The sequence below is a fragment of the Ricinus communis genome, chromosome 3, assembly GCF_019578655.1.
Source record: "Ricinus communis isolate WT05 ecotype wild-type chromosome 3, ASM1957865v1, whole genome shotgun sequence".
Lineage (NCBI taxonomy): Eukaryota > Viridiplantae > Streptophyta > Magnoliopsida > Malpighiales > Euphorbiaceae > Ricinus > Ricinus communis.
Window position 1 is genome coordinate 27,475,598 of NC_063258.1, and position 142,162 is coordinate 27,617,759.

The following is a 142,162-nucleotide window of genomic DNA, read 5'->3' on the forward strand; positions in this document are numbered from 1 at the left end:
CTATTAATTTGGGCCTCCTTTAACTTGAAAATTATGTGTGAATATTTATGGGCATGGAGGCCCTGGAAGGAAGCCAATAATATATTACAATTTAAATTACTACTATTATAGTTTTTCAAGGACAATAACAAAGTATAACGATTTATTAACGAGTGGTTAAGCAATTAATTATTAATTTATAAAGTTTATTGTACTTCCGGTTATATTCTATAAAAATTGTGTTAATAATTAGTATTGTTGTTTATATAATATTTCTTTAATCTCATATTAATTATAATTTTTAAAAAAATAAAAAAAAACTAAATATCTATCACTTTTATATACCTAATACAATTATCTTATTTTTGTATTGGAATAAGTATAATAATTAGTATTGGTGTTTATATAATAATTTGCTAATTTATTTAATATATTATTTATATGAATATTATAATTCATCTATTATGCTGAAAAAAAGAACGAAAAGAAAAACGATTGACCGTAACAACTTGGATTTAAATCACATGAAAATTATTAAGTTTGACTGTCTCTACAAGTTTGCTTTCTTTATGCGCGTTTTTGTGCAGTTTAATTAATTTATCTTTTTACCCCTGTTACCGTCGCTTTCTATTCAGACAAATCCCATTGGATGGCTTTACCATGCCAAGCTGTGATATTAACTCATTAGACCGATTACTTTTTCATTTTGCCATCAATATGTTTATGGTCTTGGACAAGAGTACAGGTGTGAGTGAAAGCAACTTATGAAAAAGGCCTGACCTCCACAATTTTTCACTATGTTTTAACATCTTTCGTCTTAATAATTATCAAGTGTATTAATCTGGCTAATAAATAACAATTTAAATCCCCATAACAAGAACTAGCTAGAAGGATGAATCAATCAACCTCCAATACTGAAATTACAAATACACTTTCCTCCTGTTCTTTTACCAGCAATTGAAAAGAACCCTTTTCCTTGAATTGCTACTTGTCCATTAAAATACATTCTTTTCCATTTGTCTATCCTGATATCTTATTTTGTGCCAATTGTCGTCTTTATCACATTTTATTTTTATTTTATACCATTTAACATAAGAATAAATATGTTCATACAATTAATCTCAGAAACAGTTGATCACATATTTGTTTTACATGCATTATAAGTTACGATAGATGTACCATATCAAACCCTCCTTTCACAATTTTAGATTGTGTTTCTTGACATATCGTAATCAAATTCGTGCACAGTAGAGAAGTTACCTGTGTCCTGTTTCGGACCCCTTAGAACCCTACCAATCTCTACGCACTTATTAAACATAATTAAGGCATCCCTACTTGCTCAAAATCTAGCTCACAGAAATAAGATGGATGGTTTTGATAAATTCCTTCACATTTCTCAGTACTCACTGACACCACAAATTCTTTTTTTATTATTATTATTTTTATGTATAATGTTTTAGTTTCAAAATAAGAAAATAAAAACAAATAACTCTATAAGCTTTTCTGATTTTAGGATAATTATAAAATTCCCCCGAGATTTAAAATTAACAATTTTAGTTGATTAACATAGAATTAGTCCTTTAATTATAAAAAAATTTACTATATCTGTCTCTCATTTCTCAATTATACAGTATTTTTATTTTTAAGTCCTTAAATTGCAAAGTAGCTTATACTTTAGTCCCTATAATATTATATTCTCCAAAATTTAATATTCTTAAAAATATTTTTATTAAACTAAAGTGTTTTTTAAGCAAAATCTCATAGGGCATTTAAACCTCTCTTTTTAAATTAAAAAAAGAAAATATTTTATTTTGGCTGTATTTCTTGCATGGAAGTCAAAACACTGTGACCCATTGCCTAGCTGTAAGATGTGAGAGAGATAGCAAATAAAATAATATGAGAATAGCTTATGCTTAGTACTAACTAGTCATTACCTTTGTCTTCTTCATTGGGATATTTCTAACATTACATTTGTTACTACTAAATTATTATATTTTCATTGTCTAAAATAATACTATTTTATGTGGTTGGAAATTGGGAGACCTCAAATCTAGCAATTCTGTATACTTAAACTTTTTGTTGTATACTCATTTTATTTTCCAATTATTTTCTATAAAATATATTTCGTGCTGGACCAAAACAGCAGATTAGTCTTTAATTAATTGAACGATTATCGATAAACTAATACAAAATTGCTTGAGGAATGAGGAAGTCTGACTTCTTATAATTAGAATCAAATTATGAATTAGATACTTATGATATTACATTAGTATGCATTGTAGGAACTTTGCAATCAGTCACACGTGCATCTTTAATTAGAGAGTTGACCCCCTTAGATTCCAAATAGAATTTACTCGAAATTCCCAACTTAGCTAGTGGCTTTGTGTGACTACATGTGTTTTCCACGTTCTTCATGTAACTTTATGTTCTTCTTCATTAATCCATCATCTCTTAATAATTGCAGTAGTTTTCATTTCACTTTGGCATAATACCAATGAAATTTTGAAGTGATACTTTATAACTTTGTCTTCTTTTCTTCTTGCCCCATATATTTGCACATTAAGGCTTCGTATTATAGAATTATGGGTTTGAGTTTAATAAATATATTGTTTAATTTTTAAAAATAATATTTTTAATTACTTATTTTTATAATTTTTAAACTATTACAAGAAAGTGATCCGTCCGGTATAATTAGGATGCGATTATCTGCAATAATAATAATAATAATAATAATAATAATTATAAACAAAAAATTTCACAAAATTTCATTATTTCATAAAATAAAAAAAAATATTATAAAAAGAAAAAAGACCGAAATAATATCTGTTGAGGACAATACATATCGCAAGAACTTGTGGTGATATCTTAATCATGTGGGTGTGTCTCTTTCCTATATTCACTTAAACAACTATGCGCAGCTAAAATTATGGCTATATCCCACCGGCATGCTAATCATATGATTTATTTAACTAATCCTCATTTTGGACTTCTATTTTATAGTTGTGGACCCGATTAATAGAAGTATGCGATTTGTTTTCTAACACAATTAAGTAATTAGCCTCTTAATTAGTTGCCGAATCAATCATCTAATTATTCCTGAACAGTGATTTAATATTTAATCATCGTACATTGATCTTATTAACAGTGAACACACCCTTTTTTTCTTCTTTAATTTATTTGCAATATTCTCGTGATTCTCAACAAACTACAAGTTTTCACAAGGATTTCTTTTTTTCTTTTTTGAAGAAAAAAATTACTATTAATTAACTGAGGATTCCCTGGCACATGCTGTTCTCTAATCTTACCACACTTTCTGAAGTCTGAAACAATGTCCAAGTCCAGCTTAGAGAAATTATGAAATTTCATCGAGGCCTGGGTCCTACCTGTTCAAAGTAATTCTAACCTGACAGATTTTAATTAATTTAATATCTAAGCAGTAATCTCGAATATTTAATATTAATTTCGACAGTTGGGTTTGACCCTAGTAAGTTGGAAAGCCATGTAAAGAGAACATTTGTTGGCCGGTATTTAGTTGCAAAGGAGATTTTATGAAAGGTGTTTGTATGATTTAAAAGGGCATCTGCCATTAGTTGTTAACTGTGCAATTAACTTTTCTAAATAGCAGTTTTGCTCAAGTTTATTTAACAACTTTTCTTAAAGAAAACAATTTATATTACAACGGATAGCACAGAACCTGTATAGCTATTAAAGTAAATGAATCTAACCAACAGTGATGGATTCGTCTCTCTATGTCTAAATTAGTCCTCCCACAATTAAGTTAGATGAAGGATTAATCTGACAAAATAAGAGTATGTAAGATAATAAAAAATGTGTGTTGTGCATACGTAAGAGAGATTTATACCTGATTGTTAAAAATGATGACTCATCGCGAGAGAAAGATATTCATTTTGCTTAGAACAAAACCAGTTCACTAATTCTATTATAACTGCCTAGTAAATAGGAACATTAGCGATTTTATTATTGGAGTTTTTTCGATTTATTGTGGGTTTAGCCAAGTTTTATCTAACGGTTTGGATAACGCATTTTGAAGTATGAGGCCGACCTAATACGTCGGAATATCATATTATTCGGTAAATTTAAATAAGAGATTCAGTAGTTTGACCTGACCAATCACTCTATATTATCAGATAAAATTTCTTAAATGAGAAGCTTTTACTTGACTAAAGTAAGAAGAAGGAATAATTAAAATTATATTAGTCGAGGAGGCTGCCATGCAAGGAGCAAATCTGCCAATGAGTCCTGGCATTACAAAAAAAACTGATCAAGGATGGCACTCGTTTGAGAGTTTTTTTCAAAGATAGGCTATTATTAAAATATATATATATGACACTATATATAATGTGTTATATTTTTATACATTTTTATTTTATTGTGATTGGTCAAAAAATAATTATATATGAACTGAGTTGAGTAAATTATTATTTATTTTAATAATCTATTTAAATTAAAAATGAAAAGGTTAGTTGTTGTGATATGGAATGCAGCGTTTTAAGTTTGTTAGGATTTGCAAGTAAGTTGAACCCCAGCAGGTTGCCCACCGTATCTCAAGAGATTGGCTTTGTTTGATTCCCCATAAAATCTCTTTAGGACATCTCTTATATTCCAATTACCGTACCATTTGTCTCCTTCCTTCTTTCTTTTCTTTCATGAATCACATAATCTTCACGCCAATTTAATACACTCTATATGATTGTATACGTTTTTCTCTATCATTTTCTAGGATTATCTATGAATATATATATACATTTCCAACTTGTCGTTTATCAATAATAGATTTTTATTTTAATATTTTCTTTCAAATAAAAGAAAATTTTAAAAAATAAAATAGTTACCCTTATTTCTCTTCTTCAAACAAATTTGTTCTACCATATATGCTTCGCATACCCATATATCAAAGTTTTACTAAAATATGTGTTAACTTGCGCTGCTACCTCCCAAAGTTTTGAGGTGATTTTGTCATTCCTAAATTTATAAAACAATCTTAATTTTAATTGGGTTTTAATATTAAATTACTTTCTATTGAGAAACTATGTTTATACAAATAAAAATTATATATCAACTCCTAGTTTTCCACTAATTAATTTTTTACAAAAACTCATATTCAGTATTGAACATACAGGCCGGTCCATCCTAAGACTTTTTCAGCCACTCAACTCCATCACAATCGTCCATCATATTTCTCTCCCCAAACAACCCTTCTACCCTCCTATACCTCAGTCTGACACCGATGAAGCGCAGCTCTCACTACTCTTCCCGCCTTCCACAAAGAACACAGCTCATTCATAACGACATCAATAACACTAGCTTGTTTGCTCTCAGTCAGTGTGAAATTGACTCGTTTATTATTGAAGTGAACTCTGGTTGAAGTCTATTAAATTTGTTTTATACCTCGCGAGGCTAAAGGAGTTTAAAGAATTAAATTATTTATCAACCCTTAAAAGATAAAATATTAATTACAATTTAATAAAGTTAATGATTTTGTTTCACTTTCTACGTATTGAATTTTGGCGAAAAGAATTTCACTTGAGAAATGCCTGTTAGGTGTAAAGGATAATGACGCATGAGCATGAAGAAGTGATAGGGCGCAGTTGTTTTAAATTAAATGCAGATTGATAATTACACCTATTATCTCAATTCTCAACAGTCTGCTTTTACTCAAAGAAAACAGGCCGCAGGTCATTTATCAGCATTTACGAAGTTTGATACCAGTTGTTGATTAAATTTTGGAAAAAGTAGCCCTTTTATGATATCACTCCTCAAGTGGTCCAAGAAATGACATTTTAAAGCTTGGTTTTCATGAAAAACTTATTATGCGAGTTTCAGAACATTTTTCTGCTTATAACATATATGTCAGTTTCAAGTAATAGGGTAACAAGTATTCAAGTTCTTTGAAAGAGAAATGACATGCATGTATAAAATGTATTGAAGTAGTTTTCAGGCCTAAGCATGGGTCCTAACTGCATTTATTTCTTTCCTTTTCTTTTCTCTTCTTCTTTGTCGCAAATGTAAGGGAATGCAAGCATGATTCTAATCCAATTAACATGCATTAAGCCACTTTTTAACCATACCATGAGTATTGGAATTTAGAATTTATGAGTTCATGGAGAAGTTTATTTAAAATTCTTTATGTTTGCACGTCTTATTTTCTTTTTCTTTTTAGCTAATAGGTAGGAGGGTGTTGATGTTTACTATTATTATTATTATTATTGCATTTACATAATTGCAAACCTTAATTTGGAGAACTGAACCTATCCGGCCCATAATTTATATATAGCTAATGAAGCTACAACAATAATGCAATTAATAGTAAATGTAAATTTTGGTATACTACCTAGTAGACCACTTAAGCTGCTAAAACTATTTGCATGGGGGCACAAATTAAATAGTATCATGATTTTCTTATTATCTATCCAAAATAGAAGCTATGTACAATATGTGACTTGTTTTGTTATACACTTTCTATCTTCGTTATTTCAAGAATATCATTTTAATCAAGGACTAAAGTTATATATAATATGAAATGTTAGAGACCAGTTTGCTATATATATAGAATAAAAAATTTCAGAATCAGAATGAAAGATATTGTATTCTTTTTAGTTCAAACTCCATGAAAAAATATATCAAAGTATATAATAAGACAAATTTCTGGGTGTATTTTTAATTATCCCATAAGTTATTTAAATTAATATTGCGCTTATCACAATCACAAAATCTGATAAGATCTTTGTCACGCTTACATAATCATACTATTTATTGAATACATAATCATACTAACCAATTTCTAGGCTATTGAAAAATAGAACCTAAAATATTCCTGTCAAAAGAACTCTCTAATCACTTGTGATCATTCCATCGTGTGCGTAATCATGATGATAATGAAAACGAAGAGAATCCAATTATAGATGAATTATTACATAAAAGTTGATAAAAATCTTAGAAGAATATCGAATGAAAAACACAAGGATAGTCATTTTCAGAAATTGTCAAAAGATCGAGTTGGTTGTTTCCTAAATGCCGATCACATACATATGGCTAGGGTGTCATTTTTTGGATTGTTACATTGTCCGAAAACTAGCGTAGAATAGATTAAACACGAAAATGGTAATCCCAAAAGTCATGAGTACTGCTGGTCTTCTTTGGCAATAATGCAGATCGAGTTGGTCACTGTGCAAGTACACTCAAAGTGTTCTTCTGATTTGCGTATGGCATCGTTTGATCTTTTTGTGTGCAATGTTCATACTTCTATCTGTTGATATTTAGAGATTTGTATCTCTCCCACATTGTTAAGTTATTAATTTTTTAGGAGTATTTCTCCCACATTGCTAAGTTAACAATCTTGAGGTACCTTCCAAGCCTATATAATAGAGGCCTCACTTTGTTATTCAATCATCCCAAAAATAAGAGAAAAATATTAAAGAGTTAAACAATTATTTTTCTCCTATTATAAAGAGAGAATTTTAATGTTTTCTCCTTTATAAATAGAGAGTTTGTAACTCCTATTATTTTCTTATAGTAAAATTCTTCTATCCTTGCCCGTGGTTTTTACCCTAATTTGTTTAGGAGTTTTCCACGTAAATCTGTGTATTATATTGTGTATTTTGTTTTACTTTATCTTTATTTTCTCAAATTATTAGCTGTGATTTTGCTCTATCAGGTTCATATTTTTCTACAATTGGTATCAGAGCTTGGTTGGCAAGAAATTTCTTAAAATTCGGTGGTTGCAGCTCAGTCTGATCTTTCACATCAGAAGAGGGCTTTTTGAGGTTTTTTTGGTGCAAAAGAGCTTGTGTGGAGTAATAAGAACACTTACAATTTACGGAAGATTCTGTCCAAGGAGATTGGTACTTAAGAGGTCCGCTTGTGACCCTCCAGTCTTTCCTGGGAACTTACCTAGTGAGTTGTATTCATTACTGCGGTTCATTTTACAAGCTAAAAGGCACCGTTTGTGATAGAAGCAATGGCGGCAAAATTTGAGATTGAAAAATTCAACGGGAGTAATTTCTCACTGTGAAAATTAAAAATAAAGGCTGTATTGAGAAAAGACAAATATCTTGCGGCTATCAGTGAACGACCGACAACACTCACAGATGATAATAAGTGGAACGAGATAGATGGGAATGCTATTGCAAACCTTCATCTGGCACTTGCAGATGAGATCTTGTCCAGTATAGAAGAAAAGAAAACGGCAAAGGAGATTTGGGACCACCTCACTAGACTGTACGAAGCCAAGTCATTACACAACAAAATTTTCCTTAAGAGAAAACTTTAAACATTAAGAATGTCAGAATCTACTTCAGTGACAGAGCATCTTAATGTCTTGAATACTCTATTTTCTCAACTCACATCTTTGGGCTATAAAATAGAGTCACAAGAACGTGCAGAACTTCTACTCCAAAGTCTACCTGATTCGTATGATCAACTCATCATCAGTTTGACAAATAATGTTGTTACCGAAATTCTAGTCTTTGATGATATAGCAGCCGCTATTCTTGAAGAAGAAAATCAACGAAGGAATAAGGAAGACAAGAAGGCAGGTTCACAACAAGTGGAAGCCTTGATGGTGATGAGAGGGAGATCAACAAAACGTGGTCCAAATGGGAGTCACAATCATGGTAGATCAAAATCAAAAAGTAAGAAAAATTATAAATGCTACCATTGTGGTAAGAAAGGTCACCTGAAGAGGGATTGTTGGAGTCTGAAGAATTCCAATCCTCAAGAAAATGTGGCATGCACTTCGGATGATGGAAATGTATTGTGCTGTGAAGCAGCAATATCAACTGAGAGCAGGAAGAGATTTGTTGATGTATGACTTCTTAACTCAGGAGCAACTTATCACATGACCTCTCGAAGAGAATGGTTCCATCATTATGAACCTATCTTAGGAGGATCTCTATATAGTTGTGAAGATAATGTCTTAAAAATTATAGGCATTGGAACTATCAGGTTGAAGATGCATGACGGTACAGTCCGTACTATTCAAGGAGTGCGACATGTGGAAGGTCTGAAGAAGAATTTGTTATTTCTGGGACAACTGGATGATCTTAATTACATTATCAAAGTTCAGAAAGGAATCATGAAGATTAGCCGAGGAGCGCTTGTAATTATGAAAGGAGAAAAAATTGCGGCTAATTTGTATATGTTTTTGGGAGAGACTGTGCATGAAGCAGAAGTATCTGTTGCTTCAAGTAGTTCAAGCGAGAGATCAGCAATGGTGTGGCATCAGAAGCTTGGACATATGTCTGAACAAGGCATGAAGGTTCTTGCTGAGAAAAATCTACTTCCTGATCTCACAAAGGTGTCATTACCCTTTTGTGAGCATTGCATAACAAGCAAGCAGCATCGACTACAGTTCAATACATCCAATTCTAGAAGCAAGGATGTTCTAGAATTAGTTCACTATGATGTATGGCAAGCACCAATTTCATCACTAGGAGGAGCTAAGTACTTTGTGTCCTTCATCGATGATTAATCCAGGAGATGTTGGGTGTATCCTATCAAGAGCAAGGGAAATGTATTTGCAGTTTTCAAAACTTACAAAGCGATGGTTGAACTTGATTCAGGCAATAAGATCAAGTGTTTGAGGACAGATAATGAAGGAGAATACACAGGTAATGAATTTAATAGCTTTTGCAAGCAAGAAGGCATCAAGAGGCAGTTCACTACGGCATACACTTCTCAACAAAATGGAGTGGCAGAGCGGATGAACAGAACTCTGTTAGAAAGAACTAGAGCATTGTTGGAAGCTGCAGGCCTAAATAAGGCATTCTTGGCTGAGGCAGTTAACACCGCCTGTTATGTGATTAACCGGTCTCCATCTATATCAATTGATCAAAAGACACCGATGGAGATATGGACTGGGAAGCCAGTTGATTATTCAAACCTCCATATATTTGGAAGTCCTGTGTATGTGATGTATAATACCCAAGAAACTACAAAGCTGGATCCAAAATCCAGGAAGTGTTTGTTCTTGGGATATGCTGATAGTGTGAAGGGGTATCGCCCGTGGGATCCCATTGCCCACAAGGTTATAATCAGCAGGGATGTAATCTTCTTAGAAGATAAATTGAAGGGATAAGATGATAGCACTTCAAAAGAAAATTCAGAGACTACAACTATACAGGTGGAAAGAAAGTCTACAGAAGAAGATTCTTCTGAAGCAGCACCAGAGCACGAAGAGGAAGAACCAGTCGAGTTTGAAGAACCAGCCGAGTCTGAAGAGTCAGAATTTGGAAAGGGAAAACGTATAAAGTTTACACCAACTTGGCAGGAAGATTATGATATAGGCAGCAATGTCGCATACTGTCTTTTAACTAAGGAAGGGGAGTCATCAACTCTCCAAGAAGCAAAGAGCAGTTCAGATGTATCTCAGTGGATGGCAGCAATGCAAGAAGAGATGGAAACTCTACATAAGAATAAGACTTGAGAGCTTGTGCCACTACCACAAGGAAGAAAGGCCATTGGCAACAAATGGGTCTTTAAGATCAAAAGAAATAGTGATGATCAAGTGGAGCGGTTTCGTGCAAGAATGGTGGTGAAAGGATATGCTCAGAAGGAGGGGATTGACTTCAACGAAATATTTTCCCCTGTGGTTCGATTAACAACTGTTCGATTAGTCTTGGCGATGTGTGCTACATTTGACTTACATCTAGAGCAGCTAGATGTGAAAACAGCTTTTCTTCATGGAGATCTTGAGGAAGAAATTTATATGCTCCAGCCAGAAGGTTTTGAAGAAAAAGAAAAGCGGAACTTGGTTTGTAGGTTGAACAAATCTTTATACGGTTTAAAGCAAGCGCCAAGGTGTTGGTATAAGAGATTTGATTCCTTCATCATGAACCTTGGATACAACAGACTTAATGCAGACCCTTGTGCATATTTCAAGAGGTTTGGTAAAAGTGATTTTATTATCTTACTGTTGTATGTAGATGACATGTTGGTAGCAGGCCCCAACAAAGATCATATTGAAGAACTAAAGGCACAGTTGACTAGGGAATTTGAAATGAAAGACTTGGGACCAGCAAACAAGATTCTAGGGATGCAAATTCACCGAGATAGAGACAATAGGAAGATTTGGCTTTCTCAGAAAAATTATTTGAAGAAGGTCTTGCGACGCTTCAATATGCAAGATTGTAAGTCAATTTCTACCTCACTTCCTGTTAGTTTCAAATTATCCTCCAAAGATGAGTCCTAGTGAAAGAAGGAAGGATAGAAATATCTCGGTATGCATCGATGGTGGGGAGTTTAATGTTCACAATGATTTGTACACGACCAGACATTGCACATGCAGTGGGAGTAGTAAGTCGGTACATGGCGAATCCTGGCAGAGAGCATTGGAATGCTGTAAAGAGGATCCTAAGATATGTTAGGGGAACCTCAGATGTTGCATTATGTTATGGAGGATCAGACTTTATTATCAGAGGATATGTTGACTCAGATTATGCAGGTGATCTTGATAAAAGCAAATCTACTACAAGGTATGTGTTCACACTTCTTGTGTTGTGTTGGTATCAAATCGTTGTGGCGACATCAACAACAGAAGCAGAATATGTAGCAGCTACACAAGCTAGTAAGGAAGCAATATGGTTGAAAATGATGATGGAGAAACTCGAGCACGAACAAGAGCATATTCCTCTGTTCTGTGACAGTCAGAGTGCCTTACATCTCGCAAGGAATCCAGCTTTTCATTCAAAGTCAAAGCACATACGAGTCCAGTATCACTTCGTTTGTGAAAAAGTTGAAGAGGGCACTGTGGATATGCAAAAAATTCATACTAAAGACAACCTAGCAGTTTTTTGATGAAGGCAGTTAACACTGCTAAATTTATTTGGTGTCAATCCTCTAGTGGCCTGATAAAAGTATAAGCAGCATGGAAAGACAAGGAAGAAAGAATGGTGTGAAGATCTGACTGATCCTCAATCAAATCTTCAAGTGGGAGATTGTTGATATTTAGGGATTTGTATCTCTCCCACATTGTTAAGTTATTAATTTTTTAGGAGTATTTCTCTCACATTGCTAAGTTAACAATATTGAGGTACCTTCCAAGCCTATATAATAAAGGCCTCACTTTGTTATTCAATCATCCAAAAAATAAGAGAAAAATATTAGAGAGTTAAGCAATTATTTTTCTTCTATTATAAAGAGAGAATTTTAATATTTTCTCCTTTTTAAATAGAGAGTTTGTAACTCCTATTATTTTCTTATAAAGGGGTTTTCCACGTAAATCTGTGTGTTCTATTCTGTATTTTATCTTACTTTATCTTTATTTTCTCAAATTATTAGCTGTGATTTTGCTCTATCAGGTTCATATTTTTCTACAGTATCTAGCACACTAGGCTTGAGGTTTTAGGGTTTTTTCATAACACTTTTTGAGTTGTTTAGGAATGTCCTTTGGTGCAAATGGCTATGCCTAACAGTTTTTGGGTAATGTTTACAATTCATTAGCATGTTTTTCCTATTGAAAATGGTCATTATATATATATATATATATATATATATATATATATATATATATATATATATATATATATATATATATATATATATATATATATATAGAGAGAGAAATATATGAAAAAGCGAAAATAGAAATTTCATATCAACTTAATCTTATATGATATGTTTTAATCCGCATCAATAAATATTTAATCCCTTTAGTCCAATTTCTATGTATTATAAATAAAGGATATTAAAAATCAAATTGGTCACTCAATTTTGAATTGAAAATTCATATACTTTATGTTGAACATTTGGTACTTTTGAAAAGATTTTTTTTTTTCTAATTTAACCTTAGAAACACACATGTTCAACTCTATAAATTAAGCGTTTATGAAATTAAACTCAAAAATGAGGTATTTGGAAATTATTAAGTTTTACAATTTTAGATGTATTTATAATGTTTATCTCAAAATTTAAGTACCATATTATTATTTTTCCAAGGCGGGCAAACCTATGCATTAAGCTTGGTTGGCTGGCATAAATGGAGACCGAGCAACTTTCATGAAAATGATATGCACACAAGTACTATTCGGTTGATTGTTGGATAAATAATATTATATCTTGAGGGATTTTTGCAAGCATGACGCCCACAACCGGCAAGCTGTTTTCTTGGTTTGGGATTCACAGTAATAAAACTTTCACTTTTGGCTCTCGTAATAATCCAAAGAAATGGATAAGGACAACAGCAGCAACAATAGCAGCTTTCGGCCTTTAACATCTAACCTTCAACAGAGAAAGAAACAACTTTAATTCTTCTCGGCCCCCTCCTTCAGGAAGATGACAACAACAGAGAATTATTTGTTTCCAAAGTTAATGGAATCATTAACTTTGTAATCATAATATCTTGTTTTCTTTTGGCTTGGACTTGAACCCAAATAAATATACAAAACCAATGATAATCAGTTTTTATCAGCTCATGTGCCCATAAAGAACTTCTAATTATTAGGTTTATTTCTGGTACCCACAAGCAATTAAAGAAAGTTTATCTCTTCTTCTCTTGTCTGTTTTAATCATTTTTTTAATAAATTTAAGTAATTTAGTTAATGATAAATACTTAATTATCTACTCAAAGTATATACAACATAAATAATGGAAATTAAATATTTTTATCTAATTATCGAATGATTTAAAAAAATTTAATTATTTAGTGCAAATAAATAAAATATCATTGATTTTTTAAGTTACTGTGTAAGGGAGATATTCAGTTAAAATAAGTAATTATTTTCCTTGATTGAGAAATGATAAGCTTGAAGAACTTTGATTATTTGATAATACTTTCAATTGGTTAAGACTTTGAGGGCCTAATTCATCCTCTTTTATCACATAGTGCAAACTTTAATTATAATTTGGCAATCGCAATCAGTCTTTTGTGTGTAGCATAACATGCACCAATCTTTTCGAACCATAATTCTATTTTCCACTAAATATTGACATCTAGCTAATTTAAATGCGACAGGTGCATTCCTTTGCATAGCCATTAGCCACATGTTCATAAACGGCAACACAAGTAGGCAAACTTCTGTTTGTATAAGGTAGATTCCATAGTACCCACTTCACATACCATCAAATCAATCTCCTTTTAATAAGTGTTTTTGTTTCAAGTTGTCACCAAGTCGGCCTCAGTAACTTTTCGAGTGAAGGATAACCTTACCAGTTTTGCCAACAGATGTCTATTAAGGTGAAAAATCATTTAATGCCAATAAAAACACTTGAACAAATTAATTTTTTTATTTATGTGTTTCATACGTGGGTTATTTGTTTTATAAGTATATAACATAATATGTGAATAATATTAATTGATAAATTAATAATTATAATTATAATTTATATATTATAATATAAAATCATCAGAAAATAAAATAGTAATAAAAGGACTCCTATATTTTGGAAAATAGAGCAATTATCAAATTTGAAAACATAATACAGTTATCCTTTAGCTAAACAAAAATATTTTTTTAAATATTAACTTTTAGTGATGGTTATAAATTTGTCTTTGTATAATAAATATATTATAAATAATTATTTGCATTCTAAAACAGCTTATTTGAATTTTAAGGTTAATTTATATAAATATAATATTAATTGATAAATGGCAACCTCGTCGTATTAAGATAATTATTAAGATGTTGATAAAAACTCTTATGAGTGACGCTATAGTATTAACTTGATCTGTATTATTATGGATTTCAAAATAAATTTCATTATCATATTTTTATGCACTATAAATAATTTTTATTACATATTCATATTATATATTAATTATTTATTCTTGTCATTAATAAATCGAACAAATTAATTCTTATATCACTCTTAATTTAATTCTTACTATGAGCCATAATTTGATCCCTACAGTAAATTATTAATTAATTTAAAATAAATTTATATTTAATGTTATTATATTATAATTACTATAATTGTTTTTATACACAAGACAATAAAAGTCGATTTATTACTCTTTATATGGACAAATGATTTTTTAATTAATTATTTTAATTCTACTAATTTGATACTAATATATTTTTATTCCCTTTAAAAAATGGCATCTACAAATACAATCAAGAAAAAAAATCTTAAAATTTTTTATAGATCAATCTTTTATTATATTACTTTCTACCAAATTTATTATGGAATGAAAAAAATTATTAAAATTAATTTCTACATATAAAAAAACTATGAGAACTGATATAAATAATCAATCTTTTAATTAATCTTTATAGTCTATTTTAATTTGGTATTAATATATTTATACTCTTAAGATAATGATATCTACAAATATAATAAGAAAAGGATCAATTCAAGTACTTCTCAAAATTGTCTAATAAGATAAAGGAAATATTCTTTTAAAAATATAATAGAAAAGAAATCAATAAAATTAAATTTATAAAATAGATATCACATTAATTAATCATATACCAAATTTAGATCACAATTAAATTAATAAATTTACTAGAGAAAAAGAATTTTATCACATCAAAAGCAGTAGAAATAATATAATTTTTTTAAAAAAAATTAATTATTTTTTGTTATCTTTTTCGATAAAAAAATAATGAATTATGAAAGAATACCATCAATGATTTTTTCATGAATTATTCAGAAATAGTGGATATGAGTATAAAGATGAAAACTTTAAATAGACCAATTTAACACTTTAAATTTCTTATATAAAAAAAAACTTATATAAATAGATAAAAATTACTTACTTTATAAAAATAGAATAAGCATTTATCAGAGAATAAGAAGAAAAGAAAATTTTTAAATAGAAATAAAAAAAAATATTAAATAATAAAAAATACTTATCTCCAATTAATCTCTTAAAATTTTTCTAAATTTATTTATCCTTTATCCATACTTTTTTATATATAAATTTATGTATTAATATGCCTCCTGATATGAAGATATTTAGTAATTTATTATAAGAAAACAGGATATGTATTTTTACTAAATTTAAAAGGAATAGTAACTCACAAGTATTATATCTGTGTATATTATATTTTTTTTCATTTCATGGTCTTACTCTTCTTGTGTTGCTTAACTAATACGAAACGGAAAAAGAGGGGAAAAAACGTTATTTACTGTGGGAAGTTTGACATTAAATAAAAGAAATCATTTGTGGGCTGAAATTAAAAGGACACAGCTTTTTCCCACGGCTTAATTATTGCATACAATGTATTAGCGTGCGCCCAGTGTGTTTTTTCCTATCGCGGTGGTGAGAATTAAATTATTAATTCCACCATTGGGGTCTCCATTTTTCTCTGTAATTAAGTATATAAACCGACCTTTTTATTATTTTATCAAAAACAATAAAATGATTCAAAAATCTGCCATTGAAATTGCAATGATATGAGTGGAGGAACGAATTGACAGAGAACGTAGAGAAAAAGGAGATTTTAATAATAAATATTGTATTATTAAAATATATTCATTTTAGAAAGTACGGATTCAATCACTTGACTGAAAGGAAGAAATAAAGTAAAAAATTAAGATATAATAATTTGATAAAATAATAAAATAAAAGTATTTGATTCAAAAAGAATAATTATTAAATGAAACAAAAAATTTAAATACTTGAATTAATTTAAATGCACGAACGGAAGGACAGTAAATGAATTTTAAAGAAATGGTAAAAAAAAAAAAAAAAAAGTAAGACGATAAGACACATGTGTTTTCTGATCTGTAAATTCATTGGATGACACGTTTTTTATTCTATTTACTTTTCTTTTTCTCATACACCGAAGTGACGAGAGAGTTCCGAAGAGGCTGTTTGTGTTTTCCTGCTTAAGAAAAGTTTACAGTCAGGAACTCACTCGATGTCTACTTCTAAAATTCTTGGCTACTTGCGTCAGTGGTCAACTTTGCCTTTTTGGCAAAGAGAAAAAAAGTAAATAAAGATAATAATAATAAAGTTGTGCATGCAATTATTCAAAGATCATCCCATTCTAACTGCATAACACGTGTGCATGGCCAAAACAAAAAATCGCATCTTTTAAATTGTGATGCAAAATGGCGTCACAGTTTTGAATGTTTATTATAATAATAAACCAAATACGTTGAAATAGTAAGGCACCTTTAATAAAAAGAATCTGATAGTTCATGGGAATTCGACAAAGAAAATAATTGTAAGAGATTCCTTTTCTTAAACATGTATCCTTTCTTTCAATTATATTTCCATTCCACACATATCTTTTATTTTTAAGTCATTTTGTTAACAAAATTCATAATATCGTTGATCTTTAGACCTAATGATATTAATTTATTTTTACTTCCTAAAATAAATCAGATGTAAACAAATTGATGAAGTGTATATAATAATAATGTTTGTATTGAGAAGGAGGGTTATGATGGACAGCTCTCTTACAGCTTACGTTCCGTACAATGATTAATAAAGCGTAACAAGACTCCGGATTTGATAAGTCGGATGCATCGGTACCGTCAATGATTTTCACATCTATGAAACTGTTATTTAAAAAAGAAAAACAAAAACAGATGCTGAGGTGATGATAAGGGATATATATGGGCAGATTAAAGAAGAAAAAGGAAAAAGAAATCCAAAAAAAAGGCTGCCTGGATGCCTTCCTCCCATCAATCATCATGCACCATCTGTCATTTCATAAAAGTTACTATCATCCGCTGTCTGCCACGTTCTATTAGTTTGGCCCATCCAAGTTATTGCCAGCATTAGAAAAGTGAAAATTATTCATAAAGCCGACAGAGATAACGATTATCTTCTTCCAAACACCGCCACATTCATCATTTTTCCCTTCCAATTCCATGCTTGCCATTTTGTTAACTATTAGTTTTAGGTCAAATATTAAAATTCTTAATCATGTCCGGAGGTTAAAAGAGAAGGAAAGAAATAAAAGAAGAAGGAAAATTACATGTCCCATTCGTCTTTCTAATACTTTGGTACTGTAACTGAATATGAAATAGTTGCTTGATCGTAAATGCCTGATAAATAACTTATTTATATTTGGTAATTTACTGCTAATGATTTATTGGGATGATGAGCTAATAAACATTAAATTTCAATTTTATTACATTCTAAAATGATATTTAATAAAATTATTCACTTTTTTGGGGGAAATTGGAAAACAACACCAAACTTTTGGAATCAAGGGATATGGAACCAAGATGTAACATAGAATACAAAATACTCATAAGGTAACAGGTGGGCATAATATGTTTGATTATTGGGACGTGAGAGAGGCACGTGATCTACAGTGGTGAAGCAGCTGCAGCAAGGAAAGGCCGTGCCGGCGGCGGAGGAACCGCGTGGAGTAGACGAGTGTGGCTGTCACTGTCTGGAAAAGCAAAAAAAAAAAAACTACTGTTTTCCCAGCCAGTGGAAAACACTTACCAATATACAGCGACTGTCGGCATGCAGAGGTCACAGCATCGTGAACTCGTGTAGAACCCGCGTCTACGCTTCTTCTCTGGCCTAGTACTAGATTCGCACCATCCAATTGCTGATTGCTGAGGGACGCTACATTATTTATTTAATTTTAGGTCTTCTTCTTTTTTCTTTTTTTCTAATTTTAGTTTTATTAGGGACCACTTTGTCAACTTTTTCTTAATACTTTTCAGTTTTCAAGATCTGCGGCTCTTAGTTTTATTTCAAATAATTGTTTTCCTCTCTAAAGAAAAAGAAGTAGACTCACTTGGACTGTGTTCCTTTTTTCCTCATATTTATATAAATGGCATAGTATAGCATTGCATGGTTGGTTGGGTTGCTTATACGGAGATTGTGATTATTAATTATTGATGTTTATTGTAAGGGCGGTGGATACTTTCCAAATATAGAAATTAATCCATCATAATCTAAAAGAGAAGTGGTCATTATGAGGTGTTTAGTAAAATTATTTTGGTGGACAAGTCCATTGTGGAGATTAAGGCTGTCCCATGGGAGATTAAGTCCACCGTGGAGGATATTAGACAGCTAGCTACATCTTTTGATTTTATTTCTAGAGCTTGCAATCGTGTGGCAGATTGGCCCTCCAAAACTGACTTAGTTTTTGTAAATCCTCGTTGGATGTCTGCTGTCCTTGCGGAGCTTAACCACCTCCTGCTCCAGGATATAATTCCTTTTGAGTTGCAGTGATGTGCATCATTTCTTGACAAAAGAGTTTATAAGAGAAGAATAATCCAAATTTAATTAATAGTATATTTGTGATCATACTCATGATTTCATATGCTTCCTCTCGGAACATATCTCGGCAAAAAGATTTATGACTTAATAATTATTGAAATTGAATATCATATTTTAATTTAATATGAAGATTAGATTATTTTAACAAAGGTCGTCATAACTAAAACCCATTGTCTTGAAAAAAAAATTAAAAAATAGAAATCAAACGGTAAATTTTTACCAAGGAGGGAGATGGTGGAATATTAAGTCTATAGGCCATTGCCATTTCCTTGAAAAGTGTACTATCTAAAGAAGTTTTAGTTCAATTTGCGTTTTACATTACAAAGAGCATCTTTCCTCCAAACGACAAATTGATAGTTAGAATGGCATATAGGAAGTGTTGGACCAAACAAATTTAAACTTTGTTTGTTTATTTTTCCTTTTTGTTGTTATCAAATGTATGCATGTTTTTTATTTTAATAATGTTATTATTATAATGGCCTTTTTGGAGTATAGAGCTGCTACGAAAGCTATATATATGTAGTCATTAATTCCAAAAAGTGTTCTTTCTTTCTTTAATTGAAATAGAGAAAAGTCTAAAATACAAATTATAAATCACATACACAAGGCAAATTATATATACATGTATATTTTAATTTTAAAAAAAATTCTAAAATATGTTTCCATATATATATATATATATATATATATATATATATATATTAATTGCGAAACATAATTAGCATGATTAATTAGAGATATAAACTCAGTTACTACCAAAATAACTCATCTAATCATCATAATTTCCAAAGATGAAACTCACCTTCGTCTCTTCAATAATGAAATGGGCGAAGGATCTGGACTTTTAGTACAGGCTAGTAGGACCTATTAAAAAAAGTATAGTCTATCTGGCAGACAAAGTGCAAGTTGTCTGATACGGAAGAAAATGTATATGGAAGAAAAATTTATATGGTTTTCTTTTTAAGAAAAAGAGAAAATTGTTTTGGTTGGTCGGCTAATTCACTAATATCATTTTCAATGTTTATTTGAAGCGTAGAAAAGATCAACAAAAGATAAAGATAATGTGCCCTTTTTTTCTTTAAGGAGAAATGATGTGAATTTTTGCCTTTTCTACAAAAAGATGCCACTTTTTATCTCAAGCCTAAACCCATTTCTATAATGGTGTTTGACAGCGAGTGGTCGTATAATATAACACATTTCAAGCCACGAATTCCTAAAATAAAGTGTCAAATTTTCATTCATTACTTGTAGATATTTCGCTAACGATTTGAAAATTAGGGATTATCTATTTTCTTCACACTGACTGGACTGAAATGAAAAGTTAAAAGATAAAATGCCTTTTAAAGGGGAAAGATAATTTTTGTCTGATTAGAAAAGGCAACCTAACTATTGTGGCCTTTGTCTACTGTCGACCAACCAACATTATCTCGAGGAGAAAATAAATCTCAACCGTCATTTTCACGAGGTTTGAACCTCTTTTAAGGTCAATTAGGGTGTAATCTAAACTAGTTTAGCACAACAACTAAGTGGGTATTAAGGAAGTTAATCTTCTTTTGCTCGTCGTTTCCACTAACTAATTCTAAACGCTTCCGCTCGTTTTAAGTTAATCTCACATGGATTAAGAAAGGCAAATTAGAGCTTGAACCCTTTTTAATATGTCTGATAACATTTCACAATTGTACGGCTAAGAACATCAAATATTCTTAATTGAGTACCGAATCTGAATAAGAGGTCCAAAATATAAACATGTCTTTTCCAATAGAAATTTTGATGGACCTTGTCACCTACCAACCATGGAGGTCCATGGACCCTATGGAAATTTCCTTCTCTTCTATATAGAAAATTGGAAAAAATAAACTATTTGGCACAAAAATAATGCTACATATAAACATCCCTATAGATATGAGACCGACTTGTAGGAGGGTCCCCAGGTGCACCTATCTATGTGCCGACCTCATGTAATTAATTACAAAATATACCTAAGACTTTAATTTAGAAAAAAAAAAAAAAAAAAGTCCCTGATGTTTATTTTGGTTTTATTTTTTTTATCCCTACTGTCTCCAGAGTAAGTCCTTAATAAATTTATAATTTTTTTCACTCATGCTCTGATCCTTAACACTAACTTGGACAAAAGTTTTGTGCCACAAAGATTAAAAATTAGTTGCACCCTGATTTCAAGTATGATATAACAATCCTTTTAATTTATTGTTGGATGATGAAGAAGAACGATACGTGGCAAGAACCGTCGGATTAAGAATTGTGGCATTGATTGGTCAAAGGTGACTGCTGTAGGTAGGCAGTGAAAAGTTAGTTGCTGTTAATGTACACAGGGCGAAAGAAGAAGGGGACCGATGCGATGGGTCCTCTTCATGGATTTGCGGCGTCTACAGAATCTGCTGTGCAGGGACATAATTTCTTATAGAATGTGACGGGCCATCGCACGTGTGTATTCTCTATACCACACGTGTGTAGCTTTTTGCAGACAGTCCCTTGTGCAAAATGGAGGAGGAAAAAAGAAAAAGAAATTAAATTAGTCTGGTTTTGTCTGGTTTTTGTTGGGTGGGAGGTTGAGAAGAGAAAAAAAGGAATTTGATAATATCATATATGAGTAGTGGAAACATGTGAATCTTCAGGTGGAGCCTCTCTTGGAAAGGGAAATTATGTTTTTCTTGTGTACACAATATGCATGTTTGATTCTTTAATATTTCTATTTCTTTCTTCTTCTTTTTTCCTTAATCTATATGTGCTTGTTGATGCAATGATATGGTGATGATGTGCTCTGACATTGTTGCCTCATGTGGTATTTTCAGTAAGGAATATGGAATGGAATATTATATTTATTATTAACTAGATTAGGGCAAGACCCTTGTATAACAAGTCTAAAGCCAATATGTGAAAGAAATGAACCAAGAGAAGAAGCTTATTGTATGTATGTACCATAATGAAACTGAAGAAATCTGACAGTACGTACTGGGTAAGCCCAGAAATAGATTAGTTCTAATTTGCATTAACCAATACCATCGAAAGGAAACAAACTAGTTGTGATCTGGTTTAGAGCAATCAACATCACATTGCACATGGGCGTTCTTCGATTTCGTGACTTCCTGAGAACCCTCTAGACAAGGGCTCATCGACAGTTCCTTCTTGTCTTTTGGATTATTCTTCGGATACAAGCGGTGATGCTTCAGGGACATGTTTAGGTTTGTGAGTGATTATATGAATATTAACTGTCCATTCCTCAAAGTTTACCCTAGAAAAATCAGTGATATTTTAATACAGTGATACTTTTAAGATCAAAGCATGGTTATCATGGGATCCTTAGCAAAGTGAAGCTTGGGCCAAAAAAGGTCCTTTTGAAGATTGGGCTTTAAGACAAATTTGATCCATCCAATTGGCACAAATGTTATAGATCACTGGGAATAATGTTCATGTCCATATTACGACATGCCAAAAACGAACAAATCATAAAGTGTACATTAATACCTCATATCACGACAACAGAATATAGTAATAAGTAGACGAACAATAAATTCTAGTTCTGAAAGCTTCTTGTGGGTAAGATAAGACAGTGCACGACATGATCTTTACTGTTTAAAAAGAACATGCACCTAACATGGAGAATTGGGTTTATTTGGTGCCTTTAAAACTCCACTTGCCTGCTTATGGCTAAGGTAGTTGTTGCTGAAATTTTTTATATTAATTAGAGGAGCACATTTGAACAGGGAAATGAATAATAATAATAGTGGTATGGACACAACAGCCATACATGAATTAGCATGAATGCCAAGGCACAGACACAATAACCATTGTTGCCTCTGGGTTAGGGTTATTAAGGTTCTTAAAGACTATTGCCCCAAGGGCTTGTAAGAAACTGGCCAGACTAAATATAGTTGGTTCTGGGCTTGATTGGTTTATTCATATAACACACCATGGGCCACGACTCAGGAGAGCCCAGGCATGTAAGAAACTGGCCGAAGCACTTGCTCCAAGCTTAAAAAGAAAAACACAGAAAGAAAGAAAATAGTTTTTATTAGCAATGCCATGACAATCACTGTACTGAAACAAGTTCTTCCTGGACATGTATTTACGTGGGCTATTAATGAACCCAAATGCCTACGTTTTGAAGCTACCATTCCATCATTGGAGAAAATGGCAAGTACCAAAACCAGTAAGTAGCTTTAGTCCTGGAATAGCAGGTTGTCCAACTACAAATTTCTGACAACAGTTAGGTTTGAATTCCATTCTAGCATGTGCTCTTGTGGTGCATTATAAAATTGGCGTCCGACCAATGAACAAATCTGGCCTCGCTTTGTGCATAAATCAAAAGGCACTGAAAATAACACTGAGTGTAGAAATTATCAGCAGTATACCTCTCATGAATCTATACTTCTCAGTTTCCGAAATCACAGTATCGTAGGGCACTGAATCACAGGAAGGGGCATTATCAGAGTTAGCACAATATGATCATGAGAATGGTGCATGTTATTTCATACTCGTAGAGGAAGCAATTCTAAGGAGAGGAGCCGCTGAATTTGAGTGTCTCTGTATTTGGTTGGGCTCCGAATTTAAATTTCTGTTTATTCTGTTATGTGGGTCAGCTTCTGTATGGCTCCAAGCTGTAAAGGGGTGACATGAATCATGATTAAAGTAAGCCTCTGTAATTGGAATTTATTCTATTATTCGTTTTGGGCCAAACTGATCAATTTTACATGCCAACTTGATGGTAGTTGAGTTGTGATTTTTATAACTGCAAGAATAATCAGACACTTTACATAATCAGTGATCGGCAATCTTACACAAAAAAGTGCCCCTAAAACTTGCTTGCTTCAGCAGAATTATCTGCCTACACAGCATTAATTACTAGAGTTTAGTTTGAGAGTAGATGGATCTAATTTACCATTCAAGTTGAATTCTCATTTAAAAGAGATTTTTTTTAATTATGCATACAAAAATAGGTACATGGGTACTCTCTATCTATCAAATGTGGCACATACAAAAGTAATGATGGGGATAACTGAATTTATTAAAGAACGCTTATTAAGTTCTTCCAAAATATTCAGTATTTTCATGATATGGGTTTTTTGGCAATTGATATTTTAATTCTTGAATAAATGTTTAAGTTTGAGTGGCTCCTTCATTTATAAAAATTGTAATAATAGTGAGAATGATTGCTCAATTTTGACACAGAACCTACTCTAAAGTAATTCAAGACCAGATTATAATTGTTTGGTAAAGCTAATTAAGGACAGATCACCTTCCATATTTATTAGTATTAATAGCATTTGTTACTGTTATTAAAAGGGTGTCAACTGTCAATTGTTAGATGTTGTTTCAATTACTACAGCTGCATGGTATCAACTTTCTCCATCAATTTGCAATCTTCACCAAACCAAAAGAAGTGAAAACTGTACGTTTGCAAATAGAGACATTGTCCATGGATAATAGGAAAAGTCCTTATCGTATCTAAGAATTTTGTTTTTATTTGTTACCCAGAATTTTATGGCCAAAGAATAAAATTTGAAAAGAGCATCCAACTAAAGAATATTGACATAAATTTAAAAGACAATATATTTTTACGTGCAGTTTTTATTCATTACCAGTGTCCCCTCCTGCTAGTGGTTAACACTTATACTGTGTTTATTTGGATTTATAAAATTTATTTCAATTAACTTAGAATTTTATATATTCAAATTTATATAAAATTTATTTTAGTTAAATTAAATTTTAATAAAATAAATAAATTTTTTAAATAAATTTCAGTTAATATATTTTATAACACTAAAATATATTTTCTAATTTTATTATTTTTAATAATTTTTTTAAATAAAATAAATTATTTAATAAATTTTAAATAAATATAATATTAAAAAATTGACAGCAGTTTTAAAAAATATATTAATCCATAATCTTGCATTGCATTGCATTGAGGTATGAGTAGTATATTATGTTATTTTAGCTTAAACATGGTAGTAACTAGCGATAGTTATTTAATATATAAAGCGGAGTGATGTCAAGACACTCACTTTCAAGCATATAATCTATTATTACAACAACATGATTAAGGAAAAGAACCCCAAAAGAAAAGAAAAGAAGAGGCAGAGCTGTAGCTTTATCCTCATGGATATCTGGGTTGGCAGCATATACTTTGGCCAGGCAAAGAATATATAAATATATTTGTTTTCCAGAGGAAAACATCAAAGGTTTGAAGAGGCTTTTGTTTGACATTTTCCTAATAATTTGTCATCCATAATCTTAAATGTCTTTTGCTCTTCTGACGCTTTCTTCTTGGTTTCAAGCAAGCTGCCTTCTGTTTAATTACAATTCAAGCCACTTGTATTTTTCTAACCAAATTTCAACTACTGGCCCAATTGTATGCCTATAATCTAAACTTTAGCTTTAGTTTAATATCTATTTATTACATAATATGCTTCTACAACATTTGTGAGGTTTCCTGTTTTCATTGAAAAATATTTGGGAGTTTAACCAACAAAAGAAAATTAATATTTGTGAAGTGTTTTATGTTATCTAAATGCAAATGTTTAATTTCCCATATCTTTATTGTTGTGTATAAAGAGACTGATCAGATTAAATTGGATTTGGCATGAACAACAACACTATTAAAAGTGAGACAGATTTAGAGTTTGCAGGCTACTTAGATTCTTTTTTTTTTTTTTTTTTTTGTCGAGCTTGGTTATGCTTACCAGCTTTGACCTTCGATTTTAATATATAATGGACTTAAAAAGCAATATTAATGTTTAAGGTATCAAATAAATGAAGACAGGTCAGTTAATGATTGATAGGGAGAGAGAAAAAAGAGGACAAAAATTGGTTCAGTTCCTCCACGATTGGTTTGGGTTTCTTGTCTTTATTTTGTGATTCTTGTCCTGTTGTATATGATCAGTATTTGAATTTTGGTTGCTCCTTTTTTTTCTTTTTCCCTTATGGTTTGTATGAATATTGTGTTTTGTGGGTAGAATGGCCTGAGTTGATGCTTAAGGGGAATATCCTCGACTTGAGACCCAAATGTTCTTTATTAAAAAAGAAAGAAGGTGCTGTTTCTTTTAAGGAAATTGTTGACTTAAAATCTAAACTAAAATGACTATGGGTTAGTTCCATAAAAGAAAGTATTAGTCATTACTATTTAATTAAAAAACATGAAATTCTTTCCCAAGGAAAGAAAAGAAGCAACAGGGGGATGCCATAGAAAAAAATAAAAGTGATGGTGAAAGCATTAGCGACGGTGGTTTTCAGATATGTCACTAGAAGTATAAATTTGTTTCACGAGCGATGCCTGATTCTCGAGAACGCCACTCCATTTTCCAGAATTTCCACGCTCTTTCACTTTTCTCTCTCATATAACCCTGTAACCAACCAACCGCTATCTCTCTCTCTCTCTCTACACGACACAAAAGAAACAGTCTAATCTACATACAAAATTCCCAACTTTTTTTCTTTGTTTATTGATGACACTGAAAACAACATCATTTCTACCTTAAAAGCCAAGCAAGAATAACAGAAGAAACACAACTTTTACATAATCCACTCAATCCTCTCAAAAGTAAAGAAAACGACCATCACCACTCACAAAAGTGAAGAAAAGGAAAAACAGAAGTCTTCTTTAGCCCACCTTCCCTTTGGCCACTTCAATACTAAGCCAATATGTCTCATATTTTCAGGGATAAACCGTTAGGCAACTCCAAAAGACATAACAATAATAATACTAATATTAATATTTCAACTCCGACCATGCCAATTTACCCAACTCAAGGCCTCCATTCACCTTTTAGCGACGCTGCTCCCAATTTATCCAATTCGGAGCTCCAAGAATCCGCTTACGAGATTTTAATTGCTGCTTGCCGGAGCTCCGGTAGTAGGCCTTTGACTTACATCCCTCAATCTGAGAGAAACGGTGAAAGGGCCGCTCCGCTTCCTGCTTTGACCCATGCGCCGTCTTTGCAGCGCTCGTTGACTTCCACGGCCGCTAGTAAAGTCAAGAAGGCGTTGGGGATGAGGTCGAGTTCGATAAAGAAGAGAAGCGGCGCCCCCGGCGCTGGTGGGGAGGTGGCGAGCGTAGGGAGAGTGAAGAAAACGGTGACGGTTGGGGAGTTGGTTAGGGTTCAAATGAGAGTATCCGAGCAGACTGATTCGAGGATTAGGCGAGCACTTTTGAGGATTGCTGCTGGTCAGGTTTGTTTTTCTGTTTGATTATTCTTTGTTTGGTTACTAAGAAAGTCAAGAGGGAAAAAGAAAGGACGATCTTTCTTGTATGAACTTATGATTATGGGAAATTGCGTGAAAGTTGAAATCTTTTTGTTTCCAAATATAGAATCTTTCTCTCTCTATCTCCAGTTCTGTGAATTTGTTTTAAACGTACTATCATTTGCTTGCTTTGGAATGTGGTTCGGAATTGAGGAAGATAGCAGATATTTGGAAACGGTCGATTAAGTTCTATATGGATGGTGCCATTACTGATTGTTTTATAAATGGGAGTAAAAACTTTGATCTTTGAGTTAATTTATGTCATTTTGTTCAGTGTGGTTTTTAAATAGAGTATTGTCAATTACTGAGTTTCTGTTTCTGGTCTTGTATCAGCTTGGAAGGCGGGTAGAGATGATGGTTCTGCCACTGGAGCTATTGCAGCAACTCAAGTCATCCGATTTCCCTAATCAACAAGAATATGAAGTTTGGCAGAGGAGAAATTTGAAGCTTTTAGAGGCTGGACTTCTTTTGCATCCTCACCAACCACTCAATAAGTCTGACAGTGATCCACGGAGGCTCCAGCAGATAATTCGTGGGGCATTGGAAAAACCCATTGAAACTGGGAAAAACAGTGAATCCATGCAGGTTCTCAGGACTGTAGTTATGTCTCTTGCTTGTAGATCATTTGATGGGTCTGTTTCTGATAGTTGCCACTGGGCGGATGGGTTTCCTCTGAATTTGAGACTCTACCAAGTGCTTTTAGATGCTTGTTTTGATGTCAATGATGAATCCATTGTTATTGAAGAAATTGATGAGGTTTTAGAACTCATTAAGAAGACTTGGGTAGTCCTTGGAATTGACCGGATGTTGCATAATCTCTGCTTTTTGTGGGTTTTATTTGACCACTATGTTGCAACTGGCCAAGTTGAGGATGACTTATTGCTTGCTGCTAATAATCTGTTGCTCGAAGTTGAAAAAGATGCAAAGACAACTAAGGACCCAGATTACTCCAAGATTTTGAGTTCCATATTGAGTGCAATATTGGGCTGGGCGGAGAAAAAGCTTCTCAGTTACCATAACAGTTTCCATAGTGATAATATTGAATCAATGCAAACTGTTGCTTCTGTGGCTGTTGTGGCAGCAAAAATCCTGGTAGAAGATATTTCTCATGAATATCGTAGAAAAAGGAAAGAAGTTGATGTTGGCTTTGAGAGGATTGATACTTACATAAGGAAATCTTTGCGAGCTGCTTTTTCTCAGGCAAGTCTCATTGATTCAGCATGATTTCCTTAACAATAGTGATGGATCTATTTTAGTTAATACTTTATCCCTACCTTGTCCAGTTAATGTTCAATTTTGATGGTTATAACACTTGCTCAAAGATCTTTTTCCTTTCTGAAATAGAACTTAAATCATTTTGACATTTTTATGCATATTTTGAAAGAACTTCAAAACTACAACTTTCAAGACGTACCTCTAGTACAAACGTTTCAGGCACAATATGATTCTTGGAACTCTTCTTTGTTTCCATTATCAAGGAGCATCTTTTTCTTTTTGATTGTGCTAATTCCTTTAATTCTGTACGTCTAGACCATGCTAGCATGCTGGCCTTGCTATCATTTATTGTGACTAATGGGTTCTATTGGATTCTATGAAGACAGAAAATGGAGAAAGTTAAGTCAAGCAAACATTCAAGACATCAGCAGACTCCACTTCCTATTCTATCTGTGCTTGCACAAGATATTAGTGAACTGGCTTTTAATGAGAAGGCAATATTTAGTCCAATACTCAAGAGATGGCACCCTCTTCCAGCAGGTGTAGCCGTAGCCACCCTACATTCTTACTACGGGAGTGAGCTGAGGCAATTCATTTCGGGTATCAGTGAATTGACACCTGATGCAATACAAGTGCTGTGTGCTGCTGACAAATTGGAGAAAGATCTTGTGCAGATCGCAGTTGAAGATGCAGTGAACAGTGAAGATGGTGGAAAGTCAATAATTCAAGAGATGCCTCCTTATGAGGCTGAAGCTTTAATTGCTGATCTTGTGAAGTCGTGGATAAGGACAAGAGTTGACAGGCTGAAAGAATGGGGTGATAGGAATCTGCAACAAGAGGTACGATTTATTAGCTATTAAAGTCAGATTGCTATTAGGTGTCCTCCTGTCCCCCTTCCTCTGAAATACCAGATTTGGGAGACTTGACTCAGGAATGAGCGTATCTATTGGGAAACCATCAGAAAATATGTTTTCTGATTGTTGAATTGAAACTTTAGAGTAGTCATTGATCTGACCTTCCCCCTCTTTGACATAGGTATGGAATCCACAGGCAAACAAAGAGCGATTTGCTCCTTCTGCTGTTGAAGTTCTACGAATAGTTGATGAAACTTTAGAAGCATTTTTCCTATTGCCAATACCTATGCATCCGGTCTTGCTTCCATACTTGGTCTCTGGGCTTGACAAATGTCTGCAAAGTTACATATTGAAAACGAAATCTGGCTGTGGTATGTAATGCATTACCTGAGAATTTCTCTTTAATACTTAATCATTTCTCCATGATTACGAAAAAAAGGTATCTTTCATGGTTTGCAGGGACCCGAACTACTCACATGCCTACTATGCCTGCGCTGACTAGATGTGCAGCAGGTTCAAAATTTCATGTGTTTAAAAAGAAGGAAAGGCCACATGTAGCCCAGAGAAGGAAATCTCAGGCTACAAATGGGGATGCCTCCTGTGGGATTCCCCAGCTATGTGTACGTATTAATACTCTGCAGCACATTCGCATGCAGTTGGATGTTTTGGAAAAGAGAACAGCAGTTCAATTAAAGGACTCTAAATCATCTCATACAGATGATTTTATTAATGGGATGGGGAAAAAGTTTGAGCTTTCATCAGCTGCTTGTGTGGAAGGGATCCAACAACTCTGTGAGGCAACCGCATATAAGGTTGTTTTTCATGAGCTAAGTCATGTCCTTTGGGATGGCCTGTATGCTGGAGAAGTTTCATCTTCTAGGATTGATCCTTTTCTTCAGGAGCTTGAACAGTATCTGGAAATTATTTCATCCACAGTGCATGACAAGGTCAGGACACGCGTTATCACTGATATAATGAAAGCTTCCTTTGATGGGTTTCTATTGGTTTTGCTAGCTGGAGGTCCTTCTCGAGGTTTTAGTCTGCAGGATTCTGAAATGATCGGGGAGGATTTCAGGTTTCTCACAGATCTGTTCTGGTCTAATGGAGATGGATTGCCTACTGAGTTGATAGATAGGTATTCAACCACAGTTAAAAGTGTTCTCCCTCTGTTTCGTGCTGACACTGAGAGTCTAATTGAGCGATTTAAAAATCTTACTCTGGAGAGTTATGGATCTTCTGGTAAATCCAGGCTTCCATTGCCTCCAACTTCTGGCCAGTGGAATCCTACTGAACCAAACACCCTATTGAGAGTTTTGTGTTATCGATGTGATGAAACAGCTGTGAAGTTCCTGAAGAAGACTTACAACTTGCCTAAGAAACTATAAGATCCTCGGATAGATATCTATATCTCTCTCTCTCTCTCTCTCTCTCTATATATATATATATATATATATATATATACATATGATGACAAGGTGATGGAATCCTCATGTGAAGACCTGCTGTGAAATGATTGTGATGGTTTTGCTGATATTTTATGGTATCAACTTGGCATCAAAAGCACCATTAAAACATGGTTTTGGTAGGTGGAGCTTTTGTTAGTGACTGATCTCGTATGGAATAGGATACAGCTCTTGTATAGCGTAATTTATTGGTTTGATATAATTGTTAGAGTTCAGATCTTTTTAGCAAGCAGTTAGTAAAAATTTCACAAGATTGCTGCTGTTGCTCCTTCATTCAGACGACCGACAACTCTTAGGAAAATACAGTTCTCGAGGAGGAAGAGTGCACGGAGGCGTAGCGTATTAATTATTTGATGCTCAGCAAGTAGGAATCCTCCATTTGTAATGTACATGGTGAGACTGCTTGGCTTTTGTTTTTCAGATTTTCTATTTTTAATATTATACTCGCCACCCTCTTTTTTCGTACATCTTATGCTGACTGCTGGGCACAATTACAAAGATGAATGTTTGATGATTGAATTATGATTGACTGAGAGCTTCCTTTTTTTTTCTTTTGGAGTTTGTAAGATTTACCCATAAAGATGAATATTTGTAATGTAATCATGATAAATAAATCTGTGAGCTTTTTTTTTTTTTTTGCTTTTTCAATGCAAGTTTGTAGATGGAGTGGTATATACAAGGGTATTGTGGATCTCATAGTTTTCTTTCAAAGGATGAAGTTGAGTCTCGTGCGTACAGTTGGAGCTATGAAGTGAAAGCTCTAATTATTATTATTATCGATGCAATTGTGCATAATCAATTGCGTGTTGGATGCTTATAAACAGAAATGAGGTGCCGTCAAAATGTTAAATCAGATGGAAATGCATTGACGCTGAAACAGTTTGCATATGTTAATACCCAAAAGGACAAATGCTGATATTGTCTGAAAAGCTATTGCCTTCCTCGGGGTGGTGTTTATAAATTTGAGAAATTCTCCCCCACCCGAAGAAAAAAGAAAAACTGCTGCTGGACTCCTTTCAATGCTTTAGACCTTCTAATTGTTAAAGGAATGCACGGACTAAAACGAGGATAATGGGATTGGTTAACTACCAGACAAATATCAATTATACATCCTTCATTACTGGCCAATTATATAAGTATACAGTTCTTACTTTATAAATCTGACCCTTCCAATCCCCACGCTAACGTTCAAAATTGTAATATAGTTAATGATTTTTCCTTTTTTAGAAAACAAATGATCAGCGATGGGGATTCAACATTCAACATATATGAGAGAAGCAATTCATCATAGGTTGTGGAGAATTTAATTCTGTATTTGCAAAATTGATTAGTGTTCGTTAAAACTACAAGGTCATTTGAACAACTGCAAAATCTTTGATCTACCATTTGCATCTCATAAGGAAAATGATCAATCACGCCTGCAAATATTACCTCCAAATGCTCTTGCATACAAATCGTATATGAATACTGATATCTAAGAACATTAGCCTGTAAAAAAAATTATTTAGTGCCACGGATTCCTTTTACTAGCTCTGCTTCGTTTGGAGCTAGGAGTTGAGCTTGTTTTCTGCCATGAGAAGGATTAAACGCAGTTAAGTAGGAGATTGGGCCTAAATTAAAAGGTATTAAGTTCCAAAATCCACCCTTTATAACATACCGATTTCTTCTTGGCCTTTCCTCGGATCCTGTTCTTCTGTGGTTTCAATTTGTATATGCGAACCATCCAATGGTGTGTTGTGAATACCTAAATTGACAAGAATACAAATCCCAGTCAGAAGCTTGCAGAAAATTCCATTAAGGATCTTCCTTTTCTTTATTTTAATGCAAAATCTTAGCACAGTGGAAAAAGAAAGTGGCTTTGATTGTATACTCTTTGATCTTTTTGGCTACTCTAATACTGCAATTCCCAGTTTAGGAAGGCATAAACTAACTATTTAAGATTACACTACAAAGTTTTGCCAGTGTAATTAGATTTATCTGACCTCCTCAAAATGCGTAAGTTTGAAATATTTCTTCCCTATTTCTGTTCGCCTCACTCTATCGAAGCCTTTACCATCGGTTTCCACAAACCTGTAGGAAAAAAGTGCAGCATAGAATAACTATTGAGTAATAGAACCAAATATATCTTCATAAAGAAATAATTAGGTTCAAAAAAAAAAAATCAGACCTGTAATATGAAAGTTTGTACATGAGAGAGTTTAACATGGTTGGTGTAGCCTGAGAATCAATCCGATACTGGCCATCTCTCTTCAGACAGAAAAACATGGTACAAATGGTCAATAACATCATAGACCATATATAAATAAGGAAGCTTAACCATTCTTCAAACCTCAGCCAGAAGATAGACATATCACAATTAAATAATGTTTACAGTTTCAACCTATTGTGGCAGATATCTTATTGACAAGAATTCAAAGGAACATAAATTCAATCACATTCAGCTACATGCAAAAATTTACCAGGTAATCAGGCTCTTTGATATGAGGGAACACACCCCCTCCTATACGAACCATCCACAGGAACTTATTGATATCATCACTGGGGTAGCCAACAAGACCTATTCAGTAAGTAATCCATCAGAACTGTTTTGTATTCTCAATCTTGGGGGCAGAAGAGAGAGAGAGAAAGAGAAGCAAACAGACCTCCAAAGACAACCAGTACATATTTTACATCCAAGGAGTTAAAGATTTCCCAAGCTGCCTTTTCAGGAGAAGACATGGCAGTTCCAACAGTTGCAATATGTGTATTATTCCAGGTATTATTGTCAACTATAACAGTTCGGTTAGCCATAGCAGTTGTTTGATAACCATAGTCCCACCACGATGCGACCTGAGAGAATCAAAAGCAAAACAGTTAGTTGGTCCAACATACCTACTAAAACGAGCTCCTGAAATAGGTTTCGGAACCCATCCACTGGATAAAGTATCAAGCTACATAAGACAGTCAATATAAATGCAGCTGACTAATCTATGCCTACCAAGCAGTCACGACAAGCTGATATATTATTTTGAGCATCACTAATTAACCAGTGCTGGAACATGTAAAATCCTTTAGTTTTTAGTTCAATTGTTTATCGTAAAAGAATTGCTATTATAAGGAAGACTTAACTGGAATTTATTGTGAAACTGCTATGATTTCATCAATAAAAGATTGCAAACCTTTTTCATCCATTTAATAATGTATAATGCATGGAACTTGTAATTGTCACAGACACATGCCATGACAGCATCACCTTGAACACTAAACAAATCAACAAATGGAAACCACTATGTTAAGCAAACGGTTCGAACAAGGGGGAACAGTAACGGAAAACTCACTTTATCATCTACTTCTGTATTGTGGCTTAACCATGCATAAGCCTCTCTAAAATCATCAAAAACATGTAAACCACCATCATGTGTATGAGAAGTCAATACAATAGATGGAGCTGAATAAGCTTCTGCTGCTGCCCAGACACAATGAACCTGCAAGGACAAATATTACTCATAATCAGAGATCATTTCAGTTATAAGGATAGTGTTGACCAAAACAGATGGGAATAGGAAAAGGTAAATCTCATAGAAAAAAGGAGCAGAGCTTAAAGAATTTAGGAGAGACATGCCGAAATATCAGCAAGTAGGCTGCAGATAGAAGCCATTTCTCTCCATGTGAAGCAAATCCACCTGACTAACCATTAGTTACTTCACTTCCAGAGTACTTGTTACCTAGTACTGTAAGTTACTACGAGCCGCCAAGAGTAGCCGCATGCATGCTATGGAACTTTCAAAATACGCCATGTACAGTGTACCCCTAAAGAGCCATCAAGGATACTATTCCTATGAAGCACTGAATTTCAGCTTCTAACCAATTAACGAATACTAGAGCATTATAATGTGCAAATTGTTTCTTTGTTTTTCCTTCTTTCCTGAATCAACCTTTTAGACTAAACTTTTAGGATCAGTAACAAGGCAGCTAGAAATAAGTATGCAGACGGCTGCTGCAGAGTGCTCTTGCTTGGACTTTAGTCCCCTAATCTTGGCAAGCTCATTTTATAGACGACTTTGCACTCTTAGTTCATATATGGATCATTCTAATGTCTGATGAATGTAATAGGACACCATATCATGCACAAGCCAAAAACTGAAAATTCATAATACACAAATAATTCCAGCATGTAAGCTTGTTTTTTGAAATATCATAGGATATCAAGGTAAGAGAGAAACCCCACATACCACATAATAGGCGCCAAGCAACACAAGTAATAGAATACCAAAAATAGATGCCTCTAAAGGTAAAACGAGAAGCCTATTTTGAATTCTGGTTCTAATGGATGGCCTCTCCAGAACCTCTTTTTCTTTCCTTTTATTCTTTTTTGAAGGTCGTTCCTTTGCTATATCTTCAGGTTTCTCTGTCTTTCCTGCATCATTTTGCACCGCAACAGTACTTGAACTAGCATCCTCCAACTTCACAGTCAAAAGCATAATTTAGTCCTAGCAAATATTGTTAACGGTTGCCAGTAAACAACAAACAGTACGGTGACAATGGCATGCGCTTACACCAACTCTGGAATTCCCAGATACTCCTGGTAGCTGAAACTTAATTGACCGTGTGAAGACATCAAAAGCTTCAGAAAGGGCAATTCCAGACATTATGCATGCTGCTGGAGCAAGTACAAGCATCAGACGCACCTATAATATGATCAAAACACAAAAATCACATACAACGAAATGGGCAAAGAAGAAAAGAAATCCAAGTGAAATTAGTTATACAAAGGTTCTGCTTACCATGACTCCAGAAAAATATACAGAAGTCACAATGTAAAGGACAACAAAGGAGCTTGCATCAGATAAAGGTAGAAAGCAAGCCTGCCAACAAATAAAAATCATAATGAGACAAATTGAAAATCTATAGGTCATCATTCAAAAGGCATAAACATAAGAACATGTAACTCACAATAATCCCAGCTGGAACCAAGAATGCCAAAACATTAATGTCCATGAAGTAAGATGGCCATGTAGGGGGTTGATGTTCACTAACACTGGCGATGATTGGTATATACTTGCTTGCATAGGTTCTTCAGAGTGTAATGAAAATGAAAATGGAAAATATAAGGTGTAAGAAATCATATAGGAGCAATCCAGTCGCTAAAAGAGCCGATCTAACTCACTATTAATGTTCACACCTGGGAATTAACACAAGATTTAATGTGCACACACAAATATGACATGTTATCCAATAACAGCGATTGACAGCAGAAATGAATGATAAATACAGGTACTTACGGATCAAGCAGACTCAAGCTTCGTCCACTCCATCCCTTTGTGGGGCTGGAAGCTACCATCGCTATTAGAACTGCCATCACAGCACAACAAACTGCCCTGAAGATTATACAATACCCAAGGGCAATTTATAAGGAAAAAACAAATCAATATCTATGACAAGATCGTTCTATTTTCTAAAATGCACTACAAAAAGAAAATAAAATATATGATGACAGAAGCTTACAGGCCAACAGATACAACAAGGGTAACAGCTACTTTAAACATATTTGGAGAGAGAATTCCTTTGATATAATACACAAAAGCCACGACATGGATGATTATAAAAACCTGCAAAGGTAAAATTAGTAACATATAAGAGAAAGCCTCCAAGAAATTAAAACAAAATTGCAGAGATCCAATACACAGACTGAAAGCATAGGAAAAAGGTGCTGTCTTTATATACCAAAGCAATGACAAGCGAAGTCATGCTCAGCATCTTATGCACAAAACATCACCAATACTTCCAACATTTACTTATGTTTCAGTCTCTTAAAAATGTGCTAGATCTCCACACTGATGTCATTATTCATGACAAGCCATAAAAGTTGCTTATATTACACTTTGAAGAGACAGCATGGTATGACTAAGTCTAACTAATAGGGCATCAGATGAGCTTAGAGATTAATATTAAAGCTCAATTTGACTTTTAAGATCATTTCATTAATGCTTGAACAAAATGAACTTGCCTTGTTCGAACTTGAAAGGCAACAAATATTTTTGACTTATGAATAATTAGATTTTGACCATATGCATATATCTTCATTATGCGTGTGCATATGTTGTGTGTGTGTATATATATATACACACATAAACAACAATATAAGTACTTATTTAAAACTATTTGTAATCCTAAAGAGACCCTTTAAAAAATAAAAATAGAATGCTTTAATATTGGTATGTTTAAAATAAATTTGCAACTTATTTTCTCCATAACTTCTGGTGAGAAAATCCTCAGCTCGATTTTAACTCAATTCATACAGCAATTAACTCAAATTTAAATAACGCTGCAGTCAGCTTGTTTATAAGCCTTAACCTAAATTCATGCCGGTTCTAGAGACAAGCCAAGCCTGAGAATACCAGAGCTTGGCCGAGCTCAACTCGTTCTCAATCCTTAAAAGGGAAGATTAATCCTTACAGCATTCTTTACCATTTTTTCAAGAATTTCCATATATAAGGAAAGTATGGATATTAGAACAAAAATTTAAAATTAGAGCAAAGTGTGTTTTAAAGAGGGAGGATAGGGGGAACCCACCAAAAATGATGCAAAATGTTCTGATGTCATGACAGCATTAAAACCTACAACAGGCACCAATGCAGCCAACAGAGTTCCCAAGACCACCTGCATAAGAGACCGCACTTCAACCAAAGACAAAGATTCCATTCATGTAGAAATATATTGCAGTGCTTCACATCTAATAAAAGAAAACTTCTTTGACAGTGAAGCAGGACAGATGACAGACTAAATTAAATAGCCCACCCCTGAAAAGAAATCCCCAAAAGCTTAAATGTTAAAGAAAACACAAAACCATACTCCTTCCAATCTCAAACATTTTGCATACAGTATGTAACACATATAAAAGAATAGAAGATGCAATGCTGACACCTAAACACTCTATGTAAAATTGGGAAGGGATACAGATGGCATGTAAAACTACAATACACATAAAATCATACAACAACAAATCAACCAATCCCCATGCAAGTTCAACATAAGTAACATGAAAACATATATACCACAAGCGAGACAAGCTGAGGCCTACAAAAAGATCCATTGTTCACACAGACCTCTACTATCCTTGCTCTCCCAGCTTCTTTTCCAAATTTTAGAAACACAACATGCAGTCTTCAATAATTATAACAAAAAAAGTTCTTTTTATTTAGAATAAAGACTAGAGGCAGATCATTTACACTTACAAGAGGAGCATACGCAATGTACAACCGAGAAGAGTACCGACCAGTCACAATGCATAAAAGCACATGCATTGGGATAAGATTAATTATAAAGGTGTATCCTCCCCATGAGCAAACCTGAAAAATGAATATGAAACAATAAGTATAAATATGACAAGATGTTGTAAGAAATCAAGTAACATCAGCAAGAGACCTACCATGTAGAAGTATGCTAGGGCATTTAAAGTGGCATAGAAGAGGGATCCTGTATTCAATGTCTGCAAATAACAGAAAATCAAATAGCATAAGAGAATCAAGCAATTTTCTGAAGAGCTAATTAACAGTCCATGTCTTTGTATAGTAAAGCTATTGACTGGTATATCTAATTAGATGTGACAATCACTTTGTAAGCATGTATTAAAGGAATGAGCAAGATTTGTTTCATCTTGTCAGCATCTAACCTTTAAATAAAGATAGAAGGTGAAAATCAAAGCAAATATAGCTACAGCTTCATTATCATAGCTGCCAGCCACTGACCGAGATATATATGACGGAACCTGCAAAAGAAAAGGCAAGCAGTTAAACTTCTTGATACTTTCATATTTATGCATTACAGTACTCCATATAGCAGGAGCTTCAGATGCTATATAAAAATACCATGTCATCAGTATAAATTTTATGTCATACATTTAAGTATTATCTAAAATAAAACAAGAGATAGTTGCACAATTTTGTCCATACAACATATCAAACTAAGTGTAGCTTCCATCTAACTGTTAACTGCAGTTTACACCAATCTGCATCCCAATCAGATCTTCCAAAGTCCAAACTAGGTCCATAGTACCAGTACACCAATGAATAACCAGTCAATTCTTCTCCTGACATACAAATATTAGTAAACATATCATAAAATGTTCTAACAAATTCATCGAGGGATTTTCAGATTGCCTATATGGATATGGTGGCACACAAACTCCAAATCACCATCTTCCACTTCTGCCCAAGATTCACCAAGCCACTTATAGTGGAATACTGCCTACTTCAACATTAAACAACAGAAGAGAGTTCCATCACCCTCCCGTCAACTAAACAAAGATGGGGATTACCTCGGTCATAGATCACAACTACCAGAAATGATACACATTATAACATGTGAATGCTTCAAGCATCTATTGGCTTCTTCTAACCAATAATTTACAAGAAAAGTTCCATGCCCTTGTACATGTGAGACATTAAGTCCTTCCATGTCACAGGCCCAGCGAGCAATTCCAACCAAAATGCCAACGAAGAACTCATTCAAGCTGGCATATTACAAAGGACTTTTGCATCATTTATCCTGTTAAACCACTTTACTGGTATACTACAATTTACTGAGATAAAAGGTATTCCAACACTAATATCAGTTGATAATTCTCAACCTGCATGTATCTATCTAAATCCTACTTATTTGAGCGCAAATTGAGATTAAGAAAAAATGGCTCGACACTTTCTAACATCTTTTGTTTACTGACTGGCAAGAATACTTCAGAAGATGGCTCCTAAAACTGATATGTTCCAGTCATTGAGGACTTGTCACAAAAAGATGCCTCATCGCAGCTGTTGGCAAAACTATAACCAATTACATGATTTATAAAGTAACGAATTCCCATTGTAGGATTTACCATGGCCAAAATAGCCGCTGCAGTCAGTCCAGCACCAGCACCTTTAACTTCCTAGCAAAGACCAATTGCACGTATCATAAACAAACCAGCTTCGATATTCAATAAGATGAGACATCAAGTACACTATATACAAACCTTGGTCAAGAGATAAGTTGCCCATGAAGCGAATGCAGAGAAAATTGGTGCAGTGAATACACAAACAGTCTCGACAGATAAAGGAATATTCAAAGAATTCAACAGCCTGGCATTGGAAAGTAATGACTCAACAAGTTATCCAAAATAGTAATAACTAAGACATGGCACTACAAATTATTTAAATTGGTGGAACATCTTTTAAAATCACTACTAACCACCAGAGTGTTCCTGCAGTCAAGGTCAAGCCAGGATAAACAGTTCCACCAATCACACGGCCAAGAGGATACCTTAGATGAATTATAATAAAAATAAGTCAAAACTGACAAATCATAGATAAATTAGAAGAAGTAATCAATAACTCCACTTAAAAAAAAATTGTGATTACCAGGTTCGGTCATCGAACCAATTCCAGAAGTCATATATCCCTTTCTTTGTTAAAAACTGAAAAAGAAAAGAAATTATGTCCTCTACATATATCATGTTAAATTACAGAGTAAGAGACAATGGTTTTAAAAAATAACTCAACCTGAGTGACTCTGTAATTAAAATAAGGATCGAACTCATGGATAACACTCTCATACTTTATCACCTGAAAAGTCAATCAGCAAAGCTTATGAAACTTCAATAACTAACAACGCACAGAAGCCAACTTAATAACTACCTAACTGAAATCGGTTCTAGTTCAAAATAAAAACTCCAAATATTGAAATTAAGAAAATTAAGAATAAGCTTTACCACAATTACCTGCCTGGCTAAGTCAGTCAACCTTTTCACTTCAAATTTTTTATTAAGAAAATCGAGTATTGTTTTGTTTAATTTACTGTTTATTTTGATGAGTCACACTAAAGAACGCACCACTAGTATCCATGAATTATAAAATGTGAGTGTTAATATGAGGATCGGATCTATAAAATCCGAGAAGAAACTCACAGAGAATAGACGGATCGAGAAAGCGAGAACGCCGATCAAAATAAGGATAAAAAAGGACAGAACATTTCCAAAAGCGTATCGCAAGGTCGTCTCTCCTTTGGCGCTCTCTGAGCCCGCCATTGAGAGGTGAGTCTGTGCGTTTTGTTGCAGGGCAAAAGGTTCTTGGAGGTCGTCGCAATGAAATACGAGACTTTTGGCGAGTGAGTGAGTGAGGTATTAGCAGATTTGCGGGAACTACAAAATTGTCCCTCTAATCTTTTTAAGATGCCGAAAAAACTCAGGTGTTTCAAATAATAGACAATTTTGTTCTTTTTGTTTGTACGTGGCCATATGTTATTGAGAAAAGAGGTCGATTGGTTGGGATATACGTGGTATTACACGTGGCTTGATCCCATTTGTTAGAATTGTTGTTCGTGGGGTTGCCATCTCGTTCAAAACAAATAGAATGCCGTACCTTCGACTAATGCATTTTATCCATCGTGGGCTGATCTTGGCTAGGCTGGGCTGGGCTAGTTGGCCTCTTATGCCATTCCACGTCATAATTGATTGTGGTAAAACCCGATCCATTCGAAAAGGAAATATGTCCTTCCCTATTCCAAACTCAATAGGATTCCCGCTCTGTTTACAAGACTCTTGACAGAAACGAATTTGAGTCTTGCCACGTCACACCCCGATCCTAAATATATGTGTATTTTCTAATATAATTATAATTATAATTTCATATGTGTACTAGTTTTAACTTGTCAACATATTGCGCCTCAATATTTATTATATGACTTTCGAAGATATTTAATGGCTTATAGTGCCATGTATTCATATCATTAAATATATCAAATCATTGATTTTTTTTTATATATATTAAGACCTATAACATTAGATATTTGAAGTATTTTTTTTTGTTGATTATTATTTTTTCCATGTTAGCTTGAGATTACAAACGACATAATAAGAATGAATTCTTACCAGTCAAATAGAGTAAAATATGCATTAATATACCAACACTTAAAAAGAAATTTAAAATTTCATTACATTCTTGGTTTTGGGCAGCTTATGGAAGAGTTTTACAGGAGGTTCAGATTAATATCGATAATGGAGGCACAGTATGTTGCGGAGGAGAATGCTACGGAAGCTGTCAAGATGAGAGCAAAAGTTTAAAGGGAGGTGAAGAGGAAGTAGAAGAAAGGGCAAGCGCCGGAAATGAGAGCATTAGCTCAGGAAACACGTTCTTAGGGAACTAAAATATCATCTGATAATGCTGTTATGATAGGGATAATGACAATGCGAGAGAAAAGAACAAGTATGCGTCAAAGGAGACAAGAGAGGAAAGGGAAGACCAACTTCAACATGAGAAAATCCGCAAGGAGCCACGTCAAGCGAGGGAGAGGAAAAAAAGGTCGGAGGCAGATGTTGCGATGGGTAAGAAGGCTAAGAAGAGATAAAGGTCGGGATCAGTGAGAATGCTGTTCTGGGTATGGCGTCCATTGGAGCCGGCAAAGGAGGAGAATCTATGTATGACCAAAGACTCTTTAACCAGGAGAAAGGCGTGAATATTCTAGTTTTGGAAGTGATTATCAGTATAATGTGTATGATAAGGGCCTATATCAAGCTGAGAATACACTTTCTGCATCATACCAGCCTAGGAAAGATACCGATGGTGATACTTATGGAGGTGCTGATGAGCAGCTGGATAAGAACACAAAAACAGACAGGTTCAAACCCAGTTAGCAGGACAGACAATCTGAGTTTAATAAAGAATGCAGAAGAGGCTGATCCTTTCGGTTTTTGTTACAGAAGTAAAGAATAGTAACAGATCCGTTGACAAATTCGGCAGGGGTGGAATAATGAGAGCTGCTGGTGGATTTTTGCGGGATGGATATGATGGATTCTTCAGCATAAGTTGCGTTGGATTTGAGAGTGGTCAGAGGGGCTATTTTACCAGGTTATTTATGGCACGACCTGCATTTGTTCAGCTCCTTGCTTTAACTCGACTGTAATGGTTTTCATATAAGGATTACCTAATACGTTTTTTTTGTGGTAATCTTAACCCTGGAAACAGCTTATAAGGGGAAGAAACTTAAACGGTGCGCTCACTATGCTTATTATTTCTCAGCAGCTTTATAAGAAGAATCTTTACTTGTTTGCCTCCTAGTTTTAAACCCTTCAATCTATCGCTTATGCGGCATTGCTGGGGTACATTTTATCGTGCAGCAGACAAAATGTTTTTTTCTTTTCGTTTTTTGATGCGATTCATAATGTTTATTGAGCTAATTTAATAGCGTTTAAATCCAATCTAAGATCTCTAATTCATAAGTTGTATGGCCTTTCCAATCTTGTTTTTAAGATATCAAAAGAAAAAAAAAAAAGCAAGTTACCCAGACGGATACCAAAAGTTTGAGTCTAACTTAATCAGGAATTGGGAAGTGCAAGACCGCAGCCAGTTTTCATTTGCATATTTGCAAGGGCAGTCAGGTTTGAATATAAGGAACAACATTATAATAATTTGATCTGACTCCAGATTAAGATTATATAAAGCAGCATTGTAAAAATGCAGGCAGAAACAATCAGAATTCATAGATAACAACTAAATTACAGACTTTAAATTTGTAATAATGTATAAGCCATCGAGGCAATGCTTCCCTGAAAAAAACAAAAAGAAAGAAAGAAACTTCCTCAAAGAACCTCATAGAACGAAAACAATTGAAGATGAATAATTCCTCTTACACTCAGCTCAAACCACTAAGATACTCAGAGTTAACAATAAAGGGAAGCAACAGTAACCTGAGACTCATAATTAAAATGTTACCTAGGAGAAGAAAATTGGAAAGTCAGATGAAGATCTATAGATGTAAGAAAGTTGTAAAACTAGAGTCATCCATAACTGCAACAAGAACAACAGCAAAATATAATTTAATTCCTTGGAACAGTTGCAACTTGTATCCCTAATCCCAGTTGAAGCAGTGCATGACTCTTTGCATCAATGATGTATTTAAAGCTAATATCTTACACCACAGTTTAACCTGCAAAATGGATCCATGAGAACTTTATCAAGGCCCTGTCAGTCGCTCAAAGAGGAACAGGAACATGATTGAGAAGTACCACTCCAACTTTCTGGACAGAATTGTCCTAACAATTAAGGAACCTGGAATCATGAAAAATTCTATGCAAATACATTGGAATCAATTTGCTGAATATTATGAAAAATCTGTCTCAGAGTAACAGCATAGTGTGGAGATCTTGCCTGCAATTAAAAGGAGAATTGGAGATTGGAAAACTAAACAGCAATAATAACAACACCGAAAGGAAATATGCTACTAAGTGTAAAGAAAGCCAGCAGTTTTCTATTTCAAGAAATCAAGCAAGCTTCTTAAGTGGTGAAGCTATTGATTATCATTTGAAGTGCATGAACAAGTGTTTTTATTGTCTATTGACATTATATTCACTAATGATAAAATCACAAAAGCAAAGAGAAAATGAAATGCACTCTGATTGTTCCCTGACATTTCGCATCCTCATAAGTGATCACTTATATGCAGGTGCAACAAAGTTCTGATTTCTGTTAAGCTGTATATAGTGCTACTTATGGGCATGCCTCTATCAGAAAACAGAGGGACATAAGTGGTCCTGCCTGAACTTAAACATGGCATGGAACAGTCACAATTAATATTAGCATATTATAATGCTCAGTGGAGTTCATCAAATAACTATTTAACTAGTACAGTGGAATCAAGCAATTTCTGTCTTGAATGATATATAGATGTTTGTGGCTACATGGATTAGAAAAGATTAGGACAAAATTTAGTGAAAATCTAAGTTAAACTCGTTGAATAGAATATGCTACTTGATATGACTTCCGAGCAATTTCAAAATGTAAAATTACTGAGATACACAACACCAAAGAAGACAATTTATGACCTACTCTATTATCACATATATTTGTGTCTCGCAACATTAATTGAAAGACTTGTGAAAGAGAAGCCAGGATCCAAAATGTAAAGCTTCAAACAAACTTCAGGATATCAGACACTGAACGGCATAATGTTAAGACAATATGCATGAAATAAGCTGGTGTTGACAAAATCCAATTCAGGAGTGTTTTCCATTAAAAGGATCCATGTCAGAGTCAGTTAAAGTATTGATGTCAAGCTAAGATTGCTATGACCCTGGATAAGCTTTCCTAATGAAAACAATCAGAATAATGCTTCCTGTACTCAAGTATGATCAACAGTAAAACAATAAAATAAGCAAGATAAGAAAAGCCCCCTAATAATAGTCAGGGAAGCAATATATCAAATGCTGTCTAGCATGCAGGCATAATACAAAAATGAGGCTCTAAACAGAGTTAAAGAATTTCATACACATGGATTGTTTTCAAAGTAGATTGTGGTTAGTTTCTCTCTTGAACCAACAATTGCCTCAGCAATGCCTTCAAGTGATTCTATTTGGTTGTCATTAAGCCATAGATCTTCTATCCTGTTAGGAGAGGTAAAATCAAAAGTGAGATCAACAATTAAATATGAGAGTACGAAATCCCAAGGGAGAGATGGAGGACTATACATACTGGGTCAGGTTCTGAATGTCATCCACCGATGTTAGCTTATTAGATGATACATCCAGTACAGAGAGATTGACCAAGGTTGACAGGCCTTCCATTTTGCTTATACCATTATGACTCAAATACAACTCTTCTAAAGCAACACATTCCTGTTGTTCAGGGCTGCCTTAGTATGACAAACTACAGTGAGTTTTTCTTGCAACAAAGAACACAATTTTCAAAATTACCTCAAGCCCTTTCATAGAAGTTAAACGATTGCTTTGCAAGCTAAGCTTCTTGATGCATTTCAGGCCACATAAGTTAATTGTTTTGATACGATTTCGGCCCAACCACAGCTCTTGTAAAGTTGTTAAATTTTGCAAATTCTCCATTACCTGAAACAACAAGGCAGTTGCATTTAATTGAGACCATCCTCTAAAAAATTTACAATTACACCATATAATCTCTCTGCCATCCATCTTACTTGCATTTTTACGTTTTAACTGACACACACAAATACAAGAGGATAAGCCATGTACCCCAAATTTATAAATTTGGAAGAAAAAACAAGGACTAACCCGTAATCTATTGGAACCAAGTTCAAGCATTTGTAATTGATAAAGGTGGTCAATCTCCTCCATCTTTGTAACTTCATTTTTAGAAACATAGAGTTCCTTCAAAGTATTGGAGACCTTGGACAATCCATTCAAGGACCTTATTTCATTGAAAGAAACATCAAAAACCAATAGGCTCTTGAATATAGTAACATCAGGAATCTTCATTAATTTGTTATCTCTCAGCACCAACTCCTGCCAAATTTCAAAATTGTCAATTTCTCTCAACACAGAAATCTATACTACAATAAATTAATCAAAGGTCATCAAGTTTAGGGCAGCAAAAGCATAGCACAGCATATAAAAGTCAATAAACCAATCACAGCAAAAGACATATAAAAGATTAGAGCTTTAATCAAATGCTAAAGCCAATCTTCTGCATTTAATTTTAATTTGGTAAAACCTAATAATTATTATGTTAAGCAACAATTGAGTTACCTCAAGACCTGATAACTCTTCCCAACCAGAGAACGGTTGTATTGCAGCATCATCAACTAGGTTTTGCCGAAGAGAGAGTTTTTTAAGGTTCGACAGATGCGCAATTCTAGGGTCCAAACGCGATAACCGATTCGCAGTCAAGTCTAACTCTATTAGACCTGGAGATAACTCAACTGAATCGAGATCATGAAGCTGAAAGCTCGTGAGGTCGAGTATAGTGCTTGATGGATCGATTTCCACCGTTTGATCTTCGCTATCTAGATTCAAGCCTCGCGGCGGTTGGGTGGCGCCGTCCATTCACGGATGTTCTTTAAGATCAGAAAAGAAATATAGCAGTTGATGGAAGTTTCAACTTTGTGTTTTGATTCTCTCTGCGTATGGATTTCCAGGAATAAAATGTTAATTGGGCTTCTATAAATGGCCAATTTATTCTAGGCTTTCGGACTTAGATGGTAGGCAACCCAGCTAGCCTAACCATGAGAAATCAACCTTAATTGCAAAAAATTTTAAGGCTGACAGTGAGCAGTGCTATAATAAACTAGAATTCACCGGCGCAAATTATTATTATAATATATATAATTAAATATAATTTATTTTTTATAAATATATTCTTTAATTATTTTTATAATATCATATTTTTAATAATTAGATAAAAGTATAATTTTTATTAAAAATTTGTATCAAATTATGATAGTATTAAAAATAAAATTAATTGAGCACAATTAGTTCTATTGAAATTAAAAATTAATATAATTGGTTCTATTAAATTTAGAAAATTAATTACTAATTAATTCTATAAAAATAGTAATTATTGACTAATCATAAAAATATATTAATTAATTTAAGATTTTTACTATTAAAATACTTTAATTGATTTAAAAATTCTTTCTCATGCTTTTATATGTAATTATAAATTATAAATAGGTAGATCAATTAGCACGAATTTCTGCACCGACCATTTTCACACAGGATAAAGTTGTATACCTAGAAGGTAGAATTTAGAATGGTTAGAAAAAAAGGTAAGATATAGAAGTAATTGAACTACAATGCTTCTCTTTGAAAAAAAAAAAACTACATGCTTATAAAATAAATTGATAAATTTATTTTATTTCTTTTTTTAAAGGATTTATTTTATCTCTTTTAAAAAATTATAATTTCATTAGTGCCATTTTCAGAATAACTGAAATTTAGATTAGTCCTGGTTATTTTCAAACCGAATTGACCTGTCATCTTTTTATTTTATTTTATTACAAAGAGGCAAAAACCAGAAAACTAAACAATAACATCATGAGAGAGTGGAACAGCAGCAGCATCATGATGAAGCCAATAACCAAGCAAGCCAGGGAGGGGGATGAGGAATAAAGTGATAGCCGACAGGGAGAGAACCAACATAATTGAACAAGCTTGATATTCCAGTTTCTAGTAATCCTGGTTATTTTCAAACCGAATTTGACCTCTCATCTTTAATCCTACATAGAAGAGTGTTACCATGCTGAGTCGAGTAGGACCATTTCATGTCATCTTTATCAGAGTCTTGTTTTACTCTATGCATCTTTCCATGCTCAAGCTCCACCTTTACCCCAATCAGCCCAAGACATAGCCAAATGGGCAGCAACCCAATCATCAAATTGCACCACTTTACGAGAATTGAACCAAATTTATGCCCATAATATCCGTAGCAACTTGCTTCATTTTTATTCCGCCCCGTTCCATTGGAACAATATAATAGGTACTCTAGACTAGATGCTCCTGTCAAAGCATTGCAAGTTTATGTTTTCATGTCTCGAGCTGGGGTCTTGCCTGATTCTTATACTCTTCCAATTGTTTTAAAAGATGCGTGCCAGATTTTCTCTATTGAGATCGGTAAGCTGCTTCAATCTGTTGCCATAAGGCTTGGTCTTGAGTCAAATGACTATTGTGAAAGTGGTTTCATTAGCTTGTATTATAAATCTAGTGATATTAAGAACGCGCATAAAATGTTTGAGGAAAATCCTGAGAGAAAGTTAGGTTCTTAGAATGCTATTATAGGAGGGCCTAGTCAAGGTGGGCGTGCTAAAGAAGCGATTGAGATACTTATAGAGATGAGAAAATGTGGGTTTGTGCCAGATGATGCGACTATGGTTAATGTAATATCAGCTCCTGAGAGTTTAGGTGACTTGAACTTAGCTATTCAATTGCATGAATATGTTTATCATCCTAATGTTTTCCGAAGACTAAATATTTTAATGATGAATACGATTATTGACATGTATGGAAAATGTGGTAGAATGGACTTAGCAAGAAGAGTGTTTTGTACAATGAGTGAAAAAATGTGTCTTCTTAGACATCTATAATAGTAGGTTGTGGAATGCATGAGCATGTCTACCAGAATGCTTCTTATCTATTGCTAGAAGCTAGAAGCTTTGCCAGAAGCAAGCAAGATGAGGTCGCTCTGCTCTTCGTAGACAAGGCTCGTTCCGTACTTGACTTACGAGCTCGTGTAGTACTCACCTCTCTCTCTAACAAATGATTTGATCCGATAGTTTACGATATAGAAAGATAGATACATATTTAACAAGAACATTCAAAGATGAAAGATATTAAAAGATATCGGTAGTTGTCCACCCAATGGAGCTATTGAATACTTCATTGCATGAGAGAGGCTGGAGGCCTGACCATGCGACTTTCCTTGGTGTATTAAGTGTTTGTGTTCATGGTGACATGGTACAAGAAGAGAACCAATTTTTTGAAATGATGAAGAATGTTTATCGGATAATGCCCCAGATGCAACATTATGGGTGCATGGTGGATTTGCTTGGGCGAGTTGGGTTGCTTGAAGATGCTAGAGAGACTGAAAGGGATGCCAATGAAGCCAAATGTGGTAATTTGGGGGTGTTTGATGGGTGCTTATGAGAAATATGGAGATGTGAAGATGGCGAGTGGGTGGCTAAGCATTCACATGAGCTGGAACCTTGGAATGATGGGGTCTTTGTTGTTTTGTCTAAACATAAATGCTAGTAAAGGTTTGTGGCAAGATGTTGAAAGAGTAAAAGTTGGTATGAAACACCAAAGACTTGCTAAATGTATGCTTATACTGTGGCAACGAGTTCAAATTGAAGCCTTTTCCTTGTTCATAAAAAAATAAAATAAAAAAATAAATAAAAATAAAGAAAGGACTACAACCTCCAATAGAAGTTGATGATAAGACTTGTAATGAAAATTAATTAAATTAATTAACAATAGAGAGAAGCAATTCGCATCAGGGTTGTATTCTATAGGAAATTGTGTATAATTTAGAGAAAGAGTCTTAAGCACAACTTCTCGATGATCTTTTTTCCTTTTCATAATGATGTCAAAATTAATGCAGCAATACGGTTTTCTAGTAATTTTTTATTTCTGCTATAGATAATATTCACTAAGACTTTTATTGATTTTATTTGATGCGACTATATTAACTAAGACATTGATAAATTTATAGGAAATTTTGAAATTAATAAAACTTTAATTTAAACTTTTAGTTAAATATGATGTATTCTATTATGATAATATTTAAGAGAAAATTATTTTCATTATCACAAGTTAATCTTTTGATTTGATTGTTTTATTTATTTTTTGTTTATTTTTACGAGGAGAGCATTCTCTTTTTAAAATTTAAAATAGATTAAGTATATATTTATATTTTAAAATTTTTATTGATTAGTTAGTTTATTTTAACATTTGATTTAATTTAAGAGATATATTAGTTTTACTTTTAGTAATATCTAAACACATATAACTTTCAATTTAATTTAATATGTACTAAAATTTTATTTTTTGGTAATGCTAAACACCTTTGTACAATATATATGAATGTATAGAATGAAAACATTTTAAAAAGTGTTAAAATATTATAAAAAATAATTTAGATATTTATTAGGTTAAATTAAAAATTAAAATATGCATTTGACCTTTAAAATATATATAACTCTTTTATAGTATGAGTTCATTTTATTACAATAAAAAATTGATTACAATTTGATGCACAGTTAAATATTCTAATTTTATTTTCTTAATACATTATTTATTATATATCTAATATTAATCAGTTTTGATACATAAAAGAAACTTTATACTAAACTTAGATATTTCCCTACTTTATCTGAAGCCAGTTTTAACAATTGTAAAGTATAATGATTGAGAGCTAGAATCCCAACTAAATTTGAATTTGAATTTATATTTTGAAATGGAAAATAAACAAACTAGAGCATAAGCTCATTAGCCATTTAATATTTAATTTCAGATATACCCTAAAGAAAATATAAATAAAATCTATATTAAGTTAATTTAATTAAGTGCAGGAATTATTTTTCAAAAAGAAAAGTCACGTGACATGTAATTTGAAATAACAGTAACACGTGCCATCCTATTTTGAACCTAAAAAGAAACCCCCAAAAACCAGAAAAATCCTTCTCTCTGCTCTCTCTCTTGCTCTGAATCGGAGCCATGGAAGGGATACTAAAAGACTGTGTGAACAACAGTCTCCGCCATTTCATGTACCGCAACGCCATGTTCATGTGCGAGCGTCTTTGCGCCGAGTTTCCTTCTGAGGTACTAATCCCCTTTAAAAAATCCAATTTATTTTTTAAAGGATTTTGCTTGGTTACTGAGCAACCGCTTTAAAATTAGAACGATTTTGTGCATGCTTGTGTTTGGGCGAGTGCACAGCTGCAGTAGATGTGCATTTCCACTTGCTTTGTGCGCTTTTCTTTTTCTTTCACTCACTGATTCTTACTATTAAAAAAGGAACTTTTCTTATTAACTGAGAAGATCGTTTTTTTTTTTTGGTTTACCTTTAATAATTTTAGCTTTTTACGCTGCTAATTCAATTTTTGAATATTTTAATTTTGTTAGGATGTGATTTGTATTTTGTATTTTGTAGCATAAGCATCCTAGTTAGTTTTGTTTGAGTTCATTTGTTTTAGAATATAATATAATAGAAATATAAGCCTGACATATACGGAAAGTTGTGGTTGTATAAGTTCATTAATTCTTGAAAATCAGAATTTTCAGGAGACATTGAGGTACTAAATAAAACTATAAAACTCTAAAAGCCTCTTCTTCTGGGAAAATAAATTGGCAAAAAAAGTTCAAAGTTTCATTTGTAACTTGAGCTTTCCAGGGAACTGCTGTTGCAAAAAGTGAAAAGAAGGTTACTGATGCTTTTTAAGGTATAAAATCTGGGGTCGAGAAAGAAAATGGTTTTTCTTGGATGGCATACTTAATAGATTGCGTTTGGCGCTGTACCTTTCTCAAGTTATGTAATATTAGTTGGTAATATGAATTTTTGGGCTGTGAGGTGTATTTTAGTCCTCCCTTATCCTGGACGACCATGTTCTTATTGAAACATGCATATCTGCATAAGTAATGTCATTTATTTATTTTTCTTGCTGTTCTACTGAAGTTTGGTTGACTCGTTAGTGATTAATTTTGCAGACAAATTTACAATTATTAGCCGGATGTTATTTGCAAAATAATCAAGCCTACTCTGCATATCATATTCTAAAAGGTAATAGACTATAGTTTTCCATGTTACCGCTATCACCTAGTTGTTGACTCATGATGATATTGGCTATGTTAAGTCATTGTTCTTTTTGCCTGTTTGGTTTTTTCTTTGCTTTGTTTTCATTAATTAATAAAACGAGTTGCTTATTTATATATCTATCTTCTTCTGTTTTCATCATTATTTGAAGGAACACATATGGCTCAATCCCGCTACTTGTTTGCGATATCATGCTTTCAGATGGATCTTCTAAATGAAGCTGAAGCAGTGTTATGTCCTGCCAATGAACCTAGTGCAGAGGTATATGTGACATTCTTCATATAGATAATACTTTTCTGTCATTTTTAAAATGCATTACCCCCAGAAAAAAATCAAATATCGTTACTATTGATATTAGTAAATAAAATTTATTTAACAAGAAACAAGTCCATGACATGGTTTTGCGATCTCTATTGCATTTATAGTCGACAAATATACTGTTGCTATATTTTGGGTTTTACTCTGTACTAGTTAACATCCTTTCCAGGATGATGGATTACTTGCTTACTTCTTTTGTCTTTTTTTCTACACATAGGTTCCAAATGGTGCAGCTGGGCATTATCTTCTCGGGCTTATTTACAGGTTGCTCATTGCTTTTCTCATAGACGTCATAATCCCCATATTTCTGTTGCCTTATCCTTTGGAGGTTTTGAGTAAAAGTACACACTCATTGGCAGTGGCAAAGCCTTGTTGTAACTAATGGGGGCAATTGCCCCCCCTTTAATTTTTGAAGCAAAAGAAATTACCACTACAGTTAACATATAAATCTAACTACGCCCTTACACAATTACAATACAGGTGCCCCCACTTATTTCTTCTTGCAATTATGATGTTTGTTAATGTGCTGCTCTGTCTGTTCCCCTCCCACCCCTACTCCTACTCTCGTCAAATCTTGGCTTCGCCTGTGCTTATTGGGCATCCTTGTTATCAAGGCAGCTTTATTCTAATATGGCTAAGACTTCCACTTCAAAAGTGTAGACCCCTTTGCTTGTATGCATATTTAATTTAGTAGGATGTGTAGAATTTTATAGAGAAAGGAAAAAAGAGAAATATTCTCTTATTTTTTTCATATATCAAACATAGGAAAAACACAACTTATATAGACTAGCTAAAGGGTAAAAAAAATCCTAGATAGGAACTAATTTATCTTATCCCTAAACCTTAGAATGTTTATCCATATCTCTAACAAACAAAAACTAATTAGTTATTCTAACTTATCAACACTCCACCTCAAGTTGGAGCAAATATATCTGTCATGCCCAACTTGCTAACTTGAAATTCAAATTGCTGACTTTGGATCAAAACAATCCTTTAGTTATGCTGTGTAGTTGGTACAAATGGAGTACAGATAATTCCTTCTTCAAGTTTTTCTTTTATGAAGTGCCTGTCAATTTCAACATGTTTTGTCCTGTCATATAAAACAGGATTATGAGCAATACTGATAGCTGCCTTGTTGTCACAATACAGCTTCATAGGTAAACTCACAGATCTTTTAAGCTCTTGTAGAACTCTTTTCAGCCAAAGAATCTCACACATTCCTTGTACCATTGATCTGAATTCTGCCTCAACACTACTTCTAGCAACTACATTCTGCTTTTTACTTCTCCATGTGACTAAATTACCCCAAACAAATGTGCAGTATCCAGAAGTTGACCTTCTATCAGTGATTGAACCTGCCCAATCAACATTCGTGTACACCTCAACTCCTCTTTTTTCATTTTTCTTGAAAAAAAGTCCTTTTCCTGGTGTACTTTTCAAATAATGAAGAATTCGATATACAGCTTCAAGATGTTTTTCATATGGAGAATGCATAAACTGACTTACCAAGTTTACAGCGAAAGCAATGTACGGACGAGTATGGGATAAGTAAATCAGTTTTCCAACCAACCTCTAATATCTTCCTGTGTCTACTGGAACAACATTCTTTACCTCCCCAGAATTAGCTTCAATTGGAGTTTCAGAAGGTTAACAACCACTCATTCCAGTTTCTTTCAAGAGATCTAGAATATACTTCCGCTGTGAGACAACAATGCCTTTCTTTGACCTTGCCACTTCCATTCCAAGAAAGTATCTTAGCTGGCCTAAATCTTTAATTTCAAACTCCTTGGCTAGGTTTTGTTTCAATCTGCTTATTTTAATTATATCATCTCCAGTCAAAATTATATCATCTATATAGACAATTAAAACAAAAATTTTGTCTTCAATAGAACTCTTTATGAAAAGAGTATGATTAGACCTTTAATAAACTTTGTGAACCTCTCGAACCATGCTCTAGGAAATTGTTTAAGGCCATATAGAGATCGCTTTAGCTTACATACTTGGCTCCAAATTTCTGAGCAAAACCAGGTGGAGGTTCCATGTATACTTCCTCCTCTAAGTCACCATTCAAAAAGGCATTCTTCACATCTAGATGATTCAAAGACCAATCTAGATTAGCTGTAACAGACAAGAGCACTCGAATAGTATTGAGTTTTGCCACAGGAGAAAAAGTTTCATAGTAGTCCACTCCATATGTTTGAGTAAATCCTTTGGCTACTAGACGAGCTTTATATCTTTCCAAGGATCCATTTGAGTTGTACTTCACAGTAAACACCCATTTACATCCCACAACTGTCTTCCCATCTGGCAGATCCACTTCTTCCCAAGTAGCATTCTTCTCCAAGGATCTCATCTCTTCCAAAATAGCTTTTTTCCACTCAGGAACATTTAAAGCCTCCTGAACACTATTTGGAATAACCATACTAGACATTTGTGAGATAAAAGCACAATATGGTGATGAAATATTTTTATAAGATACAAAATTTGACAAAGGATGTTTAGTACATGACTTGACACCTTTCTTAAGAGCAATGGGAAGATCAAGTTGACTAGATGAATTATTTGTAGGAAGTTTTGGAGACTTACCATAAATTTCATGATCCAACCTCTGATTAGATTCTTGATGGTGCTGTAGGATGGTGGCTCTTTTTTGTGCTTGATGTTCCTTTGAATATACAAGACCTTTAAACTTTTTCGCATAGATATCAGTTGTTTCAATATTTTGATTTTGAGATGACCTTATCAAAGGCTGTTCAGTATTTTCAATATTTAAATCATTTGGTTCCACACTTTCTTTATTTTTTGACCTATTTTCTTTTAAAACATGATCAGACCCCTAAGAAATACCATTATTTGAAAAAAAAACTCAAAAGTTAAATCATAATCAGAATTTAAATCAGAACCAGAATCAATTGAGACATCTTCACTAGTGTTCTCCCCTTGAAGATGAAACTCGTCAAAGTATGATTGTCCTTCAAAAAAAGTGACATCCATAGAAATAAACATTTTTTTCAAAACTGGATCAAAACATTTATAACCTTTTTGATTTGCAGGATAGCCTACAAAAATACATTTATGTGCTTTTGGATCAAGTTTTGAACGTTTGGGATCATGATTATGGACAAAAGCCACACTTCCAAAAATTTTTAAAGGAATGTTGCTAGTTAGCCGAGTTATAGGAAAACATTCACTAAAAACTTTAATTGGTGTTTTAAAGTTCAAAATTCTTGTAGGCAATCTATTAACCAAATAAATGGCTATTAAAATTGCTTCACCCCAAGGATACTTTGGAATTTTAGTTGTAAAACTAAGAGCTCTAACAACCTCTAGGATATGTTTATTTTTTCTCTTAGCCACCCCGTTTTGCTAAGGCGTGTTACTACAAGAACTTTGTCCCAATACATTATTAAAGAACTCCTTTCCATTGTCACTTCGAAAAATTTTAATTTGAGTATGAAATTGTGTTTGAACCATATTATAAAAATTTTTGAACACACTTTCAGCATCAAACTTCTCTTTTAAAAGAAAGACTCAAGTAACTCTAGTATGATCATCAATAAAAAGGATAAACCAGCGTTTTCCAGAAAATGTTGGCGCTCTAGAAGGACTCCAAACATCACTGTGAATCATGGTAAATGGCTTGGACTGTTTATAAGGTTGCGATTGGTAAACAGTTCGGTGATGTTTAGCTAATTCACAAAATGCTTTTGCAATTTCTGCAGTAAAGGATGAGAGGCTAAGGGAAGTGGCATCAATTATGATGCTGTGGCTTGAAATTTTTATTGCTTGTTCAAATCTCATAGTTTTGTTTTTTGTTTCTCTTTTTGTTTTTGAAGCTACAAGACTATATTTGCATCCTGCAAAAGCTTGTAGTATGATAACTATTTTTAATACCCTCCTCAAAAGGAATTATGGGGGAAGCTTTATATTTGAATTTCTGAACGAGCATAATTTTGGTGATTTTGTGTATTTGGTATATCCATTTACATCCTATGTTAAACTCATTGAAGTTCATCTGGCTTAGGTATACTGATAGAAGGAAAAATGCAATTCTTCATTTCAAGCAGGCTTTGTCAATAGATCCTCTACTCTGGGCTGCATATGAGGAGCTGTGCATATTAGGTTTGTTCAATGAACACCCATGTGGCTCTATTTTCTTTGCTATTTTATGTTGTCAGCACTTGTAATCAGATCAAAATATATTGTCTTTATAGTTGAGAAATCTAGTTTCATCCTCTTAGAGTAAATGTGTTTGGTTTCACTTTGCTCCACTTAATTTAAGTAAAAGGCAAAAGCCTTTCTTATTTTCTTTTGTTCTGCTTAATTTGGATAAAAGTAATTTTCTTTTGAATGGTGTAGGTGCTGCTGAAGAGGCAACTGCACTTTTTGGTGAAGCAGCTGCTGTTTGCATCCAAAAGCAGTGTGTAAACCATGCATCAGCTTTCCAAAATGTCCAGATCTCCAGTGAGGATCATAATTTACTCTCTGCTAGAAACTCTGGTTTGGAAGATGTTAGTCCAAGGCAGTTGAAGCACGTGCAAGGTAATAACCTAAGAGATATTCCTTCAGCTGCCAGTCAACCTCCTAATGGTGGCCCTCCAAATTTACCATTTTATAATACTCCTTCGCCAATGGCCTCACAGGTATTGGAATTAGATCAAATTATAAGTTAATGGAAAGTCTTGCTGTAATTTGCATTTTCTATTCTGTCTTTAAAGACTTGAAAAAATAAGCAAGTTAATATCGTACAGTTTGTTTTGAGACCATGGCCAACTTGCTTTTAATCTTTTATTGACAATGGCTTATCTCTTTTTACCTCATCTAGTAAGTTTTTCAGATTTCTCAACTTTTTAATGTTAATGTGCATAACTTATTCTCAACTGTGTTTTCATACGGAAATTTTCCAGATCCTCAATAGCGGAGTTGGTTCTTTAATTGGTTTTGTTTTTGCTTTTCTATCTCTCTCTTTACTAGTAAATGTCTAATGTCCTCCTTTCTCTCCTCTGGGCTTCTGCTTAAATGTTAAGGATCGGGTAGGTTCTGGGTTTAAATCTTTTAGTTTTCATTTCCAATTTTCCCGTTGAAACTTCCTTTTCTTTTCTTTTCTTTCGGGCTTAATCAGTCGCAGGAAATCCATTCTAGTTTTCTTTGTCATGCATGGTTATATTATATATGTCTTAAGCTCTGAGTCTTGTTTTTCTGTGTCCTGTGGTTAGTTTGTTTGCATGATCTCACTGGCTGCCAGAAGCAAGTTCTATCATCCTGTGCCCATTAACTATTTATCTTATTCTAATTTATTCCTACTTAATTTTCTAAAACCTAGTTATTTTTACATGTATGTTTAGAACGTAATCCTGTTATTTAATCACGCCCCTTGACTTTCATGTTTACTTGACATGTTATTGCATTTCATATAGTAATTTCACTTTCACCTCTTTCCACAGTTTTGCTTTAGCATTCATGGTTATGATAGTGTATTGTGTTAGTTTTCACTTGCATATAGCAGATATTGTTTGCTATATTTTGGCAGTTTGGAGGCTTCCCAATTGAGAGTATCACCATAGTCTAAGATCCTCTACATTTTGCAGTTGTCTGGTGTCGCTCCACCACCTTTGTGTAGAATTGCTCAGCCAAATGGTCCAAATCCTAGCTCACTCTGTGCCGAAAATTCTGCAAGGTCTACTGTGAACTCTACTATTCAAGCCCCTCGAAGAAAATTTGTTGATGAAGGGAAATTACGGAAGGTTAAGACTTGCAGTGTCATCTACTTTCCCAACCTCTCTTCCAATATATGTTCTGATCTTAAACTTCAAACTTTTTTGAGGTTGTTTCTATGTTTTTCTGATTAGAAAGTGCAAAGTTTGAATTATCATTATGTTGTATTTGTGGCCACCTGATAATTTAATCACATTTATAGGACATGAAACGGGAATTGATGCAAAATATTGTTAAGATATTAGTGGATGTAGGTGTCCCTTGAGTGGAATAGTATTATTAGCTTATTCTAATTTTAGATGTTAAAACAAAGAAGTTTTTGTTCAAATTTTTTAAAGTACTAGTGCACGAAAGAAACATTGTCATGATAAAATACCCTTTTAAAATGCTTGTTTTATCTTATTTTGGAATCATCGTTACTGTGATGTTTTTACTTTTCCTTGTCTTTGTAGGTAGACCTGAGACTACTCTTTGTTAGGCTGATGTTATTTGTTAACCTTCAGTTCACAAGCTTGGCTATCATGTAATTTTAGTCTTTTTGTTGGACCCGTTCATGTATTGTCTGGTATTTTTCTTCTTGATTAGATTAATTGGGTATGATAGTTGGTTTGATCTTTGTATTTTAAGGCTTCCCTTTCATTTTGTTCCATGAATCATTTGTGTTGGGCCTCCTTTTTTTGATTGTGATAATTCAATAATTGTGAGATACCTAGTTTGTGAAACTTGTATTTCTTATTTCATTCATTCTAACATTAGTTTCCTGTACTTGCTTATAGATTTCTGGGAGGCTATTTTCTGATTCTGGCCCTCGACGAAGTACAAGACTTGCTGCTGAAGCAGGGACAACCAACTCAAATGCAAGTACCACACTGGCAACAGGGAATGGAATTAGCAACTCTTCTAAATATCTCGGTGGTTCTAAACTGAGCTCTATAGCACTACGTCCTGTGACCATTCGTAAAGGGCAGTCATGGGGCAATGAAAATTATAATGAAGGTGAGAACTGTTCTTGATTTTTACTAATTTGGGGGGATTTGCTTCTGTATTGATATTGAAGTTAGTTGAAATGGGTTCCTTAGAGAAGGTTTGTTTTGTATTTTTTTGGCAAAACTGTAATGGGATAAGCAAATGAATCATGTTAGCGGTAGATTTTAGTCGTCCTAGTTACTTCAGTTTTTGGACCTTTAGAAGGCTTCAAAGTACTACATATGGCGGCTTCTCTCTAATATCTCATGCCTGGTAACTTAAAAGGATTGTCATAACGTACCTTTTATGCAATCAGGCATTACCATTGATGTAGAATTGAAGGGTTTATGTACATCTTGCAGTATGAGTGGACATGCTTTTATATTGCCCGCTATATCCTATTTGTATTTGTTTAATGCACCTAGCTTTAAACTCTCTCCTTGCCTTTTGTAACTATTAATTTTCCCTTTCCTTAATACTCCTTCCCTGCTTGTAGCTTATCATTTACAATTATTCTAAGTCCTTGAAAATCTTAAATGTTTTTAAGGGATACGCAACGATACTTTTGATGATTCGCGTGTGAGTGCTGCAACAACAAATTCTAGTTCATCACCTTCTAGTGATGCTAGATGTCTTGAATCCGAAGGACCGTCTATAACAGTTGGTGGAGTTATAATGAGCACTGCAAAGGTCTTAAGTGGTGCTTCAGAAATATTAGGTCTCTTGAGAATTCTCGGAGAAGGCTATAGACTTTCTTGCTTGTACAGGTGCCAGGTATAAAGTGCTGAGTGCTGGAAAAAAATTAGTAATCTTATTCCAAGACCATGCAATGATTTCATAAGCTGCTTCTTGGTATGACAGGATGCATTGGATACCTATATGAAGCTACCTGGCAAGCATTATAATACAGGCTGGGTACTTTCCCAGGTAATTTCATTGTTAAACTTTAGTTCCTTTTTATTCTCAATTGGATTGTGTTTTCTCCTGCAGTTGATAATATATGTCTTGCACTGATAGAGACACACACAACCTCCTGCCCTCTTCTCTGTAGGATGTGTCATTTGTTTGTGAGGTTGTGGGAGAGATAATTTCTAGTTCCCTTGCACGAAGAAATCTATAATTTCTGAGATTTTGGAGGATTCTGTTATTCAAAACTTTTTTCTTACATCTCTCTCTCTCTCTCTCTCTCTCTCTCTCTCTCGTCATTCCAGTGCATTGCTTGCCCAAGTAGTGCTAGAACTTGACATATTACTTGGTGTGTTCAATTGCAGGTTGGGAAAGCTTATTTTGAATTAGTGGATTACTTAGAGGCTGATAGGGCTTTCAGTCTTGCCCGTCGAGCATCACCTTACAGTTTAGAAGGATTGGATATATATTCCACGGTCCTTTATGTGAGTTCTATTATCCTCATTCCTCAGGTGCTTGTGTTAATACAGCTCTGTAACAGAAAGATAAGAGAGTCGTTCTCTGACTGAAACCGATTCATGATTGTGACTCCTCGTGCCTTAATAACTGCTAATGGATATGCTTAGCATAGGGCATATCCTTTTTTGCTTAATGCATACGCTCTCCACCTCCTCTCCTGCACCTTGTCATCAATGGAAAATGTTTCTAATATAGAGACTAGCAGCTCTATGGTATCTCCAACCTCTGAAAATCCAGATGACATTATATTTCCTCTTGAAAAGCTCTCTTTAAATGCTTACTGTGCTATTTTATGTAGGTCAATATCTTGCTTCATTAGAGTTTATTCTTACTTTTGTTGCAGCATTTAAAGGAGGACATGAAGTTGAGTTACTTGGCCCAAGAACTGATATCAACTGATCGCTTAGCTCCTGAATCTTGGTAGTGTTGTCATGCTTTTGTTAAGTAATATTGTGCATTCTATCCCTTGCTATTTTTTACCACACCCGTTCATCATTTTGATTTTCATAGTTCACATATTCATTGTCAGCTTAAGATTGCTCCTCAGTGCAGTTTTTCCTCTGAACTTTGTTTTTTCTTTTATTTTTCTACATTGTACAACTCAAATCGACTTACTCTTGTTCTTGAGTTATAGATTAGGCTACAATACACTTCTTTTTGGCACTGAAATTAAAGTCCGTTCCCTCATGAACACACACTTAACTGTTCCCCCCCAGTCTCTTCTTTTTTTATTTTCCTTTTATTTTCTATTACTTCCAGGATTAAACATTGGAATCTTGACATCTTGAATGCCAATCTACAGATTGGTATAATTAATATGACCGCTACTGAGTAATCTACTTATTTCAGTGGCTTTCTCTGGAATGGTCGACTTGTTGAAATAATGATGAACTTGGCTGAACACAGAACCTATAAATTTCTGATTGAGTTGTTATCATTGTCATCATGTTGCTCACAATTGTTTTTAAATGGACTTGCAGGTGTGCCATGGGAAATTGCTTTAGTTTGCAAAAAGACCATGAAACTGCCCTGAAAAATTTTCAGCGGGCTGTGCAGCTTAATTCAAGATTTACATATGCTCACACCCTTTGTGGTCATGAGTATGTCACTTGGTTTCTATCTACTCCCTAAGAAATCATAATTTGATTAATGCATGGGAAGAGTGGAAGTTTTTGTATCTTGATTGTTGATAATTTTCTGGTACAGATATGTAGCTTTAGAGGATTTTGAGAATGGAATTAAGAGTTACCAGAGTGCACTACGAATTGATGCTAGACATTATAATTCCTGGTATGGGCTTGGGATGGTCTACCTCCGGCTAGAGAAGTTCGAGTTCTCAGAGCATCACTTCCAAATGGCTTTTCAAATAAATCCACGGTCCTCTGTCATTATGTCGTATCTTGGGACGGCTTTGCATGCTTTAAAGGTTCAGTCACTTGGTGTTTTGATTGTTAGAATCTATAACTGATAATCTACAGCTGTCTGAAATTGTTTTTCTATTAAATAACAGAGAAATAGGGAAGCTTTGGAGATGATGGAGAGGGCTATTTTAGCTGATAAGAAGAACCCTCTTCCCATGTATCAGAAGGCTAATATACTTGTGAGCTTGGAAAGTTTTGAGGAAGCTCTAGAAGTCTTAGAAGAGCTGAAGGAGTATGCTCCTCGTGAAAGCAGTGTATATGCTTTGATGGGTAAGATCTATAAGAGGCGTAACATGCATGAGAAAGCGATGCTTCATTTTGGTCTTGCTCTGGATTTAAAACCATCAGCAACTGATGTTGCTACAATTAAGGTAATTTGCACTATTCTTTGTGGAATCTAACACTTCACACCAAAGAATATGTCATTTGGTTAGAAACTAGACCCAAATGATCTTGGTGTTATCTCTAGGAATGTTGGTAAATATGTGCATTTATCTTAGCATTATATCTGGATGAATGCTTCATAGGCAGTTATTATGGGTGCACTTCTTTTAACTATACTACCTTGCCTTGTATTTTTTTTCACGCCTTAGTTTTGCAAGCAAAAAACTCTTAACTAGCAGCTCCTGACACGACTGAATTTCATTTTTGGTTATATATCAGCAATGGAGTTCTATTTTGTTAAACAGTACTCGTTCTCATTTGTATACATTTAAACAGGCGGCCATTGAAAAGCTGCATGTACCAGATGAGATAGAAGACAGCTTGTAGATCCTGTTGTTTGGAAAATAGATGATGACACAAACTTTTTGGTCCAAGACTAAAATGGCACCAAGGAGATCCCCTGCTTGTGCTTTCAACAGGTGGCAAGTACTATTGCATCATATTTGATGCGTTTTCTAGCTGGGAAGCCTCTTCCAATTAGCAGGCCTGGTTGAAGTAATCTTGATTTTGTAGGGTAGTTAATACACTCATGGAAGACTTTAGCTGACATATGTGCCCCGGAAACTGCCATACTTGTACCGGTAGATGTATAAAGGAGTCTTTGAGTAAATTGCTTGTATGATTCATGTTGTTTATAGTTTGTATTTTACTGTTTTTCTATAAACTTTTTACTAATTGTCACCTCACGGGTTCCATTTTGTAGCCAGGTTTTCTGGGCACCCCTAAATTCCTTATACTGAAGTTGTAATCTGGTTGAAAGTAACGATCTATTTGAAAGTGAGAAGTCATTCATCTAATCAATCTGATTGGTCCGCTCTTTCAATAAATAGCACAGAGATGGTGAAGAGTGGGGTTGTAGAACAATTCTGAGGTAGGGAGGGAGTAGGGCTATATAACAATTCAAGCTACTGTAGCGCAGGTTGAGTGGGGCTCATTGAAGCTTGATCATCAACTAATCAAATTAACAATGACACAAGTTTAAGCTTAATCTATTCAGTTCATAAAATCTTAATAGAATTAATAGCATGAAAATAGTATCACATTATCTGATATCTTCATATTTTATAAGAACTAGCTATCATGTACGTGATTAACATGTCAGGGAATTTAAATTAACAAAAATAATGGTGTAGTAGTTATAAATACAATAGTTTTTTATTTAATTAATTCCAAAGTTTCTAAGTTAAACAGTTAACTTTGGAAATAATATAGGTCGATAACTCATCTTTAGTTCATATAAAAATAATATTAAGTTCAATACGAAGTCTCTGATTATTCTCTTTACGTATTAATTTCAATACAAAATCAAGGTTTCCCATTGCAGGTCAGATGGGCATTTTATTGGTAGGAAAAAAAAGAAACTACCAGCAGTGGCTGAAGTAATGCTCTTACTAAATGCACAAGGACCCAGTTGGATGTCCAGTACTAGTAGGCCCACTTACTTATTTATCGGTAATAGTATCAACAGCAATCCAAAGCAGTAGCCAGTGGCTAGACCTGTTAATCAGCTTAGATGTTGCTAAAAAAAAAAACAAATTTAAAATACAAGTCACATTAATAATATTGAGATTATTCAGATCAAGAAATTAAATAACCAAAAAAATATTATTTAAAATATAAAGCATTACTAAAAAGAAAAAGTTTAGGATAAACTTCACGTTATTTTACTCAAAACTGGGGTATCATAAATTTGATATATAAATATACAGTGTTGTATCCAGCATGCCCAGTACCAGTTTGTGATCTAGGCGTAGTTCAATCGGTTCGCAAATGCGACAAATTTTGTTGTTGCAAATGATCTATGTTGCCAACGCATGCACACAAGAAATTAATCCTCATCTACGTCCAAATTATTGTTGTTGTTGGCTTTGGTCCTCTCAACGGAGAGAATGGGGATGTTGTCTCCTTCAATGAGAATTAAGCTCTTGTCATAAATAATATATAATGTCAGGACTCAGGAGATAAGAGGCTGTATCTATTCATCGTGCTCCTGTGGAATATAAACTGTTAACGCAGAAATCCAAGAATGTCCGCTGCTGGTCTGTCCATGTTGTTTTGTTCTTTACATTTACAACTGAGCTGATAGTGCGAAGGAGTGGAATAGCAACATTTGGTGTACTTATTTTGATATGCTTGGTTCTGATTTACTCTTTCCATGTTGACTCTATTCTATATATGAGTTACAAAAACTTGTGCCTGTTTCTTCAGTGTATTAATTTTCTAATTCTCTGTGATGTTTACTGGGGTTCTTTCACATGCTATGGCATTTTTCAGGTGTGCTTGGGATGGGGATAATTGTAACCCATCACCGTGTTTTCCCCATTTCAGATATGTATTTGATAATAAACCATTAATATTATTATATATATATATACATTAAGAAAAAAAAAAAAGCATTGTGGAGATTTGGGTAACAGCTAAAAATATATGGCTTCTTGATACATATAGTTACATATATTGTGAGGTAAAAAATACTATAACATCCTCTTTAGGTTATGCAAGAGAGCTCTAACCCTATGCTCACATCTTTTTCTCTTTCTTTCTTAAGATCCTGCTTATAGTAATATAATGTATTTTGTATTATGTTACAGAAAGAACAAATTATCGGTCAGATTTGTTAAAGATAATGCAGAAATCTATTGAATTGGTCAATAAATAATAGGTTTCATCAATTCTAGTCTTTAGCTTTTTTGATTTTATTTCTATTTCATAGGAAAATATTTCTATTAATTCTAGTTGTACTTTGAGTCTAATCATTTATTTAATATTTTTAATGTATTTAGAGATTGGTTTAAAGCTGACTAAAATAGTGTAGTTTTTGGATTATCGTTTTCTTTTCTTCTCATTTCACAACAATGCTGCCATATCGGAGAACCCTATTGAAAGTGGCAATACGATAGAACTTAACAAACAAAATCAAGACGAAAAAAAATATGAGGAAAAAAGAAAAAGACAACACAGTGGCTGAAGAAATGGTCTTATACTAAATGCACAAGTTGGATACTCAGTAATACTACTAGGCCAGCTTATTTATTTATAAATAACACTGTAATAGCATCAAAAGCAATCCAAAGCAATACCAATAAACAGCAGGTAATGACATTTAATTACGTTTACATTTTAATATTATTCCACGTTACCGACAACTATATAACTGTAGAAGAACAGGAACATAAATGGATAGGGGTACAGTGCACTTATGCTTGGAGAGCTTCTACCATTCTCTTGGCCATTACTTGCAAACCTGAGCTGATAAAGAAATCCAAATCTTCTAATTTCCAGTCCTTGACAGGCTCAACTTCGTACCTCCACTCAATCTCACAACCATCTTCGTTTGGTACAACTTTTACAGTTGATACATAGGCATTGAACCCAACATTCCCATCAATGATAGAATAGCTAAACACCATTTCTTTTGAGTCAATGGACAACAGTTTTTGCTTGGTCCAGTTCGATACCTCTTGATCAGCACGTCGATTCGTGTTATCAACTGGTGTTCTAAAACCAGCACAATAACGAACACACCCTGGTTGCCCGGAAATGCCCTCAACTGGAACACAAGTGGTGAGAGTTGGAAACCACTTGTTTAAGCCGAAGAGATCTTCTAAAAACGGCCACACTTGTTCTGGCTTAGTGACTTTTAGCTTTGCAGAAGCCTTTCCTTCCCACTTTGGCTGGTCTTGTGCTGCCATTGTGCTATGTAATGATGAATTGCAACAGACTATTTCAAGTGAGTTGGAGAGTAACCCTTCTGCGAGAGCCACTGTTGGGTTCCTTGATTACAACATATATAAGACTGACTTTTGATTCTTCATTGAGGTGTACACCTTTCTATTTGTCGGACCAAATTTTGCTTACATATGTGATCGAAAATTGTTGGGCAGTGGGCGCTGCAATTGAGTGGTGAAGAATGTGAGTGGGGGTTTAGATGTACGATGCTTCATGTGAATTAACTATCGCGATAGTCTGGCCGTTAGAAACTTGGGACCGACACTAATTTGTGCCATACTTATACGAAGTTTATTAAACGTAGGATTTACTGTTTAGACCAATAAACATCCATTAATAGATAAGTTTAACATTTAGCATCTTACATAAGTGTTAGGTATGGCTCATATATACAAGTTTACAAAGGGACAGAGAGCGAGAGAGCGAGGTGAAGCGCAGTGGTGCATGTTTAACGCATGTTTAAGGTTCGCAGGTATGAGGATATATATATATATATATATATATATATATATATATATATATATATATAACCTAATAGTGTGGATGATTATCTTATATAATATGATCTATACCCATCGCCTCCCTCAGGGCGAGAGGCTTAAATCACTCGATGCGAACCTAAATCATTATGTTCTTAATTTTCTTGTTTGTTTGTTCATATTCATGTGATTGTTAGCGTTATTTCTCAACAAGTGGTATCAGAGCCTGGTTGAGATGGCTATATCAGGTGCATAATTCGAAATGGTGAAGTTTGATGGACATGGTAACTTCGGATTGTGGCAAACAAGGGTAAAGGATCTGTTAGCGCAGCAAGGAATTCTAAAGGTTTTGCAACTATAGAAACCAGAAACTATAGAAGATGAAGGTTAGGAAGAACTCCGCTATGAGGAGTGGAACATACGCTATGTTACTAGATGATTATATATCACGTAATGAATCTGACATCTCTAGTAGAAATATAGAAGAAATTAGAAAGTTGGTTTATGTCCAAATCCCTAACGAATAAACTGTATGTGAAGCAAGGGCTGTATGGGCTAAAGATGCAGGAAGGTTCTGATTTGGAACAACACGTGAATGTCTTCAATCAAATAATCACGGATTTAGCTCGACTTGATGTGAGCAGTGAGGATGAAGACAGAGCAATGATTATGTTGTGTTCATTGCCTTCCTCTTATGAACATCTGGTGACTACTCTTACATATGGGAAAGAAACAATCAAAGTTGAAGCAATTATTGTAGCCTTGTTGGCTCACAACCAGTGGAAGAAGAATGCAGGGGAAACCTCTCATGGTGACAGTTTATATGTTAAGGGTAATCAAGATCGTAGAAGGAAGTTAGAGAAGGAGGGTTCTGGAAAATGAAAATCCATATCAAAGTCTAAGGGCAAAAAGACGATTCATTGCTACAAGTGCAAGGAGCCGAGACATATGAAGAGAGATTGTCCAAAATTGAAAAAGCAGACTGATGAGAAACGTGATGAATCATCCAAGTCTATGAATGTGGTGCAGAGTGAAAATTCGGATTGCAGTGATGGTGATATGCTTTCAGTTTCAACGACTCAGTTCATGGATGCATGGATTCTTAATTCTGGATGCTCTTATCATATAAAGCTTAATAGGGAGTGGTTCACGTCATACAGGTCAGCTAATTTTGGTTCTGTCTATTTAGGTGATGATAGATGTTACAATATTGTTGGTATTGGTGAAGTCAGAATTAAGATGTATGATGGTATTGTTAGAACATTATGTGATTTTAGGCATATACCAGATTTGAAAAAGAATCTAATTTTCTTGGGCACTTTACATAAGAATGGTTTTATTCCTAAAGCAGATGAGGATAGGAAAACCATTAGATTTGTTAAGGGTGCATTGACTATGATGAAAGGAAAGATAACTGCAGGGAATATCTATAAACTGTTAGGCAGTGCAGTTGTAGGTGGAGTTCATTCTGTTGAGTCATATGATGATAATACAAAACTATGGCACATTCGTCTTGGTCATCTTAGTGAACACGGAATGACTGAATTGCATAAAAGAAATTTATTGCACGGTGTTAAAAGCTGCAAGCTCGATTTTTGTAAGTTTTATCTTCTTGGAAAATAGACTAGAGTTAGTTTCACGACTAGAAAGCACAAAACTGAAGGAATTCTTGATTATGTGCATTCTGTTGTGTGGGGCCCTACTAGGGAATTGTCATTGGGTGGATCTCTGTATTATGTTACTTTTACTGATGATTTTTCTAGAAAAGTTTGGGTGTATTTCTTGAAACAGAAATTTGAAGTTTTTGCTAAATTCAAGCTTTGGAAAGCTAAGGTGGAGAACCAAACTAGTAGAAAGATCAAGTATTTGAGGTCCAATAATGGCACTGAGTACACAGTTTCAGAAATTTTGTGAGGAGCATGGGATTCAGAGGCATCTTTCAGTAAGCAAGACACCACAGCAGAATAGTGTTGCAGAAAGGATGAACAGGTCCTTAACTAAAAGGGCAAGATGCTTGAGACTGAATGCAGGGCTTCCTAAAAGCTTCTGGGTAGAGGCTGTGAGTATGGCGTGCTATCTTATCAACATATCACCACGAGCATCATTAGGTGGCAAGGTTGCAGAAGAAGTATGGACAGGTAATGCAGTTGATTTTGATAACTTATAGATTTTTGGTTATCTTGCTTATGTGCATGTACCTGGTAATAAAATATCAAAACTCGATCCAAAGTCCAAGAATTGCATCTTTCTAGGCTACAAGAAAGGTGTTAAAGTATACAAGTTTTGGGATCCGAATGCAAAGAAAGTGGTGATCAATAGAGATGCAGTCTTTGATGAACAGTTCATGTTGCAGCAACACCAAGACAAGGTGCCAGAAAATAGTTCCAGTTTAGATACAGTGCAGATGGATTTAGAACAGCATCCAGTAGTAGTTGAGAGAGTTGAAAGTTCAGCTCCAACATTTAGTGGTTCTAATACAGTTGATCTGTAAAATCATAATCTAGCCAGACATAGAGAGAGACGCACCAATGTAAAGCCTCTTTTGCACTTCTCATTAGTAGTGATGATCCAGCTATCTTCCAAGAAGCTATCACTAGCCAGGAGAAAGAGAAATGGATGGGTGCAATGGTTGAGGAGATGGAGTCTTGCAGAAAAATAATACATGGGAGCTAGTTTGGCTTCCTGAGGGAAAGAAGGCTATTGGGTGCAAGTGGGTGTACAAACGAAAATCAGCAGTATCAAAAGAAAAAGGGAAAAGCTCAAGGCTCAAGGCTCGATTGGTAGCAAAGAGTTTTTCACAGCAGAAGGGGATAGATTATGATGAAATTTTTTCTCCTATAGTTAGGCATACTTCAATTGGAGCAGTACTTGCATTAATAGCTAGTTGGAATTTGCATTTAGAGCAGATGGATGTCAAAACTGCTTTTTTGCATAGTGATCTAGAGGACCAGATTTACATGCAGCAGCTAGAAGGGTTCACTCAACCTGGACATGAGCATTTGGTTTGCAGGTTACAGAAATCGTTGTATGGGTCGAAACAGTGTCCAAGACAATGGTACAAGCGGTTCGACTCCTACATGATTCAGATTGGCTACAGGCAATGTGAGTATGATTGTTGTGTTTATGTTAAGAGCCTTGATGATGGTTCTTTTACTTTTCTGTTACTGTATGTTGATGATATGTTGATTGCTGTAAAGAATATGCATGATGTCCTTGGTCTGAAAGCTTTGTTGAGCCAGGAAAGACTTAGGTACTGCAAAGAAAATTCTTAGAATGGAGATTCACAGAGATAGAGGCTCAAAGAAACTGTGGTTATCTCAACAAGGCTATATTGAGAAAGTGTTAGAGAGGTTTGGGATAAGCAAAGCAAAGCCAGTGAGCACTCCATTGGCAAATCATTTTAAGCTTTCTTCAGAACAGTGTCCTAAGACAGATAGGGAAATTAAAGACATGGCAAAGGTTCAATATGCCAGTGCAATTGGCTGCTTGATGTATGCAATGGTATGTACTCTCCCTGACTTGGCTCATGTTGTTAGTTAAGTTTGTAAATACATGTCTAAACCAGGTAGGAGACATTGGGAAGCAGTTAAGTGGTTGGCTGCTTGATGTATGCAATGGTATGTACTCGCCCTGACTTGGCTCATGTTGTTAGTCAATTTTGTAAATACATGTCTAAACCAGGTGGGCAACACTAGGAAGCAGTCAAGTGGATTTTTAGGTATCTGGAGGGTACTATAGGGCATGGAATTATTTTCGGTAGTCAGCATGATGATCCTTTAGTTGTAGGGTATGTGGATTCAGACTATGCTGGTGATTTGGATGATAGAAGGTCTATAACTAGGTATGTTTTTACTCTTGGTGGAGGGCCTATATGTTGGAAATCAACAGTTCAGTCTATTGTGACATTATCTACACATGGCGAGAAGTCGCTAAAGAAGCTTTATGGCTTACTGGGCTAGTAAAGGAACTAGGTGTTGAGCAAGGTGGAGTTTAGTTAAATTGTCATAGTCAAAGTGTTATTCATTTGGCTAAGAACCAGGTGTACCATACTAGAACTAAGCATATTGAAGTGAGGTATCACAAGATTAAAGAGTTGATTGCATCTGGTGAGATATTATTGCAGAAGGTTCATACTAGTGAGAATGCAGCTGATATGTTGACTAAGCCGGTTACTACCAACAAGTTCATGTATGCTTGGACTTGTTAAATGTTTATAGTTGCTAGACAAGCATGGTAGCTCAATCCACTTTGGTGTGTGAGAAACTCCATGATTTCATCTCCTAAGGGGCTTGATATTCACCAAGGTGGAGATTTTTTAGGTATGTCTCATATATCAGTTTAAGGGACAGATGCTGGAGCAGAGCGGAGTAAGCAAGTGGAGCGCAGCGCAACGAGCGAATGGAGAAGATACAGCTGCTCTGTTATATATACACTAAGGGTTATATATATATATTGTATTTATAACCTAATAGTGTGGATGATTATCTTATAATAATAAATATAGCCGTTCATCGCTCACGAGAACGTAGGCACATTGCCGAATCTCGTTAAATCCTTATTGCTCAAACAAAAAAATTAAAAGGGTTTCAAAAGATTATATAAGATCATATATTTAAAAGAAATTTACAGTAAAATAGAACTTCTTAACTTTTATATAATAAGATGTAAAGAATTACAAAAATACGTTGATGGCTAAAAAAAGTTATTTTTATACAACATAAGAAAAACGCGTATGCTCAACTCAAAAACAATGAATTCAAATATCCAAAAAATTGCAACAACTCAATCTAACATTATTATAATATAAAATTTCAAAAAATTAATCAGAAATCGCGACAACAATCTGTAATAAACAACAGAACGAGAAAACAAAAAACTTCTTCAACAAACATCCATCAAATCCAAATCTAAAAATAGATAATGTAATCTCATCTATCTATTCTTTTGATTTTTTGTTATTTAAGAAAATGTGTTAAAATCCTTTAAAATAGATATATTGTATGATTTATTTAACTACTTACATGTAAAATAAGATGATTAAAGATTTTAAGTTCTCATTTTTAAAGATAAGTAAGTAATAAAAAATTATCTGCAGAAAACCCAGAAAATTATATATAACGAGTATACAGAGATATACTATAAGTATATCTTATGAAATCTTACAAAAATATATTCAAATTCATGTGTTATTGATTATATCATATAAATTACTTGCATTGACTATTATATTGATATAAATAAAAATAATAAAAAATAAATCAATAATAAATTATAAAAAGTAGGTTAAAATAAAATATAAAATAAATTTTAAAAGTTACAGTAAATAGTATATAATTAGTATACAATAGGTATATAATAAATATATATTAGGAGAAAAAAATATACAGTAAAAAAAAATATAAGTATATAAAGGCAGGTAATAAGTATCTATTATGAAAGTGTAGAAAATTAATATTTAAATAATTTTTTATTCATATATATATTGTACAAAATTCATATATTGAGAGTTAATGAGTATGGTACATAAAATGTATATATTTACAATAAGCATATAAAACAAATTTAAAAGTAAACAGTAAAAGGTATATAATGAGTATATAACTAATATATTTCAAGTATATTATATTGCATACTAATTATGAAATAAACTTTTATATTTTTTCTCATGTACAGACATTACAATAGTATTTTATTTTTCTTCACCACAACGGACATAGAGAAGAAAATATCACATATATAAATTTTAATGTAAAGAATATTCTATTATCAAAGGACAATTTAAAATGTGTACGGTAAATAGTATATACTAAGTATATAACAAGTTTATTTCAGATATATGATATTTTGATTTTCATTGAGTTTTTTCCATTCAGATTTTGGTTTCGTTAAGTATATAGTGAGTTTCTTTTTAGATATTGATGAGCTTTCCTTTTTATTTGCTCTCATTAATATCATTTTGTCATGTTCTTGATTATGTGAGAACAGAAGAAATGAGATATAAAATAAAAGATAATAACAATATTATTTATTATTTTTTTGAGTGAGCTTTGTTAGAAAGATGAAAATCAATTAGCTCAAGCTTTGTACGTGTCATTTTTATTCAAGAAAAGTATTAAACGAATTAGAAAATCTATATTTTTTTCTTTTATTCATGAGTCATATACTACCCCTTATGGTGTAATACCAATTTAAAATTTTAAGATATACAATAAATAATATATATTAAATATACGAGTATATCTGAGATATATGATACTTGATTCTTATTAAATTTTTCTCATTATATTTCATGAGCTCAAATTCATAAATCAAACTCATAGAAATATAATTATTATGTTGAATTAGATATTGCAATTTAAATGTTTGACAAAATACATGTGCGAAAATTTTCAATTAATTTTTTCGCTATTGTTATTATTAACCTAAATGAATACAGTAAACAATATATAATAAATATATAGCGAGTTTATTTCAAGTACATATTACGTTAATTCTTACTGAATTTTCTCCATTTAAATTTTAAAATCATCTTTTATATTTTTTTTAAATTTAAATATGGTCATAATTCCTACTGAGTATACTCTAATAATCTTTTATGTACAATACATCAATTAAAAAATTATATGACAATTACATCAAGTTCCTCCTCCAATTCTTATTTAGCATATCCACCTCCTTAAGCTTATTACATAATTCAAACTCACAATAAAATTTCATCTTTTTTTGAATTTTATATAAGAGAATAACATTGATCGTAAGCCTCTTCCAATATCCGTAAGCTTGTTACTAAAAGCTTTTCATATATATATTGCCGGTGTAATGTCGCTAAAAGCTTTTCTAACGACAAAAATATTTTTGTCTAAATGCATTTAATTCTTTGCATAGGTTTCGAGCATTTAGACAAAGAAAAAATGGCAAAATGGCTCTTTTTTTCCTTTATTATTTTATTTCCTAAATTGTAATATTATTATTAATTAAATAATTTCTTTCTGATTGACTTAATAATAAGTTATATCCGATATAGAACTATAAAGCACTGTAAAAGCATCTATAATATATTTTTCATATATATATTAAATTTTTGGGAAAACGATTCCAGATACCCCGACCTTTAACCGTTTTTGTGAATCTACCCTCACATTTAAAACGTATCAATTTAGTCCACCATGTTTGCGTCTTGTATCATTTCTACCCACTCGTGTTTTGGCGTGTGCCACTAATGACATGGCGTCCACGTAGCTCTACATGTTTGTCTACGTGGCTGAGGACATTGAAGTACCTCAAAACTCACCGTTTTCTCCCCAATTTTTTTTCCAATTCTAATTTCTAGAGTTTAAAATTACAATACAACTAATAACTTTCAACAACACCAATTGCTAGATAGCCAGAATAGCAGGAATAGGTGGGTTAGGTCCAAACACTGCATTAGCTATAGTAATGGCGCCGGGATTCCGACTGCTCAAACCAGCAAAAGCTACTGCATTCGTCTTTGCAAGATTGAACTGGAAGTGAATCAGACCAATTGGGAACACGAAAACAACTCCTGGGTATAACACTTTTGAGACTAAGCGATTAGGGTTTTGATGTAACAAAGCCGACATAAAGAGTTCCTTCAATGACCACATGAATTTATGTTGCTCGAGGGTGAGTGTGTGGAGGGTTTAAGCCACCATTTGCTGCATAGTCAAGACGAGCAAGAGAAATACCAAGTGTATTAAGGCCTGCAATTTAATCGACATTTAAGAGCATTTACTCCATTTTGGTTTGCAGTATCTCTTGGGATGTTTAATCCAGAAAAAGAAGTCTTCAGCTACGGTAAGATTTGGGTTCTTGCAGAATTTCCCATTGACAAACACTGCAGCATTTAGTTAACAAATAAACCCTAGAAATTAGAATTGGAAAAATAATTGGGGAAATGTTAGGACGAAACGGTGAATTTTGAGATCCTTCATTATGCTCAGCCACGTAAACAAACATGTGGAGCCACGTGTGGACGCCATGTCATTACTGGCACACGCCAAAACACGAGTGGGTAGAAATGATACAAGACGCAAACACGGTGGACCAAATTGATACGTTTTAAAGGTAAGGGTAGATTCGCGAAAATGGTTAAAGATTGGGGTATCTGGGATCGTTTTTCCTAAATTTTTTATTTTTAAGAGTTATATAATTAAATAGCAAATATTTTTTATTTTTAAATATAAAGTCAATTTTTATTTTCTATTTTATATTTAATAAATATACTACAAATTTCTATACACTTAACTAATTAATATCTATAAATTAAAAATAAAAATATAATATTATTAATATTTATAAAAATAGATATAAATATAAGAATTTATTAAATTTAAATGAAATATTTAAGATGTTTTCAATTTATACATCCCATATTCCTTCATATATATATACACATTTAAACATATAAATTAGAAGTATACATCTTGTAGAGATACGATCAACAAGATAAGATTGTCGATCATTGGCCTGAGTAGACATTATTGAACTTGGCAAATTGCAAGTAGATTTGAAAATTATAAGAAGCATTTAAAGCAATAGTGCCCACCATGAAAACTAAAAATCAAGCTTGGAATTGGGCAAGTCTTTTGAAGCGCGAGTCCAGCAAGTTATTCATTAATATTAATGACAACACGAAACTTGCTAAGTAACGTTTGCCAAAGAGAAGACTTAAGAAAACAAAGAAAATGACATGAATATTGCGGCCTTAAATGTTTTGTCGTTTGGACGGACCACCAATAATTTAGTACTCAATATATATCTATTTAATCATATAATGATTGGTTAAAGTGGTAACTCATTTTGCACCCATTTTATAATATTCTAAGCTTCGTTTTCATTGCTGATTATAATTGATAACTTTATAATATTATATAGGTAGAAATATATACACAAAGTTAATCACAATTCTGTATCTCAAAATCATCAAATTAGGTGGGTGGGCAAAAAAGTGTTTTTCATTTTTGGGCGGCTTTTTACTGTAGAAAAGTTAATATTGATGCCTGCACAAAATTTATATACACTTACAATATTGTCATATATTAATGCATTCTCCGGTGAAAGGTGACTCGGGTAACAAGTTTTATAGCCTTTTTTTTTTATGAAATTTAATTTTATCATTTTTTGAGGTTCTGAGTCAACAGTTAATTGAGGTTATGCCGTGCTGAGCACTTCTTACTGAAATAATCTGGCTTAGGGCTTGATATATATGAGGTCTTTTTCAAGTGTGGTTTCTGACTATTAATTTTGAGCTGCCATGTCTGTATCAAAAAGGACCATAGCTTATATAATTAATGATCTAACATACAAATGAAAAGATCAGTTCAATTTAAGATATTCAATCCTACTACTGCTCCCTTTTTTTTAATTAATTTGAAAATTTCAAATTTAATGGTAATGCAATTGGACAGTTCTTCCATTTTTTGACAAATCCCTTTCACTCCAAGGTAATGGAAAAACTAAAAAATAAAGTTTTGCTAAAAAATAGAAAAAGGAAAATTTAAGTGTTTCGATTAATGACGATTTTAAATATTTGGGTCATGAGCATTCCTTTGATATTAAAAATATATTCATAGATAATTTATTCTTAAGTTAAATATTTAAGTTCTTATTATTATATAAAGCTGATAGCTTGATTTTTCGTTTTGGGTATTCGGATAGAATGTGAATGTAAATTAAACTGGAAAAGCAATTGGTCACTTATCACCTTGAGCTTAAATTAGGGTTTCAGAGTTGGAGAAAAAAAATAATATTATATATTATATATATATGATTAATTTATGCCTGTCTCCTATAATCTTAGGATCCACTTCTCCATTCCACAAGACTTTTGAGACGTGGCCCATCATAAAGGATTCCATTACATGACAAAGGAGCTGCTTTATTCTGCACTTACTACCTAAAAGCAAAACTTAAAAAAAGTGATTCTCCTTATAATTTTATTAAAAGAAGTAAACATATAGTGCCCCATTGATGTTGATGGGTTTCCCCTTTCTTGTTCTTATGTTTGCATTATACTTAATCAGAAATAGGGTATGATTCTGTACAAATCTACGCACATTTAAATTTACATATGTCAGCTCTTAAACCAGTATCTTTCATAGATTCTAAAGATGTCATATATGTTTGTGTGTGAAAATCACACTAATATATAATTCATTTTTTCACTATAATAATCTACCCCCACCGATAATGATTAACTGACCAACCCATTGAATTAAATATGGAAAATATTTATAATTTTTTAGTATATATATAGAGTTTTTTTTTTTTTTTTCTTTCTAGTGATTGACTAATATTTCTTCTCTTATGTAGCCCTTTGCTTTGTCAAGAAGAAAAAGAATTAAAGCTATGATTCCCACAATCAAATATTCGACCTTGATATTAGCAAAATAGGGCCTCTTTTTCACTTTGGCTACTCAGAATCAAAGAAGAGCTATATAAGCAGCAGCAAGAAATTGACCGAGAAAATGCTAGAGCTCATTTCCATGCAAGTTCCTGTACGCAATTTGCTCCAAATTTTGTGCATTTGTTATGATTATATGTTGAACTATTATTTCTTCTAAATGAAGTAACTTTTGGGTCTTGTTATATAGCCAGTAGTAAGTAATATTTTGTACCTTTCTTTAGGTTTCTTTAAAGAGTAAACTTTTGACTAAATTAATTGTTTCTCAGTAAGTCAGCATAATTAATCATCACGTGGAAAGATCAACTGGTCTGAAAATTGACTCCAAGCAAAAGAACGGCAGGTTGCTGTCAATTTTTGTATGCCTAGCCAATTACTTTTAGTGAATGATTAGTATGACTAAATTATTTATTGTTTTTTCTTCTTTTATTTTTGCAGTCGGTTGGTTGCTTCTTAGCTAGTAGATATATTCATGTTGTGCCTATGTTTCATGTGAACATTGTTAAATCATTATTCACATGCGCCATTTCTCCCTTATTTGTTTAGTTAACACTGTAAATTTGACATAAAAATAACACAAAAAATCGTCAAATAGATTGCTGCTTTAATCACCAAATGTTCTTAGTGACGAGCTTAATTTGTGTGGTCACAAAGAGTGTCGTGTAACTGCTATTAAAAGTTACATATAACAAAATTTATGTTCATCACTGGATAGTCTTTTAGTGACAAGAATATTTTTGTCACAGTATTTTAGCATGTGTATTGACGCCTATTTTTCATCGTATAACACAATGTTTTGTCACAAAATGATGATAGTATTTTAAATCACAATTCCATATTTCCTCATTAACTCATACTGTTTGCAATTCTTAAACAATCAATTATCCCATCGGATTAGGATTTATAGAATAAAGTAATTAAACAATGAATTAGCTGACTAAACAATAAATTACAGTGGAAAAGTATGCAAAAATATACCAACATACACAATAGCAACACACAGGAGAGTAATGGAGTTTAATTTGTTATTTTCAATCTTTTCTTGCATTTGAGTTATATTTGTAGACACTAAATTATTACCACATTTTTATGACACATGAATGGAATGAATCTTACTTCATTGTAATGTAAAATAATGCCTTTGAATTTTGAAGACGGCAGTTGGTCCCCATGCCCTAGGATTCCATATAACTAGTCCATAGAGAATATACAAGTTCTGCTTTGCCTTTTTCCTCTTTTCTATTTTTAATAGCACAGTTGCCCATTCAAATGCTTTTTGCATAGTTTAGGCATGGAAAGAAAATTAAAACACAAAAATAAATTAAAAATAAAAGAATCAAGAAAATGATATGGGTTCTAGGAGCAATAGGAACATTTACCATTTGGCAATGAAACTCGCACACAGGCAGCTACAGGTTGGCTACTTGGCTGGTGTTTTCATTTTCATAAATAATTAAAGCTGAAAGGGGAGAAGACGTAATGTTTGTGGGCTTTGTAATACACACACTCCTAAATTTCCTTTAGATGTTCGTTTTATCATCATAACATGATACCGTTGTTGGGTTATGGTTAACTTTATTATATATTTTATGGACTTACTGTTAAATAAAAATTGCATCTTAAAACTCTAGAAATTCCTCTAAAACATCAATATCTTTAGAACATTTCTTTATAATTTTCCTTTTGCAGTTTTCGTTGAGTTTATTTATTTTAAATAATGGAACAAATTAAAGTAATTCTTAATTCTTATATAAAATCATTTTTAAAGTTATGTGTAACTTTCTAAATTATAATTCATATTTCAAAGAGTCTCGTCCCCTTAATAATATTAATCACGTTTATAAAAAATTTAACTATTTTTCAAAAATAAGTATTCGCATTCTTATAGCTCACAGTCTTCATCTTCTATTCCCTTTACATTATTTTGCCGTGATTTTCTCATGTAACCGACTTTACACGGCAAACGGGATCCTACTATCACCTACTCAAAATGAAAGGTCAAGATGTGATTTACACATACCAGCGTGTACGGCTACAGATTCATATGAACCTCAAATCGTTAGCCACGCGTCTCGAGTAGGTCCTGCTATTCATTCCTTTCAACCTTGTCAGGCTGGCAGAGGGTATGAAATGTCGAACAAACGATATTCACGCGCGTCTCGTGACTCGTGATTAGCACATACTCAAATACTAAGTGCAGCAACCTTGATCACGGAGTATGACCGACTCGTCCGATATCCGACCCGACGGATTTGAGCGAGTAATATTCAATCCGCTTATAAAGGAACAGTGGAGAAAAAAGAACATATTAATTTTTTGTTTAATGAAACGGTGTGGTGATTAGCATTTACATCAAGAATTGAAGAGAAAGCCGATTCTCAATTCTAAGAGATTTCAATCTAAAACATACCATAATGATTTCTTATGATTTAATTAATTAAAATTCTAAATTTAACAAATAAAAAATATTTAGTCGATTTATTTATTAAGCAACATATTTTTCAATTTAAAGATATATTCAATTAATTCACTCAACCTCGTTTAGCATTACAGTGACAGAATAGAAATTTAATTAAAGTATGAAAAATTTTCTTTTATCTTGAAAAGAAATGTGTTGTCTAATGACCAGAAAAAAATGTATTAATTAAAAGAATAAGAAAGATTTTTGAAGAGAGTCATGAGACCATCACTATTGTTTCTCTTTCATATGTAACTCAATATCACAATCTTAATAACTTCTCAGTGTACGAATTTTATTACAAAATCATTTTTTTTCATAAAATTTTATTTAATATTAATTAAATTTCAATTAGATTCGACAGTTTACATAAGTTGAATATAATTAAGAGATATGCAAACTAATTGAAAGATATTAGACAACGCTAAGCTCTCTAATTGCATATTATTATTATGAGGTACTAATTATGTTTTTTTTTTTTTTGCTTCTTTATTTCTTTTTGTTTTTCTCCCTTTCATTTTTATATAATTTTTATTTATTTGGTCGGAAAACTTTGGCTTTTGGTGTGGTTAGAGATTTGCCAGGCTGTCACATGTAATAATATATATATCTTCTGGGATCCAGAGGCCAATTTAATAAGCTCCAAATTATGTGGAGGAAATATATGGATGGTTAGATTTTTTATTTTTTTTTTCAAATAAGAATTTATATAAATAATAACAAAAATGTATTTCTATAAATTATGCTCTAGTTAAAAATGATATGAATCTTAAAACTATAATTCTTTAGTTAGACCAAGTCTATGATCAATCTATAAATATAAATACTTGTTATCGCAAAATTTATTGCAAACGAATATAAATTTAAGAGATGCAATCAAGATAAGAATTTTAATTTTATATAAAATAAAGTTTAATAAAATTTTGAGGCAGGATTAAAATACAAAAGCTATCTTTTCTGTTTTTCGGTTCAAATATTAAGAATATATTTAATTTATAAACCTCCATCCAAACAAATTTAAAATGCATTTTATCATATTAATCTAGTATATTTAGATTTAAATTCAGAAAATTGAGTGCTTTTTAAAACGATTTAATTTACAATTATCACAGAATTTAGTATAAAGTTTAATTCCTAGTAAAGCTAAGTAATTAAGTATAAAAAATTTAATTATTTCAATTTTTGCATTTTCTTAAAAAAAAGAAAAAAGAAAAAAGACTATCATCGAGTTAGTTTACAGGTGAATTAAAACTATTATGAAGCTCTTGAGAGGGGACGAGCATCAATACGAGTAAGACCTAAAATTCACCTTAGGGCGCCCGCCCGTACACAAATATCTACAATCATTGAGGGCAAAGGAGTGGAAGTACTAAAGCAAATTGATTGATCCAATCAAAGGGACGTCTTCTAGTAATTTCTTAAATAAATATGCTAAGAACTTTCAAAATGGAAAGAAAAAAATATCAAGACCAACAAAATTTCCGTCCACCACTATTTTCCTCTCAATCATGGAATTGCAAACTCTACTTTCCAATCGTAGCGCGTGGGTATTTTAATTAAATTAATTAACTTTATTGTAGAGGCAGACATCCCTGCTGAGAAAAGTGCTGTACTTTAATCTTATTGGCCATTCTGCTTCCTTCTTCTTTTTTTAAAACTTGCTCTTTATTGGTGGCTATGCTTATAATTTTGATTTATATAACTTTTGATCCTTGTTTATTACCAGTAATTTTCTTGCCCTTTAAATACCTCTCTTCCCCCTTCATTACAGGCAAACAAAAACCCTCTTCTCTCTAATAATCTCTTCCCCTCTCTCTCTCTCTCTCTCTCTCCAAAAGAAGATAAAATTAAAAATAAAATCAGAACAAAATTCACATCAAGAGCAGAACAGGAAAAAAACAAAAGAATAGAAACCCTAATGGAAGTGGAGGCCAGCACACCAGAAGTAGCCAAAAAACTGTGGCATATAGTACGTGCAGTATTCTTCATGCTAAGAAAAGGCATATCAAAGAGCAGAATAATGGTTGATCTCCATTTAATGCTTAAAAGAGGTAATAAGCTAGCAGGAAAAGCCATAGGCAATCTTGTGTATCATCATAACCATTCTTCCTTCAGTTGCCGATCAAATGATGCTCTCAACTTCATTTCTCCACGAGAATATGAGTTCAGCTGCAGCAATAGCCCGGCAACTTTTTACCCTTTTAGTGCCCACAAGCGTAAACATCACCATCACCTCCATTTCACAAAGTCTTACAAATACAACGACGTGACCACCGTCGCCGCCGTACAAAAGATGCTCGAGATGTTAAACAATGAGGTGCAAGTGGAGGCTTCACCAATGGTGTTGCCAGGGTTTGGGAAAAGCCCAATGGTGAGGCAATTAAGAATAACCGACTCGCCTTTTCCATTGAAAGATGAAGGAGATAGCCAAGTAGATAAAGCTGCTGAAGAGTTCATCAAGAAATTCTACAAGGACTTGAAGTTGCAAAAGACTGTTGCTGCCCTTGAATCGCCTTATCACGGCATGTGGGGTAGATAATGGAGTTGGTGGTTGTTTAGGGTATTCTATTGGCACTTTTTTAAGTTCTTGATTGACCGGAAAATGAATGAATCCTCTAAGGCAAGTTGGTACATACACTTGGCTATATTTGTCAAATTAGATATAAAGATCACATGATTAGTGAACAGAGTTGAAGATCCTTGTATCATTATTCAAGAAATGGATCGTGTGACTTTATTTTTTTTTGTATGACAAAGTAGCTACTTGGCTTAATACTTGGAGGTGATTGGGTGAAGGTTTTCTATACACACTTGTATGTACTATCCTCATTTCAAGAGCTTTTATTTCCTGAAATTAATAATCATCAGTTTTGGTTTCCATTTAATGTCTCAAGATCTGCTCTCTTTCTTTCCTTTCATGCTTTGTTCTAATTTTTCTCTATAATATATGTATTCTGTAAATAATGCAAAATTTAGCAAGGAGAAGAAAATGAAAGATGTATCCTGGTGCTTTTAGACTAATGGTGTGATGAAATAATTTTGACAGTGGACAGTAGAGTTCAAATTAATATCACCAAGCTCAAGAAGAGAAAAAGATTTATATGTGTACGAGTTGTCCTCCTTTAATGAAAGGAAAAGCTGGTGTACCTAATTATTCTACCGTTTGCATGGTAAAGATGGGCAGTATAGAATTTCATTGAATTCCTTTTCAAGGTTGGTGTAGGCCGCTTTTGGATTTATTATTATTAGCTTTGCTTCTTCTTCTTTTTTCTTTTTTCTTTTTTCTTTTTTGTTTTACAATTCTTTAGGGCATGTCTATTTGTTGCTTCGGGATGTTCTTTCTTTAGCCAGTATTTATTTACTTGGAGGCTCAGTGGTTGTATTTTAATTCATATAGTTGAGAGGTCACCTGCCATGCACGAGTGGCACGAGAATTTTTTGTCTTTTTTTTTGTTCTACATGTTTTTTAATCATTTGAGTAATGATCAATAATATTATTACAATATCGCATAAAGTACTTCTTTTTTTCCTTGATTCGAGCTTGCACAGAATCTTCCTCGCGATTCAGATAAAGTTTTCACTCATTTAATTTAAAATATAAATCTCTATTTTACTAATTGAGTTCCCATTGAAATTAATTATTAGTTCAGATAATGCACCTAGTTATTAGACCGTTAATAAATCTTGGGCAGACGATTAAAAAATATATATATTTTTCTTAAAAATATAGAAAATTGGAAAAGCTAGCTTGATTGAATTGATATATAGAATTTCACTTAATATGACGCATGAACTTGTAATCAATGAAAAAAATAAAAGAAAATTGTTTGTTATAGCTGTGATGATAAATGTATCTAAGCAATCGACTCCTGACCTTACTGTCACTAGAAAAATTGTGATGACAACTAAAATATTTCTGGCAAGATACCCTTTAAAGTATTAATTCGAACCTGTGGTAGGGAACCCCTGCCACCCATATATAGTTGAATTCACTAATAATGCATACAACAACTACAGATTTACTGGCAATTGTATGATTTAAGTAACATAGCTGCTTCCTTGATTTCATATATCCTTTGGCTTAGAACTGGTCAGGGTTCATGAACCACCAAGTTTACGATTCCGTACCCTTAGAACCGGTCTGAAACCATTAGTTTGTGTCTTAGCCCTTGAAATCGGTCGATTCAAGTTCGTGTTTTGATTTTATAACCGCCGGTTCATATTCCAATTTTATAGCGTGATTTAATCTTTTTAGTTCATGTAATTCTCAAATTTTGGAAATACTATATTTTGGTGTAAATAGACAAGTGACTCGGCTTGAGTCGAGTAATAATATAACAATTATAATTCTACATTAAATTTTGATTAGTTATTGAATTTTAATTTGTATATTTCAATCATTTGACTCTTATTTAATCACTTCCATTGATAAAATCAAAATTTTATTTTATCAATGCCTAAATTAAAATGAAAATAAAAATTGGATAACTATAATAATATTAAAATTTATCACGAAACTCGGCCATCGCAGGACAAGTATATAACTTATTAGACGTGCTTCCCCTATTAAAATAAGATTGAATAAAAAAAAAAAAAACTATTTTAAGAATGTATAGTTAAAAGCTTAATTGAGGTGACCTGGAATCATATACGTGGAGGAAATATATGAAATGTAATTTATCATGAAATTTAAAATATTTCAGTGGAAGTCTTTTATCTTTAAAAATTTTCAAATTAAAAAATATTAACTCTGTTGACTTAACTTTAATTCCTGAAAAGGACATAGAGACAACAAAAAATTGACTTGTCTAGTGGAGAAAACCTTTTATTTTGTCTCAGGGTTCGTTAAATTATTGCCAATATTTGGTTAAGACAAACAATTGTGGTTTTAGATCTTAAGGACGGAAAGAGGAAAATTAAAAGGAGTTTCTCTACTTTTTTTATTTATCTCAGGCTTCGTTAAATTATTGCCAATGTTTGGTTAAGACAAACGATTGTGAGCTTTAGATCTTTAAGGGCGGAAAGGGGAAACTAAAAAAAAATGTTTTTTTTTTTTTTTTTTTAGAATAATAGATAAAATCATATAAATACTGGGAGTATTAATAAGTATAATAGCTTATTATATAAATAACTCTATAATAATTAATTAAATACAATATTTTGAAATTATACTATCACTTCTGTCTATTATTGTACTAATTTATAAATATCTAATCAATTAATAAGTTTTTATATTTCTTAAAGACCGAAATGTCCATTTTGTGCTTCATATAACTGAGCACACAAGCCATCGAATTGTATGTTAGAAAAATTCTGTCAATAAAATTGAAAACTATAAACATAAATATATAAATATTCAATATTCAATATGTTTGTTTTTATTATTATTTAAACTATATTATTATTCTTCAATAAATAAAATTGCTTTCATAATATGAATAAAAGAAAAAGAAGGAGCAGGCACTCTCTGATGCTCAAGAAAGGGCACTTTTTGTCCCTCTTCAAAGGGAATTAAAGGCTTGATCGATACTGTTCTTGCAAAAAACCCTATCAATCATTAATACATTGCTCACTAGTCTATTGTACTGTTATTTTGTGATTGCAGCTTTTCTTTTTGTTCCTCAATAATTTGACACTTGGCATTCTACACTTCATCACATCATATATAAATGAAAAATTCTTATCTAAGCTTGGTAAATATCTCTACTTATACACTAAACTAATAAATGATTGATATATATTTATTAGTATTAAGTAATAGAGTATGTGTCAATTATCTAATATCAAAGTATAAATTACTCATGCTTACATGTCACTCTCTTATTATTTATAGTGTATACACTAAGCCTAAAAAAGAATTTTGCCGTCCAAATATATGCATTCCTTTTAAATTATATGCCTTACTTGCCTGTAAACTTTTCTGTCTGAGTCTTGTCAACCTTGAATTAAGGACACATAAATCTAACATATTTGAGAAATCTTTAGTTAACTTTTTCTTATTCTATTAATCTATAAATGTACCGATATTAACAATAAAAATCTGAGGCTTAATTTGAGTGAGTAGAACTTTTACTTTCGAAAATAAGTTTTAATTTTAATTTCTTTTTCCACTTTAGGTTAGCTATTATTTCTATAGTAACTATAAAAAATAACTATCCTTATATAGAATAATTTTTAGCCTGTTAAATTTTTAATAAATTAAAAAAATATCCGTGTGAATATACATGTCTAGCTCTCAAAGACACAACATGTAAAAATTAAGAATATATGGAAAAGTGATTTTATCATTCATTCGGCGGTCAATATAGATATATGAATTGAACTATTATTTTACGAACAAAAAACTTTTAATATGATAAATAAATACAATTAAAGTAAGTTATAACTGCACAAAACCTGCAAAAATATGAAGAAATTTATTTCCTGATATACAGCATGGCTTATAGTAATACTAATAACAACAACTAGGAATCTTATTTTGGATTGATTTTGTGAGGAATCCCCTTCCATTCCACTCGGATAAGTGGATTGATAAGACTTTGCATATACCATTACAAACTCAAGTGGATAACTAATGCATATCCATTTCAAGATTCAAGTACATTATTAGTTATATGAGTCACGTAAATTATAGTCTCTGTTTTTGTTAGAAAAAGGAATTCATAGATTTAGGTTTGTGGGGTTAATGGAGTTTAACTTTATGAACTTTAGGGACAAAAGGGAACGAATAAAAATAAAGGAAAACAAGTCCATTACTTCAGGCTCTACTTCTGTAATTGCTCCTTTTAGAAAAGCTTTTTCAGTTCACTTCCAATACCTTAGAGGGATAGATGACCGGGTGTGGGGCTGGTTCCTCAATCAAGTAGCTACCTAGCTAGTGGTTCACGTTTGTGCCTATCTATTGCACTAAAGCTGTCGACGTGGAACCAAACCCTAACATTTGATAAGCTTTATATATAGACTCTAGTAAATGAAATTTATAAATCCAATTGCGTTCGCATTATTGGGCCAAGAAAAAAGGATTCGGCTTTTGCATTCGTTGATTGTCCTCCTATCCCACACGTGTGTAGTGCTTTTATGGGAATTTTGAGGAAATGGAAAACTTTAACAATGGGATTGACATGTAAGTCTTTGCATGTTTACCTTTTCCCTTTGCAACTTCACTTTGTTACCGGCGTTCAAGGTTGTACTGCCAATTATCGTGCATCATATCATATGCATTTCCGTTTCACTCGTGTCTCTATTTTTTGTTAAAAAATAGTGAATTTTTTAGAGTTCCGTAACTCCAATAATTTTTAATCTTTTTATTGTAGCTATACATTAGAATGCATCTATAAATAAATAAAAATAATCATATTACATTAAAACACGCGATGAATCTTATAAATTATAATTAAGATGTGATTAACATAGCGTCTATTCCTGTTATCTCACACAAATAGATCCAAAAATCAACAATTTCTTTGGTGAGATAAGACTACGAGGCTTCATTTAGGGTCAGGTTGACTTTTTTTTTTTTTGGCTTTACACCGGCCTACTTTTGATATTCTTTTTTCATTTTTCTTTTTATTTGTTATTTTGTTTTTTAAAATTTAACTTTTACAAAAATTAGAATAAATCATATCCTTCCCAGTAGAAGGTTTCCAAAAACAAAAAAATGATAAGAAAATAAAATTTTGAAAATATAGTATCGAGAGCCTTTTATACTAAGGCTTAAACTAAGACTAGTGGCATAAAAATGCTCGGGCCTTGTGGCCATACTATTGGGCTGACTTCTCAATATAGGTAGTGTAACGGGTCATACCAATAATGGGCTTCTAGGTGTTTTTCTTCAATTGCAGAGATAGGCTTCTATTTTTATGTGGTTTTCCAGTTTATAAAAGGAACATTTACACATCTAAAAGAAAGCCAGTCCAAAATTTTATTTTTATGGTCTTTTTTTTTTTTTTTCAAAATTCTTTTCTTACTTTTTTCTTTTCAAAATTTTTTCTATACAGTTATTTTTAACTGCATTATTGTATTTTTTTAATATTTTACTAATATATTTTTTTTACTCTTAAATATATTTTTACATTTTATTTTAATTATATTCTTATATATTTTAAATTTTATTTGGTATATTTTTAGTATATTATTTTAAAACACATATATTTATGTTATTAAAACATATTAATTGCTATAAAAAATATGTAATATCATTCAATTAATAAATATCAAATATAAAAATATAAAATAAAAACGATAAATATAGCTCATTTGGCTGTTTTATGGTAACATAAGTTAAAATTATATTATATTTGATATTTTATAGTTATATCTTTTAGTATCAGATGAAATTCAAAAAAGAAGTAAATTAATAAAAATACAAGGTAAAATTAAAAAAGCTTGTTTTGTCTTTTAGATATATTTTTAGTATTTTTTTAATAAAAATAATCTATAATTAAAAGTGAATTCACAATAATATTAATTAAAAATATTATCCTTTTTATATATTATAAGTATACTTTTAGTATTCTGTTCTTTTGAAATCTTATAGGTATATTTTTAATATTTTTTATGATGAAATTTTTAAAAAATAAAATAGATATAAAATTAAAATTAAAATCACAATAATATAAAATGTTTTAAAAATATTATTTAGATATTTTATAGGTATATTTTTTTCTGACAAAACTCTAAAAAAAGAATCGTATAAAAAAATTTTGAAAAATAAAAACATAAATTAATTTTCTTAAAAAAAACCGTAAAAGAAGATTTTAACCATAAAAAAAAAAAATTCAAAACGTAGTGCACCGTGAAAAATATTCTTTATAAAATTCGAACTGAAATAATAATAATTTGATTGTTTTTCATTTGTTCAAAAAATGACCTTCATTGGAAGACTTACGGAGCTTGTCCATAGAGCAAGCAAAAAGTTAACTTCCTTGTAATGAAGTTAGAAAGCCGTATGACAGAGGAATCCACTCCTGCGTTACCACTCTAGTTCCTTTTTGGGCACTTTTAAAGCAGCAGACGGTGTAGGAATAGCAACGGGGTTCCCATCCCCGCTCCGTCAAATACTCCATCGAATATGGAATAGAGAAATTTCTTTTAAAGGAGAGTAAGATCGATATATATTTTTATTATTATTTTTAAATATATATTTATTTATCCCATAAACCCTTTTCATAGTATGCAGGATTTAGTAATCCGATAGGCTTCACCAAAAATGCAATCGACTCATACATCCAATCAAAGGCTTAACTTCAAGATATTATAAGATGTAATACAATACATTAAAAAGGCTCAACTTCAAAACCAACTAGTGAAATACATCCAATCCACATAGAAAAATATGGAAATGCAAAATACTAATTTCAAAGACTAATAAATCAAGATTAATATTATATATATATATATATATATATATATATATATATATATATATAGATCCTTCTCTTATCCCCGCTGCGCACCAGCCAGGTGCACTGGGTGAATAATTCCAAGATTATTATAAGATGTAATACAATACATTGAAATCCCTGGGGAAAAGAAAAGGAAAATCCAATTTCAATTACATGTTAATGAGTTTGAATTTCGAAGGCCCATTCAGGAGACAGATATAATTGGGCCAAAACTTCGCATCAACAATACCGACCCAAAAATACACAAAGTTATTGAGCCTAATCCAATCAAAGAGTTGAATTGCCGCCGGATTGGCTGATCCACGCATGCGATTATAGATCCATGAGCACCAGAACAAACTCGATTTCTTTGGTTTCGCTGCTGCTGCTGCAGATGCACGCCTAGCCCAGGCTAAGTAACTTCTCTCAATAAACAAAATCTCAATCACATTTCTCCAAAAGATTTCACTAAGTCACTCATTGCAAAGAGATCACATTAATTTTATCCCAAAATTTATCCAAATCTCTCTATTACAAAGCGCATTAGCTTATGGAAGCTCTACCGATCCGTCTTTAGGGCTTAATTTATTGTTAACTAATGGCTTCGCGGCTCAAAGCTGCAGAAGGTTTGATTAATCATCAGCACTGTTGGTGTTTGCACAATGCGAATACGAGCTGCTAAGTTTAAAAGTGTTGGCAGTGTAGTTGTTTTTGTATCGCAGCATTTGTGAACTAATATGCAACTATCAGCAATGGATTTATTTAGCATACTATTATGAATATATAAAAGTACCTGTGACTCTTTAGGTACTTGTCATGAAATTCCATACTTTCATTATTGTCAGATTTATTTGAAGTGGTAGATAGAAGGGCGAAGTTGGCTGTTAGTGAATTGGCAGATGAGCAATATGATTCTCAATCACCAGGTATGTATCTTGTATTGTCTATTCATTAATCTCTCAAGCTTTTTTGCTGGGATATCTGGATGGTTACTTGGATCATATATATTGGATTTCTTTTAATTGATTGTCAACTTCTTCAATATGATTGGTATTTGTCTGCTTTTGGTTATTCAAACTTGGATGTTATCAGAATTAATTATTTCATGTTAGAGCTGTTGTTTGGTGAAAAATGCTATTCCCAAGAGCTTTAAGCTTAAGAATTAGGATTGATGGAATGTTGTTCTGAACTTATAAATTAGAATTTGCTGCCAGACTTTGATAAATTAACTTGCAAAATAATTTTATATTTGGCCACTTTCAGTTATTTTTAGCCAAAAGAAAAACACAAAAACAAAAAGAGTTGGAGCAGAATATTTATTGAGAATGACCAAATTGCAGTTGTGTCATTACTTTAATTAATTCTAGCCTTAAAGCTTTCTAAAGTTATTTTTTGAATTGTATCTTATTGATCTTTTGTATCAGGTCATGCAATGTGGGAGGACTTTCCTTCCATCGTATCTTATTGATCTTATGTATTCTGATGTTTCAGTTTAACAAAATTACATATTGTTTATTTATATACATGTAAAACCCACTTGAATCTTATAATGATACACATGAACTCTCTCCACCATCTTTTTCTTCTTGGCTTCCGAAAATCCTCAACTTTCAAAAACCTAACCATTTCCTGTCATCTCAATCACAGTCTTGCTTTCTTCTCTGCATCTTCCGATGCTCAAACTCCACCTTTACCCCAATCAGCTCAAGACATAGCCAAATGGGCAGCAACCCAATCATCAAATTGCACCACTTTACGAGATTTGAACCAAATTTATGCCCATATTATCTGTAGCGACTTGCTTCATTTTTATTCCGCCCCGTTCCATTGGAACAATATAATAAGATCGTACACTAGACTAGATGCTCCTGTCAAAGCATTGCAAGTTTATATTTCCATGTCTCGAGCTGGGGTCTTGCCTGATTCTTATACTCTTCCAATTGTTTTAAAAGCTGCGTGCCAGATTTTCTCTATTGAGATCGGTAAGCAGCTGCAGTCCGTTGCTATAAGGCTTGGTCTTGAGTCCAATGAGTATTGTGAAAGTGGTTTCATTAGCTTCTATTCTAAATCTGGTGATATTAAGAATGCGTATAAGATGTTTGAGGAAAATCCTGAAAGAAAGTTGGGTTCTTGGAATGCTATTATAGGAGGGCTTAGTCAAGGTGGGCATGCCAAAGAAGCGATTGAGATATTTATAGAGATGAGGAAATGTGGGTTTGTGCCAGATGATGTGACTATGGTTAGTGTAATATCGGCTTGTGGGAGTTTAGGTGATTTGAACTTAGCTATTCAATTGCATAAATATGTTTTTCATGCTAATGTTTTTGGGAGAACAAATATTTTAGTGATGAATTCACTTATTGACATGTATGGAAAATGTGGTAGAATGGACTTAGCAAGAAGAGTGTTTTGTACAATGGGTGAAAAAAATGTGTCTTCTTGGACATCTATGATAGTAGGTTATGGAATGCATGGGCATGTCAATGAAGCTATTGAATACTTCCATTGCATGAGAGAGGCTGGTGTTAGGCCTAATCATGTGACTTTCATTGGTGTATTAAGTGTTTGTGTTCATGGTGGCAAGGTACAAGAAGGGAAGCAATTTTTTGAAATGATGAAGAATGTTTATGGGATAACGCCCCTGATGCAACATTATGGGTGCATGGTGGATTTGCTTGGGCGAGTTGGGTTGCTTGAAGAGGCTAGAGAGACTGTGGAAGGGATGCCAATGAAGCCAAATGTGGTAATTTGGGGGTGTTTGATGGGTGCTTGTGAGAAATATGGAGATGTGAAGATGGGCGAGTGGGTGGCTAAGCATTTATACGAGTTGGAACCTTGGAATGATGGGGTTTTTGTTGTTTTATCCAATATATATGCTAGTAAAGGTTTGTGGCAAGATGTTGAAAGAGTGAGAGTTGGTATGAAGCAGCAAAGACTTGCTAAAATCCCTGCTTATAGTGTGGCAACAAGTTCAAATTGAAGCCTTTTTTCTTTTTCTGAAAAAAAGAAGGATTTCAAACCTCCAGTGAAGTTGATGATAAGACTTATAATGAAAAATAATTAAATTAATTAACAGTAGAAGAAAAACATTTGCATCATTGCTGGATTCTGCAGGAAATTGTGCATAATTTAGAGAAAGAGTCTTAAGCACAACTTCTTGATGATCTATTGGAGTTCAACTATCTTTCATAATTGTGATTTCAGATAACTACTAGGTGAGCACACAGATCATTGAATTCAATGTTAAAAACACTATGTCAATAAAATTGAAAAATATAAACATAAATATTTAATATTCGCTTGAGAAATTTTTTTAGACTTAGATTCATTTTTGTCCTTAATTAAGTTATATTATTATTTTTAATAAATAGAAATGATTTCATAATATAAATTAAAACAGGAGCAGACACTCTTTGGTGCTCAATAAAGGGCACTTTCTGCCCCTCTTCAAAGGGAATTAAAGACTTTATTGATTCCGTTCTTGCAAAACCCTATCAATCATTAGTACATTGCTCACTACTCTATCATACTGTTATTTTGTGATTGTAGCTTTTCCTTTTGTTCCTCAATAATTTGACACTTGAGGTCCTACACTTCATCAACATATATATAAATAAATGCATTACTATTACCTTACTTGCCTGTAAAATTTTCTGGTCGAGTCTTTTTAACTTTAGAATTGAGGACACATAAATCTAAATTATTAGCAACATTTTTAGTTAACCTTTTATATATCTATATATATATTTTAACCTATAAATATACCAATATCGACCTGAAAAATTCGAAGTCTCTTTCGAGCTAGAAAAACCTTTATTTTTAAAAATAGTTTTATAGTACATATAAAAGAATAATTATCTTATATTACATAGCTTTTGGTCCATTAAACTCTCAATAAATTAAAGATATGGATGTCTAACTCTGAAAGAACTAAAAATTTAAAATTTGATACGTGTAGAAATTCAGAATATGTGTAAAATTTCTTTTATCATTCATTTGTCAGCGAATATATATACATGAATTATAAGGTTATCAACAGGAAGACTTTTAGTATTACAAGAAAGTACACTTAGAAGTAAGTTATAATTGTGTAGAACTCATAAAAAATTAAAAAATTTATTTCCTACTATACGACATGGCCTATAGTGATATTAATAACAACTAGGAATTTCTTTTGTTCTACTTGGATATATGGGTCGATGAGAATTTGCATATTAAATTTATATTCAATAATTAAATACATTAAATTAAAATATTTAATTAAATAATCTTTGATCGTGTTGCCAAAGGTTAAATATATCACTTTTAAACTTTTTTAAGAAATAAAATAACATTATATTTTTATCTTTATTTCAAAAGTATATATATATATATTTTTTTGGATTGAGATTTCTTCACCACACTATAAGAATTTTTGTCTAATAACAAATGTAAGAAGACCCTACTCTTTCATGGGTCTTACACACTAATACGTACAAGTTTGCAGTAGGTTGACCGCCCTATCTAAACTAATTATCATATTGGTTCTTAGGCCTGAAAAGGCTAATGTTCGAACCCAAACTGGTTGAATATATCCCATAACAACATTGGAGCATATATGAAATACTCATTTCAAAGACTAATCAAATCAAAGATCATTATTTACTTCAAGATAGAAATATTATTATTATATACATATCCTTCTCTGACCCCGGCACCAGCCAGGTGCATTGGGTGAGCCCTTCCAAGATATCATAAGATGTAACATAATACATTGAAATCCTTCAGGAAAAAGAAAAGGAAAACTCCAATTTCAATTACATGCTAATGGGTTTGAACACGAAGGCTTATTCAAGAGACAAGGAGCCTCCAGCTGGGCCTCAACTTCGCATCAAGAACACCGACCCAACAATACACAAAAATATTGGGCCTAATCCAAACAAAGTGTTGAATTGCCGCTGGATTGGCTGACCCACGCATGCGATCATAGATCCATGAGCACCAGAACACAGCTCAATTTCTTTAATTTTACTGCTGCTGCCGGTACACGCCTAGCCGAGGCTAACTAACTCCTCTTTCATTGTCACAACAAATTCTCAATAAACAAAATCCCAGTCACATTTCTTCAAGAAATTTCACTAATCACTCATTGCAAAGAGATCACATTAATTTTATCCCAAAATCTATCCAAATCTCTCTATTATAGAGCTCATTAGCTTATGGAAGCTCTACCGATCTATCTTTAGGGCTTAATTTATTATTAACTAATGGCTTCGTGGCTCAAAGCTGCAGAAGGTTTGATTAATATCGTCAGCTATCATAATTCTGTTTCCTTCCTTTTTTCTTTATTTCTCATTTTCTCAATTATATTTCGATTACTGTAAGGTCTGATCCAGAAGTTCTATTGACAGTTAATTTATCTGCTACTGTTTCCATGTTGTTCTATTTGTTGTTAATTAGCTTGTATTGGACTTGTCATATAATGCGGTGCGCCTTTTTTTTTTTTTTGTTTCATCTGATTTTACTTAGTGCTATTTGTACTACAATTTTTACCTATTGGCAGTTTAGATCAAGATTAATAGGACTTTTTTACTTAATGCCGTCAGCTACATTCAAATGCACTGATGGCTGTTTGTACATTTCGAATACGAACTGTTATATTTAAAAGTATTGGCAGTGTAGTTGTTTTTGCATCACAGCAATCAGCAATGGATTTATTTAGCATACTATTATGAATATATAGAAGTATATCTGACTCTTTGGGGTACTTGTCATGAAATTCTATACTTTCATTATTGTCAGACTTATTTGAAGTGGTGGATCGAAGGGCGAAGTTGGTTGTGAGTGAATTGGCAGATGAGCATTCTGATTCTCAATCACCAGGTATGTATCTTATTTTGTCTATTCGTTAATTTCTCAGGCCTTCTTCACCTTAATTGGGATCATATATATATATTGCCTTTCTTTTAATTGATTGTCAGCTTCTTTAGAATATTGAATATGATTGGTATTGATCTGCTTTTGGTCATTCAAACTTAGAGGCTATCAGAATTGATTATTTCATGTTAGAGTTGCTGTTTGGTGAAGAATGCTATTCCCAAGAGCTTTAAGCTTAAGAATTAGGATTGATGGAATGTTTTTCTGAATTTATAATTTAGAACTTGCTGCCAGACTTTGATTCTCTTGCAAAATAATCTTATCTCTGGCCACTTTTAGTTATTTTTAGCCAAATAAAAACAAAAAAAGTTGCAGCAGAATGTTTAGCGAGTACGAGCAAAATTGTAGTTGTGTCATTACTTCAATCAATTCTAGCCTTAAAGCTTTCAAAAGTTATTTTTTGAATTGTGCGAGCTAAGGCAACTTAAACTATTGACATTTAGATGCTATATTTTTGGAGGAAAAAGTTTTGCAAGAAATGACTAATATTTCATATCTCAATTATGTTATCTGCTGCTAAATATTGTGTCTGTTTTTTCCCTTTTGAAAATTTTAAGCTTCTAATGGACAAGGATCTCAACCCAAGACAGCAAGGGGAAAGAAAAAGGTACCTCTATTCTTAGGGTGGCACTTACATGTCTTTATTTTGGAGTAACAAATTCATGTTACTCAAAGCCATCAGATGACTTAACTTACAAGTTGGCTATTTGAAGGCTCAGAAGAGGCTTTCCAAGATTGAATCCGATAAAGCAAGTAGTGCTAAAGCGGAGTTTATTACTACACAAACTTCACAATTAGAAATGGAATCTGAAGATAGGGCTGCGCTTTCAGTCGAACATGATACTGCTCCCACTAGCAAGTCAATACTCCATGTAGTTGCTGAGCAGCAGCAGGATATTGACAAAGATGCCTCCAGCATTAAATCACCAGAAAGACTAGCCAACGAAGTTGTTAAACATGATACTGATAATGTGGAAGTTCCTGTCGCTGCTGCTGATGCAGATGCCAAAACATCAACTTCAAATGGTGAGATTCTGAATGAGAAGGCTCCTGATGGCTTTCTCGAACATCCTCCTTCACCATTACCTGCCAAAGAAATAGAGGTTCTCAATGAAGACCATCAAGACCATCCAATTGATGCTGGGGTAAATATCAAGCTAAGCGATGCTGAAGTTCCTTTAGAAACTGATCAAGAGAGATCTCAATCAGCAAATATTGATACTCCCATAAATGATGAAATTGTACTAAAAGATGCTGATCTTAAGGCTAACCCTGTTGTAAATCAACAGGATCATCATCAGCAGAAAGCTGATAATTCACCTAAGAAGATACAGGACCAACTCGAGGAGGTAAACCCTTTTGTTCTAGGAGAGAAAATCATGTGCTGCAATCTTTCATGAGTTTTGCTCATCTCATGGGCTTGCTCTCTAGATTATTCTGATTAGATCCCTTAGTTGGCTTGCAGGCTCAAGGACTGCTTAAGACTGCAATTTCCACTGGTCAGTCAAAAGAGGCAAGGCTAGCACGGGTAAGCTCCATTTGTTAATTTTGGCTTCATCAAAGTCATAAGGTTATTGTTTAAATTTTATAGCTTGCTTCAGCTAGCTATTTATTTAGTGAAATAAAATCCATTATCCATTGTTGGTCCTTCCCTAAAGGCCCTGGTTAGGTATTCTGAGCACAAGCCATAGTCCTAAGCTGCAGTAAGGTGGCATGAAATGTTGTTTGAGTAAAACAAAATTTACAATAGTCTAGTGATTTGGATTATGCATCTTATTGCAATTGGGTGAGTTGTTGGATTTGGTCCTAGGAAGCATTACCGGAATCAGCTTGAAACAACACTCCTTTTGCCTCCAAAATAGTAGCTTCCTTTCCCTCAGATCCTTCTTTGGATGCACTGTTAACTGTTCTGCTATCAATAATCAGGTTTGTGCTGGACTTTCAACCCGCCTTCAAGAATACAAATCTGAAAATGCACAGCTGGAGGAACTTCTCATCGCAGAGGTGAGAAAACAAGCTGTTTTCTGTTATTGACCCTTATGGACTTCCTGAAATTTTCAAATTTTTGTATATGCACCTAATATAGTGTTGAAGGAATTTTCTTTACCATTTGAGATTCTTCCTTAACAGAGGGAGCTGAGTAAATCACTCGAGACTCGCATTAAGCAGCTACAGCAAGATTTGTCCAGATCTAAAAGTGAAGTGACAAGAGTAGAGTCAAATATGGGAGAGGCTTTGGCTGCAAAAAATTCTGAAATTGAGGCCCTTGTCAATTCTATAGATGTGCTCAAGAAACAGGCTGCTTTGTCTGAAGGAAATCTGGCTTCACTGCAGGTTTGCTCCACTTCACTTTTTCAGGATAATGGTGCATGCCTTTTCGGCCTCCACCTTGAGAAGTTTTGTTGTACAATCTATTGTTAAGTGACTATCTTCACCATAATTGACAACTCTCTGATCCCGCTCCTCCTAGATTATGTTCAAATAGAAGATTTAATGTGTGTTAATGTGAAATAGAATAAAGATAAGCTTTAATCTCTCTCTCTCTCTCTCTCTCTCTCTCTCTCTTCTCTCTAGATTGATGAATATACTTGGAGCCTTCCATTTATATGTAAATTAATTTCATATGTTTTAATCCATTTAAAACTGTTTGGATAAGTGAGGTCCTTGACTCTATAAAATGGAAAAGATCTTATTTATCAACATACGCTTGGAGTTAAAAAAATTGACAAGCCCTTCCACTGTCTCATGTGAGCCGCTTAAGTTTGTTATAAAGGTTTCAATTATCCTTCTGGGAACTTGTTCTATTTTCTTGTAGTCTTGATATACTTCTATCTGCCATCATTGTTAAACATTAATGTCCCTTCTTCCCGAAGATTGGCATTATATTAGTTGATTATACTAGTGGTAATTGGAGGCTCTGTAACAATGAAGTTACGTTTCAGGCAAACATGGAGTCTATCATGAGAAACAGAGAACTGACTGAGACGAGGATGATGCAGGTAAAATCATAGGTTCTTTGTAATTAACTAACTTCCATTCTTAGCACATCCTTGCAAATGCTATTTCATCTTGAGATTCTCAGATTACAAAATATAATTTATTGTCAGGCACTTAGGGAGGAGCTGTCTTCCGCTGAACGGAGAGCAGAAGAAGAACGTGCAGCACATAATGCTACCAAAATGGTTTTGCATCTGAATCAACTCAACAGTTTAATTGTTTATGTGTTTCCTTTTGTCACTTGTGCTGATAATCTCCACATGGTAAAATAGGCAGCCATGGAAAGGGAGGTGGAATTGGAACATAGAGCTGTTGAGGCATCCACTGCCCTTGCTAGGATCCAGGTAATGCAATAGCAACCAATGCTTGTGATTTGTTGCTAAAGTAACCTAAGTTCTTCTCTGAATTAGTATGTAATGTGAGCACTGCTTACAGCTGTTTTTATGTTACATGGGTTATGTTTTTGAAATTCTAGCCATTTTCTTGATTATGCATTTGACTTGTCCATAATGACATAGTCATGAGCTATGTTATTTGTCCAGAAAATAACATAGGCTGCCTTGAGTTGGGAACTTTATGACTTAATGTTATGTTGTCAAAACTGGCACACACCTATGATTGTTCACCTTACTGTCTAATGTTTTCATTGAATGTAGTATTTGTCTCCCTTTTTAGAGAATTGCAGATGAGAGGACAGCAAAGGCAGCAGAACTTGAGCAGAAGGTGGCACTGCTTGAGGTATAGAGATTGTGTTAACTTTGCTTCTGGTGATTTTCCTTTTCCCATCTGCGTTAAGAAAAACCAGTTAAGAAATTCTGAAACTTATCATTAAATTCTATCAGGTTGAATGTGCATCGTTAAATCAAGAGCTGCAAGATATGGAAACCCGTGTTCGTCGTGGACAAAAGAAATCCCCAGAAGAGGCAAATCAAGTGATTCAGGTACGATTACAGATCCATACTGCTTACTCTTTTGCGAACATACATTAGACTGTGATAGGGATCCTTTTAATTTATCTGTCAGTGAGTAATTTCTGATAGGTATGATACATTGGGAAGACATTATTCCCTTGTGTTTATGACTTAATAGATAGTTCTTCTGAAGCTGTATGTTATGTAACATCTGTGTCATCAAAGTATGCAGTCTAATGCGGCTTGCCTTTCTGTTACCTGTAAGAGCTGTTAAGGTCAATAAGTAAAATATGATTTTTCCTGCTAACTACATAACAAGAAAAGATGCAGTGCTATTTCTGTTCTTTAGCAATACAGCAGATAGTAACTGTGCCAAACTTTTATCGCTCAATGGTTTATATAAATGACTTGCATTGAAAAAATGTTTAGATGCAGGCATGGCAGGAAGAAGTGGAACGCGCACGTCAAGGTCAGAGAGATGCAGAAAATAAGCTTTCTTCTACAGAGGCAAGCATTATCTGCCAGTTTGCTATATGTTGTGTTCATCAAATGCTGGAGATTGTTTTCTAGTTTCACACAGATTAGCAGGATGAGCTTGTTTTCTTTTAGAAGTTGTATTTATCCCACATTGCTTGGTTACTGGGCTGTTATAGTGTATATAAGTGGATTAGGCATCCTCTTCCTTTGAGCTAGCTTTTGGGAATTAGTTCCACCCAAGTCCATTTATCATGGTATCAGTGCCGGTCTTTTGTCTGTGATGATGGGTTTGAACCCGGTCCGTTTGTATGTCACGCAAAGCGTGAGGGAGGGCGTTAGAAGTTGTATTTATCCCACATCGCTTGGTTACTGGACACCTATAGTATATATAAGTGGATTGGACACCTTCTTCCTTTGAGCTAGCTTTTGGGAATGAATTGTACCCAAGCCCATTTATCATTTTCATTTATTAACAGTGTTGTTGACAATTTATATTCTATGATCTATTCATTTGGTTGCAGGCTGAACTGCAAAAGATGAGAGTTGAAATGGCTGCCATGAAGAGGGATGCTGAGCATTACTCACGTCAGGTAACCTGTGTGGTTTCCTAGCTTATGGAATCCAATTCTTTTTTTTTTTTTTTAAATTGGCAGATGTTGAACATGAATTAAGGACAGCCTTAGAAAGCTCGGTGCCATCTGACTAGTAGAAGGACAGAGTATTCTGATATTCCTCTAGCTTAATTGCTCTATCTTTGGAGATAGGCAGGTCAAAATGTGGTAGAAATGTAGAAGAGTAGATGGACTAGTTCAAATCTACTGCCCAACAATTAGGATTGTCTAAATTTACCTTTTATTGCTGTTAGGATTCTGTCTTGTCTGTCATAACTGTCAGTACACAAGCCTTGTCACGTCTCATAACTTCTACAAATATATTCCACTTGCATCTTATTGACTATAGCTGCCTTTTACAGGAGCATATGGAGCTGGAGAAGCGCTATCGTGAGCTAACTGATCTATTGGTAATAAAAATTTAGAATACAATTTATATTTATACTATTCTTCTTAAAAAAATAATATGTACTGGCTCCCTGTCATTTAGTCATAATTAATGATGCAGTACTACAAGCAAACACAGTTAGAAGCCATGGCAAGTGAAAAAGCAGCAGCAGAGTTTCAGTTGGAGAAGGAGGTAAAGCGGATTCAAGAAGCACAGGTCTGTTCTTAGATATTTAATGCTACTTGATAAATGATGGTGACCTCTACTTTTGATTTCCATATTTCTATGGCGTGTAACATGAATATCTTTATTTTGCATTTGTCACCATTGATGTCAAACAGATTGAGGCAGAAAGAAGTAGAGTTTCTCGTCGTGCATCTTCATCATCTTGGGAGGAAGACTCTGAAATGAAGGCACTTGAGTATGTTGTTTCAATTCCAAGTAGACATTTTTGCAGTAGTTGTTCTTTTTTTAATTTTATAGATATTGGTGCAAGTTGTGTTGCTCAGTTTTAAGGATTTCACTTTAGCTTGTCTTGGAGAGTAGTTATTTACATTAATCTTTGCAAATAACATAACAATTGCAGGCCTCTCCCCTTGCATCACCGTCATATGGCAGCAGCAAGCATGCAGGTATTTGTTTGCTGATATTGATCAGCCTACTTTTTCCTCATTTATTTATTTACCTACTGTGACCTTGGGTTTCAACCTACTCTGTGCAGTTGCAGAAGGCAGCAAAGCTATTGGATTCTGGAGCCGCCAGAGCCACCAGATTCTTATGGCGATATCCAACAGCTCGACTTATCTTGCTTTTCTATCTGGTAACAAGAGCTATCTTCATGATGTATTTAAATTCAAAACATGGATTATGTGGAAGCAAATACCTTGAACAATCAGTGACCATGAATAATTATATGCAGGTGTTTGTACACTTATTCTTGATGTATTTATTGCATCGTCTTCAGGTATGGATGCTCACGTTTCACAATTTGTTAAGGTTATCGTTGCTAGCAATCTGCCTTGAATCGAGTAATCCTGGTATGCATTAATGTTAATTGTGTTAATTTTTTTAAAATTTTTTTTGATATATGAAGGAACAAGCGGACGATCTTTCTGCGAGGGAAGTTGCTCAGTCTATGGGTCTGGCGACCCCTACTTTACCATGATTGGAAGAAGTTGCTCCTAAAAAATCTAATGCCATATTCTTGTATTTGCAAAGGTATGTCTATGTTCTAAAAGCAAATCACATGACGAAACACCTAATTGAAGTAAAGATTGTCATTGCTATTTGCTGCTTATGCGTACATTCCAGCCCATAGAAACTGCTGCAAGTTAGAAGCAGCAGCCAGCATATTACTCCATCTGAAGTGGGAATAAGGAGCCCACCATATTGTTGATGTTGCTCTATTGGAGTATTCTTTTATTTGTAAACGGGCGGCGCTAACGACCGCTTAGATTGAGCAATTCTCATTCTCAAAAAAGAAGAAGAGAAGATTGAGCAGTTCCCTGTGGAGTGAATAGGAAATTACTGATACTTTAACTTGCGATTTGTAAGAAATTTGTAAATTTTGAGAGGTATAAGTGCTGTGGTTATTAGTCTTCTTCTTCTTATTATTATTATTATTGTTAATGGTTTGTGAAATAAACCAAAATAAGCTTTCTTCAAGAAGTAAAAGTTTCAAAATTACTAAATGATATTTCTTTTCCTTGTCGTATTAATTTAGAATGTTTTCGTGAACAAGTGGAAGGATTGTTTATTGATTAATTTAGAAGATGCATTCCACATTTATTTACGAGGATCCATCATAGTCTGGGCATTAAAATTTTCTTGTAAAAAGAAAAAAATAATTGCCTTTACAAATAGTTTTCTATCTAACAACAGCCTACAGACAAAAAATGTCTAAAAAAATCCAAATACTTACCAATCTGAATTTAACTTTAATATCAAAATTGTAATTGTTTCATACCGAAAAGCTAAATGGATTCAGTTTGGTTTGCCAAAAGCCTACTGAATTCGTTTTGATTGTTTTTTGCTCATTTCTATTCTGATCAATTTAATTTTTTATTAGCAAAAAATACAAAAAAAAAAAAATTTATTCGTGAAAGAATTAGTTTTACTTAAATAAGAGAAGGATTTGAGTCAGAATAAAAATATAATCTTTTTAATTGAGTATTTAAAAAAATAAATATAAAAATAAAATATTTTATTTAAATTTAATAAATTTTTATATTTTATTTTATATTTTTACTTCAAATCAAATAAAAATATGAAAGATTATAGAAAAAATTAATACAAAGACATTTTATATTATGCCTCATTTCTTCTTCTTTTACATCTCTTCCGCAATAAAGAAAAGAAAAAACTCACACTCATCGTCCGAAAAATAGAAAAGTAAATTAATTAAAATTAAAATAGAGTAGAATTTAATATTTTATGTTTATAAAAATTAAATTAAATTATTTATTTTATATCTATAAATAAAAAGATATTAAACTCATATCTTGTAACTTTTTTATCTGAAAAAATATTTATTTTCAACTTACATTCTATATCATTGATTTTTTGTAAATTAATAAATACAATTTGATTGATTAGGAGAAAAGGCTTTTTATAGGTGCGGATGGAGTATATCTTTAATAATATTATAGTTAATAAAAATATTAAATTATAACCAGAGGATAGATTAATTATTAGAACATTAGTTTACTTTCCTTGGAAGGCGCGAGTGAAGTCTTCTTAATTTCTACTCATCTATCTGCTGTGCTGCTCTTACTGACTGATGTATAGGGAGGGGACAGAAAATTCACTGAAAACGAACAGACGTCTGTCACGTGTTGTATCCATTGCCGTTCAAATAATTAAAAACCACTTAAGGCATTTGCACTCTCTCCTCTCGCACCAGCTCAAGTTCCATTCCAAACTAAAAGACTCACTCTCCTCCCTACAACAACTAATAATCTACTCCATGGCGGATGCTTTTTTCATCGCCGCAGCAGCTGCAGCAAGGAGTGTTTCTGCCTCTTACCGTGGAGCAATTGATGAACAAAATCTGTACGTGTCAGAAAATACCGCCGTTGGGATACCAGGCTCGGCGAGACCTGGCTTCAATCGGTGAAGAAAAGGCTCTCGATGTTCTTCGTACAATCGCCAATGAGCCTATTAGGAAAACTTTCTATGGTTTCGTTATTCACTTGGTTAAAAAAAATGAACATTGCCGCTAATGATTCACCTAATAAACGCCATTGCGTGTCTCCTCAATCGCCTCCACAGCCGAGTCGTAGCCCTACGCCTACGCCTACTCCTACTCGTCTCATGATGCACCAACAATGTACTCTCTCTATCTCTTTTTCTTCTTAGATTTCTTAGATTTTTTAGATTTCTTCTTATTGTTAATTGTTAATCCTTTGTTGGTTTAATTGTATAGGCGAATCTGTTTTTAATTCTCGAATCCCGATGCACATAGAAAGTTTTAGTACTTCAGAGCAACCGAGTGGACCAGAATTGAGTCCGCGGTTAGATGCCTTGGGTGAACTCGAATTTAGAAAGGCATTTTTAATATCAAGTTACACTGGCGGGTACGTTTTATTGAGAGGATAATTTGGTTAGTTATTTTATTGACGAAGTGTAATTTACTCAACCAATGTTGCTGTGGAGGGGTGGTCAACCGTTGCTCCAACAAGTACTTGAGACTAAAGTGATCTGTGCGGATAAGAAAAGAATGTCCCCACAAGTAAGGACGCCAATGTTGAACCGCTTTCGCTAAACCAATCGGTTCCCTTTCATAAGCAGCCAACTTTTGGTGCCTTAGTGCTAACTGGCGGCTAAAGAATGCAATCGGATGATCCGCTTGTTGTAAGACAGCCCCAATACCTGCTCCTGAAGCATCACACTTTACAATAAATTCTTCAGTAAAATCAGGTAGCTGCAAAACAGGGGCCGTAGATAAAGCTTGCTTTAAGTGCCTCAAATGCTTGTAACGCCTTCTCAGTCCACTGGAATGAATTTTTTTTTTTAACATTTGAGTTAAGGGAGTGGCCAGTTGCCCATAATCACGAACAAATTTACGGTAGTATCCAGATAAACCCAAAAATCCACGCAGGGAAGTAATAGATTGAGGTTGTGATCACTGCAAAATAGCTTGGACTTTACTTGTATCGACTCCCACACCTTGCATAGAAATAATATGGCCCAAGTATGTTACCGTGGTAGATCCAAAGCAACATTTAGAACGCTTCAAGTAGAGTTTATGCGCCCGAAGGAGTTGAAAAACTTGACGCATGTGAACTAGGTGGCTCTCCCAATTGCTGCTGTAAATCAAAATATCATAAAAGAAAACAAGTACAAATTTGCGTAGAAAGGCTTGAAATATCTCATTCATCAATGCCTGAAATGTTGATAAGGAATTAGTAAGGCCGAAAGGCAATGACGAGAAATTCGAAATGTCCATGATGAGTACGAAAAGCTGTTCTTTCCACATCGGCAGGATACATGCGAACCTGGTAATAACCAGTCCGTAAATCCAAAGTAACATGCTCCATGTAATTCATCGAGAAGCTCATCTATAACTGGGATTGGAAATTTATCCTTAACCGTTTTGTTATTCAATTTCTGATAATCAATACACAGTCGCCAAGATCCATCTTGCCCAGGAACTAGTAAGACTGGAGAGGAAAATGGAGATTTACTTGGCTGAATAAACCTTGCTGAAGCATCTCGGTACACTGGCATTCAATTTCATCTTTTTGTCTGTGAGGGTAACGATAAGGCCGAACCACGACAGGGACTGTTCCTGGAAGCAAACAAATTCGGTGATCACAGTGCCTAATAGGTGGTAACCCTGTGGGTTCATGGAATAAGTCCCCAAATTTGTCTAAAAGGTTGTCCAGCTACTGCTCTGCTGTTATGGCGTCACCGAGCATGTATAAACTTTGTGCTGATCTTGAAATAAAATAGTTTTCCCTTCCACCGAAAATGACATAGTAAGTGCAGCAAAGTCCCACAAAATAGGACCCAACATCTGTAGCCATTTAACCCCCAAAACAATATCAAAGCCATCCAATGGAATAACAAAAAAATAAGCAGTGAAACTATGTCCAGAAATAGAGAATGTTACTCATTTGCAGAACCCTATGCTACACACCTTGTCGCCATTAGCAAGAGAGACACTAGTGTTGTTTAAAGGCTCGATTTGAAGAGCTAAATGTTGAGCAGCTACTGCACTGATAAAGTTATGGGTACTACCTGAATCCAACAAACTAAGCACAGGCTGTCCATGAATTATAGCTTGCATCTGCATGGTTCGCGCATGCGTTAGACCTGTGATAGCATGAAGGGAAATTTCTGGAGCAGCCTCTACTTCTTCTATATAGGTAGCTTCATCCATATTGTTCAATTCTAACCAAAAGAGTCGTTTGCATTGGTGGGTTGTGGAATAAGGCTCATCACAGTTGTAGCACAACCCTTTAGACCGTCTTTCTGCCATTTCGGTTTTGGTTAATCGTTTGATAAAAGGAGAAGAATGATTGCCCGAAGAACTAGTCATTGTGGAACTTCCCGACACTATCCTCAACGGTTGCCAACTCCCTTTGCGGTTCGTTGTAAACTTTTGCAGTTGGTGTTTCTGTTCGTAGGCCCTAGCTAAACTCATGGCTATGTACAAGTCTGCTGGTTTATGTATTTGTACATCTAATCGGATGGAGTCATCTAACCCTGCAGTGAATAACCCAACATGTAAATGTTCCAGTACTATTTCATCTGCTCGTGCCAACTTTTCCTGGAACTGCCTTTGGTAGAGTTCTACCAGTCCTGTTTGTCCAAGGGTGACTAGCTCTCCAATTGGGTTACTTCCTTCTGGTGGTTCGAAGCGTTGAAAACACAATTTCAAAAAGTTTGCCCAAGTCATGGGTCCCTTAGCTCTCTTCAATTGGTAATACCACATCTGTGCTTCTCCCAAAAGATGGAAACCAGCTAGACCTACTTTTTCTGCTTCAGTTGTTCTTTGATTCTCAAAAAATTGTTCACAACGACGGGCCCAAATTAGGGGGTCCTCCGTACCATCATAAGTTGGAAAATCTAACTTTGCATATACGGGAACAGTAGATTGATGGGTTCCGTTTTGCGTCATCGGATACGAAGCGCCTCCCATGTTATTTGCAGCAGTAGTCCGCCCATTTATTGGGGCAGTAGCGCTGCTCGACTCACTTCCGTTTGTTGTGTGTTTGTTGGCGCTGAATCCTAATCCAGATAATTGTTCCTGGAGTATTTGTGCGAGTTTCTCACCCAAACGTTGTTTCATTGCAGATAACTTCGAGTCGGTGAAAGATCGTTCCTCTTGTAATAGAGTGTGTATATCGTCACCCATGGTGTCTGGCTCTGATACCAAATTGTTATGATTTCTAGTCAAGGATCGAGTCACAGGATGATGAACGGGAAAATCTTGTTCGGCTAACTTTGATTTCCCTTTTATTCTGTTTGTATGCTTGGGTCTACCTATTTTGTAAAGAACTCAGCTCCAAGGGAGACTGAAACCTCAGAACTCGTTAATAGAGAGAGCTCAGAAATCTTTTACTTTGATAAAAATTGCTTACCTTAATTCCTCCTGTTTGCCCTTTAAATAGGCGACAGAAATTACAAAAATAGAAGTCCCTAACTTGTAGTTCTCATAATAAGAAAATACTAAACTTAAAAAATAATCACCAAACATTAATTTAACTAAACAGGAAGAAGTGTTATGGTCCAACCCATCTTGCAATATTTTTATTGCTTTTGGACACATGTATTATGGACTTATTATGTCTTATTTTTTTGTCCATTTTGGCATGGATTTTATGCCTTCCAAGAGAAGCTTGTAGAGGCTATTGTGTAGACACTTAGTGTGCGAAGGTAGCAGCAATTTTCAGATTGAAAACACACACAAAAGAGAAAGGAAACTAGAGAGTTCCAAAGGGTGCTGTCCTGCTCGTTTTTCTCAGCACTAGTCCTAGTGTTTTGGTCGCTGGAGAAGATCCCACCGTTGGATTTTGCTGAAATTTTGTCAGCTTGTTGATGACACAGGGGCTACATTCTGACCGTTCGGATCGTCAATTGGAGCTCTGGTTCATCAGAAATTGTCTCCGGACACTGCTGTTTTTGGGTGAATTCTACACTTTTTTGTTCTCTATTTCAATTCTCTTATTGTTGGTGTTTGTTGGTGGGCTGTGAATCCTTTGTAGACTGATTCGGGATTCTTTTTCCCTCAATTTATAAATAAGAGAAGTTAAGAGTGGACTCTTTAAAAGGTCCCGTGGTTTTTACTCTTCACATCGAAGGGGTTTTCCACGTATAAATCGTGTGTGTTGTTTGCTATTATTTTCTTTTGTTATAGCTGGTTATTTACTGCATTTAATTGCTAGTTTCCTTTGTTAATTTGGTTGTGTGACAATTTGGGTTGATTGGATTGCATAATTGGTTGGTTGTCTTGATTTGATATTGTGGGTGTCGTTGTGACCTCCTTCCAATCCCTACAAGAAGACTTCCCGAACAGTATTTTAATCTTAAAAAAAGAAATAACTAATGAGTTGTACTGCGAGAGTAAATCTTGCCCACGAATGCATCCATAACAGTCAACCTGATCGACCTTGGTAGGACTTAATTAGATGGAGCAGGAGCAACCTTTGCCAAACTATTGTTTGTTTATGAACTTACTCAGATTACCTATTACTTAGCACTAGGCTTCAGTTCTAGATTTCTTACCTATTACTTAGCACTAGGCTTCAGTTCTAGATTTCTTGTGTACTAAAATAAAAATTTGAAAGTTAGTGCCAAGGTCAAAGTGGATCAGGATCCTCTTTGCGGTGTGATCCATTTGCTTTCTGTCACTGACACTGAAAAAGGTTTTGTATTGTAAATCCTCATCTATGTTCACTCTTTTTGGCATCTAAGTGTCTCATACAGGGTTCCTAGTATGCATATAGACTAAGATGCATATAGGCTAAGGTCAACAGATTTAGTAGTGCATTCTTGCTAATTTTCTAAGAATATCTCATCTAGGCTGAGAATCCTGTCTTTTCTAGTCACTTTTCTTTTTAAAGGGCGTTGAAAGTTGCTTTTCAACAGAGTGTTAAACCGGTTTTATGGAAATTTGAGATCACAACTGTTCTCCATATGCTTGCAATATCGTGTATTTTGATGGTAATGTGGTATATGTAGGGATAATGAGCACATCTCTGGGAAGGTGTTGGTATACCGGAATCCTGGTTTACATTTTGGTGATATACATGTTCTTAAGGCGACATATGTGAAGGCTTTAGAAGATTTTGTCGGAAATGCCAAGTATGCTATATTCTTTCCTTGTAAAGGACCGCAGTCTTTGGCAGATGAGATAGCAGGAGGTGATTTCAACAATGACATGTATTTTGTGTCTAGAAACCCTGAAGTCAGCATTTTCTTGCTTTCGAATGGAAGTGTTGGCATGATTACGATGTGAAAGTCTGGTGGATTACTTCTTCAGGGAAGTTTGCGCATTAAGAGTTTTACTTTAGCTGCATGTGCTAGTGTTTTGTAATTGCTTAACCATTTTGGAGTATCTGTTTTGTCTCACCATCTTGATTGCTCTTTAAACCGGTATTCACCTTGGCATTGTAGCTTTGAACTTGATTCTGCGTCCTCTTGTCTCCATGCAAATAGTGAAGCTTCATAACAGTATTTTCCTACTATGATATATTTCTCTCTTATGGCCTTTAAGAAAGTCATTTAAGCCAAATTTTTGTCAAAACTCAAATGTGATATACTGTGCAAGGGTATTTTGTGTGCACACATTGAGTCTTTATCAAGCAACAAGCCTGTTCACTGCAGATGATATTGAGACCTTTTTGCAGCCATCTTGTTTGCTGGACTTAGCTGCCATCCACACTCCAGATTTTGAATTACCACAAATAGAATCAGTAACTTTCTAGGCTGCATATTAAATCTATTTGACGGAGATGAAATGCCATCAGCAAATTACCATCCCCTTTAAGTAATGATCTTTTGTCAATATTTTTCTTATCTTATGGGTTGTTAAATTATTGGCAATTCAACATTTCTTAGCTTTTTGTATTATTGCTTTCCTCTTGGTATTTTTATGAATCTCTTGCAGAAGTTTGGAAACTTCCTTGTTTTGCCAACAAAGTCTCTGAGCCATTCGGCATCAAATGGGAGCAACTTTACTGTCGGTACAGGCAAGAGATGACTGCTGCTTTAAATCAAGATGTAAACAAAGGCATACAAACTGAGTCTGCTGATGAAGTCGTAAAAGATACAAGCAGGTAACTGTCGAGACATGTTTCCCTCTTATGCATAAATATACTTCAATGACAAAGCGAAAACTAAACTGAAAGGAAAACTCATTCTTGTTTCCATTCTTTGCTGGTCATCCTGTTGTATAGCTATTTTATGAGGCTCCAGAGTAGGAAGAGAGCGAAAGGAGAAACACAGACATGTTTGAAGAGGCTCTTGCTATTTACCAGGTTTGTTACGAGTATGCTAAGAGACGAGGAGATGTTTCAAAATGTGGGTTTGCTTGGAGAGTAGCAGGTCCAGTTCTCTGCAAATACTTCCTCTTAAATCAGGGTGAACAATCTGTTAACCTCTTCTCCTTCTGTGTTGAAAGAGATTTTTGGTTAAACCAAGGACATTTGTACGACTGTAATAATACTAGTGCAGTATAATATGGTGTAAGTTAAGTTAAATGGATGCTGTACATATATATTTTAGTATATGATATATGTCGCATATGCTTGTACAAGTATTCTCTCATCTCATCTAACTGCGCACTCCTGGCGCCTTAGTGTCGGCCTATAGCCAGGTAGGCAGCAATAATTCTGCAAGATGCTCCACGTTTTGCGCTTAGCCTCTTATCCATTCTCGAGTCCACAATCGTCAATTTTGAGTTAGATGAGGACAATTAAGGGTTTGGTGGAATACCAAATGAGCAGATTGAAAGCGGCCAACTATCATTTTTTTTTTTCTTTTCCTTCTTAAGTGCAATTTGAAATATAATCTCTAAATTATATCCTATGATTCCTCTAGCATGTGGTTGGTGAAGTATGTGGGAGGATTGTTTTGAATCCATGGTACTTTATTGCTTGTGTATTTTTGAATTTAGCTTTAGTTGACTGTTGGAAGCCAACTTCGAAGAATTGAGAAAATGTTGAATATTATGAGGTTGCAATAAGTTGTGTAAATACATGAAATCGTTTCTCCATTAAGAATTGCCTCTTTTACTGTCATTTTCTTTATAAACAAGTGACATCCCTTTCTCTAATAATGAGAAGCACTGACAACGGCCTAACCAATAAATTAAATATATTGTACCAAAAATAAAGCGACACTAATGCGTAGTTTACCTACGCTATTTCTATCCAGTGGATGAATGCCATATACTCCAACATACTTCTTTTTTTAACAGTTTAAACTATATATATATATGTGGGGGCTAAATATTACTTAGCCATTTCGTTTGACCTAATAAATCAATTTCTGTATTTTTTTATTACATTAATATTCCTTTAAATTTTAATAATACTAACTGTTGCCTCCTTTTATATTAATTGAAGTACTAAATTGATAATTTAATATTATAGTTTGATATTTAAATTTATTATCAAATATCAAACTCATCCATTAATTTCATTATCAAATTAGAGATTTTTATCATAAATTAATTTTAATGTCCAACTAAAATAATAATTTAATACAATTTAATTCAAGCAATTTAAATATTTTAAAACTACTTATATTTACAATAATACTATTAAGTTACTATATAATTTAATTTTAGTTATTAATTAAATTATATATTATAGTGAAATTATATAAAAAATAAAAATTAAATTAAACAATCATCTCTTACTCTAGTGAAATAATCTAGATACCAATTTGATAAATTTACTATTAATGAAGCGATCGTATTAATTTTATATGTTAAAAATGATTCAAATGAGATTAATACGAATAAAATTTTCATTTTTAATATAGTTTAACTTTAATGTCTAGTAAATATAATAATTTGTAACTATTTATTTTATTTAAGAATTTAAAATTAAACTATATAGTAATTTAATAATATTAAACAAAAAATAAATATTTTTAATATGTTTAAATTTTCTTAGAATTAGATTATACTAAAAGAAATAAAAATAAGTAAAATTTATTATTTTAATTAAACTCTAAAATTAATTTGTACTAAAAATAATATTTTATTCTAATTTAATAATAAAATTAATTTTAAATAAATTTAATATTTGATAATAAATTTAAATATTAAATTATAATTTTAGATTATCAGTTTAGCCTCTCGACTAATGACAATGTAGGGGCTGCATCAAATATTAAACTAAATCATAAAAATAAATAAATATTTAATCCATTATATTTATATTTTAACTTTTATATAATAACACTATACACCATCAAAATATTTAATATCCTATGAAGTTATAATATATTTTTTTTATTAAAGAATATATTGTAACAGTACAATGTCTAGCACCTAACAACATCATGGCCCGAATAGTTTGTGAACAGAACGCTTTACACATCCATCATTGCCTTTCCCTTAGTTGCCGCATGTATTCCTTCTCTAAATGGACACATGCGCGATACTCATATTCTTTATATATATATAAAGTTTTTCTTGTTTACATATCATATAGTGAATATAAAAAATGATTTAATCCATTTCTATAGTACATAATTTGTTAAATTATCAGTAAAAAAAAAAATACATGTTATATATCGAGTAATTTAATGAAATAAAAAAATTAAATATTTATAAATTTAATCCGATAATAAATATTATATATTACAATTTGAACAAATTTTAAATTTATTTATAACTTGAAATGGTTCACATATGAAATAATTTAATAATCTAATTATAATTTATTTAGTACGCTGTGCATAGATGTAAGCCATTGGCAAATAAAATAAAATCCAAAACGAATATGAATGAATATCCATTAACAAAGAGAGCAACAGCCAAGTGGCCCAAATACGCTCTTCTTGACTAACTAAAATTATAAATAGATATAAAATTAAATTAAATTAAATTAATGTCCCACTCTCTCTCTCTCTTACTAGTCCCATTTTCCCTCCACCGCCGAACAGGACAAATCCACCTTCACTTTCTCCTTTCCTTTTTTTTTTTAAGAAAAGGAAATAAACGCGTTATCTAAATATTTATCGACGACTATGGAAAATTAAAACGACAACACGGATATTTTGTCTTTAATAATTGCTATATAGTCGCACCGTAGAGGACCATCAGAGCACACTGCTTCTTTCTTACTAAGCTACGTACCGTTTCTACTATCTACTAAATCGTCCAATTCTTAGGAGGCTATCGGACGGTGTGTGTCTGTTTGGTTACAGCAACAGAGAGAACCCGAAATTCAACGGCCAAGTCAAAATGGAGAGCACAATGAAGGAAATGAGAGGCGGAGCTTCAGTGCTCGACATGGATCCTAAGTCCACCGTTGGCGGTGGCGTTGAGGATGTTTACGGCGAGGATTGCGCTACTGAAGATCAGCTTGTTACTCCTTGGACTACCTCTGTCGCCAGGTTACTTTCACTTCATTTTTGTACTTGCACTAATGTCTTTTTGTTTAACCGAAAGAAATTCCAAAATTCTTTTGTTTCTTTAACTTAGTTTTGGTATTTATTGAAGAATCACGGTAACTACTCTTGATTTATATTTGATCATGGTTATCAGTGATTATACTCTGTTTTGACCTTATAATACAAACTTCTAGTAGTTCAAGAAATGGATTTATCTTCTTCTTTTAGATGTTTTTTTTAGTAACCTGCTCTATTTATATGCTATATGTTATTTTTATCTTCCAACATCTTTTCATCTGCAGCTCACCGCATGGGCCGAGCCAGATTTCTTTTAATATATTGTTTAATATTATTGTCATTTGTTTTAAGATATGTGCTTAATTCTACTAGTAATATTCACAAAAGTTATCATTGAATCTCACAATAAAAATCAGCAAGATCACTTGATGTTGCCTTAATTCAACTTTGATATATCTTTTAATTTGTATTTCCACGATGTAAGTATTGCAGAATTACTGAATTTTCCGCTAAAATCTGGTAAAAGTGACCTTATTAATGATCTTAGATAATATGATGCGGTTGAATGCAGCGGATACTCGTTGTTGAGGGACCCACGCCATAACAAAGGACTCGCGTTCAGTGAGAAAGAAAGGGATGCTCACTACTTGCGCGGTCTTCTGCCCCCGGTGGTTGCAACTCAACAGCTTCAGGAGAAGAAATTGATGCACACTATCAGGCAATATCAACTTCCCCTTCAAAAATATATGGCCATGATGGAACTTGAGGTACCTGTTGAAAGCCACTTCATTTTGGTTTTGGAATCAATCATGGTCAAAAAATTGAATCGAATTGTTCTTATTGCAAATTTATGTCACTTCTGACATGATTTTATTTCTCTAAAAAAAATGCCGTGTTTTATCTATAAAAAAAATCATAATATTGAATTTTAACAATTTTTTGGACCTTTTCAAATATTACAGTTCACTAAATTTAACTCTTGCACTTTTAAACTTTCCAATGACTCTAAGAATAATATGTTAGTTATTTGCTTTTTGTTGGATTGCAGGAGAGGAATGAAAGATTGTTTTACAAGCTTCTTATTGATAATGTTGAGGAATTACTTCCTATCGTTTACACTCCAACAGTAGGTGAAGCGTGTCAGAAATATGGAAGTATCTTCAAGCGTCCTCAGGGGTTATATATAAGTTTGAAGGAGAAGTATAAATGCCTTTATACTTTTTGTACTGTGTTAATATGCATGTCTATGAGCTTTTCTTTAAAGTGGTTCGATTTGCAGGGGAAAAATTCTTGATGTATTAAAAAATTGGCCTGAAAGAAGTATTCAAGTTATTGTTGTAACTGATGGGGAGCGGATTTTGGGACTTGGTGATCTTGGCTGTCAGGTAACCAAGTTTAAAAGAAGAGGAAGCATTTTATTTTCTATTGTGAACGTATTAGATATTAACTGTACAAACGAATTATTTAGACTATTAACTTGAATAAGAATGTGCATGATGAGTTTGAAAATGTTACAGGGTATGGGAATTCCAGTAGGAAAATTGGCTCTTTACACTGCGCTTGGAGGAGTTCGTCCCTCTCGCGGTAAGCATTTGGATGTTACTATAGAATTCTTGCTTCAATGGCATTAACTATTAGTCTCCTTTGTTAATTCCCAATGCCCCCTGCATGAAGTACTTCTTTTCAGAAAAGTGCGGCCTAGCTATGTTGAACAGCAGAGTTTAACTTCTAAATAAAATCACTTGTTCTGATGCCATGCTATCCTTATCCTGTCTGACTAAAAATCTTTCTGGCTAACTCTTTTAGTGTTTGCCAATCACCATTGATGTGGGCACAAACAATGAAAAATTGCTGAACGATGAATTCTACATTGGACTCCGACAAAGGAGAGCAACTGGCCAGGTTTTTGAAATTATTGTAGTTTAAGTTCAGCTTTTAGATTGTTGCTTCCACATTTCCTAAACTCCTTTATTTCTAATATTTTATTTTCAGGAATACTCTGAACTACTACAGGAATTCATGACTGCTGTAAAGCAGAACTATGGAGAAAAAGTTCTTATCCAGGTTTAGTAACGATTCAAGCTTGTATGCTTCAATGCTTGATTCTAAGTTTCACAAAGTTTTAAGTTTCTCATGTGTTTTGTTTTGTTCTGTCTACTTCTCTGTTGTCTTCACCTGCAGTTTGAAGATTTTGCTAACCACAATGCTTTTGAGCTGCTTGCAAAATATGGTACAACCCATCTCGTCTTCAACGATGATATACAGGTATTATATAGTCCAATTGTGGGCCATTTGTTGAGGGAATTTATATTCATCTCTGATATGTTGCTTACCCTTCTATTACAGGGGACAGCATCTGTTGTTCTTGCAGGGGTAATTGCAGCGCTGAAGTTGCTTGGTGGTTCCCTGAGTGATCACACTTTCTTGTTCCTTGGCGCTGGGGAGGTAAGATTCTATTCCTCGCCATCTGTTGTATTCTGTCGTTGGCTGGATAGGGAGAATGATGAATGATTGGATTCAAATTGGTTTTGGAATAGTAGCCTTTTGTTATAGTTTGAAATTACTCTGTCAACTCACATTCTCCTTTTGTTGATGTGATTGACATGTCATAGATTTTTGTCCATTGCAACACTTTCTACTATTTTATTTAATATGTTATTTTTATCTTCCAACATCTTTTCATCTGCAGCTCACCGCATGGGCCGAGCCAGATTTCTTTTAATATATTGTTTAATATTATTGTCATTTGTTTTAAGATATGTGCTTAATTCTACTAGTAATATTCACAAAAGTTATCATTGAATCTCACAATAAAAATCAGCAAGATCACTTGATGTTGCCTTAATTCAACTTTGATATATCTTTTAATTTGTATTTCCACGATGTAAGTATTGCAGAATTACTGAATTTTCCGCTAAAATCTGGTAAAAGTGACCTTATTAATGATCTTAGATAATATGATGCGGTTGAATGCAGCGGATACTCGTTGTTGAGGGACCCACGCCATAACAAAGGACTCGCGTTCAGTGAGAAAGAAAGGGATGCTCACTACTTGCGCGGTCTTCTGCCCCCGGTGGTTGCAACTCAACAGCTTCAGGAGAAGAAATTGATGCACACTATCAGGCAATATCAACTTCCCCTTCAAAAATATATGGCCATGATGGAACTTGAGGTACCTGTTGAAAGCCACTTCATTTTGGTTTTGGAATCAATCATGGTCAAAAAATTGAATCGAATTGTTCTTATTGCAAATTTATGTCACTTCTGACATGATTTTATTTCTCTAAAAAAAATGCCGTGTTTTATCTATAAAAAAAATCATAATATTGAATTTTAACAATTTTTTGGACCTTTTCAAATATTACAGTTCACTAAATTTAACTCTTGCACTTTTAAACTTTCCAATGACTCTAAGAATAATATGTTAGTTATTTGCTTTTTGTTGGATTGCAGGAGAGGAATGAAAGATTGTTTTACAAGCTTCTTATTGATAATGTTGAGGAATTACTTCCTATCGTTTACACTCCAACAGTAGGTGAAGCGTGTCAGAAATATGGAAGTATCTTCAAGCGTCCTCAGGGGTTATATATAAGTTTGAAGGAGAAGTATAAATGCCTTTATACTTTTTGTACTGTGTTAATATGCATGTCTATGAGCTTTTCTTTAAAGTGGTTCGATTTGCAGGGGAAAAATTCTTGATGTATTAAAAAATTGGCCTGAAAGAAGTATTCAAGTTATTGTTGTAACTGATGGGGAGCGGATTTTGGGACTTGGTGATCTTGGCTGTCAGGTAACCAAGTTTAAAAGAAGAGGAAGCATTTTATTTTCTATTGTGAACGTATTAGATATTAACTGTACAAACGAATTATTTAGACTATTAACTTGAATAAGAATGTGCATGATGAGTTTGAAAATGTTACAGGGTATGGGAATTCCAGTAGGAAAATTGGCTCTTTACACTGCGCTTGGAGGAGTTCGTCCCTCTGCGGTAAGCATTTGGATGTTACTATAGAATTCTTGCTTCAATGGCATTAACTATTAGTCTCCTTTGTTAATTCCCAATGCCCCCTGCATGAAGTACTTCTTTTCAGAAAAGTGCGGCCTAGCTATGTTGAACAGCAGAGTTTAACTTCTAAATAAAATCACTTGTTCTGATGCCATGCTATCCTTATCCTGTCTGACTAAAAATCTTTCTGGCTAACTCTTTTAGTGTTTGCCAATCACCATTGATGTGGGCACAAACAATGAAAAATTGCTGAACGATGAATTCTACATTGGACTCCGACAAAGGAGAGCAACTGGCCAGGTTTTTGAAATTATTGTAGTTTAAGTTCAGCTTTTAGATTGTTGCTTCCACATTTCCTAAACTCCTTTATTTCTAATATTTTATTTTCAGGAATACTCTGAACTACTACAGGAATTCATGACTGCTGTAAAGCAGAACTATGGAGAAAAAGTTCTTATCCAGGTTTAGTAACGATTCAAGCTTGTATGCTTCAATGCTTGATTCTAAGTTTCACAAAGTTTTAAGTTTCTCATGTGTTTTGTTTTGTTCTGTCTACTTCTCTGTTGTCTTCACCTGCAGTTTGAAGATTTTGCTAACCACAATGCTTTTGAGCTGCTTGCAAAATATGGTACAACCCATCTCGTCTTCAACGATGATATACAGGTATTATATAGTCCAATTGTGGGCCATTTGTTGAGGGAATTTATATTCATCTCTGATATGTTGCTTACCCTTCTATTACAGGGGACAGCATCTGTTGTTCTTGCAGGGGTAATTGCAGCGCTGAAGTTGCTTGGTGGTTCCCTGAGTGATCACACTTTCTTGTTCCTTGGCGCTGGGGAGGTAAGATTCTATTCCTCGCCATCTGTTGTATTCTGTCGTTGGCTGGATAGGGAGAATGATGAATGATTGGATTCAAATTGGTTTTGGAATAGTAGCCTTTTGTTATAGTTTGAAATTACTCTGTCAACTCACATTCTCCTTTTGTTGATGTGATTGACATGTCATAGATTTTTGTCCATTGCAACACTTTCTACTATTTTATTTAATATGGTTTGACTTTGTGATTTGCAGGCTGGAACTGGTATAGCAGAGCTAATAGCACTTGAGATGTCAAAACGGGTATTAATTGTTTCCTTGTTATTTTGATTTTGTTTGTTAGTAGTAACAGGGATATTATATGATGGTGTTAGATACAACTCCAATAGTTATCTGATTCATTTCTCTTTCTTAGACCAATGCTCCTTTGGAAGAGACTCGCAAGAAGATCTGGTTAGTGGATTCAAAGGTAACAATTGAACTAGAATTCTTAGTCTAGATATATTGCCAAACTATCAGTATTTCTTTAGAGTTGTTTAATGTCCTTTATCCTTATGTCACTAATATTTAATAATTTTTCTAACAGGGATTGATTGTCAGCTCCCGTAAGGATTCACTTCAACACTTCAAGCAGCCCTGGGCTCATGAGCATGAACCTGTTAAGAATCTCTTAGATGCTGTAAAGGTGTGAAAAAATGGATTTTGGACTTCCAATAACGCAAACTGGTATCGTTTTATAAGATGGCTAGGCAGAATTTTTCTGCTGTTGTTTATCTTTTGGTGTCAAAGTCCTTACCATATTTACCCACTTCCTCAGGCAATCAAACCAACGGTTCTGATTGGATCATCTGGCGTTGGAAGAACATTTACGAAGGAAGTAATTGAAGCCATGGCTTCCTTAAATGAGGTTCTCTTTCTCTCTCTCCCATGTTTAATGAATTTGCTTGAATATTTTTCTTTGACAGACGACCCAATATCAACCTGAGGAAAACTAACTATTTTCTATGGCGGACATGCAGAAACCTCTAATCTTGTCTCTTTCCAATCCAACTTCACAATCAGAGTGTACAGCAGAAGAAGCTTATACTTGGACTAAGGTAAAGCTCACTCTTATTTCATTGTACTTCGTGCATTAGTTGAGGATAACTGTGTGGATGATCCTGTTCTGCAAGTGAAGCTAACTGGATATATGTGCACTTTTACGTTGTTTCGAATTGAAGGGCAAAGCAACCTTTGCTAGTGGAAGTCCATTTGATCCTGTTGAATATGAGGGAAAAGTTTTTGTTCCTGGCCAGGTAATATATACAATTATTTGGTATTTGGTATTTAAGTTGCTAATGCAAGAACTGATGTTTGAGGTTTTCCCTCTCATCATTTCAGGCGAACAATGCATATATTTTCCCTGGATTTGGCTTGGGTTTGGTCATCTCTGGAGCAATCCGCGTTCATGATGATATGCTTCTTGCAGCCTGTAAGGATAGAATTTGGGAGTATAATGATTTTGCACCTAAACATACAGACATTTAGACTTTAGAGCTTCTATAGGTAGCAAAATATTGACTTTTCACATTTATGTCGCGTGCATCATGTAACAGCTGAAGCTTTGGCCAGCCAAGTTACTGAAGAGAACTTCAGCAAGGGGCTCATTTACCCACCTTTCTCTAACATCAGAAAAATTTCAGCACATATTGCTGCTAATGTCGCCGCTAAGGCATATGAACTTGGTAAGTTCTGTTCCTCCTGTATTATATTCTTGACTTGACAGATACTGAAATACTTTATTCTTCTTGTTTTACTTTTTGTAGGACTGGCTACACGGCTTCCTCGACCAGAGAACCTTATGAAGTATGCTGAGAGTTGCATGTACAGTCCTGTCTATAGAAATTACCGCTAATTGGGTGGTTTTTTGATGTGAAGCTACGCGTGGAAGTATATAGCTTTGAGCAAAATAAGATTTATGGCAAGTATGAATGACAGATATGGCAGTCGATGTATTAATAAATTTTGTGCTTTTGGTGTGAAGCTGTAAGTTACCCAAGTATGTGCCTAAATGTTTACTGTAAACGCAATAAGATTTCATTTTGGAATGCACAAGTTTCCCAAGCCTCTAAATTCAAAAGGTTTTCCAACGGTCCGCTTTTATATTTTATTAGATTTCACCTTGCTCTGTCGATGAGTTAAAAGTCCATGCCCTCAAGAGACCCAAGCCATAAGGCTTTGTTTGGATTTTTAAACATGTCGCATAAACAAGTGTTGCATGTGTACAAGAAGAAAATTGGCCAAATTTAAATCTATTGCACGACCAAATCAAAACAAAATATTACAGAATTCGGTAACTAAGTGAATCTGTATTTATCTCAAATAGAAGCTGAAGGATGTGATGTTCAAAATCATTGTACTGAAACACAACGGTAGAAAGGTCCAAAAATAAACTACAATTGAATTAGTAACAGCCAACCTAGACTTGTGCATGCTGAAAGGAGCACCTAAACAACCAAGGTGGATCCCCATATCCTTATAGCTCTTTCTTGAGAATCTTCCAGTAACATCAGAAAACACAAACCCGCAAGAGCAAACTCCACAATCAAGCAGGCAACCGATAAAATTAAACAGCGAAAACAGTTTATAAACTTATACTTGCAGTTACCTTCTTCTCCTCAGGTGGAGGAGCAGTAGCTTCGCCACCAGCAGCCATGAGAAGCAAAAATGAACTTAAAACAATAACCTACGAGAAGCAATGACTTCACATAGCATAAAGAACATATCACAAACCATAAAGATTACATCATATACCTATTAGGCCAAGTTTCACTGACTCATCTTCTTTTTCTCATTCCATTCATTCTCCATCCGCCAACTACATTTGTTATCAACTCGATCATGCATCTCCATATCCACAGCAACTAGCTAGATTTGTAATTATCCAGCTGTGTTGTGTTATGTTGAAGTTTCTTCCGTTGGCCCATTCATCCGGCAATCGATCTTTTCAAGTATCCCATTCTTGTCCATAAACAGAATGGCGCGGAATTGGTGCGGCCATGGCGCTGGAGTTAGTTCCCTCCTTCTGGCGATGAGAAGATAAGGACTACAAATATAGGTTTGGCAGCCATTCTTGCTTGTTTGAGATAGTTACGATTTTATTCTTTGCTTCCTTAATTCAGGGCAAAAGTTTGCAACATGAGAGAAAGGAGATGAAGGATAAGAATAAAAAGAGTATATAAAGGAAAGAGAGAGATTCAAAAACCGGATAGATATGTCTAAAAACAGTATAGAAGAAAAATTAAATAAATAATTAGCAGATACTAAATGGTGTAGCTTTATGTAATCTTAAATTTCCCCGAACATTGTTCATCATAACAAATGTCGCCAGGAAGTCTTGTCGGATTAAAAGATGTTTTTTTTCTATTGGATTAGAACAACTTTAAAGCTAATAATTCTTTTTCGGGATGTGGGTATTATTTATGTTAAAAAAAGTGAGTTTTATTTATTGTTATTAAACCACCTTTGTGCCTCTCTTGCAACTGTAAAAACAGAGAATCATGATTCGATTTAAAACGAGAGAATCCTGCAATGTAGCAGGACTTTCTTTGCTGAATGATGATCTGTTGAAAACAAGGGCGGCTGAGATTTGTGTCTATTAACCATTTCTGTTTTCTTGCATTGTTTTTATCTGCACAACAAATAAACCAGCTAAGAATAATGAGAGAATTTTGGCAGGAATGTAATATTTTCTGGTGCCTTCTTCATAGAAGAAATTATAGGATTCAGTTTCTATTGTAACTCGGGCTCTTCAACAATGGTAGTGCTGTCAATGGAATTTCCTTGTTACTAAGGTGTAATTTCTGCTATTTTTTATTACAAAAGAATAAAAATGTTATATTTTGTGTTATCGGAGATATCAATCTTAGTTGGAGGCAACTAGGTCTTGTGTTCGCTAAGTACTTTTTTTTTACCTTATATGTTATTCTTTTACTAATGTCAACTGCAATTCCTATATATTATGGTTAGGGTTTGGTCACCTCTAGGGTGTGTTTTAAATTAAAAATCAAACCGTACCAGCCGGTCAGAAACTAATGATTAATCCGATCCAATTTAAATCAAGAATGAGTTTGTGTTAGAGAATCCATAACAAAAGATTGTTATGAATTATAAAGAGAATTAACTTTGTTAAACCCTTTTATTTAAGAGTTGAGAAAAGACCCAGTTTGGGCCTTAAAATATAGAGAGAATTAAGTTAGTTAAACACTTTTATTTAAGAGTTGGGAAAAGAGTCATTTTGAGCCTTAAAGTATACTGAGCGCATAAGCTATTCTTTTAATCAAAATATGATAAAGGTAATCCGAAATCCTACAACAAATTTGAGGTAATATGAAATAGATTTTATTCAAATTTAGACTCGATATGGATTTGTAATGATCCAAACCCGAAAATAAAAAAATAAGTTCAGAAAGACTCAAACCTAACTTAATTTTAACCCAAAATTAGAAAAAATCAAAATAAATTTAAACTGTAAAAATCCGAACTCAAAATATAAAAAAATCAAAGATATTATCCCAATCTGACTAGACCCACATATTTATCATCTCTAGAAATAGGTAAAACTATCTGGCTTTTGGATTTTAACAACTTCAACTTCTGCTAAACATAATGACACGTTTACTATATTCTTGCTTCTTGTCTATTTTTGTGATGCAGAAAACTTCACTGGAGGCGGTTTCTTCTACTGAGGTTGCTCTGGGCCTTCACTTAGTAAAGTTTTCTGAGGTAAAAGACATTTTTGTGAAGAAAAATGCAGTTATCTTGCTGGATTGAATTTTAGGATGGATTTGTTTGTCCCCAATCCTCGGACTGTTGAGAAGGCATGCACCAGTCTATCGCCCAACCTATTATGCGAATATCTCTACAACTTATTGGAATACGAGCTTCAGTGCTATCCGAAGGTATGGGTCGTGCCAACTCTAGTAATGGGACTTTACACTGAGCTGCAAGAAAACAAATGACTAGCTCACATGTAGCCCAAGTTAACAATCCAAATGTTTTCAAAAGTGGGTAGCTAGCTGCTTGGATGTCAAAAACGTAAATTCTTAGGTTTAACTTTGTCATTTTGGAAATTGGAAAATTGGACAGGCTGACAGTTTCCAGGAAGAGAGAAGAAAACTCTTGCTATGCGAATAAATGCTTTTCCCTTCTTGGCATTGTTCCCGTTTATAATGCCTGATTTTACCCACTCAAAGATAAAGAGATAAAACGTTTTTTGTAGCTCTTGCTCTCAGGGACCATGACAATTGTGCGTGTGTAAATGTAACGTTATTTGTGTGCAATTCTTATTGGATAGTTTACTTCATGGGATCAAAACTTATAGTTGGATTTCCATATAATGATTTCATTTATATTAGCAAACTAGTTTAGTACCCGTGCAACCATGAAGATAATTAATATTTTTTATGATTAATTAAAATTTTTTATTATTAATATATAATTTTATTGAACTATAAATAAATAATAAATTGAATTTAATATTTTTTATTGGAAAAGTTGTATGGTGAAATTTTTGTTATTAAAAAGTTCATATCTAAAGAAAAGCTATTATAAAATAACAAAAATCAGCATTGCATTGCATTAGTTATAACCAATGACAGGAAGACGAAATGGACTTGAATTAAATGAAAAATGATTTGCATCAAGTGGCACGCGCAAGAGGCGAGGAGCAAGTGGGCAACCCAACTGGAGTGGAGAAAAAATAAGGCCATGACAGCACCAAAAAGTCCCACCAGACTTATTGACTGGTGTACCCGAGCTCAGAGGACAATGATTCTCATGCCAAGACTCCACAGTAATCAAAATTGAAATTAAATAAAAATACTCAAATTAGTAGTTGAAGTTCACTTACATATATATGTGTACAACACATTCAGGGGGATGCTTTCAGATCCTCACATAATTTGCGGGGACTAACTAATTTATAGGACATATGATTGGAACTTTTAACTCTTTGGCAGACTCAAGTTTGAGGTTTGCTATACAAATTCAAATCAGTATGAGTATCCTTGTACCGTTGACTTAGGTAAGTCCCACATTTGATTGGAGGAAACCTGATAAGGGATATATGTATAGCAGTTCATTTGACTGGAAAAGTTGTATGTGTAGTTGCAGTAATCATGCTAACAAGAAAATTATCATTTTGTGATTTCAACTTACCTGGGAGGATTCTTTTCTGACTTGCAGGTGGGCAAGCATTCAACTAGACACTCATGACTAGGTTCCACAAAGTATGCTATCTGTCCCATAAAGAAGCAAGGGAGAAAATAAAAATAACTTTCTTTACTGTTGCATTTTCCATAAAAGAATATAGGACATGCTAAGGAAATCACGTGAAATTGTAAGAAGGAAAAATTCAGGGAACCAAAGATACAGAATAACCAAGCAAATGAAATCATTGGTACTTCCTGGCAAATGAAAATCTCACAACTTAAGATAAGAAAGAAACATCCTTCTGTTTGTCTGTGAAAGGAACCCTTGAAAATCATTAAGTTGGTCCCTAACACGGTAGCAAAGTAAACAGAGGCAGGACCAACTAGATAAAGTTTCAAAATGTTGAAGTTTGAGCTAGTTGTTTTCTATCAGAGCTCTCCGCATGGAGAAGTGTAGTGTGCAAATAACATTCAAACCCACAAAAAAGAGTTAAGTACTCGCATGAAATAAAATTGGAGGGACTTGGACTGTTTGAGGCATCAACAGTAAATAAATAATAAATTGCAATTACAGGAAATTAAAGGTTTGCAAATATCCAAGAGTTGAGCCTAAAGGAAAACCAAGAAGAGCCCTTACAGAATATCTCTCTTGACCATTCCCTACAACTCTATGCAGCGTGGACCTGTTTACAATTATAAACCGAAAACATGGTTAAACCGAGGAGAAAAGCAACAAAAAGTTCATTACCAGAGACAAGAAAAGATGCATATGAAGTAACAAATGAATAGAATTGGTGGTCCCTCGTGGTGTGTTCATGACTCAGGATTCACAACTAATAATAAATACTTTATGTTCTTCCCACATGCCAAATGCATTGAACATCTCCTAAAATGCAGCATTTTTATGTTTTATTCTGGAATGAGATTAATTGAAATTACGTGAGGTAAAGAGATAAGAACCTGAAAATACAGTTGCTCCAGCGCTCCAGCATATCACCAAGATTAACTATAAATGCTCTATATAAGATAAACCAACCAGAACATGTCAGTAGGCTGCTGTGGTTCCTTACACCGTGCAACTTCACAGAATACTAACAGAAAGTACAATACAACCCGTTTGTATGGTATCAAATTATAATCAAATAACTGCATCCCTTTCGTTCACCTTATATTAAGAGAGGTAACAGGCTTTCTAAGTTAAACTTCATTACCAAAAGCTGTTGATAGAATATTAAAGCTAGAGTTGTTCGTACTTCCACCTAGAAATGAAATGAGGTTTATTTTTCTCCTTAGAATGGCCATAATTACGAATGACAGACACTTCACTAAATCACAACTTGATAGCTATGTATATCTCTAGTTTAGCACAATAGTAACTAATAATCACTACGTATGACTTTCAGATCATCTAATGATCCCTCAAGCTATCATATCAAGGGCAAGTCCAGATATAAGCTATAACTAGACATATGAGATTGACACCATTTGCAGATTTGTTTGACATTTGCAACTATTTACTCAGTTTTTCTTAACATAGGGATGCAAAAGTTAACGAGTAGAACAACATAAAACTTGAAAACAAATCAGCATACCAGGACTAACAAATTCCTGAACTATATAATAAAAAATCTCAATTCTCCAGGAGTATGACATAGCCTCACCCTTTTAGTGGTGCTATATTTTCCCATACTTGAGGCCGAGAATCCTTATCCTTGCATATCTGCAAGAAGATTATAAGTATTGCAATAATCAAATTCAGATTAAAAAAGGAGCTATATACATAAAAGTTCAAGTAAATGTTCATACTTGGAGGCCAGGGACATCGTCTGTGGCTAAAAGGGTAATCAAACCATAGTCAGAATGAGCTCCAGCTCCAAATAGTCCCTTTAAGGGATCAGAAACATAAGCTGAAAACAAAGAAAAAAACAAAAAGAAAACAAAACAAACAGTACATCGATTTAATAGAGTAGAAAACAATAAAACTCCAGAATTGAACTCCACAACTTATAAGTAAAGTCCACCTCCGTAGTGTAGCAAACGCATGACTGCAATTGGCTGGCCAAGCATTTCTGGTCTGTCAAAAAAATTAGCATCTAGATCAAGCGCAAGGGCTATGATCCTTGCAATTTTTCTCGCTACCTCTCTGCATAAAGAACCAACCAAAACTAGAAAAGATAAACAAAATAGAAACATAGTCATAATAATATCCATTAATTAACCAAGCAAATGCTTACAATGCCTCTTGATGAAACCTCTCCATAGTTTGCCTCCAACCAGGCAAAAGATCTAATACAATACAATAATTTTTAAATTAAAAAAGAATAAAAAAATAAAATAAAATAAAAACATCTACCACATGCATTAATTATTCAAAAATGAAGAATATACGCCGAAGACTTTCAAAAAGTTATGTAATAAGCACATCAAATTACGGCAACTGATTACTTAAGAAGTTATGGCTTAATTTTTGAATTAAATAAGCACGTCAATAACAAGCATTAAGAAAAACCAAAGCTGCAAATTTCTTGAATTACCGGGTTTTGGCCAAACATTAGGACCATAAAACGGCTTGTCCGCTTCAGGATCGTCTTCAGGCACTTCAACGCCAATGTAATATCCCTCTTTATAGTCTCCTACTAACATAGAAACGAAAACAACAACATCAAATCAAATCAAATAGCCTAACTTGCTTCAATTTCATAATTTAAAGAATAAAAAAAATGAAACGAACCGTGAACTTGATTATCAGGATCCAAAAGTTCGTCAAGAACAGGAGTGTAACCTCGATGTTTCTCGTTCCTTAAAACTTTCATTTTCTCACTTTCTGGTAATTCAAAAAACTTTTTACTCTCTTTAAAAACCTCTTCCATGAATTCTTCGCTTATTCCGTGGTTTATCACGTAAAAAAATCCACAATCCAAACATGCCTTCAATAACAACAACAGCAAAGAAACGTCAATAAAACAAAATAAATTAAGTTCATTTCCAAGGAAAAAAAAAAAAACAAAATTATGAGAGAATTGAATTGGACCTGTTTGAGTAAAGAAACAGATTGGTGAATATCAGAGCTAGAAAGATCGATGCGATTTAGAAATGATATTTTCTCATTAAGCGCGCCATCTCTGTTTTTTTGCTTACTATAATTCTCCATTGTATTTGTTTTTTTCTTTTTTCTTTTTCCCTGCGCTTTATTACAACGAGTTTCGAGGACCTCAATTTTTCGAAATGTGTTCAATTTTACAATTCCAATTGTGTATGGTTTTTATATAGGAAGACGAGCAAAAGGACGCTGTCGTTTTCTTGGGGTTGGGGGTAGGGTAGCTGGTTATGAGTTTAGTTTGTGATTTGCTTTTTCCATTTTCTTTTAGTTTTGTGGATATATGTATATATACGATTTTTTCTATAAAAATATGTATGAGGTGTTTTAAGAAAGTATACTTTAGAAGAATATATATATATAACAAAAATGAGCCGGTTCATGTCCCTTAGTTGCTTCATCAATTTTTATTGTTAATGATAATTTTTCTTTTTCTTTTTCTATAAATAAATTTCATTTTTCTAAAGATTAATATAAATGTCTTATGTTTTATGTGATTGTCAAGTTAAAAAAAGTGTTAGTTTTTCTAATAATATTAACTTCTTTTATAAAAGAAAAAGTAAATCTATATTTTCGAATTTGTGGAATATAAAACATAATATAAGAAAATAGATTTCGTTACCGGAGAATTCAAATTAAATTATAAAGCTATAAAAATGTACATAAAACAAAGTTTAACATAATCAAATATTCTCCTACTACAAAACGTGAAAAAATGGAATGACCGACGAAATTGAACAGCGATCCTGTAAAAAAATAATTGAAGTGTGTGGCACAACAATAGTTGCTTATATTATATAACTTTAAAAACTTAATTATTGAGGCACTTTTTCCACTTTTAGTGGATGAGAAATGAAGTAATGACGAATGCCACTACGCTCCACTTCACAGCCAACAAGTGGTGGCAGTAGTTGCTGGCACTGGTACACCTGTTCAGAATGTGGGCCTGGGCCAGATTTCATCCGACTTCAACTTTTCAATTTTTATCTAAGTCCGGCTCATGTACGCAGTTCTAAAATGAATTTCTTCCACGCATGATGCCATAAAAATATAAAATATTTATAAAAATATATTTAAAGTATTTTTTTTAATTTAAAAATTTAAAAATATGTTAAAAATATCATATTTGAAAAATCAGATAAATTGTTATAAGATAAAAAAAAAATGTTTATCAGTATATATTAGAGAAAAATATATTTTCTTATTTTTAATATAAATAACAACAAAAGATATATATTTAATTAAAAATAATTATATTATATTTCAACATTTTTCAAATGAAATAAAATTCAAATTCAAAAGAATTAATTGAAAAAAGATATACATTTGTCAAATAATAATATATTTTGAATATTCAAAACTTTTAAAATGAAAATAAAATTTAATTCAAACATTTAACAGCAAAAACGGTATATATATTTATTAAAATATAATATATGTTAGCTATATGTAAAGTATCTGAAATTAGTTTTAAAAAAATAAAAAAGTGAAGAATGATACTTCTGAGAACAATAGGGATAATATTGTAAATAATAAAAAGATGAGAGTATATTTATAATTATCTTAAAAGAATAGATAAATAGTGAGATTTTCTCTTTTAAAATTATGACCAGCCCATATTTAAAAGACCTAATTACTTTTCTCATCAAATCCAATACCCGCAATGACGATATCGACCCATGAAACTTCATAGCCCGTAGAACTCTTAAGCTCGAGCAAGTTCTTAGATTTAGCCTCGTCCGATCTGCTTATTAGCTGGATCTGAAATTTTGTAGTTTAGCCCACCTACAGATTAGACTATTAACGAGTTTGCATTAGGATTTTAACAATTGACCATAAATTCAACATAATAAAATTATAGTTTATTGCTATAACAAAAATAAAAATCATGATTTATTGAGAAAATTAAGAAAAGAATGTCAATAGTTAACATTTTAATTTATTAGACTGTGGATAAATATACAAAATTGGACCAATATGTTTATTAGCTTGCTGTCCTGTTATTTTATCATTAATTTCAAAAGTTATATATATATAAGAAATCATAATATATAATAAAAACGTTTAGCAAAAGAGAGTTTTATACTGCATTTAGAAAAGGTTAAGCAAACTTAAATTTAAAAAAAGAAAAAAGTATAAACTCTAAGCTAATTCTAAATGCTGAAAGTTTATTAATAATTGTCTGAACCAAACCCAGCGTGCCTAATAAACACCCGTCCGACATAAAATCTAAAGTGAATTTTATGGATATAAAACTAATTTTGGAATCATACCTAACGGTTTACACTTTAGGGTAGAACGATTTAGATACATTACAAGGTGCAGCCTGATCCTTTTAATAGTTTAATTATGGTGGGTTGACTGATATTAACCTGCTAATGATATTTGTTGGGATTTTACTGGAATAATTCATGTTCGCTGGAAAAAGATGCAAAAAGTTATTGAATACAGAACGCAATAATACTTTATTATATCCCAATAATTCATATTCATTTTGATAATAGTTGGACCATAACATTTATTAAATCAATTCAAAACTATAAATAAACGTCAGAGTACAATTATTTTAAAAATATAATTGAATTCAATGCATTTAATATGAATGAAGATATAAATAGTATGGATTCATTTTTAAAAATATTCCTTTATATAGATATACTTGTAACATTTAATTATGAAGTCAAACTCAAACAGTTAATGTTGGTTGATGAATTAACAGATATAAATAATTAAATCTAAAAAATATTAAAATATTGGTTATTCACGCTGTAAGCGCCCCTAACAAAAAGTATTATATTATGGAGCAGAAAAGTTTATGCTGACGCTGTGAATATATGAAAACATGCAAAATATTTTATTTATTTATTGTGCCAACTAAATAAAATATCTCAAAAATTATTTGGTGAAAACTAGTTAGTATTAGTAGTTCATGATTTGTATGGATGGAATTTTAATATATATATATAATAATAATAATAAATTATGTTTATCCTAAGAAAAAAAGTAAAGGAGATATTAGGATTTGAATAATTTGACCCACCTGTAGAGGTGCATGCATTTGTAGAAGACACGATTACCTCTTTCGCTTTTCTTTGGGGGGGCGTTGGTGAGATTCCCAGTTAAATAATCCCTACTTTTGTTTGTTGAGTATTTGTTTTATTTATTCTTTTACCTTTTATGACTTAGTCTCGTCCGATGTCTATTATATATCCGCACCATCATTGTCACTTTGTTTAGTAAGTCTTTCAATGGTAAAACCTTTTCTGTTTAAAATTAGGAACAATAAAATGACTTGCATTTAGGTGATGATTCAAATGTATAAATCAAACATAAAAGCTCTTAGATTTATCCAAAAAGTTGGGGTATTGAGCTTAAAAATTAGGAATTGGTTTAAAAAAGAAAAGAGAGAATCCATGCTTTTAAAACATTTTTTTTATATATTTCGATTTTAAATTATTCTTATTCTTGGGTGAATTGTGAAATACCTTGTGTGTAAAGAAATTGATTAAGACAAAAGAAGAATAAATGAGAAGTTTTATATAAATTAATAGTTATCTAACTTTAACCCAAGTCTGGTATTTAAATATTAGAGGTCAACGTTGAATTTTGCTATCAAATAAGATAATTTAGGACGACTTTTAGAAATATGACTAGATTGCCACTTTCAACTTTTCTTGCCCATCCTCGACCCTCTCGTGTTCAAATGCAAATTCTCTTCCGCTCTTGACAGTTAAAAATAAATCATACCCATCTCCATCAGTTACTATTTGTTTTGGATATAATAGCGAAATTTTTAATATCACCTAAGCTTAATGATTGCATATGAGAATTTTGACTGATTTACCATTCTTTTTTTCTATTATTTCCTTTTCTATTGAAAATAAACTTAGTTTATCACTACAGTAAAACACTAAATCCACTCATTCAGTATTGATTGGTTTAATGAATTCATTTAAGCAAAAATAAGAAAAATTATTTATTGATCGAATAATGACACTTGTAATAGAAAATGAACCATCTACTTAGCCTAGTGTAAAGAGATCATTAACTCTCAAATTTCACCTTACTGATAAAAAGAAAATGGAAATTAAAAACACTGTAAAAAAAAATGGTAAAGTTTTGGTGCGTTTCTCAGTTGCCAATCCACGACATAAGAAGGTAGAGCAAAAAAAACATATATAAACAAAATTGGATATATGTATTCTTATAAAGAAAAATAAAAATATATATACCTTACCAGAAAAAATGAAAAAGAATTCAATATGAATACCCATCAATTAAAATGAAGCCGATGCCCAAAAGAACTTGTATTTGGGCAGAGATGTTGAATCGGCAGGCAAAGAGGGAAAGTGTTACAGATTCAATCGAAAACTCAGAAATGAATAAATGAGAAAAAAAAAAAAATGTAATTACTTCCCAGTAGCGGAGATGTTGAACCGGCAAAGAGGGCAAGAATTACAGTTGGAAAGCCAAGAGGAGATACAAGGTGCATGATAAACATGGCCACAAGGGACTTGTTTTCCACAGACACCCGGTGACTGAAAACCCTCCATGCAAATCGAACAAACATCATGATCATCCGTTGAAGTTACTGTTGGCATGTCAGCAACCAAAGAGTCTGATTCTGATATTTGATGCCCAAAGTTTGGTGGCAAAGCCAGTGCCTCATCCATGTCAAAACTAACATCGATTAGGCAGGTGGAGAAAGTGCTGTTAGAATTTGAAGATACAGCTGCCATGTTAAAAGAGTGGCTCTTTCCAGAGTTAACCTCTTTGTCTGATAAGAGAGTCGGAGATGCGGAGATTGAGTGGAAAATCGATATAGTGGAAAGCGATATGTAAATGGATGTGCCTTTTATAGAGGAATTTAGAGCCCAAAGTTTGTGTAATTTTCAATCTCTCACCGTTTTCACGTGCTCCGGTAAGGAAATTGAAAGGAAAGCGTCTCCGCTGATTTATTTATACTAGTCTCCACCATGCTTTTGCATTTTGACGGTCGACTTTTGAATTAATTATATAAATCATTTAAATTGAAATTCTTTTTATGATAAATTAATAAAGTCACCATATATATCAATAAAATATATAAAGTACATATCAAAATTTTAACAAATATTTTTATATTCAGCTTTTAGTTAAGGAACCTAAAGGAAAAAATAATAAATAGAAAGACCAACGAATTGGTGTGTTCTTTCTCCCTTTTTTTTTGTTTTGTTTTGTTTATTATTTTATTACGTTTATAGAGTATTAATTCTAGTTTGAATAGGAAGAAATATAATATAATATTATGAGTTAGAAATTTAATAATATAGAGTTCATATATCGCATTGGTTTTAAAATTAATAATATAAATCATTTAAATAGAAATTGATTCTGTGAAAAATTAACAAAATTACCATATATCAATAAAATATATAATGTACAATATCAAGATTTTAACAAATGTTTTTAGATTCAGCTTTTAGTTAAGGAAAGAGTGCAACCTTAAAGGAAAAAGAATAAATAACAAAGACCGAAGAATTAAGTGCAACCTAAAGTAAAAAAGATAATAAATAAGAATTGGTGTGTTCTTACTGCCTTTTGTTTATTTTCTTATTATTTTATAAAGTATCAATTCTAGTTTGAATAGGAAGAAAATAATAGTATGAGCTCATTTATACGAGTTAGAAATTTAATAATATATACTTCATAGATCACATTGGTTTAAAATTTAATATATAGAGTTAATAATATATATGTTGTATGTATTTTTAATACCGGTAGGCTCAAGAAAGAGGACGAAATTTTGAAAAACAGAAACAAAATATGAGAAGAGAATTTCTTTTTATTTAAAAAAAAAAAAAAAAAAAAAAGAATTTTTAAGGGCAGGTTCTGTTCCTACCGAACAACATATATCCTTAATTAACATGGTAGCTCATGCAAGTGGCAGAAATACTTTGTCCTGAGAGTCACAGCCGCCATAAAATACCTAATTGTTGTTTAAGACCATCTCAAACACAACACCATACACCTAACCAACTAAGGGATTATATATGGAAAAAGAAAAAGAAAAATTATGTATTATTAAATGAGGTAATGACCGTTTGATTGTTGGTATGCTATGCCTCTTTTTAATTGGCTTTTCCATACACCTTACCACGGTTCCCACTGGTTTATTCAGAACTTCCTGGAATAGTGCTTCTTATTCCGGTTTTGTTTGTTTTCCATTTCAGATTTTGGCGGTTTTTTATTCGGTTCCTATCTATCCGGTTTTCCATTTATATAAGAGAAAAATTTAATATAAAAAAAAAAAAAAGTATTTTCTTTTAAAAGAAAACAATACTTAACTTCAACTATCATATTTATTTTGATCTTCAATTTCTTCTTGCTTCTTTTATGGTAATATTTACACCTTATTTAACATATAGTCAGCCCTTTAATATTATTAAGTGAGAGTCGTAGCTAAACAATAATAAATTATCAATTTCTTCTTATTTTAGTATAAGATAGCTATATATTGCTCGCCATGTTCATATACATAAATATTTTTAGAATTCGTTGATTAATATTTGTGTATTTATTCTGCTGTTTTCTTCCTTTCCCCACATGATTATGTCCTTTTGTAGGCCGTCCTGATGACTTTGTTCGAATCCATTCATATTTTCTATCTGTACTTAAACTACATAGAAAGATTCCCTTCACCACCGTGGCCATGAATCGGCCAAGTCCCCAACAAGTTCAACTTGCACTTAATTAATCAGTTAAGTTAAAGAACCAACGATTAAGCAGTTTTTGTGACCGACAACAGTTTCATTTGGCATTTGCATACAGCGGCAGCGTGAAAAAGGACATTAAGACATAATGGTGTCTGTTCCTTCATCCTTTGGGGTTAGTGAACTTGTTGTCTTTCGCTGATAAAAGAAATCTTAATTGCAGGATGAACCTGACTGCCACAAATCACTAATAGCGACAGTATTACGCCCTTGCATGCATCTTGGCCTTGCATCATGTCGGAAGCATGCCTGACTCATATATGCTACATACATTACATTACATTATAATTGTTTTTAGATTAAATATGATCCAAAAGTCTATAATTTCATTTCCAATATCTAAATTCATTTATTTTCTCCTTAAAATTCTTACTTGCTAGCTATAGCCATGTCTTGTTTTAATCCAAATATGTCATAATATTAATAAAAGTGAGACGGGCAACTATTTTAAAGTAATCCCAGTAATTCTTAGGTTAGAAATGTTTTTGATATCCAAATAGAATGTACTTTAACATAGTATAAAATTTGAATCAGTATGAAGATAGTTTAGCTGCCTCCTCATAGCTCAGCCATTAAAAGTTACATAAATGTATTAATAAAAACTATTAACTTTAAATTTTATGAAGATAGTTATGACAGTTACAAGGAGGACTTAGCAACTAAAAGCACTAATATAAACATAAGGGAGATAACTTATGGACAAATTATCAAATACCCCTCTAACTTGTAGTTCAAAGTTAAATAATTTCAACAAATAGACCTATAACTTCTATTTAAAGGTTAAATAAATCTAAATATTGACTAAAACTAATGATATTGACAGCAACGTTGTTAATGATGATCTAGTAAAGTCAATGATAATATGCAATAATTATTTTAATTTTTTTGATAAAACATAAAAATATTTAATATAAAAAATTTAAATTTAGATTTTATTTTAAAATATTAAAAATTAATTTTATTTAAATTAACTAATTTAAATAATAAGTATGATAAACATATTAATTATTTTTTAAATATAAATCTATTTAGCTCTTAAATAGAAATTATTAAAATAGTTGAAATTACATTTATTTACTCGATAAGTTATGTTCTCAAGCTCTAATTTCCGTTCTCCTTTGACTTGTTCTTTTGTTTTACAGGTCCCTTTATTCTTTTATAGACCAACATCAATCATCTTTAGCCAATACCAAATCAATTATGAAACTTTATTTAAAAGCCTAAATGGACTTGACATTCAGCTAATAAACACATGCTTCCATTGTTTTTCTTACAAAATTCTTTTCTTTCTATTTTCTTAATGATTTTGTTTATTTTCAATCATTAAGTAGGTTTAAGATTTTGAGCCAATTTTTTTCTTCAAATAAATTTAGTCAGCATTTCAATTATGGTTAACTAGGAAATGAAGCCAGAGTTTGATTGAGATGATAAGTCCAACCAAATTAGAATACTATATTTTGCTAGATTATTGCTTGCTTTGCTGTTTTCTATGTGAATGTGGAGTGAAATTTTATCCTATACCCTTTCTTATTCAAAGTTTTATCCTATATTTTATAAATCAGAAATTGTTAGAAAATTTAATTAATAACAATTTGATATATAAGTACATTAATGCATGTCATTATATCATTTAAGAATTTATACTTTCTACTAAGGAAATTAAATACTTGCTATTAAATCAATTTAGACATTATATTCAATAAAATATAAAAAAAAAAAATAAAGAATCACAGATTATTCAAAAATTAGAAAAATATAGCAAAAGCAAATTAAATTGAAATTCGTACACAAAATTACATAACTTATAGTCACCATCCCTCTTTCTATATGAGAATTCACAAATGGACTGAAACATGCAAAGAAAATAAAAAGTTTTATCTACAAATTTATATGCAAAAAAATAAAATCAAATGTTATAATCATTTATCTAGATAATATGTGATTTTGAATTCGTAATTTTTTAATTTATTTGAAATTTAGAAACGTTAACAATTCAAATTAGTAGCTACCAACTCAACGCCATGATTCAACCTATTACAGGGTACGTAGCGGCAGGTATCAGACCATCCAACTAACTTCATCTGTATGTCTATGTTTGACTTAGAGTTTCCTATTGTTGTCTTTTGGACAATGTTTTATACCCTTCATTAGGTTGCTGCAATCATGTGATTAATGTTTTTCTTTTCTTTGTTCATAATTACCTATCTCAATAATTTAGTTTAATATCTTTTTCTTTATTTTCTTATTGGACTAATGTTTTTCAACTTATTTAAAACAAATAATACTACATCATAATAAATGTTTAGTTTGCCTAACGGTAAAATGGTATAAACGATATAAATTTATTGAGTGATATATTCAATTTCTATCTAATAAACTATCTTTCATTTATTAATTTTAAAAATTAATTAATGTTCCTTTTGTTATTTTTCTCTGTACTATTTCTTTTCAAATATTATGCTTGAGCAGTATAGATGTTTCATTTTGTGATAATACCTAACATAGAATAATGATAGTGTGGTTGGTTAATATTTTTATTTTGTGAAACGTTTTTACCGGTTTAAATTTGAGTCGTTTTGTCCATTAAATATTGATAAAATTATTTAGATAGAAACAAATTAGGAAGAGAAAAGACTGTTGCTCATGCTAATTGCTAAAATACAGAAAATAGTGTTTTTTTGTTTTTCTTTTATATAAATTAATTAAGATATTCTTTGAATCACGATAATTTAGAATCACGTCTAAGAGAATTTTATTTTCATTAGTGATCATAGACTGATAGTCTTTCATTCTATAATCTAGATGTTTGTAGGTTTTTCTTTTTTTGAACCAGTGAAATTAAATTGGAGTAATTTTCAATTTCATTATAAAATTTTAATTTAGTTTATTTCAATCATCAAAGTTTAATTGAGTTTTGATTTAGTCATTCACCATTGAAATATTAATACATCGCATTTTCTCTTACATAATCACTTTTTTTATCAGCTATTTTACAGTTGAAACGAATCAAAAAAGAATTTATGACAAAACTGGAACTAATTGCAAAAGGGGCAACTTACAAATTGTAGCAATTAATTTCATTGATTAGAGTATAAAGGCCAGTACATACAACATGAACTAACTTGATCTTTGAAGAGCTCGGCAGGGTCAGAGTTGTCAACTGTAAATTATCCAGTAGGCCTGTTTCCAGTGTCCCACTTGCCAATTCTTGAAAATTCTTTAACCAAACCAAAAAATGAATCAATTAATGAAAGGAGTATATAATTCAAAAAGAATTTTCAGTGTTCATGACCCGAAGATGTTAAACCGGCAAAGAGGACAAGAACTGCTGTTAGAGAGCCAAGAGGAGATACAAGCTGCATGGTATACATGGCCACACTGAACTTGCTTTCCGCCCATGTCTGATTGAAAACCCTCCATGCACACCGAACAAACACTATCATCGTCCTCTGTAGAAACAGAAACCATTGGCATGTTGGCCACTAAAGAGTTCGATACTGAGATTTGATGCAAGAAATTATGTGGCAAAGTGAGACACTCCTCCATGTCAAAGCTTACATCAATTATACAGGTTGAGAAAGCGTTGGACTTGGAGTTTGAAGATACAGTTGCCATTTTGAAAACTCTGAAAGAAAGAAAAAGATTGATATGAAGGAAGGAAAGTGATGATCTCTGTAGATAGGATTTAATTTATAGGGAGCAGTCAGAACACAAAATTTGAAGAAGTGGAAACTGTAGGGAACTTTCGCAAGTAAATAATTAAATTTAAGGGAGCGTTGCTCGGACTTGGAGACTGTCAGCTATGGCAACTAACAGTGGCCCTCACTCGGCAACCAGTGGTCCTACAGCCGCCAAATATTCCTCCAGACAAGAAAATGATGCGAAATGCATTAACAACACGTTAGCAATTGTTCCAAAAAGAAAAAAGGGACTTTATAGCAGAATTATAGGTCTTGATCAATATTTCGATAACAATTGAAATATTTCTATTTCAATATATATATATATATATATATATATTTCTATTTATATATTAAATTGATATATATTTTTTAATTTTAAATAATAAAATATATATTAATTAATAATATTAAAATATAAAATATTTATATATGCATATCAGTTTTTTACTGTACTGTGAATTAGACATCCAATATAAATATAAAATTTTCTAACTTCTTACCATATCAACAGGTCAAACAACCTTGACAAAGTGGCTGCACTAGTAAATAACGAATCTGAATTAATTAATTGATGCATGCGTTTAATGTGGTAAGTGACCATGCTTTAAGAATATAAAAATTATTAAAAGATGAAGCATATATAGTAAATTTCTCATTAAGTGTTTATTATTATAATTTAAATATAAATTCAATCTATTCCTTATTTCGAATAAAAAAGACTAAATATCTTTTCAAGTTAAATGATAATTAAAAGAATGATTGGTTTCAATGAAAATAATCCCAAATGACGTAGATAATTTTATGTTTTTCTTTTTGTGCCCTATTGTTTATATAAAAACAAGTTATATTTTTTTTAAGGAGTAAATAACTTGCTATTACATGATAAAAATAGAGTTTATGTTATGCATAGATTGAGGGTAATTGAAAGGGAGAGGAAGAGAATAAAAAAGGGAACTAATTCTAATTATGTTTCTATTAAAATATTTTAGAAGAGGAGAAGAATAGTACGAAAATAATTCTCATTTAGTAAAGGTTGAAATTAATTAGAAAATAATTCTAATTATGTTTTTATTTAGTGACAAATTTCGTATCCTTTTGTGCAGCAAAAATAAAAGAATTTCTTCTTTATTACTCTCGATTTACTATCAATTATTAAATGATTGATTTATAAATAATGATTATTAAATTTAAATTATATGTTACTTTTTATTATTTAAATATATAATATATCTTTTTTGAAATAAAAGAAGTCTTTCATTAAAAATAATTAATAAGTACAATTTGTAATAGACAAGAAAAACATAACTACCTTCAATAAATACATATTAATCTTGTAATAAAGATGAACTTTTTCTCTAAATTTCACTAATTATGTTGACGGAACACAGAATATGACGGTGGTTTACGGTGAAGAGTTTTTCCAAATCTTAATACTTCAAAATTGTCACAGGTCCGGTAGTGAAGAACAATACGACAAAACAATCTCTTTATCAAAGAAGCGCTAAGAATTGCGCTTGTTGCAAAGGGAAGGTAACCATAATCGTATCGTCTCTTACTATTCATTGTATACAGCATCTTAGCTACGTTTAGTACAACGATAAGAAACACATTCCATTCAGTGGCTATATTAAGCCACATATTGATTTTATTGTCATTTGATAAGTCTTTAAAATATTCTAATCTTTTGAATACTATAATCAAAATTATCATAACTCATGATAGAAGATAAACAAATTTCATTAAATGAAGGCAAACTAACTCCCATAAAAAAGTACAAAATAAAATATTCATAATATTTAATCAACAAAATTAACAAACAATTAAAAAAAGTAAATATAAAATAAGATCTTAAACGAATTTTTAACTAAAATAAATTCATTTTCATTAGTGGAAGGCTTTGATTTATTTTCGGATACTTTAGCAGTCAAAGAATCTTCTTCCATATATCTTTAATTCGTCATCTGTTTATCCAAATTCACTATTAAATAAAAAAAATTTATTTACAATTAAAATATATAAACTCTCATCAATTCACAAAAGTAAGATGAAAACATAATTTGATTATTTCATTGTGACTGTAAAAATTATTAGAAAATAAAAAATAAATTTTTTTATTGGAGCCGAGAGCTGTTCATTCTAATGATTCTCATACTGTAAACTCAAGACAAGATAAATCCTCAAGCTAAGATCGTATAGAGGCAGCTTTGCCATGAGAGGTCTTTGTGCTCTTTTGGATCCTTATAGCCGAGTTAGTCCTTTTGAATCATAGAAGAACAGATCGTGTAACCTAATAGCTCATAACCAAAGGATCGAGAGGAAGAGATGAATAGTTTAGAAAACTATAAAGAGAGAATTTTATTTCTTGATTGATAAAAAAAAACTTGCTTGCTTCCATTACTCAAGACTTCTCTTTATATAGAGGAGCCCTAATACAATAAGACAGAAAAGATAAGGTGGGAATCTTATCTTTTACACATGTCTTCCTAAGAAGAAAATATGAGATTTTCCACTTACAAAAAGATAAATTCTATCATCTCCTAAAAAGACAGAAAATAATACACTTACATAGAGATATCACATGCAGAAAATAATACATCTAATAGGACGAAAAAGATAAGATTGGAATCTTATCTTTTTATACCTTTATATTTTGAATTATGGAGGAGAGAGATGGTCTTTATTTCCAGCAAAAGGATGAGTCATTACGGACCACTATCATCATCCATGGGCTGAGAATCTTGCATAATGGCATCTTTTTGTTCAGTGGTCAAACTTGGATCATCTAGTAGAGTCGGCAGTATAGGTAAAGTGGATCGTTCAATAATGGAGTGTTCAGTCCATAGATTATCAGGTCCATTGTAAGTGCAGACAAGTGGTATAGAAATATTGGTCCTTCCTAAATCATTTCTCAATTGTAGAGTGAGCTTCAATTCCCTTGTTATTGGCGGAGGAGCAAGATGCAAGAGCATTTTAATTGTTTTCCAATAATGACAGATGTTTTGGGTGGCATAGGTGTCTTCTGAGAGCTTAAAGTAAGGCTTGTGAAGAATATAGATGGCATGATATCCTGAAGCCTTGAAGTCATTATCTGTGAACAATTTGTTTTCATGAATGATTTTGAGGAGATCCTTTTTCCATTGGTATGGGGTTTTGAACCAAGTGAGATATTTCCATGGATATGTTCCTGCATTTGTATCAATATTGAAGAAGTATAGGAGGTCCATGACTGGTACTTCTATAGCATGATGACAAACTGTGGAAAGACACCATAGAAATCATAATTCACTTTCAATTTGTGGATGAGTAGGTGAAAGGTGATAGATTAAGCACCAAAGGTAATCTGGATAGAAGAAATTGAGTTGGATGGGTAGTGAGAAAGTCTGTTGGATGATTGTCAAATAATGAAACATCATATTTTTAGCAAAATTATGGACTTGTTTGGTTGTGAGACTTGTAGGAAGGTCTGGTGGTGAGGGAGGTTGCAGAGGGTTTTTTGAAGACGAAGAGGCCATGAAGATTATCGGAAGATTAACTGTTGAGGTGAGGAGGACAATAGGTTGGGGATTTGGTCGTGGCTTTGATAGTCTGGATAAGAAATCTGGGATGAGGTTTCTTGTTCTTTTTATATGCTGAACTTCAAAATCATACCTGCTAAACCATGATTTTAATCTCAATAATTGAGGTTCTAGTAAGGCCTTTTGGTTGGACTCAAGGATTTTTGGAAATGAAGAGTTATCCATTCGGACCAAGAAGTGTTGACCAATCAGGAAAAATTCAAACTTTTTTATCCCATATTTGACTGCTAGAATTTCTTTATATGTTGAATGGTAATGCTTTTCTGATGGAGAAAATTGTCCTGATGCATATCCACACAGTTATTCCTTGTTATTGAGATATTCAAGAAGAATTGCCCCAATGCATGATCGGATGCGTCAGTTTGTAGGATAAGATGTCCTGTAGACGGAATGGTAAGGGGTGGAGGATTGTGAGCCAATTCTTTCAGTCTCTTGACAGCTGTTGTATGTTATGTTCCCCAAGGGAGAGGATTCTTTTTGAGCATTTTGGAAAGATGACATGTGTAACTGGATAGGTGTGGTATGGCTTCCCTGACATAGTTTAGTATCCCAAGAAATTGCTGAATTTGCTTTACAGAGAGATTCTCATCTGAAAAATACTTTTGGATGATAGCAAGGAATTGTTTCAGGAGTTGATGATGATCCTCAGCCGTTTCTGAGAATAAGAGAATATCATCAATGTAGATAAGAGAGGAGTAAAGGATAGACCCAAATATTTCTATATTTATTTTTTAGAACTGAAAATGGGCTGTTTTGAGCCCAAAAGGCATGACCGTCCATTGATATTGGGCGTTTGGGATACAAAAAGTTATTTTGTATCTTTCTGAAGGATGGATACCCAATTGCCAAAATCCAGCTTTGAGATCAAATTTTGAATAGAATTGGGCCTTTTGAATGTGAACTTTTAGGTTCGAAATGCGAGAAAGAGGAAATTTGTTGTCTTGTAAAAAATGATTTAGAGGCTTGTAATCAATGACAAGTCTCTTTTTTCCTCTTAGTTTTTCAGATCTTTTTTCCACAAAAAAGGCTTGACAGGCCCATTGTGAGGTTGTAGGCTCGATGAGGCCTTGTTGTAACAGAGTCAGGCATTCCGATCTGGCAAGAGCTAGATCTGGAGGAGACATTCCTAGATGGGTAGCTTTTGTTGGATTGATGTCTTCGTTAAGCTTGAAAGGGAGGCTGATATAGAACTGGGGATTCTTTCACAAGGGTAGAGGGTGGTGAAAATGTGAATAGGATTCTGGACAAAAAGGAAGGAATTTTTCCTTGTATTGCAGGAATGGTGGTTCTGTTTCTGCTATGGTGAACAGATTAGATGTATCTGTGTATGGACGAAATTGCCTCTTGAACTTTATTCCATTGGGAAGAATTTGAAGCTTTTGAGCTTGATAATAAACATCAA

General features: G+C 33.2%; 13 protein-coding genes, 1 long non-coding RNA gene and 3 pseudogenes across 21 annotated transcripts; 10 read left to right on the forward strand and 7 right to left on the reverse strand.

The window, feature by feature from the left end:
* Window positions 1–26,305: 26,305 nt before the first annotated feature.
* LOC8268311 (protein unc-13 homolog) lies at window positions 26,306–31,560 on the forward strand. The gene is made up of 5 exons (XM_015716317.3): window positions 26,306–27,322; window positions 27,728–28,594; window positions 28,996–29,448; window positions 29,645–29,834; window positions 29,923–31,560. The coding sequence occupies exons 1-5, from the start codon at window positions 26,795–26,797 to the stop codon at window positions 30,846–30,848; spliced, it is 2,964 nt and encodes a 987-aa protein (XP_015571803.2). The 5' UTR covers window positions 26,306–26,794; the 3' UTR covers window positions 30,849–31,560.
* Window positions 31,561–32,218: 658 nt separating this feature from the next.
* On the reverse strand, window positions 32,219–41,097 carry LOC8268310 (dolichyl-diphosphooligosaccharide--protein glycosyltransferase subunit STT3A). Of its 2 annotated transcripts, none has more exons than XM_048372132.1 (23): window positions 40,843–41,097; window positions 40,439–40,501; window positions 40,298–40,353; window positions 40,128–40,199; window positions 39,913–40,018; window positions 39,778–39,828; window positions 38,578–38,673; window positions 38,335–38,394; window positions 38,135–38,254; window positions 37,479–37,565; window positions 36,411–36,514; window positions 36,188–36,283; window positions 35,859–35,979; window positions 35,690–35,770; window positions 35,462–35,593; window positions 35,138–35,368; window positions 34,244–34,390; window positions 33,569–33,755; window positions 33,386–33,483; window positions 33,094–33,173; window positions 32,909–32,996; window positions 32,584–32,670; window positions 32,219–32,493 (listed from the first exon to the last, which is right to left on the reverse strand). In XM_048372132.1, the coding sequence occupies exons 1-23, from the start codon at window positions 40,960–40,962 to the stop codon at window positions 32,431–32,433; spliced, it is 2,346 nt and encodes a 781-aa protein (XP_048228089.1). In that variant the 5' UTR covers window positions 40,963–41,097; the 3' UTR covers window positions 32,219–32,430. The 2 variants fall into 2 exon arrangements, with proteins under 2 accessions (XP_048228089.1, XP_002514244.1); XM_002514198.4 differs by having other exon boundaries at window positions 38,141–38,254; window positions 40,843–41,096.
* A 2,291-nt stretch (window positions 41,098–43,388) lies between these two features.
* On the reverse strand, window positions 43,389–46,915 carry LOC8268307 (protein phosphatase 1 regulatory inhibitor subunit PPP1R7 homolog). Of its 2 annotated transcripts, none has more exons than XM_025156515.2 (6): window positions 46,426–46,915; window positions 45,952–46,182; window positions 45,622–45,768; window positions 45,401–45,543; window positions 45,198–45,312; window positions 43,389–43,859 (listed from the first exon to the last, which is right to left on the reverse strand). In XM_025156515.2, exons 1-6 carry the CDS (start codon window positions 46,720–46,722, stop codon window positions 43,782–43,784), a joined length of 1,011 nt encoding a protein of 336 aa, XP_025012283.2. In that variant the 5' UTR covers window positions 46,723–46,915; the 3' UTR covers window positions 43,389–43,781. The 2 variants fall into 2 exon arrangements, with proteins under 2 accessions (XP_025012283.2, XP_002514241.2); XM_002514195.4 differs by having other exon boundaries at window positions 43,389–44,080; window positions 46,426–46,914.
* Window positions 46,916–47,892: 977 nt separating this feature from the next.
* LOC107260872 lies at window positions 47,893–48,934 on the forward strand (annotated as a pseudogene).
* A 97-nt stretch (window positions 48,935–49,031) lies between these two features.
* Window positions 49,032–49,525, forward strand: LOC107260867 (annotated as a pseudogene).
* A 1,254-nt stretch (window positions 49,526–50,779) lies between these two features.
* On the forward strand, window positions 50,780–63,072 carry LOC8268305 (cell division cycle protein 27 homolog B). Of its 2 annotated transcripts, none has more exons than XM_002514193.4 (16): window positions 50,780–50,991; window positions 51,877–51,949; window positions 52,134–52,243; window positions 52,518–52,564; window positions 56,325–56,422; window positions 56,660–56,943; window positions 57,889–58,044; window positions 58,792–59,011; window positions 59,529–59,755; window positions 59,843–59,908; window positions 60,253–60,372; window positions 60,750–60,826; window positions 61,387–61,506; window positions 61,613–61,832; window positions 61,917–62,198; window positions 62,548–63,072. In XM_002514193.4, the coding sequence occupies exons 1-16, from the start codon at window positions 50,887–50,889 to the stop codon at window positions 62,596–62,598; spliced, it is 2,256 nt and encodes a 751-aa protein (XP_002514239.1). In that variant the 5' UTR covers window positions 50,780–50,886; the 3' UTR covers window positions 62,599–63,072. The 2 variants fall into 2 exon arrangements, with proteins under 2 accessions (XP_002514239.1, XP_048227782.1); XM_048371825.1 differs by having other exon boundaries at window positions 50,977–50,991; window positions 52,184–52,243.
* Window positions 63,073–65,272: 2,200 nt separating this feature from the next.
* On the reverse strand, window positions 65,273–66,189 carry LOC8268304 (lachrymatory-factor synthase). The gene has a single exon (XM_015716174.3). The coding sequence runs from the start codon at window positions 65,961–65,963 to the stop codon at window positions 65,469–65,471; it is 495 nt and encodes a 164-aa protein (XP_015571660.2). The 5' UTR covers window positions 65,964–66,189; the 3' UTR covers window positions 65,273–65,468.
* Window positions 66,190–73,855: 7,666 nt separating this feature from the next.
* On the reverse strand, window positions 73,856–74,479 carry LOC107260866 (annotated as a pseudogene).
* Window positions 74,480–81,113: 6,634 nt separating this feature from the next.
* On the forward strand, window positions 81,114–82,240 carry LOC8268303. Its single transcript, XM_015716193.3, has one exon. It carries the CDS (start codon window positions 81,279–81,281, stop codon window positions 81,897–81,899), a length of 621 nt encoding a protein of 206 aa, XP_015571679.1. The 5' UTR covers window positions 81,114–81,278; the 3' UTR covers window positions 81,900–82,240.
* A 6,744-nt stretch (window positions 82,241–88,984) lies between these two features.
* Window positions 88,985–91,909, forward strand: LOC8268302 (pentatricopeptide repeat-containing protein At1g77170, mitochondrial). 2 transcript variants are annotated; one of them, XM_002514190.4, is made up of 3 exons: window positions 88,985–89,369; window positions 89,589–89,669; window positions 90,168–91,909. In XM_002514190.4, exon 3 carries the CDS (start codon window positions 90,293–90,295, stop codon window positions 91,721–91,723), a length of 1,431 nt encoding a protein of 476 aa, XP_002514236.2. In that variant the 5' UTR covers window positions 88,985–89,369; window positions 89,589–89,669; window positions 90,168–90,292; the 3' UTR covers window positions 91,724–91,909. The 2 variants fall into 2 exon arrangements, with proteins under 2 accessions (XP_002514236.2, XP_048228389.1); XM_048372432.1 differs by having other exon boundaries at window positions 88,985–89,159.
* Window positions 91,910–93,743: 1,834 nt separating this feature from the next.
* On the forward strand, window positions 93,744–101,644 carry LOC8268300 (golgin candidate 1). 3 transcript variants are annotated; one of them, XR_007215143.1, is made up of 22 exons: window positions 93,744–94,017; window positions 94,525–94,605; window positions 95,217–95,266; window positions 95,373–96,008; window positions 96,125–96,187; window positions 96,586–96,663; window positions 96,790–96,993; window positions 97,602–97,658; window positions 97,767–97,841; window positions 97,929–98,000; window positions 98,332–98,394; window positions 98,499–98,597; window positions 98,997–99,074; window positions 99,566–99,634; window positions 100,018–100,065; window positions 100,164–100,259; window positions 100,385–100,464; window positions 100,630–100,675; window positions 100,765–100,863; window positions 100,963–101,007; window positions 101,137–101,261; window positions 101,355–101,644. XR_007215143.1 is itself a non-coding variant. In XM_048372021.1 (22 exons), the coding sequence occupies exons 1-22, from the start codon at window positions 93,990–93,992 to the stop codon at window positions 101,206–101,208; spliced, it is 1,995 nt and encodes a 664-aa protein (XP_048227978.1). In that variant the 5' UTR covers window positions 93,745–93,989; the 3' UTR covers window positions 101,209–101,644. The 3 variants fall into 3 exon arrangements, 2 of the variants coding, with proteins under 2 accessions (XP_048227978.1, XP_048227977.1); XM_048372021.1 differs by having other exon boundaries at window positions 93,745–94,017; window positions 95,373–95,804; window positions 95,949–96,008; window positions 101,137–101,644; XM_048372020.1 differs by having other exon boundaries at window positions 93,745–94,017; window positions 101,137–101,644.
* Window positions 101,645–108,518: 6,874 nt separating this feature from the next.
* LOC125369493 lies at window positions 108,519–109,806 on the forward strand. Its single transcript, XR_007215204.1, has 2 exons — window positions 108,519–109,327; window positions 109,448–109,806. It is a non-coding gene; the product is annotated as an uncharacterized LOC125369493 (long non-coding RNA).
* A 2,377-nt stretch (window positions 109,807–112,183) lies between these two features.
* On the forward strand, window positions 112,184–115,750 carry LOC125369441 (NADP-dependent malic enzyme-like). Its single transcript, XM_048371759.1, has 10 exons — window positions 112,184–112,622; window positions 113,209–113,404; window positions 113,686–113,837; window positions 113,917–114,022; window positions 114,155–114,235; window positions 114,444–114,539; window positions 114,630–114,701; window positions 114,819–114,902; window positions 114,984–115,082; window positions 115,614–115,750. The coding sequence occupies exons 1-10, from the start codon at window positions 112,471–112,473 to the stop codon at window positions 115,644–115,646; spliced, it is 1,071 nt and encodes a 356-aa protein (XP_048227716.1). The 5' UTR covers window positions 112,184–112,470; the 3' UTR covers window positions 115,647–115,750.
* On the forward strand, window positions 115,674–119,553 carry LOC8268296 (NADP-dependent malic enzyme). The gene is made up of 17 exons (XM_002514184.4): window positions 115,674–115,809; window positions 116,091–116,242; window positions 116,322–116,427; window positions 116,560–116,625; window positions 116,848–116,943; window positions 117,034–117,105; window positions 117,223–117,306; window positions 117,388–117,486; window positions 117,718–117,765; window positions 117,878–117,931; window positions 118,049–118,147; window positions 118,280–118,369; window positions 118,482–118,559; window positions 118,683–118,757; window positions 118,843–118,933; window positions 119,058–119,186; window positions 119,268–119,553. Exons 1-17 carry the CDS (start codon window positions 115,747–115,749, stop codon window positions 119,354–119,356), a joined length of 1,491 nt encoding a protein of 496 aa, XP_002514230.2. The 5' UTR covers window positions 115,674–115,746; the 3' UTR covers window positions 119,357–119,553.
* Window positions 119,554–123,296: 3,743 nt separating this feature from the next.
* On the reverse strand, window positions 123,297–126,987 carry LOC8268295 (2-oxoglutarate-Fe(II) type oxidoreductase hxnY). 2 transcript variants are annotated; one of them, XM_015716332.3, is made up of 11 exons: window positions 126,685–126,987; window positions 126,385–126,580; window positions 126,188–126,289; window positions 125,888–125,939; window positions 125,675–125,796; window positions 125,460–125,560; window positions 125,315–125,373; window positions 124,614–124,670; window positions 124,291–124,336; window positions 123,661–123,740; window positions 123,297–123,554 (listed from the first exon to the last, which is right to left on the reverse strand). In XM_015716332.3, exons 1-11 carry the CDS (start codon window positions 126,802–126,804, stop codon window positions 123,464–123,466), a joined length of 1,026 nt encoding a protein of 341 aa, XP_015571818.1. In that variant the 5' UTR covers window positions 126,805–126,987; the 3' UTR covers window positions 123,297–123,463. The 2 variants fall into 2 exon arrangements, with proteins under 2 accessions (XP_015571818.1, XP_002514229.1); XM_002514183.4 differs by having other exon boundaries at window positions 126,188–126,286; window positions 126,685–126,984.
* Window positions 126,988–131,159: 4,172 nt separating this feature from the next.
* LOC8268294 (E3 ubiquitin-protein ligase RDUF1) lies at window positions 131,160–131,489 on the reverse strand. The gene has a single exon (XM_002514182.1). It carries the CDS (start codon window positions 131,487–131,489, stop codon window positions 131,160–131,162), a length of 330 nt encoding a protein of 109 aa, XP_002514228.1.
* Window positions 131,490–136,787: 5,298 nt separating this feature from the next.
* LOC8268293 (E3 ubiquitin-protein ligase RNF181) lies at window positions 136,788–137,117 on the reverse strand. Its single transcript, XM_002514181.2, has one exon. It carries the CDS (start codon window positions 137,115–137,117, stop codon window positions 136,788–136,790), a length of 330 nt encoding a protein of 109 aa, XP_002514227.1.
* Between the last annotated feature and the right edge of the window lie 5,045 nt (window positions 137,118–142,162).

What these genes read in the sequence shown, in the direction of transcription:
- LOC8268311 (XM_015716317.3), top strand. Translation starts at nt 26,795, where the DNA reads ATGTCTCATATTTTCAGGGATAAACCGTTAGGCAACTCCAAAAGACAT. An exon ending in TGCGAGCTGCTTTTTCTCAG is followed by an intron (nt 28,595 to 28,995) that starts GCAAGTCTCATT and finishes CTATGAAGACAG; the next exon opens with AAAATGGAGAAAGTTAAGTC. An exon ending in ATAGGAATCTGCAACAAGAG is followed by an intron (nt 29,449 to 29,644) that starts GTACGATTTATT and finishes TCTTTGACATAG; the next exon opens with GTATGGAATCCACAGGCAAA.
- LOC8268310 (XM_048372132.1), bottom strand. Translation starts at nt 40,962, where the DNA reads ATGGCGGGCTCAGAGAGCGCCAAAGGAGAGACGACCTTGCGATACGCT. An exon ending in CCCTAGCATACTTCTACATG is followed by an intron (nt 38,255 to 38,334) that starts GTAGGTCTCTTG and finishes TTCATTTTTCAG; the next exon opens with GTTTGCTCATGGGGAGGATA. An exon ending in ATACAGAAGTAGATGATAAA is followed by an intron (nt 33,756 to 34,243) that starts GTGAGTTTTCCG and finishes TGATTCTCTCAG; the next exon opens with GTCGCATCGTGGTGGGACTA.
- LOC8268307 (XM_002514195.4), bottom strand. Translation starts at nt 46,722, where the DNA reads ATGGACGGCGCCACCCAACCGCCGCGAGGCTTGAATCTAGATAGCGAA. An exon ending in TTGGTTCCAATAGATTACGG is followed by an intron (nt 45,769 to 45,951) that starts GTTAGTCCTTGT and finishes TTGTTGTTTCAG; the next exon opens with GTAATGGAGAATTTGCAAAA. An exon ending in ACTTTGAAAACAATCCATGT is followed by an intron (nt 44,081 to 45,197) that starts GTATGAAATTCT and finishes TTTTAATTGCAG; the next exon opens with GCAAGATCTCCACACTATGC.
- LOC8268305 (XM_002514193.4), top strand. Translation starts at nt 50,887, where the DNA reads ATGGAAGGGATACTAAAAGACTGTGTGAACAACAGTCTCCGCCATTTC. An exon ending in GCGCCGAGTTTCCTTCTGAG is followed by an intron (nt 50,992 to 51,876) that starts GTACTAATCCCC and finishes TTAATTTTGCAG; the next exon opens with ACAAATTTACAATTATTAGC. An exon ending in CTGATGTTGCTACAATTAAG is followed by an intron (nt 62,199 to 62,547) that starts GTAATTTGCACT and finishes ACATTTAAACAG; the next exon opens with GCGGCCATTGAAAAGCTGCA.
- LOC8268304 (XM_015716174.3), bottom strand. Translation starts at nt 65,963, where the DNA reads ATGGCAGCACAAGACCAGCCAAAGTGGGAAGGAAAGGCTTCTGCAAAG.
- LOC8268303 (XM_015716193.3), top strand. Translation starts at nt 81,279, where the DNA reads ATGGAAGTGGAGGCCAGCACACCAGAAGTAGCCAAAAAACTGTGGCAT.
- LOC8268302 (XM_002514190.4), top strand. Translation starts at nt 90,293, where the DNA reads ATGATACACATGAACTCTCTCCACCATCTTTTTCTTCTTGGCTTCCGA.
- LOC8268300 (XM_048372020.1), top strand. Translation starts at nt 93,990, where the DNA reads ATGGCTTCGTGGCTCAAAGCTGCAGAAG. An exon ending in GTGGCTCAAAGCTGCAGAAG is followed by an intron (nt 94,018 to 94,524) that starts GTTTGATTAATA and finishes CATTATTGTCAG; the next exon opens with ACTTATTTGAAGTGGTGGAT. An exon ending in CTGAGACGAGGATGATGCAG is followed by an intron (nt 97,659 to 97,766) that starts GTAAAATCATAG and finishes ATTTATTGTCAG; the next exon opens with GCACTTAGGGAGGAGCTGTC.
- LOC125369441 (XM_048371759.1), top strand. Translation starts at nt 112,471, where the DNA reads ATGGAGAGCACAATGAAGGAAATGAGAGGCGGAGCTTCAGTGCTCGAC. An exon ending in TGGACTACCTCTGTCGCCAG is followed by an intron (nt 112,623 to 113,208) that starts GTTACTTTCACT and finishes GGTTGAATGCAG; the next exon opens with CGGATACTCGTTGTTGAGGG. An exon ending in AAAGGAGAGCAACTGGCCAG is followed by an intron (nt 114,540 to 114,629) that starts GTTTTTGAAATT and finishes TTTTATTTTCAG; the next exon opens with GAATACTCTGAACTACTACA.
- LOC8268296 (XM_002514184.4), top strand. Translation starts at nt 115,747, where the DNA reads ATGCACACTATCAGGCAATATCAACTTCCCCTTCAAAAATATATGGCC. An exon ending in TGGCCATGATGGAACTTGAG is followed by an intron (nt 115,810 to 116,090) that starts GTACCTGTTGAA and finishes GTTGGATTGCAG; the next exon opens with GAGAGGAATGAAAGATTGTT. An exon ending in CGCTAAGGCATATGAACTTG is followed by an intron (nt 119,187 to 119,267) that starts GTAAGTTCTGTT and finishes TACTTTTTGTAG; the next exon opens with GACTGGCTACACGGCTTCCT.
- LOC8268295 (XM_015716332.3), bottom strand. Translation starts at nt 126,804, where the DNA reads ATGGAGAATTATAGTAAGCAAAAAAACAGAGATGGCGCGCTTAATGAG. An exon ending in CTGTTTCTTTACTCAAACAG is followed by an intron (nt 126,581 to 126,684) that starts GTCCAATTCAAT and finishes TTGTTATTGAAG; the next exon opens with GCATGTTTGGATTGTGGATT. An exon ending in TCAGAAAAGAATCCTCCCAG is followed by an intron (nt 123,555 to 123,660) that starts GTAAGTTGAAAT and finishes ATCCCTTATCAG; the next exon opens with GTTTCCTCCAATCAAATGTG.
- LOC8268294 (XM_002514182.1), bottom strand. Translation starts at nt 131,489, where the DNA reads ATGGCAGCTGTATCTTCAAATTCTAACAGCACTTTCTCCACCTGCCTA.
- LOC8268293 (XM_002514181.2), bottom strand. Translation starts at nt 137,117, where the DNA reads ATGGCAACTGTATCTTCAAACTCCAAGTCCAACGCTTTCTCAACCTGT.